The sequence below is a fragment of the Perognathus longimembris genome, chromosome 1 (assembly GCF_023159225.1).
Source record: "Perognathus longimembris pacificus isolate PPM17 chromosome 1, ASM2315922v1, whole genome shotgun sequence".
Classification (NCBI taxonomy): Eukaryota; Metazoa; Chordata; class Mammalia; order Rodentia; family Heteromyidae; genus Perognathus; species Perognathus longimembris.
The window spans coordinates 72,886,151-73,023,468 of NC_063161.1; the positions used below are offsets into that span (position 1 = coordinate 72,886,151).

General features: G+C 57.3%; 4 protein-coding genes and 1 non-coding gene across 8 annotated transcripts; 4 read left to right on the forward strand and 1 right to left on the reverse strand.

Moving 5' to 3' along the window:
* The first annotated feature begins 238 nt into the window (after window positions 1-238).
* Lat2 (linker for activation of T cells family member 2) lies at window positions 239-2,651 on the forward strand. Its single transcript, XM_048369382.1, has 4 exons — window positions 239-692; window positions 1,096-1,314; window positions 1,442-1,535; window positions 1,945-2,651. Exons 1-3 carry the CDS (start codon window positions 557-559, stop codon window positions 1,519-1,521), a joined length of 435 nt encoding a protein of 144 aa, XP_048225339.1. The 5' UTR covers window positions 239-556; the 3' UTR covers window positions 1,522-1,535; window positions 1,945-2,651.
* Window positions 2,652-3,605: 954 nt separating this feature from the next.
* Rfc2 (replication factor C subunit 2) lies at window positions 3,606-10,675 on the reverse strand. The gene is made up of 11 exons (XM_048369417.1): window positions 10,551-10,675; window positions 9,923-9,992; window positions 9,259-9,300; window positions 8,983-9,089; window positions 8,039-8,140; window positions 7,223-7,323; window positions 6,459-6,616; window positions 6,257-6,322; window positions 5,868-5,948; window positions 5,500-5,613; window positions 3,606-4,009 (listed from the first exon to the last, which is right to left on the reverse strand). Exons 1-11 carry the CDS (start codon window positions 10,643-10,645, stop codon window positions 3,899-3,901), a joined length of 1,047 nt encoding a protein of 348 aa, XP_048225374.1. The 5' UTR covers window positions 10,646-10,675; the 3' UTR covers window positions 3,606-3,898.
* Window positions 4,625-4,727, forward strand: LOC125341807. Its single transcript, XR_007209084.1, has one exon. It is a non-coding gene; the product is annotated as a small nucleolar RNA U13 (small nucleolar RNA).
* A 15,534-nt stretch (window positions 10,676-26,209) lies between the features above and the next one.
* On the forward strand, window positions 26,210-69,504 carry Clip2 (CAP-Gly domain containing linker protein 2). Of its 3 annotated transcripts, none has more exons than XM_048369395.1 (17): window positions 26,210-26,271; window positions 36,689-36,871; window positions 43,140-43,696; window positions 49,116-49,240; window positions 50,364-50,577; window positions 51,694-51,891; window positions 53,771-53,874; window positions 54,677-54,737; window positions 57,374-57,478; window positions 59,132-60,064; window positions 62,805-62,862; window positions 63,939-64,022; window positions 65,018-65,174; window positions 65,591-65,750; window positions 66,480-66,662; window positions 66,877-66,936; window positions 68,253-69,504. In XM_048369395.1, exons 2-17 carry the CDS (start codon window positions 36,745-36,747, stop codon window positions 68,262-68,264), a joined length of 3,138 nt encoding a protein of 1,045 aa, XP_048225352.1. In that variant the 5' UTR covers window positions 26,210-26,271; window positions 36,689-36,744; the 3' UTR covers window positions 68,265-69,504. The 3 variants fall into 3 exon arrangements, with proteins under 3 accessions (XP_048225352.1, XP_048225365.1, XP_048225362.1); XM_048369405.1 differs by lacking the exon at window positions 26,210-26,271 and adding an exon at window positions 27,864-27,874; XM_048369408.1 differs by lacking the exon at window positions 57,374-57,478 and having other exon boundaries at window positions 26,211-26,271; window positions 68,253-69,503.
* Window positions 69,505-85,802: 16,298 nt separating this feature from the next.
* Window positions 85,803-126,969, forward strand: Gtf2ird1 (GTF2I repeat domain containing 1). Of its 2 annotated transcripts, XM_048369431.1 has the most exons (28): window positions 85,803-86,145; window positions 100,824-100,949; window positions 101,247-101,388; window positions 103,355-103,507; window positions 104,309-104,492; window positions 104,734-105,035; window positions 105,696-105,785; window positions 107,418-107,501; window positions 109,486-109,669; window positions 110,730-110,755; window positions 111,387-111,459; window positions 111,630-111,670; window positions 111,936-112,016; window positions 112,428-112,517; window positions 114,164-114,211; window positions 114,972-115,037; window positions 115,241-115,424; window positions 117,484-117,533; window positions 117,669-117,725; window positions 119,051-119,134; window positions 119,650-119,833; window positions 120,152-120,180; window positions 123,502-123,579; window positions 123,773-123,965; window positions 124,780-124,817; window positions 125,690-125,847; window positions 126,003-126,065; window positions 126,683-126,969. In XM_048369431.1, exons 2-28 carry the CDS (start codon window positions 100,830-100,832, stop codon window positions 126,749-126,751), a joined length of 2,871 nt encoding a protein of 956 aa, XP_048225388.1. In that variant the 5' UTR covers window positions 85,803-86,145; window positions 100,824-100,829; the 3' UTR covers window positions 126,752-126,969. The 2 variants fall into 2 exon arrangements, with proteins under 2 accessions (XP_048225388.1, XP_048225398.1); XM_048369441.1 differs by lacking the exons at window positions 117,669-117,725; window positions 126,003-126,065 and having other exon boundaries at window positions 85,804-86,145.
* The last annotated feature ends 10,349 nt before the right edge of the window (window positions 126,970-137,318 follow it).

The window sequence follows — 137,318 nt, forward strand, 5'->3', positions numbered from 1 at the left end:
CGGGACCCCAACCCTGACCTCACAGGGACCAGGATGGGTCCCTGCTCAGGAGAGGGGCCATTTGGGAAAGTGACTCGTCCCATATCATCCAAAGACAAGTTACAAGCAGGACATGGTGCTTCATGCCTGTAGTCTCAGCATCCAGGAAGCTGAGACGGTAGGATCTCTAGTTCAAGGCCAACCGTGGCTTTTATTGCGGGGGGGGGGGGGCTCAACAATGATGACATCCTGGTGCCAGTGGCTGTCATCTTTGATTTTAGCTAGCTACTCAGGAGGCTGAGACGCAGGGAATCATGGTCAGAAAAACCCAAGAGACTCCATTTCCAAAATAACTAACCCGCAGCCAGGCTGGAGGCTTGGCTAAAACGGAGGCACTGGCCAAGCAAGTCCGCTGCTGACTAAACCTTGGGACTGGGGTTGGGGTTAGCGCAGCATTTGCCCAGCAAGACAAAGGCTTTGACTTTGGTCGTCAGCTCTGAAGCAGGGAGGGGAGAAGGTGGGACAGCCAAACCCTGGGACTGACAAGCAACAAAAATGTTTCGGGGTGCCAAGTGTTATGGGGTGGGCCAACTGCCTGCCACTTCTCCCACACCGCATGGGCCTGCCCAGTGACCTGGGCCGTGTGTTCTTGTCCAGAAACCTCGTGGCGGTGGACGATTACAACTGGGGGTGCTTGCAGAAGTCCTGGGAAGGTGAGGCGGGTGGCATGGCTGATGGGGGGGATTATCAGGAACATGGGTGGGCAGGGCAGGGTGCACTACCACTGTGGATGCAGGGTACGGATGGGGGATGGGCAGAGGGGAACGGGGCAGAGGGGAATGGGGTGCCTCATGCCTGGAGGCTGGCAGCTCCCAGGGGGCACAGGGGGCACAGGTTGTGAGGGCCCTGAGCCCTCTGACACCTTTGCTTTATGGGGAGGGAAACTGAGGGGAACACAGGCACAGGGTGGCTCCGTGCAGGGTCTGTGGATTGAACCTAGCTTTGGGGAGCCCCAGTGCCCTTGCACATGACCTCGGAGTCAGGGGTGGGGCCAGGAGGGGGGCCCAGGACAGGGGCAGGGCCCTGTAGGATTTGTGCCGCCCTCTTGGCTGGCAGGTGGCAGCGGTGATGGCGGCTCCTCTGATGGCAACTCCTATGAGAACGTGCTGGTCTGCCAGCCCGGGCCCCCCACTGCAGGGGGGTCCCGCATGGGGACGCAGGCCGGGGAGGGGTCGGGCAGCCGCCCATCCTCGCTGTGTCCCGCTGATGGAGAGGAGAGTGACTACCAGAACTGCACGTCCATCCACCGGTGGCGTGAGTCAGTGAGGGGTGTAGGTAAGTGGGCACCGGGAGTGGGGGGAATGCTCTCCAGCCAGCTGGCTGCTGCCACATGAGGCCTGATGCCCCAGGATCCCCTGAGGTGGCTCGGCCTGTGCGCATGTGTGACAGCCTCTCCCTGCAGGGCAGGCGTGGGGGGCTCCGCCTGGGACCCCAGCAGGAAGCCCAGGCGACCATGAGGAGCCAGATTATGTGAATGCCTAGGGGAGCAGAGGCAGGTAGGGCAGAGGGGGGCACACACGGGACCCCACATGGGAGAGGAAAGGAGGGAGGCAGAGGCACTGCGGGGAGGGGCTGCAGCAACTCACCTGCTCCTACAACCCCCTGCGGAGCACTTGCTGAGGGGACACGCCAGGTGCAAAGCACTCACATGCGTGTGTGCACACATGCATGCCAGCACTGGGGCTTTAAGTCTGGGCCTGGACGCTGTCTTTGAGTTTTTGCCCTCAAGGCTGGCGCTCAACCACTTGGTTCACAGCTCCACTTCTAGACTTTGGGGTGGTGAATTGGAGATAAGTCTCCTGGACTTTCCTGCTTGGGCTGGCTTGGAACTGCGATCCCCAGATCTCAGCTTCCTGAGTAGCTGAGATCACCAGCGTGATCATAACCTGCTCTTTTCCGTTGAAGGAGCAGGAGGACCAGTAGCTGGCAGGGGTTTGCTGCCTCCAGGCCCTGCCAGGCTCCTCCGGGACACACCTGAGCTCACCTGGCACAGGGAGATGAGGAACCCGAGCCATGCCTCCACCTCCCCCTGCTGCTCTGGGGCGGCGTGGACAAGCAGGGCCGGGCAGCATTCCAGTCCACGTCGACAACATTGGCAGCATGGCACTCGTCTTTTATTTTGCCCGGCTCATCGAGGAACATGGTTCTCCCATCTATGCCTCCCGGTGGCTGGGATTACGGGGTGCACTACCACAGCCACTGTGTCTGCTTTCATGCTTTGGATCTGGGAGTCAGTTTGTACAGCTAATTCACATGGCTGAATTGTTAATTAAATGGACTTTCAGAACATCTCTCCTCCTTAGCAAGTGCCACCTGAGCTCCGTGGGCTGGTCAGGAAGCCATTCAGGTTGGATGTCCTGTTCAGGTGGCACTGGGGATTGCACTGGGCATCAGGGCCCAGGCCTGGCCAGGCCGAGGGGTAAGAAGGGAGGAAGGCTGCTTCCCACCCAGCATCTCCCATAAACTGCAGCTTGCAGAGGGTTGCTCTGTGTCTGCTTCCAAATCACTCATGGGATAGGAGGGGCCTCGGCCCCCCAGTCCAGTTCTCTTCCTGGGACACCCTAATTCTCTCCAAGAAGGAAAGAAACACCCATGTGTCCCCTCTGGCCCCCAAACCCTGTCCTGGAGCTGGGCTCTGGTGCATTGGTGGCCACGTACACCCCACCCCCATGTTGTAGAACAGCCAGCTTCCTCCCCGGCTACCCCTTGGGGTGATATTCCAACTCACAGAAAAGACCTAACACTGAGGCATCCCAAAGTGTCTTAGAAAGTGACACCCTTGCTGGGCGCCGGTGAATCACACCTGTAATCCTAGTTACTTAGGCAGCTAAGATCTTAAGATCTCATTTCAAATCCAGCCTGGGTAGGAAACTCAGTGACTTTTTTTTTCCTTTTGCCAGTCCTGGGGCTTGGGACTCAGCGTAAGCACTGTCCTTGGCTACTTTCTGCTCAAGGCTAGCACTCTATCTCTTGAGCCACAGCGCCACTTCTGACTTTTTCTGTTTATGTGGTGCTGAGGAATCGAACCCAGGGCTTCAGGCATGCTAGGCAAGCACTCTACTGCTAAGCCACATTCCCAGCCCTCCGTGGGACTTTTATCACCAATTAACCACCAGAAAATCAGAAGTGGCACTGTGGCTTAAGTAGCAGAGCACTAGCCTTGAGCTAAAGAGCCTAGGAACAGCACCCAGGCCCAGAGTTCAAGCCCCACAACCAACAAAAAGAAAAAGGACACCCTCAAGTCTTTGCCCTAGAACTCATCTCCAGCCTCAGCCTCCTGATAGCTGAGATTATAGATGTGTGCTGCTACATCTGGTCCACAAGTATCTGTGTGTATGTGTTATGCCAATACTAGGGCTTGCACTCAGGGCCTGGGCACTGTCCCTGAGCTCGTTCGCTCAAGACTTGTGTTCTATCACTCGAGCCACAGCACCACTTCCAGTGTTTTGGTGGTTCATTGGGAGTAAGTCTCAGAGACTTTACTGCCAGGACTGGCTTCACACCTTGATCCCGAGCCATATGGTGCTGGCCTACATCACCTCCCTCATGTGCAAAGCCACAAGCAGTCAGTGGGGCAAACAGCTTTATTGGGTAAAAGGCTATGACAACGACGAGGCCTGTGTGCGTCTGTGTGGATGCCACCCACTGAGGTTCAGGCTGCTCAGCAGCCATTGCTGGAGGCCCTCCATGCCCAGGACCGTGGGACTCCAGCATCTTAGGACAAAAACTCTGCTTTGTTTGAGAAAGGGTCTTGTGACCTGGGCTCCTTCCTGTACCTCTCAAGTGCTGGGATTACAGGCAGGTGCTACGACACCTGGCTAGAGGAGGACTCTTCTCATTGACCTGTGACTTCTCCATCCTAACTGGCCACTGGGGCCATGGTCTTCTGACACAGTCTCGCCAGGAGCCCCGCCATCTGCAGGAGCGAGTTCACACCCTCCGCCACTTTCATGTGCGTGTACCCGATTTCCTGAGAAGCAGACCACAGCAAAGGGTGTCAGTAAGCCATCCTGGCTGGCATCTGAACTAAGGCTTTGCTCCAAAGAAATACAACCAAGTGGGAATGTGGCTTAGTGGTAGAGTGCTTGCCTAGTATGCATGAAGCCCTGGGTTCCATCCCTCAGTACCACATACAGAGAAAAAAGCTGGAAGTGGGGCTGTGGCTTAAGTGCTAGCCTTGAGCAAAAGAAGCTCAGGGGACAGAGCCCAGGCCCTGAGTTCAAGCCCCAAGACTGGCAAAAAAGCAAGCAAGCAAACAAACCCACAATTCCCATTCCAGTTGGAAAATGAGAGCTAAAACAGTATTTTAAAATGGCATTTCTGGGCTGGGGATATGGCCTAATGGCAAGAGCGCTTGCCTCGTATACTTGAAGCCCTGGGTTCGATTCCCCAGCACCACATATACAGAAAATGGCCAGAAGTGGCACTGTGACTCAAGTGGCAGAGTGCTAGCCTAGAGCAAAAAGAAGCCAGGGACAGTGCTCACGCCCTGAGTCCAAGGCCCAGGACTGGCAAAAATAAATAAAGAAATAAATAAATAAAATGGCATTTCTTTGAAAGAGAGTATTTTTTAAAAAGTCTAGGGATCCTTTTCCAGTTCATGAGCTAATGACTGGGTTCTCATGCGCTTCCGTGACATGTGCCTCCTCTGCACCTTGTTACGCTATGGGCACATTACTCTTCTGATGTGGAAATAAAATAAAAAGTTTAGGTTGGAATATCTACAAAATATATACCTGAACCAGGAATGGTAGCACACAGCTGAAATCCTGGCTGCTGAGGAGGCAGAGATTGGAAGGATCACTGTTTGAGGCCAGTGTGGGCAAAAGTTAGACCCAATCTCTAAGAAAAATTGTTGAGCTAGTGCTGGTGGCTCACGCCTGTCATCCTAGCTACTCAGGAGGCTGAGATCTAAGGATCAGGGTTCAAAGCCAGCCTGGGCAGGAAAGTCCCCATGAGACTCTTTATCTCCATTTAACCACCAGGAAACTGGAAGTGGAGCTGTGGCTCAGCCTTGAGCAAAAAAACTCAGGACAGTGCTCAAGGACCTGAGTTCAAGCCCCACAACTGAGAAAAAACAACAACAAAAAGGATGACAGCTCTGTACTGAAGTTTGATCTCAGGGCCTCACATGTGCTGGCAGGGGGCCTCCATTTCTACCAGGGGCTGGGCATGGCAGTACAGCCCTGTGCAGAAGCCCGACCGCAGGGAGGCGTGGCCAGGACAGCCCTTGTCTGGGCTGAATCCACAAAAAGCAAAAGAGGACTGGGTGGCTCCTGTGGTCAAGGGCCGGCCTAGCAAACCCCGGTTCAAAGCCCAGCACTAACACCAGGCAGAGAGAGGGGGAGGCTGGGCACGTGCAGACAGGGGGAGGGGAGGCTGGGCACACATAGGTGTGGTGGGAAGGGGAGGCTGAGCATGTGCAGGCAGGGTGGGGTGGGCACGCCCCCTCTCACCAACCTTGATGAACTCCAGCTTGAGATACTCCGCCATGGGGAAGGTTTTACACACTCGGAAGATGTTGCCGATGATGTCCTCGGGGGAGTAGCCCAGGTGCCACAGGTGCGCCAGGATCTAGCAGGAGGGCACAGGGGAAATCACGCACTAGCGCTGGCCCTGCCAGTGGCTCCTGTGGAGGCCTGGCAAGCCCGGGCCTGGCATTGCCCCTGGGACTTGAGGCCATTCCGTCCTCAGGAAGGAGGGAAGGTGATTAGACCCCCAACTCCAAGTCCAGGCCTACATTCTACAGCGACCATGGGCAAGAAATGTGGAGTCCGGGCCTCGGCTGTGCACACAGCCAAGGGCCGGGGTGGTGGCTGGGCACTGACCTTGTACGCCTCATCGATGTTGGCATCCACGCAGTGCTGGATCATCTCCTTCACCAGCAGCGGGTGGGGCTCGTCGCAGACCTGAGGGGCCCAGGGGTATCTGGTGTCAGGGATCCGCGGACCTCCCCCTCCCCAAGCAGCTGGCGATGGCCAGCCAGCTCGGGCAGCCTGGGGAGCCGGGGACTGCAGGCCCAGCGGTGGCTCTGGTGTGGGGTGCTCTCACTGCCCGAGGCTCTAACCAGGAAACCCCAACTCTGCCCTCAGCCCGCAGTGGGAACCGTGGCTTCCTGCTCCTAGGCACACGGCTGCCATCATGTGGCTGCCTCACTGTGGAGCCCAGGAGACTCCCGAGTGCGGGGTCACAGGGCCCGCCATGCACGGCTCCGCACCTTGAACACGTTCTCGCTGTTGATAAAGCCGAACCCGGAGAAGGTGGACTGCAGGTTGTTCAGCGCCTGAAGGGGGAGCAGCGTGAGCGCCACCTGCCGCCCCAGCACAGTATCCGGGTCTGTCCCCACCCCGCCTGGTGCCCCATCCGTCCCGCCACGTCCCCTCCCTCCCGCAGGATGCCCACCCCCGTCCAGCCCGCACCTGCCGCATGTCCCCCTGGGCCGTGAAGACGATAGCCTCCAGGCCGTCGTCGGTGTGCGGCACCCCTTCCTTCTCCAGGACGCTCAGGAGCCGTGCCAGCACCTGGGCGTCGGTGAGCTTGGTGTAGCGCAGCACCGCGCACCGGGACTGGATGGGCTCTGCGGGGGTGGGGGAGAGGGGGAAAGTGGGGGGGGGGCAGGAGTGGGCGGGGGGAGGACAGTGGAGGAGGCCTGGACTCCCACTGAGACCTGGAGCTGATGTGAGGTCACAGGAGGTGTGGTTTCAGGGAAAATATCCCCCCTCCCGCAGAGGTGTAAGGGGCATGGTTTAAGCAGGGAGGTAGGCGGGGCCGAAGGGAGTGGGCGGGGTGCCCAGGATGGACAGAAGATGCCCCGATGCCCTGGCTGTGCCAATGTCTGTGGCGGGAACGGACGGCCATGACAGGGCACAGGGCTGACCCTGCAGACCGAGGAGGGCCCCACCGGATGGATGGACAGGCCGGAGTGCAAAAGCAGGGCACCCCAGGCACCGACGGAGCCAAGGCACAGTGTGTGCCAAGAACTCCAGAGCCCGGCTGGGCTCCAGGTGTGAGACGCCATGCACCTTCCCCCGGCCCCCCATTGCATGGCTTCACAGACCTGAGGCCTCCCAGACCATCTCTTTGTACGCTGTGTGATTCTAGACAAACCAGTAACCCCTTTGCGCTTCCCCATCCCTAGTGGCCCAGGGAAGCCATTAGCCTGTGTAGCCTGGCGCCTGCTCACCTATGATTTTGTCTGAGGCGTTGCAGGCCAGGGCAAAGCGGGTGGTCTTGGAGTAGATCTCCATGGTCCTGCGCAAAGCCTGCTGGGCCCCATCCGTCATGCTGGGGACAAACACAGGCCACCTTTACCCCCTGGAGCCAGAGCTCTGGGACAAACCTCCCCCTCAACATGACCCAGTGTCCCCCTTGACACATCCACCACCCTGGACACATCCACCGTCCTAGAGAGCGCAGCAGCACAACTAAGGCTACAGTGACCTGGTGAAGGTGCATGCAGATGTCCACACAGATACAGTGGAACAATGAAAAAAACACTTCAAAAACAACCCAAAAAGTGTCTGTTGCCAGGCATGGTCTCTGCCAGGAGGCTGAGGTGAGAGGACTGCTTACACTCAAGGGTTTCGAGGTTAGCCTGGACCATTTAGGAAGATCCTAATCTCAAAACACAGATAAAAACTATATTCAAAGAAGCATATATTAATACAGCTCAAAACATTAAAGAAAAGCAGGGCTAGGGGCCAGGGGCGCACGCATGTCATCCTAGCTACTAGGAGGCTAAGATGTGAGGATCTTGGTTCAAAGCCAGCCTGGTTTGAAAGAAAGCCTGTGACTCTTATCTTCATTCAACCACCAAAAAGCCAAAGTGGAGATATGGCTTAATTAGAAGAGTACCAGCCTTGAGCTAAAAAGCTCAGGGACAACATCCAGGCCCTGAATTCAAGCCCCAGGACCAAATAAAAAGCCCAAATGAGAAAGGAAAAGAGGGAAAGGGGGAGGTGGTAGAAGGGAGGAGAGGGGAGGGGAGGTGGGTGCGCACCTGTCGGCTTCATCCAGGATGATGATCTTGTGGCGACCCTTGGGGAGAGTGACCTTCTGCTGGGCGAACATTTTGATTTTATTCCTCACCACGTCGATGCCCCTGGCAGTGAACAAGTGTCCTTTTCTCAGCTTCTCTCCTACTGGACCCATGCCTAAGCCATTCTTGCTTTCCTCACGGTCCCAGTAGGGTCTTACTTTTTGTCCAGGCAAGCCTGGACTTCCATCCTCCTATCCACACTTCCTGTGGCACTGGGATTACAGGCCTTCACCACGATGCCCTGCCCATCCTTCACCATTTACTGCAGCCACAGCTGAGGGTGTGCATGGCATTTGACTTTCCTGCTCTGTGGGGCACCCTCTCGCACACCGGCCCCTCGGGCACCAAGCTGCAGCCTACTGAAAGGTGTGCAAGACAACGTGAAACCGCATTTTCCTGGCCTTTTGTCTTCAGCTCTCCTTGACCTCAGCTGAGAATTGAAACCTGCTCATTTCCTGAGGCTGGAGACACACAGCCCTAGTAAACCCCAACCTGGAAGATGCTAAAAATAGACACTTTGGGGTTCTGTATATTTTACAATTTCCTCTTCCTCTCTTTTTCATTTTTTTAAATTTTATTTATTTATTTAGCCAGTCCTGGGCCTTGAACTCGGGGCCTGAACACCGTTCCTGAGCTTCCTTTGCTCAAGGCTAGCACTCTGTCACTTGAGCCACAGCGCCACTTCTGGCTATTTTCTATATATGTGGTGCTGGGGAATTGAATCCAGGGCTTCATGTATACGAGGCAAGCTCTCTTGCCACTAGGTTATATTCCTAGCCCTTCCTCTCTTTTATAGGTCCAAGAATGGGACGTGAACTCAAGCACCTGATGCTTTGACTCATTGGCTGGTACTCTACCCACCAAGCCAGGCCTCCAAGCCGTGTTGTTCCATTTCTGCGGCTCACCTGTCATTGGAGGCATTGAGCTCCAGCACGGCGTCCTTCACGGCCGGGCCCAGCAGTGCTCGGGCCAGGCACAGGATGCTGGTGGTCTTGCCGGTCCCGGGGGGGCCCTGGGAATGGGGGTGCTGAGCGCTCCTTGTCCTGGCTCAGGCTGTAGCATCTCACTGCCCCCATCCCCGGGCCTCCCCTACCCCAACCCCAATCCAGCAATGAATGACCCACTAGTGCAGCCAAGGTAGAGATAGGAGTGCAGAGTGCAGCGGGAGGGGGGGAACTCACAGCAATGATGATATTGGGCACGTTCCCCTCATGAGCAAAGACCTGAGGGCAGACCTCCATTAGAACCAGCCACCTGGGCGGATGACCAAGTCTCACCAGCACCCGAGCCTGGCCATATTCCCTAGGGGTGGCCTTGGAAGTCATCACCTCAGCGTGTTCCTGAACCCACTCCACTAACACCGGCCCCACCATGCCTCCCTCAGACTGCACATGTCAGGAGCCTGGAGGCCATCCTCTCTTGCAGCCCTCCCCATCTCAACAAACATACTAGGCGCAGTGGTGCATGCCTCTAATCCTAGCGGAGGAGGCAGAGTTAAAAGCACTGCAGTCCAGGTTGGCCTGGGCAAAAGGAAACTCTGCCTAAAAGAACTAAAGCCAAAAAGGGCTGGGAGGACAGACTGAAGTGGTAGAGTACCTAGCTGGCAATCACAAGATCCTGAGTTCAATTCCAGGTACTGCCCTCCTTGATGGCCCACAAAAACCTATTTATTGCCTGGCTCCCATCTCTACAGAAGCAAGACCTAGTCAGAACTGTCTTCCATGTAGCCAGTCCCTTCAGCAACTCCAGTTACCCACCGTGGCTTCCAGTCTCCCCCAACCCTCACCAGCCTTCGAATGTGTTACAGCCAAATAACGACCTGAGATGGCCATGAACCACCCTCACCTCCAGCCTGCTAACCGTGTCCTCATTCCCCACGATCTCGCTCAGCTTTACTGGCCGGTATTTTTCAACCCTGTGTGGCAGAAAAGGCATAAAAAGTCGCCCATCTCTCGCTACCCCCAGAGAAAGCACTAAAGGACAATCTGAGTCGTCTTGTCACATTATACATGGCCGTCGGGCTTGCTGGTGCACGCCTGTAATCCCAGCACTAAGGACAGAGGCTGGAGGACCGGCGGTCAAGACCGGCTAGAGTAACAAGTTCGAGACCAGCCTGGGGTAGCCGGCAAGAACCTGTGTGTCCCAACAACAGGAACAAAAACTGACATACGAGCACCGAATAGAATGTACGCCAAATGGGGGCTGGTGCGGCCCGCCCCGGGAGCTCGGGGGCTGTCTGCCCTCCGAGGCTGCACACCACCCAGAACCGTGAGCGAGAGGCCGCTGCAGCCGGGGCTGCCGGCATGAGCCTCTGGACCCGGCTCGGAGCTGGGCTCTAACAAGGCAGGCGCGCTCCTTTTCGGGGTCCCAGCCTGGAGGGGCCCCCGGCTTGAGAGCGAGCAGGGTCGCCGCCGGGAGGGCCCGGAGGTCAGCCCGCCATTCAGGGCGTCCGCGGCGGTAGCCCGACCCTCACCACGGCAGCTCGTAGTGGCCGGCGCTGCCCGGGGCCTTGCTGGGGCCTGGTGCGGGCTCCTCGCGCTCCTCGGCGCCGCTGCTCTGGACCTCCATTCCCGCGCCTCCTCTTCCCGCCTGCGGAAGCCACGCCCCGTGACATCATTACGCAGGCCCCGCCTCCGGGCCCGCCGGGCACAACCGGAAGCCGCGCGTCGGCCTCTCCGTGCGCACGCGCGAGGCCGGATTGGGGGGGGTGGCGGTCGCTATGGAGACCTGGAGTCCCGCCCGGCGGGAGGAAGGCGGGAGGATGGCGGGAGGATGGCGGGAGCGGGCGGGTCCCCTTCCCGGGAAGCCTGGGCAGCGCCGTGTAGGGCGTAAGCTGGGGAAGCCGGATTCGAACCCAGCCTAGTATAAAGTTCTGTCCGGTCGCCGACTGCACCGGCGTCCTGCGGTGTAACTTCGGGGTGCTTGTTTGTGTCCCCTGCCCGGGGCGGACAGAGGGGCTCTGGGCGGAGCCCGGAGCTCGGGGCGGGCTGCTGCCCTGCACACAGTAGGCCTGTGCCCCAGCGGCCGGCCCGGCGCGAGGCCTGCCTCCGTTGCTCTGTAGACAGGCGGGAACCTCAGAGGACTCAAACTGTGACGCTGTTTGCCTAATGATAAGATTATAATTATAATTAAAACAATTATTGGGGCTGGGGTTATGGCCTAGTGGCAAGAGAGCTTGCCTCCTATACATGAGGCCCTGGGTTCAATTCCCCAGTACCACATATACCAGAAAATGGCCCGAAGGGGTGCTGTGGCTCAAGTGGCAGAGTGCTAGCCTTGAGCAAAAAGAAGCCAGGGACAGTGCTCAGGCCCTGAGTCCAAAAGCCCCAGGACTGGCCAAAATAAATAAATTAATTAGTTAATTAATTTAAAAAAATAAAACAATTATTATTTATTTTGTTGGCTGTGGGTCTGGAACTCTGGGCCTGGGCCCTGTTCAGCTCAAGGCTAGTGCTCTACCACTTGAGCCACTTCTGGTTTTCTAGTGGCTAATTGGAGGTTAGAGTCCCAAGAACTTTCCTGCCTGTGCTGGCTTTGAACCGAAATCCTCAGATCTCAACCTCCTGAGTAGCTGAGATTATAGGCCTGAGCCACCAAAGCCTGGTGATAAGAATTTCTTGTTGGTGATTTGGGGTGTGTGGGTGTGTGATGTGTATGTGTGGTCAGTACCAGGGTTTGAATTTGGGGGCTTACACTCTTGTTCCATTTTCTTGTTCACTGCCTGTGTACTCTACTACTGACCTCCAGCTGGCATTTGATGACTAATTGGAAATGGACTCACCCTAACTTTTCTGCCTCAGCTGGCTTTGAATCTCCTTCCTCAGGTCTCAGCCTCCTGAGTAGCTGGGATTACAGAGGAGACCACAGGTGTCCCACTAACTTCAACTCCCTGAAGTGACTCTGTGGCTTTCCCTGAGGATTTTCATTCTTTCCTTCAACTGTCACATCTCCCTTCCCACCACAACACAGCCAAGTCAGAAAGTAGGAGTGATTCACTCCCCCTCCCCCCTGGAGGCCTCTGGCTCAGTTTCTCCCAGGCTGCTGGGGTGGAGAGGAGGTGACCTCTGGAGCGGAACTGTGCTGTCAGGACATTTTTCTCCTCTCTATGCTGAGCTTTCTGTGACTGGCTGGCCTGGGGCCCAGAAAGAGCCCAGCTTCAAAGCTCCCAGAATTCCCTGAGGGCCACACAGCAGCAGTGTTGGGGGTCAGGGAATTGGGGTAGGGAGGAGGGGACCACAGGCTTGCTGATAGTGCAGAGGTATCCAGGGTGGAAGTCTCTGGAATTCACTCCCAAGCTCAGCTCACAGCTGTTTCCCAAGGGAGAAAGGAGGAAGTGGGTGTTGCTAAATGCCAGTAGCACATGCCTGTAATCCCTGCTTCTCAGGTCTCAGGAAACTGAATTTTAGGATTGAGGTGTTTTTGTTTTTTTTCTTTGCCAAGCCTGGGGCTTCAACTCAGGGCCTGGGCGCTGTCCCTGAGCTTCTTTTGCTCAAGGCTAGCACTCTACAACTTGAGCCACAGCGCCACTTCTGGCTTTTTCTGTGTATGTGGTGCTGAGCAATTGAACCCAGGGCCTCATGTATGCTAGGCAAGCACTCTACCGCTAACACCTTCCCATCCCTTTCTTCTTCTAGCGCTGAAATGGCGCCCATGCCTTGGCCTCCGCCCCAAGTCCTTTCGGTTTCCATGGGCTTTTTGAGATGAGTTCTGGCTATCAGCTGGGAGCCACCAGCCTCCTCCCTGGCATCTCTGGGACTTCAGGCAGGTTCTGCCACACCCACACCCATGTGGCATTTCCCAGCCTCAGGCTAGAGATAGCAGAGCTCCCCTGCTAGTCCTACTGTTAGCAAATCCTGGAGGGCACTGCTTTACCCAGCCAGTCCAGGAGAGAGCTGCAGGGCACAAGCATGCGTGCCCAGGTGCCAGGCAGACGTGAAACTAACTTTGCAAACTGTTCTTCCTCCTTTTAACCAGAATTAATTAGTTAATTAACAAAGGCAGAATTCCGACCCCCCCCCCCCAGCTGTAGTGTGGAGGCCACGGGTTTTGTGCAGCAGGAAGTGGGGTGCCCAGCTGTGGGTCGGGGTGGGCTGGGCATGCCACAAGCCACAGCCCCTCAGGAAGTTGTTGGGTGCTTGACTTCTGTCCTTGGTCAGCCCCAGCGCCTCTCCTGGGGTCCTCAGCTGGGACCTGGCTGGGTTCACACCCCAAATCTGTGGTGGGGGCTGGTGTGCATTTCTGTTCACAGCCTGGTGATATGCAGTGTATGTCAGCAAATGTTTACCGTGTGCGCTGTGTAGATGTCATTACTCCACACCGCACACAATGCACAGATGCTTGCTGGGTTTTGTTTTTCGTGGCAGTACTGAGGACTGAAGTCAGAGTCTTGCCCAGGCTCAGCCTGCTGCTTCACCACTCGAGCTCCCATCTCCACTTCAGACTTTCCCGCCCAGGCTGGCTTTGAACCACAATCTTCCTTTCATCTCAGCCCCTGAGTAGCTACGATTATAGATGTTAGCCACAGTGCCCAGCTACTGCTGCAGTTTTTCTTGAAACTCAGAGCTTGGGTGCTATTCCTAAGCTGCTTTTGCTTAAGGTTAGCACTCTACCACTTGAGCCATAGCTCTGCTTCCAGCTTTTAGGGGGAGTAGTTTAGTGGAGGTAAATAAGAGTCTCACAGACTTTTCTGCCCAGGCTGGCTTCAAACCATGATCCTCAGATGTCAGCCTCCTGAGTAGCTGGGATTACAGGCATGAGCCTCCACCATCTGGCTGGAGACCAATTTAGAAATAGAGTCTCTTTGGCTGGACTCTGCTTCTCAAATCTTGTCTTTGGCATGGTGGCACACACTTGTAATCCCAGCTCTTGGGAAGCAGAAGAATCACAAGTTAAAAGAGCCAGCCCTGGGTCACACATCAAGAGCCTGGCTCAGCTATACTCTGAACTCAGGCAACAACCAATGCTGGAGAGGGTGCAGGGAAAGAGGAACCCTTCTCCATCGTTGGTGGGAGTGCAAATTAGTACACCCACTGTGGAGAACAGTATGGAGGTTCCTCAAAAAGCTCAACATAGACCTACCCTATGACCCAGCCATACCACTCCTAGGCATCTATCCTAAACAACAGGCCTCAAGATATCAAAAAGACATCTGCACTTCCATGTTTATCATGGCACAATTCACAATAGCCAAAATATGGAAACAACCCAGATGCTCCTCCACAGATGAATGGATCCAAAGAACATGGTACCTATACACAATGAAATACTACATAGCAATTAGAAATGGTGAAATATTGGTATTCGCATGGAAATGGTCAGAACTTGATCAAATAATGTTGAGTGAGACAAGCCTAGAACACAGAAAACAAAGGGGCATGATCTCTTTGATATATGACTGTTAAGGTGGGGGAAGGGGGAGACAGTAGAGACCAGGTCTGCAAAACAAAAAACTTCTTGTCAAATGGTATTTCCCACAGGTTTGGGTCAGCAACCTTACATTACGTAACTAAAACCAAACAACTACTCAACATATAAGGTCTAAAATAGACCTCTCAGTGGATCACAATAGCTCAAAAGCTATGTATCTATGTTCATATAAGACAAGGATAAGCAAACTCTATTGTTGACGTTATATTTAAAGCCCTAGGTGAATTTCCTTTGGCGTAGGCCATGTGGCTACTGTATATGATTTTGGTACACTGTGTATTGTATATATGTCTACCTGATCTAGGGAAGAGAAAGATAAACAGGGTGTAAGATATCACGAGAAATGTACACACTGCCCTATTATGTAACTGTACCCCTTTAGCACAACACCTTGTCAAAAATTTTTTAATAAATAATTTTTTAAAAAGACCCTGGCTCAGAAAACAAAGGAAGAAGGACTGAAGAAGCAAGGGAGGGAAGAAGTGAAGGAAGAAGAGAGGGAGATAGGAAGGAAAAAGAGGAGGAGGAAGGAAGGAAGAAGAGAGGAAGGGAGAGAGGAAGGGAAGACGGTAGATTCTCTTAGGGACAGGGTATCCCTGTGTTGCCCTCGCTAGCCACACATTCTTGGCTTCTTGGCTTAAGCAATCCTTCTATCTCAGCCTCCCAAGGAACTGGGACTACAGGTACTCACCACCTTGCCTGCTAAAGCTCTGTGTTAGTAAGACAGGGGCTGGGGGCCTGCCCCCCCAGGACCCATGAGGGCAAGGCAGGCCTGGCTGGCTGCCACCTCCCTGTCTCTGGCTGAGATTGTCACTGTCAGCTCAGCTCAACTTTAAGCCACTGAGTTCAACACTGAAACAATGTTCAAGTCAACACAGGATCAACTAGGGAGTCAGTGACTATATTTAAATAAAAGAAAAAGAAAAAGAAAAAGAAAAAGAAAGGGACTAGGGATATGGCCTAGTGGCAAGAGTGCTTGTCTCGTATACATGAGGCCCTGGGTTCGATTCCCCAGCACCACATATACAGAAAATGGCCAGAAGTGGTGATGTGGCTCAAGTGGCAGAGTGCTAGCCTTGAGCAAGAAGAAGCCAGGGACAGTGCTCAGGCCCTGAGTCCAAGCCCCAGGACTGGCCAAAAAAAAAAAAAGAAAAAGAAAATGAACATTACAGCCATGCTGTAGGCCCAGCACTGGGCAGGCTGAGGCTGGAGGATCCGGAGTTTCAGGCGTGCCTAGGCTGCACAGCAAAACCCGAGATCCAAAACCAAAGACCAAAGCAGAGGCGCCTGCCCTTGTGACCTGCCCACAGTCTCCCAACCTCTGAGGGCCAGGCCCCAACACAGCAGCCCCTCGTCCAATCCTGGCCCCCAATCCGAAGGGCATGCTTCCCGTACTCTGCCCCCGAAATGTCCCCGTGGTCTTTAGAGAGATCTTTCCAGAAGGCTTCATTTTAGAAGCTCAGCCTGGCCCAGCTAGTCTGCCGGCCACATTCATGGGACGTTTGACACCAGCCAGGGCAGAAAGTCTGTGACACTTGTATCTCTAATTAACCACCAAACCGTCAGATGTGGAGCTGTGGCTCAAGTGGCAGAGCACCCAGCAAGCAGAGTGACAGTGCTCGGGCTCAGAGTTGAAGCCTCAAGACAAAAAAAAAAAAAAAAAAAAAAAAGGCACGTGAGAGTGTGACAGAATTTAGGGGACCACGGAACTGTGCCTCCTCCATCTAACCACCTATCCACCCAGCAAGTATTTAGTGAACAGGACAGAACAATCCAGATTTATCAGTGCGTGAACCCCAGACTAAGCTCAGCCACCAGGTCAGGAATGGGGGCGCCTCGGGGAGACGGGGGTGGGGTGGGGGGGGCCTTGTGCAGCCCTGGGGTGCCAGCAGCTGGGAAGTTCAAGGGCAGAGGGGGGCCTGGACAGCAGAGGGACCCCCAAGGGGAGCCCCTGCAAGCTCCAGACTGAATGAGGGTGGGCACTGGGGGAGAAGGGGGACCTGAAGGTTAGAGCCCTAGAATAATGCATTACACTACTGAGCAGCGTTTCCCCTCTGGAAAGACCCCCATCTCCAATCAGGGGCGCAGCCTGCACGGGCCTCCACCTGCAGCCTATAGCAGATGAGGGGCGGGTCCCGGGAAAGCATTGTCTCCCAGTGCCCCACTTTGGACGGCCTCCCTCTCAAATATCACCCCCACACTGCCCGCAAATATTTACATCCTGTTTATGCCTGGCTTCCATGAATAAAATATGAGTTTCTGGGCCGCCTGGGAGGGAAAGAACCTCCTCCCCCCCCACCCCACCCCAACACACACACACTGGTAGGGACCAGAGACAGTTTAATCCTTTGGTTGCTGTCGCCTCCTGCGTGGGATTTAGAGGAAATTTCTAATTGGCGGCCAGGGTGACTAGGACCAGAGATTTTCTGTGTTTTTCTGGATACTACTGGGGCTTCCAGAGACATTGCGAGACTTCTTTTATCCTTCAGGAGTACTGTAACTTACCATCAAGTTCCCAAGTTCCAGCATTTCAGCCAGAAGGGTGGTCACAAGGGAGACTGTCCATGTTCTCTCCCTCTCAGGGTGTGCAAGCCCCATCAAGGGTAGTGGCTCACAGCTGTAATCCTAGCAATCCAGGAAGCTGAGATCTGAGAATCGTGGTTCAGAGACAGCCCAGGCAGGAATGTCCACAAGACTTATTTTTTTGCCAGTCCTGGGACTTGAACTCAGGGCCTGAGCACTGTCCCTGGCTTCTTTTTGCTCAAGGCTAGCACTCTACCACTTGAGCCACAGCACCACTTCCGGCTTATTCTATATATGTGGTGCTGAGAAATCGAGCCCAGGGCTTCATGCATGCAGGTGAGCACTTTACCACTAGGCCATGGTCCTAGCTCCCCCCCGCCCCCGGCCACAAGACTTATTAACCACCAAAAAACTGGCACTAGACTTGAAGAAAATCAGCCCCATAAACAGCCCCAAAATAAATGAATAAATAAATAAAATGAGCAAACCCAAGTTCAGAGGTGCAGGGCCGTCCTGGACACCCAGATGGCTTGGTGACAAAGGATCAGAAGGTACACTGTGTATGTGTGCATGCGTGTGTGTGTGCATGCATGCATGTGTGCACGCACACACACACATGCACTCGTGCTATACTAGGGCTTGAACTCAGGGCCTGGGCACTGTCCCTGATTTTTTTCACTCAAGGCTGGTGCTCTACCACTTGAGCTACCACTCCACTTCTAGGTTTGTTTTGTTTGTTTGTTTGTTTTGTTTTGTTGTTGTTGGTTAACTGAAGATCAGAGCACAGGTGGCTCACATCTGTAAGCTACCCAGGAGGCTGAGATCTGAGGATCACGGTTCAATGCCAGCTCGGCAGGAAAGTCTGTGAGACTCTTATATCCAGTGAACCACCAGAAAACTGCAAGTGGCTCTGTGGCTCAAGTGGTAGAGCGCTAACCTTACGCTGACTCAGGGACAGGGCCCAGGCCCAGAGTTCAAGCCCCATGACTGACTAAATAACTAAATAGTGTCCCAGACTTCCCTCCTGGGCTGGCTTTACAGTGGATCCTCAGATCTCAGCCTCCAGAGAAGCTGATTACAGGTGAGGCCCTTGATTTCAGTTTCCAGGGGCATGAGCGCAGGTAGCCCGATGACCTCAGGTTTTTCTTTATTTTTACTTTTTTTTTTTTTTTTGGCCAGTCGTGGGGCTTGGACTCAGGGCCTGAGCACCACTCTGCCACTTGAGCCACAGCGCTGTGGTGCTGTGGTACTGGGGAATTGAACCCAGGGCTTCATGTATAGGAGGCAAGCACTCTTGCTACTAGGCCATATCCCCAGCCCCTCTTTATTTTTTTAATGAGAAAGTTCTGAATTAGAGTGGCTAAAAACAGGAAGTCTACGGGCTGGGGATATGGCCTAGTAGCAAGAGTGTTTGCCTCGTATACATGAGGCCCTGGGTTCAATTCCCCAGCACCACATATACAGAAAACAGCCAGAAGTGGCGCTGTGGCTCAAGTGGCAGAGTGCTAGCCTTGAGCAAAAAGAAGCCAGGGACAGTGCTCAGGCCCTGAGTCCAAGCCCCAGGACTGGCCAAAAACAAAAACAAAACAAAACAAAACAAAAAACAGGAAGTCTAGCTTTCCCAGACTAAAGCCTGAGGCACCATGCAGAAGCCCAAAAGCCCAGAGATTGTGGCCACTCCTGGGGCAGCACAGAGGGAGGAGCAGATGTGGAGTGGGCATGGGCCATGAATCACCCTTGAGCAGCCTGGGAAGGAAGGACGTGGCCCAGTTCTGGGAGCAGAGTCACTCTCTCCCCATCCCTACCCCGGGCTCCTAGCCCCAGGTGCAGCTTGTGGTACAGATAGATCTCTTAGTCCCCTTATCTGAGGGTTCCGCACTCCACGGTACCAGAACCTGTAGCTCACCAACATGGACGCCTTTCCCTCTGTATATGTTGTATACCTGTGGCAAAGCTTAATTTATACAGAAGGGACAGAAAGAGATCAACAGTAATAATAAAGTAGCACAACTCCAGGGTCAGAAAGAGATCAACAGTAATAAATAGCACAACTCTTGGCTCCTAACAGAGATGGTTACTAAGTATCTAACGAGCATGTAGCACATGGTGGTGCCTGCACACAGGAACAGGTGGTGCACACTTTCCACCTTATGCACCGCTTGTTCCTGGGATGTCCGTTTAAGTCTTTGTGGATGATGGTGGATGCCAGGTAATCCAGAATGTGAAGGGCAGATAAGGGGAAAGAAAGCCGGGTTGTCTGTCTCCCTTGGATTTGTCGTGTGGACTTTTCTGTCTGAGCTGGCTTCTTATTGCAATCCTCAGATCTTAGCCTCCTGAGTAGCTGGGATTCTAGGCGTGAGCTCCAGTTGCTGGCTGCAGGCTTCTCTCTTGTCAGCTCCTGCCCTATGTCCCTTGCTGCCAGTTGTGCCACCCGAAGCACTGGGTGCCCCTGCCACCTGACTTTAGCTCCGCTGCCTCATGGAGGGGAGTGAGGGCTCCAGCCAGCTGGTGGGCACGCAAGCCACACCCTCAGTCTCTGTGCTTGGAGGAGTTGATTTTGCTTTTGGTTTTTCACAGACTGAGGCACGATCATGACTTAGGGCAGCCTGAGCTATACAGCCAGACCCTGTTTTGTTTTAAATTTTTGTTGGTTGAGATGCTTGAACTTGGGGCCTGGGCACTGTCCCTGACCTCTTCTTTTGCTCAAGGCTAGCGCTCTACCACTTCGAGCCACAGCTAAACTTCTGGTTTTCTTTCATCTTTTTTTTTTTTTTTTGCCAGTCCTGGGCCTTGAACTCAGGGCCTAAGCACTGTCCCTGGCTTCTTTTTGCTCAAGGCTAGTACTCTGCCACTTGAGCCACAGCGCCACTTCTGGCCATTTTCTGTATATGTGGTGCTGAGGAATTGAACCCAGGGCCTCATGTATACGAGGTGAACACTCTACCACTAGGCTATATTCCCAGCCCTTTCACTTCTGGTTTTCTAGTGGTTAATTGGGGATAATGTGATAAATGAAGGGGTAGGCCCACGCTGTCTCACACACTTCCACACACCCTCCCTGTTGGGGGATCGGTGTCAAAGGGGGTCCACCCCATGCGGAGGTCACCGTCTCACCCTCCTGTTGGGGGTCAGGAACCAGATATAAGAGGATGGGGGTTCCAGTCAAGAGGGAGAGACACAGAGGAAGAAAGGCGGGAAGGGGCGCCCCATGACCTGGGGTACGGAGAGGTCAGAGTGCAGACCTATGGAGAACAGAGGCCTGAGTCCTGACCTGTGGAGCAGAGAGGCCTAAGTCCTGGCTTGTGGGAATGGAGAGACCTTCGGAGGAGCCTGAGGCCTACTAAGAGGCCTGGGGAGAAGAAAAAAGAAAAAACAAAAACAAAAAAACCTCGCGCCTTTGGAGGCTGCAGCTGCTCCTAGTTCTGGGCAGTTCAAGGCAGTTGCATACTGACTAATAAAACTCCTTTGTCACTTTTAACCATGCTTTGATGGATTTTCTCACTCCAGGTCATTACAATAAGAGTCTCACAGACTTTTCTGCCCAGGCTGGCTTTGAACTGTGGTCCTCAGATCTCAGGCTTCTGTGCAGGTAGGATTATGGACGTAAGCCACCAGCACCTGGCTCAGAACCTATCTTAAGTGTTTACATATTCAGTATAGAAATGGTTTTCTAGGGGTTGGGAATTTAGCTTAGTGATCTAGTGCTTGCCTAGCATTCATGAAGCCCTGGGTTCGATTCCTCAGTACCACACAAACAGAAAAGGCCAGAAGTGACGCTGTGGCTCAAGTGGTAGAGTGCTAGCCTTGAGCAAAAAGAAGCCAGGGACAGTGCTAAAAAAAAAAATGTTTTTCTGTGTTGATTAGCTCTGGACTCACAGACTTGGAGCCCAAGATGGATGGGGTCCGGTGTACCCATTAGCTTGCAGCTGAGAGCTTTGTGTGGATCGCAGGGCAACACATGACAGGCATGTTCCCAGGGTGTCCCTAGGCCAGGACCACCGTGTTCCTTGCATGTGAGAAGGGTGAGAAGGTCAGAGATGAAATGGGGGATCCCTGGGGCCTGAGGGGAGGCTGAAGCCAGATCCTTAGAGCAGAATTTGTGGGTGCCTTGCAAAGGATCATCTCTAGCTTTTCTGGTCTTAAACTAAATGTAGAGGCAGGGGTCATGGAAACTTGGTTGACTATATTGGCTCAGGCCTGTAATCCCAGAGCTGGGGAGGCTGAGGCCAAAGGATCAGAAAGAAGTTCCAGTTCAACGTGGACCATTTTGTAGGGAATACAGCTGACTCCATCTTAACTAGGGAAACATGGTAGGAAATGTTGGGAGGGGTAGATTAGGCCCCAAAATTGTTTCTGTAAATGGCTTGCTTAACTTGTTGCTTGCTCTACCCCCTGCGTCAACCTCCTACATCTGTGCTACAGTTTACCTTTTTATTTTACTTTATTTTGTTTTGCCAGTCCTGGGGCTTGAACTCAGGGTCTGAGCACTGTCCCTGGCTTCTTTTTGCTCAAGGCTAGCACTCTACCACTTGAGCCACAGCGCCACTTCTGGCTTTTTCTTGTTTGTTTTGGCCAGTCCTGGGCCTTGGACTCAGGGCCATATCCCCAGCCCCTCTTCTGGCTTTTTCTATATATGTGGTGCTGAGGAATCGAACCCAGGGCTTCATGTATGCAAGGTGAGCACTCTGCCACTAGGCCATATTTCCAGCCCAGGCTTTTACCTTTTTTTTTTTGGCCAGTCCTGGGGCTTGGACTCAGGGTCTGAGCACTGTCCCTGGCTTCTTTTTGCTCAAGGCTAGCACTCTGCCACTTGAGCCACAGCGCCCCTTCTGGCCATTTTCTGTATATGTGGTGCTGGGGAATTGAACCCAGGGCCTCATGTATAGGAGGCAAGCACTCTTGCCACTAGGCTATATCCCCAGCCCCAGGCTTTTACCTTTATAAACCCCAATTTGAGGACTGCTTGGGGGGTCACGACGTCAGCTCTGGAGTCTGCACTGTGTCCCTGGCCGGTCACCTCGCTTTGTTACAGTCGCAGTTTCAGCTCCCGAGTCTGTGCTGCATCCCTGGCCAGTCAGTTCCTTTTATGCTTCCCCAGTAAGTCCATCTTTTTGCTTGAGACTGTCTCTGAGTGGTGGACTCTTGGAGGAACCAGGAATATAGTTTGTCTCCTCCCTTGGACCCCGTAACAGACCACATAGGGAGACCCTGTCTCACAAAAAAGAGACACAGGGGATGTGGCTTAGTGGTAGAGTGCTTGCCTACCATGCACAAAGCCCTGGGTTCAATTCCTCAGTTCCCCATACACAGAAGTGGTGCTGTGGTTTAAGTGGTAGACTGCTAGCCTCCAGCAAAAAAGAACCTCAGGGACAGTGCCCAGGCCGAGTTCAAGCCCCAGGACTGGCAAAAGGAGAGAGAGGGAGAAGGGGGGAGGGGGAGAAGGGGAGAGGGGAGAGAGGGAGAGAGGGAGGGAGGGAAGGGGGGAGGGAGGGAGGGAGGGAGGAAGGGGGGAGGGAGGGAGGGAGAGAGAGAGAGAGAGAGAGAGAGAGAGAGAGAGAGAGGAAAGGAGGGAGAGAGGGAGAGGAAGGCATGTAGGAAGACTAGCCACTTAGGGAGGCCTGGGTTTATCCCAGGGAAATGAGGCCCCAGTCCCTGGGGGCAGCGCTGTCCCCTGGGGCCCCGCCCGCGGGTGGGAGGAGGGCGGGGCCGTGCCGCCGTCCCCATGGCAACGTCCCCCCACCCCACGGCCGGTCCTCACCTCGCCTCTCTGCACAGCGGCCGGCGCGGCACGCCTCTGCTAGTGACCCGTGTGTACCGCGGGGAAAGCCGGGCGCCCGGGCGGCGTGGGCTCCTCCTGGCTGCGCTGGAGGCGAATGCGGAACTCCTTCTCCCAGGCCGCAGGACCATGCGGGAGTCCGGGGATGGGCGCCGCGGCTCCGGCCTGGCTTCCGGGCCACGCGGGTGCGGAGATCCCAGCACTGGGCCCCAAACCTCCCGGCAGGAAAGCCTCTCCCTCCGCTCCAGCTACCCAGCAAAATCCCGGAGTGGAGCTGTGGCTCAAGGGGAACAGCACCAACCTTGAGCATAAAGTGCCAGGGGCAGCGTCCGGGCCTTGAGTTCAAGCCCCGGCCCAGCACTCACCCAGCTCTCCACGAGGAAGCCAGGGCTGCGGTAACATGCCCACCTGGGATGCGAGAGCCACAGAAACGAAAATCGTAATAATACAAGTAAAGTCAGCCAGATGTGCCATGCGTGCCTGTCATCCCAGGCGTCCGGGAAGATTTAGGTCAAAGGCTGCCTGGGCAAAAGCTAGAGACCCTGTCTGAAAAGCAAAGTGAAGTGGAAAGGATCGAGGCGAGGCCCCGACTGCCAGAGCAGCCCAGGTCCCCCCTGCTGCACCTCCACTAGCCTTGGCGGCAGGACAGTGGATCCAAACCCCACCAGGACAGGCTTTCTCCCCTACCAGCCCTCCAGCAGCCTGGCCAAAGGAGCCTCCATGGGCCAGGCCCTGACACCAGTGGCCAGGAGGGGCCCTCAGGTGGGAATAGCAGGGAGTCTGGCCTTACCTTGATCTCTGACCACACAGGAGCTGTTGATAATGGAGTGCTGTGAGCCCAGGACCCAGGTCAGCCCCACCGGATCACAGCAGGATTCGCAACCAGAAGTTTGTGTGTGTGTGGTAGGACTGCTGAGTAGCTAGGATTACAGGCAGGAACCTGACACCCCTGCTTCAACTATCTTTTTTTGTTATTGTTGGTGGTGCTGGGGCTTGAACTGAGGGCCTAGGTGCTGTCCCTGAGCTCCTTAGCTCACTCTCCCACTTTGAACCACAGCTCCACTTCAGATGTCTGGATGGTTCATTGGAGATAAGAGTCTCACAGACTTTCCTGCCCGAGCTGGCTTCATTCTGCACTCCTCAGCTCTCAGTCTCTTTAGTACTGAGGATTGCAGCATGAGCCACCAGTGCCGGGATAACTATCTTTTATTTTTGATGGTACCAAGGTTTGACCTCAGGATCTAGAACCTACAGGTGCTTTACCACTTGAGTTACACCCCCCAGCCCAATTTCAACCACCAGCTCTACTCTTTGACTTTACTGGAACTATTTTATGAACCCATTGTTCTCCCTGTAAACTTGTTAGTTTAACAATCCTATAAAAGTAATGTGATTGTGCTATTAAATTATGCATCTTGACTCATTAACATCTACTATAAATATCTGTATTACTGCTAAGGACATGTGTGTGCACCTGCATGTGCTTAGGCCTCATGATGTTGCTTGGCTTTTTCACTCAAGTGCTCTACCACTTGAGCCACATCTCCACTTAACAGCTTTTTTGCTGGTTCATTGGAAATAAGAAATAAGAGTCTGTCAGATATGTTTGCTGGGGCTGACTTCAAAACCACGATCCTCAGTTTCAGTCTCCCAAGTAGAAGGTAGTATTATATGTGTGAACCACAGCATCCAGTCCCTTCCTTCTCATGGGGCTGGAACAGCCTGCCTTAAGTGGGCTCACTCTGCACCCCCTCCCAGGCCTGGTTCCCCCTTCCCACACTATGTGGGACCTCTCAGGGTTGGCCCAGTACCCACCCACTGTTCCTATATCACCAGTTTTTGTTGAACAGAATGGAGGATACACTGCAGTTTGGGAATGGAGAAACTGAGGTAAGAGCTTAGCTCATTTCTCAGAGACCCGATGCCAGGGTGGGGAAAGGGCAGTAGTAGGGATTTCATTCAATAAATACTCCTTCATGTCTGCCCCCTACCAGGCATTTTTGCTGGTGCTGGTTCATAAAATAGAGGACCGAAGGAGTCCTTGTACCTACCTGGCCCTCCCAAAAGGCCCAGCTGGTGTCTCCCGGCCTAGACTACACCTTCTCCCAGCAAGTCACGCCCACTACAAAGCCACACCCAACACTACAGGCCACGCCCAGAGCCCAAGGCCATGCTCCTCAGCATGGGAGGGGGTGGGGGGGAAAGCTGGGCTGTGTGGAGTTGAGTTAGCAGCCACCCAACCCAGGAAGGAGAAGGCCTGCGGTTGGTAAAAGGATCAGCTAGGATCAGGTAAAAGGATCAGCTAGGGAAAGGATTCTGCCCCAGAGGGCCCTCAGGGTGCTGGATTTGGTTACTTACTTTCTGGGCTGACACTTAGCTTCTGCCTCCTCCCCTCCCCCCGCCCCCAGTAGGGGACTACAGCAACCCAGAGGCCCACCTGTCCCAGACCCAGGGGCACTCAGCTCATTTGCATACCGGGAGCCCCTTCTTGACAGCCATCATCCAGACTAGCCCCTCAGGATGACAGAAGTCCATGCGGACCACGCCCTCTCAGGCTGCCAAACATCGAGACCACGCCTCCTGGACGACAGTCATCGAGACCACGCCCCCAGGATGTCAGCCATCCATTGAGACCCCGCCCCCAGGATGGCAGACATCCATGGAGACCACGCCTCCGGGATGACAGTCATCATCGAGACCCCGCCCCCAGGATGCCAGCCATCCAGGGAGACCACGCGCGCTCCACACCCATTTTGGCTTCTAAAGGGGACGTGGAGTTGTCTCCTTGGCCACCGCCCGGCGCTCCCGGACCCGCCCATCGCAGCTTCCCCGCGTAGCCTGAGACATCCTTGGAGGATGTGCTGTCCACCAAACCCCATCGGGCTGGACGCGGGGCTCACGACTGCCATCCTAGGTACTCAGGAGGCTGAGATCTGAGGATGAAGGTTCGAAGCCAGCCCGGGCAGGGACGGGCGCGAGACCCAATAAGGCCGGAAGTGGCGCTGTGACTCAAAGTGGTAGAGCGCCCGCTTGAGTGGGAAAGATGGGGACGGCGGCCAGGCCCTGAGCTGAAGCCCCACGACCGACAGGAAAACAACTAAATGAGCCCCGTCCGAGGCCGGGCGATGCAGCGGGGTGGGCGCGGGGCCCCGCGCGTTTTGCGCCCGCCCGCCCGGTCCCGCGCGGCGCCGCGGCCGGAGAACCGGGAGGCCGCGCGCCGCCGCCCCGCCCGCGCCCCGCCCCGGGCGCCCGCCCTGGCGCCGGCCCCTTTTGTTCGCCGCGCGCCGCTCGCCCGGGCTCCGCTCACCTCGGCCGGCGCCGCCGCCGCTCGCACATCCCGGCCTCGGCCTGCGGCGGGCGCGGGGCAGCGCGGGGCGCGGGAGCGGCGCTGCCCGGGAGGCCGCCGCGTCCTCCCTGGGGGAGGGGGGGGGCGCGGGGCCCGGAGCTGAGCCGCAGCCGGAGGACCGAGGTAGGCGCCGCCCGCGGGTGCGCGGGCGACAAAGGACAGGGTGCGGGGGGCGGCGGCGGCTCCACCGGGCACAAGTGGGGCGCTGTCCGGAAGCGATGTCGGGGTGGGGAGGGCGCGGTCGCGGGCGTAGCTGGCCGGGGATGCGGGCCTGGGGCGCGAGGGCGCGGGCCCTGGGGCGTGGGCCTGGGGCGCTCGGACGGGAGCTGACCCCGGACGCGGGGGGCGCGGGCCCGGGGTGCGGGCGGAGGCTGACCCGGGGTCCGCGACTCTGCCGTCAGCCGCGGGCGAGGATGGCGCGCCCGGGTCCCTGCGGCGAGGGCGTCACGCCGCGCACTGGGGCTCGGTGCATCTGTGTGCGGTGGCGCCGGTGCCCTGCCGTCCGCTCGCCTTCCCCCGCTGTCCCCAGCCATCCCCTCGCTATCCTCCGCCTTCCCCCCCCCATGTCCCCGGCCGTCCCCTCGCTGTCCCCCCCGTTGTCCCCCGCCATCCCCCGTTGTCTCCCCGCGGTCCCCCGCCATCCCCTCACTGTCCCCCACCGTCCCTCGCCGTCTCCCCGCCGTCCCTCGCCGTCCCCTCACTGTCCCTCGCTGTCCCCCGCTGTCCCTCTCACTGTCCCCCGCCGTCCTCCACCCCCAGCGCCGCTCCAGGCGCTGGCCTGGCTGCAGGACTCCCAGGCCCTCGGGCCCGGCCTGGTGGGCGCGGCCGCCGCCCCATCCGGGGTTTGGGGAGCGCGGCACCCCGGATCGCCGGTCCCGCGGCCCGTGGTGAGACTGCAGATTTTCCCTCGGGGAGGAGCGGAGCCCCCCACCCCGCAGGCCACAGGGGCCCGGGGTGCCCACCCGCCGCAGCCCGGGCCCTGTGCCCCCCTTGGGCCGGGAATGGAGAGGCCGAGGTCCGTCCTGCCCCGTGGGGCGCGTGAGGGGCCCGGACCAGGGAGGCAGGGCGCGGCAGCACGTGGGGCGGCGCACCCCCATAGCAAACGTAAACAATAGCCTTCCTTGGGGAGGCTGGCATCTGGCCTGGCAAGTGCTGTGGGCTCCGAAGCTCAGGGCACTGGGGTGGGGGGGGGGGCTGGGCGCCAGGGGAGCTCCGGGGGCTGCTTCTGGCAGGACCTGCAAAAGCTTGGAGTCCAGCCGGGCGGGTGGCTCACGCCTACGATCCCGGTTACTCTACAATCCCAGTTACTCGGGGGACTGAGATCTGAGCATCCAGGCTCAAAGCCAGCCCAGGGAAGGGAAGTCTTTGTGACTCTTATCTTCATGGAACCAGGAGAACACCGGAAGTGGAGCTCTAGCCTAAGTGGAGGAGTGCTAGTCTTGAGAGCTCAGGGACAGCACCCAGGCCCTGAGTTCAAGCCTCAGCCCTGGCATACACACAGGACTGAAGTCTGAGGGTCTGTCAGTTGCAGGGGGGTAGTTAAGATTTGGTTTACTGGGGCGCTGAGTTCGAGGCTTTGTCAGCCAGGTGGAGCCTCCAGGTGGAGCCAGGCAGAGGCAGTACCTTGTATATAGAAGGAGCTGATTAGCACCCGATGCATCAGAGTCTGGATGGGAGCCATGTTGGGGTGCAGACAGCAGAAAAAATGAGGGGGTGGAGGAGCCAGGTGCAGGAGGGTGGGCAGCCAGAAGCCCAAGCTGCTCCCATCCAGGGGGAGGGCGGCAGTGCCCCCTCCCGCAGCCTTGCTGTGTGTGCACGCAGAGTAGACAGGTCTCTGCCAGAGTTGGGGTCCAATCCCTGGTCTGCCACCTGCTCCTTTGTGTTGTCTTGGACAAGCCACTGTACCCCTCTCTGCCTCCATTTCCCCATCTGTAAGTGGGGCATGGGGGATCAGGGACGGTGTATCATTGTAGAAGGGGCAGGAAGTGGCCTGCAACTCCTCCAGGCAGGCATGGGGGTGGGTGGGCTGGCTCTTGTGAATTGGAAAAGCTGCCAGCCCTACCTGTGCCTTCAGCCTCTTCACTCTTGATGTTTGGTGGTATGAGGTGTGAACTTGGGGTCCCTGGAGCCACACCCCAGCCCTTTTTCTGCTTTAGTCACTTTACTGATCTTCCCACTGACCTCCTGTGTCGCTGGGATTACAGGCAGTTGCCCCTGGCCAGCCTTACCTTGTCACAGATGCTTTGTTTTGGTGATGCTATGAGTATTTTGCCAATGCTTCTGAGCCTAGGGGGTGTGTGCCTTGCTCTCCTTACCTTCCAGGCTTGGTGTATGCCAGCCAAGCCCCTGTGCTTTCTCCCCAACCCTCCACCTTCTGATCCTGAGGTGTGATTGTGGCCTCACCTTCTGAGACACTCCCACCCCTTTTGCTCCAGTACAAAGTCCCAGTGCCATCTGGCTTTTCTGGCTGGGCTTTGGGGCCCACAGCTGGCCTTCCCACCCCGCTCTCTGTGCACTCCTGGCCTGATCTGACCCCAGGTGCCTGTCCAGGCCACCAGGCAGACGCTGCCCACGAGCCTGAGCTCGCTGCACTGGTGGCGGCTGGCTCTGGAGGGCCACACTGTGGCTGGGGCCCCTCTGATTCCATCTTTGGGGTGGTTTTGTCTCTTGTTGTGAGCCTCCTCCAATTAGGTTAAGCAAAGGGGATTTAGGGACTGGGGATCCTGTTCCTCAAAGTTTCAGGCCACCAGAAGCTGGGGCCCTGGGGAGCTGCCCCTCCTGGCAGGCCCTCTTCTTTCTAGGTTTCTGGGCCTCCCTGGGGTGCGGCCCTGCCTCTCCCTGCAGGCTAGCCTTCTGTCCCAGCCAAGTGCAGGCTTCTGCTCCGTGGGGCTCCTCCCCATGGGGTGTGCCTTAGTCTCTGCTTGCCAGAGAGCCTGCCTGGGGCATGGGAGGCTCTGCTGGTGGAGGGCAGGCCCTGTGGTCTTGGGGAGGCAGAGCTGGGCTCCGATGGTCGGGATCAGTGGGGCACACTTACTGTGTGTGCGTGCATATGTCCTCATGGCACCCTTGGGGTTCAGCTCAGGTAACTGCCTAGCATGCAGAAGGAGGGGTGGCTGGTGCCCCCCCCATCCTCCTAGTCCCTCCCCCAGTCCCTGGGAACAGCTGTAGGGCCAGAGCCGGGAGGCATGGACCGTGCGGCCCCTCTGTGGTCCATGGCTCCCGGCTGGTCTGGGCCCACAGACCCCCGTTTCTCATGGCCGAGGAGGGCCCTGGAGCCCACAGGGATGGCTGGGCCAGAGGCTTAAGGGTCCTTTAAGGGGGTCCCTGCTAGGGCCGAGGAAAGGGCGTGTGGGGCCTCCCAGGGGCTCTGGAGGCCAGAACGTGGTACCTGGTGGGAGGCTGTGCAAAAAAAGCAGCCAGAGATAGCTGGAGCCTGGTGTGCCCCGCGGCCGGAGTGCTCTCTGCACCCCCAGACCTCTGCCCTTGTCCTCTATGCTGGGGTCCAGGGGCTGAGATGCCCTTAAGTGGCAGGGAGTTGAGAGGCTTGGTTCAGGGCCTGAGTTCAAATACCGGCCGTTTTATTGGTTAGTTGGGTGACTCTGGACAAGCCACATGCCTACTCCAGGCCTCAGTTTCCCCATTGGTAACATGGTAGAGTTTATAGGCCAGGATTTTGGTGGGGGGAGGCAGGGTGGTTGTGAAATTTTTTTTTAATTGGTCCTGGGGCTTGAAATCACAGCCTAGGCGTTCATTGTCCCTTAGCTCTTTCATTCAAGGATGGTGCTCTCCCACTTGAGCCACAGCTCCACTTCCCAGCTTTTTGCTGGTTCATTGGAGGTAAGAGTCTCATGGGCTTTCCTGACTGGACTGGCTTTGAAACTGGACCCTCAGATCTCAGCCTCCTGAGAAGCTGGGATTGCAGGCATGAGCGCTGGGCGGGAGGAGGGCAGGAGTGTCGGGGTTAGCTCAGATTTGGGATATTAGGAATAGTTGGTGGTATGTGGGTGTGCATGTCTGCCCGGAGTGTGGCCCTGGGTTCTAGGGCTTTGTTCAGCTTCCTGGGTGATGCTTTCTGTTTCCCAAGAGGCTGAGATGCCCCTTCTCCTCCAGCCAGGACCCCAGGTGCCCATGTCGTCCTCGTGGCTGCTCACCCTGGCGTCCTGCACGCTGCTCGCTGTGGGGTAGGGTTTCAGCTCCCGCAACCAAACGGATCTGCTTTCTGCGTTCCTCCATCTTCTCTGAAACGCTTCTGTGCGTCTCTTGCTGGCTTTTTTTCTCCATGATTTGTGAGAGGCCTTTCTAGATTCTGACTGCCGGGCACAGTGGCTCACAGTAGTTACTCAAGAGGCTGAGATCCAGAGGATCACAATTTGAAGCCAGCCTGGGGGAAAATCCATGAGATTTTTATTTTTATTTTTATTACTTTTTTTGCTGGTCCTGGGGCTTGAACTCAGAGTTTGGGCTCCATTCCTGAGCCTCTGTGTTTAAGGCCAATGGTCTACCACTTAAGCCACAGTATCACCTTTGGCTTTTTCCGAGTAGCTTATTGGAGATGAGTCTCATGGACTTTTCTGCCCAGGCTAGCTTTGAACTGTGATCCTTAGATCTCAGTCTCCTGAGTAGCTAGGATTATAGGTGTGAGCCACCAGCACCTATCTCTATGAGTCTCTTTATCTCTAAAATAACCACAAAAAGCCAGACTGGAGGGATGTTTTATGTGGTAAGAGTGCCAGCCTTGCAGACTGAGCAAGTGTAAGAACATGAGTTCAAATTCCAGTACTGACCAAGAAAAAATTTGCGTGGCTCCTTCCTTGGTGTTGGGTGCTTCCTGTCTCTCCCTTTCCCTTTCTCTCCTCTCTCTTTGTTCACTTGACATGCAAAGCTCTTAATCTCAATTATTGCTGAATGTCTCCGTCTTTTCCTGCATTTTTTTCTTTGGTCACTGCTGGGCCTTGAATTCTGGGCCTGGGCACTGTCCCTGGCTCTTCAGCTCCAGGCTAGCACTCTAACACTGGAGCCACAGTGCCACTTGCATTTTTTTTTTTTATAAAGTATTTTCTGTGCCCTGTTCTAGGCATTGTCTGGCCTTCTAGAAGTTGCTTTGCCTTGCCTTTCACCAGTGGGTCTGCTGGCCACCTTGAATTGATGAGTTTCTTCTTGTTGCTAGGACCAAACTCCACCATCTGATTTGGTAGAAAGCTGGTGTGACCTCAAGATCCTGAGGTCAGCCCCGAACCCTCCCCACCATCAGGCTGAGGTCAAGACCCCAGCAGAACCTGCCTGCTAAGCCCCTTTTCTCCCTCACTTCTGGCCTCTGGGGTGGCCCCCCACATTCCTTGGCTCCAGGGCTCTTCCTCACTCTAATTCTTTTTTGTTGTTGTTGTTGGTTGTGAGGCTTGAACTCAGGGCCTGGGCACTGTCCTTTAGTTTCTTTTATTTAAGGCTAGTACTCTACCACTATGAGCCACAACACCACTTCTGGTTTTCTGGTGGCTTATAGGAGATAAGAGTCTCAGAGACTTTCCTGCCCAGGCTGGCTTAGAACTGTGTCAGTTCTCAGCCTCCTGAGTGGCTGGGATTACAGGCATGAGCCACTGCACCTGGCCTGCCCTCTTCTTTGGCACCTTCCACTTTCCTCCATTTGTAGGGACAGAAGCAGTGATGCTGAGCTCAGCCGGTGACCCCACTGTGAGTAGAGGGGGGTCTGAACCACAAACTGAGGGGAACTGGGTTGTGGGTATCTTGGGGACTGTTATTCTGTGTGTTTTGTTCTTTTGCACCTTTCCTGGAGCTTGAACTCAGGGCCTGGGAACTGGTTCTTAGTTGCTCATCAAGGTTGGCATTCTATTACTTGAGCCACAGCTCCGTGTCCAGCTCTTTTGCTTGTTCATTGGAGACAAAGAGTCTCACAGGTTTTTTTCCTGCCTGGGCTTGCTTTTGAACTGCAATCCTCCGTTCTCATTCTCCTGAATAGCCAGTATTACAGGCATCTGCTTTCTTGTTTTATTCTTCATGTTCTCGACCATCATCAGTCATTGTGGAGACCCCTGCCCTCTAGGGGTATTTTAGTTGATTGTGTGATTGAGACTTATAACAAGACGGCCAGACAGGCTGGCCCGGGGGGGAGGAGTGGGAACATGGACCACCTTTTGGTAGCCACCCCTGGCTGTCGCTGGCCCGTGGAGCTGGCCAGGAAGGGTGAGGGACAGAGGAGGCCCAGGGGCGGGTCACTCGGGCTGGTGCCCTTCCTGCCTGTTCCCTGCCCCCCCCATGGCCCTGCCAGCCCCAGGTGCTCCCCCATGGCCCTGCCAGCCCCAGGCACCCCCCCCCCCGCCTGGCCCAGCCCTGTCTGCATGGGCCGCAGACCCCTGCCACCCTGCTTCTCTGTCCCACGAGCGTGCATGCGTTTTTTCTTTGCTTGGGGCCTCAGTTTCTTAGTCTGGGAATTGGTCCTTGCTCCTCTTCTGTCCTCTGTGGTCCTCTTCTGTGGTCTGGCGGAGTCTTATGCTGGCACAGCCAAACCTTTGCCTCCTGGGCATCATGGGCCAGGGGTGGGAGACCCCAGCTGCCGTTGTCACTGGGCTGTGGGTAGTGTCCACAGCCAGGTGTACCCTGTCCTCACCTGCCTTATCCCTCCATGCTCACTGCACCTTCCCAACCTCCTGCTCCCCCCTCCATTACACGGGGCGGGGGGGGGTGCTCCTGTATCCCCCCAGGGCAACTGGGGACCCACCTGGGCCCCTCCTGCCCTCTTTTCCTTGGGGTCCTGGGGCCCCTTTGGTGGGCTGGCGGCTGAGCTGGGTGTGAGGCCTGTCCGCTGGGCTGGCTGCCACCTCCTGACAGGCCTGGTTGGGTGACCTGGGAGGCAGAGGCTGGACAGACTGGGCAGAGGCGCCATTTCCTTGGCTGTCCCAGCCTGAGGGGCAGCTGGCCAGAGGCTCAGCTCAATGGCTTTCTCCTAAAGGTCAGCACAGCTAGCAGTGAGGGACCACCCAGCCCTGCCCTCTGCTTGCCTGGGGCTACAGGAGCTTATAGATGCCAGACTTGGACTCACCTAGTGACAAATGGGTCAAGTGCAATAAAAATGGAACACACCAACTGCCAGGTGTGGTGCTGTATGCCTATAATCCCGGCACTCAGAAGGCTGATGCAGGAGGAATGGTGGGTTCCCAGCTTTCCCAGTGAGACTTTGTGTCTCCAAATTCATAGCCAGGGGGCTGGGAATATGGCCTAATGGCAAGAGTGCTCACCTCATATACATGAAGCCCTGGGTTCGATTCCTCAGCACCACATATATAGAAAAAGCTGGAAGTGGTGCTGTGGCTCAAGTGGTAGAGTGCTAGCCTTGAGCAAAAAGAAACTCAGGTTGTGAGTTCAAGCCCCAGGACTGGCAAAAAACAAAACAAAACCAATTCATAGCCAGGAGTGGCAATCATAGAGGAGGGGACGTGGGACAGGACCAGCCCTGTGTTCTCTGTGGAGTGGAGTAAAACATACACATAGAAACAGGCTATCAGAGCCACCACTGCCCCTCCCACTCCCAGAGCCCGCTTCCCTGCTGCTCTGTGGGGGCGGCAGAGCTTCCGGGTTCCAGTACCTGCTCGGGGCCCAGCAAGACCTCAGGTGCACTCTTAGAGGTAATTGTGTATTCGTGTAAATGTGTGTGCGGGTACTGAGACCTGAACTCCGCAGTCTGGGCGCCATTGCTCAGGTTTTTTGCTCAAGGCTGGTGCTTTACCACTTGAGCCACAGCTCCCCTTCTGGCCTTTTATTGTTCATTGGAGATGAGAGTTTTGCAGACTTTCCTACCTTGGCCAGCTTCAAACCACCATTCTCAGACCTCAGCCTCCTGAGTAGTGGGGAGGATAGGCAGGTGCCTGGCTTACGACTTGTTTTGCAGTGCTGGTCCAGGCGTCTGTGCCCCATGCCCTGTGGGCTGCCCACCCAGCCAGGGCCCTCACTTGCATTGCTGGCTGCCTCCAGGCTGGCTGCTGTGCCTGCTTCCTGGTACTGGATCCCTTGCCCCAGCTGCGCTGCCCCACTGGAGACCCAATTTCCGGTGCCCTGGTTGGCACTGCCTGCTTGGCGAGAGCCCTGGCCCCGACCCCTCATCCGCCACCTCCAGCCGCTGCAATGGAAACCCTGAGATGTGCCCAGGTCTTCCTCTGACCACTATCATGGAAGGCGCAGGAAGTCGGCCTGTGGGCCCAGCAGTGCCCCGGGGCTCCAGGCCAGGAGTGGTCACTGCGCCCTCCCTGGCCGTGTCTGGGGCCCAGCTCTGCATGATGCTTCGTGTCCTGTCCCCCTGCCAGCTGCCACCGTGTGTCCAGGGGCAACTTGCCACCATGTCCCAGCCCCTTCCCTGGCCTGTGAGCCCTCGCCTTACTCCCCCCTCTCCTCCCACCCTCCGGCCCCACAGGGGGATGGGCACCGGCTCAATGCCAGCCTGGCTGCCTCTGGCCTCCTTTGTCAGCAGTGGCAATCGGGCTCTGTCCCCAGAGGCCGGGAACAAATGTTACTCCAGGGTGGACCCAGCCAGGCTGGGGGTGGCTGGTCCCATTCTCACTGGGTCCGAGTCCTCGAACTTTCCTGAAGGTTTTTTTTTTTTGGCCAGTCCTGGGGCTTGGACTCAGGGCCTGAGCACTGTGCTGGGCTTCTTTTTGCTCAAGGTTAGCACTCTGCCTCTTGAGCCACAGCGTCACTTCTGGCCGTTTTCTATATATGTGGTGCTGGGGAATTGAACCCAGGGTTTCATGTATATGAGTCAAGCACTCTTGCCACTAGGCCATATACCGAGCCCCTCCTGAGGGTTTTATCTTGCCAGTACTGGGCCTTGAACGCAGGGCCTGGGTGCTGTCCCTGAACTTTTTAGCTCAAGGTTGTCACTCTACCCCTTGAGCCACAGCTTCACTTCTATCTAGCTTTTTGGTGTTAATTTGGAGAAGACTCACGGGGGCTGGGATGTAGCTAAGTGACAAAGTGCTTAGCTAACAAGTAGTGTCCTGCGTTCAGTCCCCAGTACCAAGAAAGGAAAGATGAAAAAAAAAAAAGTCTGATGGGCTTTTCTGCTCAGGCTGGCTTTGAACCACAATCCTCAGATCTTAGCCTTCCGAGTAGCTGGGATTCCAGACACTGGTGGCTGTTTTCTGAGCTTTGATGTCTGATGTTGGTGTTGGCCTCAGCTGGGGACCCAGGACCAATGGGCCCCCATCCGTGCAAGGCCTGGCACCCAGTGGGGTCTCTCTGGGTCTAGGCCGAGCCCCCCACCTTGAGCAGTGCCTCCAGGGCGGAGGCTGCGTCCTGCCTGCCGCTGGCCTCCTGCATCAGCACTGGCACAAGGGTGCTTGTGAACACAGGCCTGAGCAAGACGCAGGAGATGGGGCCATCCGCCCCCGGCCCCCTGCCAGTCTATCTGTGGTGTCCAGAGTCGCCCGCCTTCCCCAGGGAAGCAGCTCTGTGGCACAGTGCTTTCCTGGCATGAGCTGGGCCCTGGGTTTCACTTCAGCACCACGGCCAACCAACCAACCAAACATAAAAATGGCTTCCCTTACTGAAAACTTAGGGCTTGCCAGGTGCCAGTGGATCCCGCCTGTAATCCTAGCTACTCAGGAGGCTGAGGATTATGGTTCAAAGCCAGCCTGGGCTAGAAAGGTTACTCAGAAAAAGCTAGGAGTGGCGCTGTGGCTCAAGGGGTAGAGTGCTCACCTTGAGCAAAAAGAAACTCAAGGACAGTAGTAGCCAGACCCTGGGTTCAAGCCCCAGGACCTGCTAAATAAAACAAACAAAAAAACCATATAAGGGGCTGGGAATGTGGCTTAGTGATAGAGTGCTTGCCTTGTATACATGAAGCACTGGGTTAGATTCCTCAGCACCACATATATAGAAAAAGCCAGAAGTGGTACTGTGACTCAGGTGGCAGGGTGCTAGCCTTGAGCAAAAAGAAGCCAGACAGTGCTCAGTCCCTGAGTTCAAGCCCCAGGACAGGCCAAATAAATAACACAAACAAAAAAAACCCACTTAAGGCTCTCCATGATCTTGAGATTGTGAGTATGCCGGCAGGAAAGACTTTCTTTCTTTCTTTCTTTCTTTCTTTCTTTCTTTCTGTTTCTGGGCATTGACTGCACTTGCTATGTAGGTGCTCTACCTCTTGAGCCAGGCCTCCTGTCATGCTTTAGTGGTTTTCAAGTTGAGTTTTGTCTTTGCCTGGGCTAGTCTGGACCTCAGTCCTCCTCCCTGCACTTCCTGCATAGCTGGGATGACAAGCTTGCTCTACTGATCCCAGCTACTGATGAGAATGGGGTATTGCTGACTTTTGCCCAGGCTGTCTTTGAGCCTTGATGCTGTCAACTGAGATTACACAGCTCAGGCCCTGAGTTCCAGTTCCAGGACTGGCACAAGATAAATTAATAATAATAATGAAAAAGTGACAACTGCCCTATGCTGCATGGGGGCAGTGTTCTGGAAGGTTCTGGGCTGCATGACCTGGGCTGATGTCCCTGCATGTGGTGATGTCACCTGTCTTGCCCTTTGTCCTCCACAGGTAACAAGATGGCGGAGAGGACGTGAGTGCCCTGTCCCCCCACGTGGAGAACCATCATGCAGAAACCTAGCGGCCTGAAGCCCCCCGGCCGGGGGGGAAAGCACTCAAGCCCCATGGGTAGGACCTCGGCTGGCTCAGCTTCCTCCTCCGCCTTGCCATCGGCGGCCACCGGCTCCAAGGAAGGTGTGTGGGGCCGCAGGGACGGGGGGCCCTGGGAGCTCTCCTTGGCAGGTTGGGTGTTTTGGCTGTGGGGGCCTTGTGGTACCGTCCAGGCTGGCCTCCAGCTCTCTATCCTCCTGCCTCAGCCTCCAGAGTGCTGGGATTACAGGACTGTACCACTGTGCCGGGCTGTATCCATTTGTTCTGATACTAGATTGGGGAAGTTTGCTGTAGAGGCCGCAGCTGTGTCTGATCCTATTCCCTTGGGCAGGCACAGCTATCCTTGGCTCTGTGTGTGTGTGTGTGTGTGTGTGTGTGTGTGTGTGTGTCTGTGTGTGTGTGTGTGTGTGCGTGTGTGTGTATAGGTGTTCTAGGCCCCCAGATCCACAGATTCTCCTCTTTTTATTTTATTTTTTGCCAGTCCTGGGCCTTGGACTCAGGGCCTGAGCACTGTCCTTGGCTTCTTTTTGCTCAAGGCTAGCACTCTGCCACTTGAGCCACAGCACCACTTCCGGCTTTTTCTATATATGTGGTGCTGAGGAATCAAACCCAGGGCTTCATGTATACGAAGCAAGCATGTTTGCCACTAGGCCATATTCCCAGCCCCCAGATCCTCCTCTTGTGTAAAGTGATGTAGTATTTGCATGGAGCCTTCAGTCCATCTTCTGGTTTGTGGTGTGTGTGTTTGTACACTCCTGTGTATGCTGGTCCTGGGGTTTCAATTCAGGGCCTGGGTGCTATCCTTAAACTTTGTTTGGCTAAAGGCTAGTGCTCTACAAGTTGATTCACAGATCCACTAACCAGGGGCTTTTTGTTGGTTAACTGGAGATAAGAGTCCTATGGACTTTTCTTGCCCCAGCTGGCTTTGAACCTTGATCTTCAGATCTTAGCCTCCCAAGTAGCTGGGATTACAGGTGTGACCACCAATGCACAGCTCTCTGCCCATTTTCAGCAGCACAGAGCTGAGCACTGCAGGTGAGCTGTCCAGAAGCGCCAGGTCAGGGTGTGGTGGGGCTGGCCCCGAGACTCCGGCTGGACAGCATCCAGAGCTGGCACCCTGTGCCCTCCCCAGTGCTGCCAGGCCCAGTTCTGCACACTTGGCCCACATCCCACGTGGGTGGGTGATGGGAGGAGCCAGTGGTGTCACTAGCGGGTCACCCTGTCCCCAAAAGGGCCTGGTGCTGGGGGACCCCAGAGGTGCCTGGGCCCCAGCGCAGGGCGGCCCTGTCCTGTGCTGGTCCTGAGCGCAGGTGCTTGTGCCAGGGCTCCATCACAGCCCGGATGGCAGCATTTGAAGTGACTTATCCTGGATGTGGTGCAAGCCGGCCCTGGCTTCCTCCAGCAGTGGCCAAGGTCACGCTCAAGGGCGGCTCCTGTGCACTGTCCCTCTGGACCACATCTGAGGTTAATGGTGCAGGATGGGGACATCAGGCCCTGCCACGCGGGGCATGGTAGGGCGGGGGCAGGGGGCCTCTGGACTCCCATCCTGGGCCACCCTTGCTCTGGGGATGGGGACTGGGCAGCCGGTGCTGCCTGGGAGCCTGGAGCCGGTAGGGGGGTGGGCGGGGGGCTTATCCATGGGAACTGGCTCTGTTCTCTTGTGGGTAAGGACTGCCCACCCCTCCCACCGCCCTTGCCACTGTCCCTGCCACCATCCTTGGCTGCATGCCAGGCCACAGCCTGGTCTTGGGGTGGGAGCCGGGGCAGGGAAGGGGCTTCTGGGTTCTCTCTGGTTCTGGAAGGGTGGTGGGGGTGGGTTGAGCTGCAGAGGCCCTCAAGGGCAGGCCTGGGCCTCCTGGAGGCTGGGGAAGGGCTCCATTTCCAACTTTGAGCCCCTCTGAGGAGAGGAGGAGCCCGGAAAGCTGCCTGGGGGTGGGTATCTCCATGTAATCCTCTGGGGCCCATGGGGTGGTGTGGCTTCCCCTCTGTCCCGTAGCACTCAGGCAGCAGGCTGTGCAGGCAGAGGGTGGGCGAGGCTGGGGGGAACTGGTCTGCTTGGGGGTGCCGGTGAGGGGGGCCAGCTGGCATGGATGCCTGCAGCTGGCTCTGGCTGCTGGGAGTCCGGGTTGCCCATTTCCCAGTGCTCCTTGTTTGTAGCCCCACCCAAAGTGCTCATTAGCATTATATAGGAAACTCCTAGAAGTCCTGCAGCAAACTGCAAACTGTTCCCCCTTTTGTGTGGGTCCCCTGCTTGAATTCAAGGCCTGGGTGCTGTGTCTGAGCTTTTTTTTTTTTTGCTCGAGGCTGGCCCTCTACCACTTGAGCTACAGCTCCACTTCCAGCTTTTTGGTGGTTCATTGGAGATAAGTCTCATGGACTATTCCTATCCGAGCTGGTTTTGAACCATGACCCTCAGATCTTGGCCTCCCATGTTGCTAGGATTACAGGCATGAGCATCAGTGCCTGGTACAAGTACCAGTTTTTAGATGTTTTTCGCTTGGGCTATCTTCTGACATGTGGCCAGGGTGGCAGCGGGGAAGGGTGGCCTCCGGGAGCCAGGCCTCCAGTAGGACCTAGTCCAAGGTTGATGGCGCCGAGGGTGGGGTTTGTCATGTCATGGCTGCGGGTCACTGCAGGGCTCCTTGTGGATTTTGCTTTTTCTTTTCTTGAGTTGTACAGAGGTTACAGTTCCATAAGTCAGGTTATGAGTACACTGCTTCATTGTCAATGATACCCCTTCCTTCCTTCCCCCCATATCCCCCTCCTCCCCCTCCCCACATAGTTCATTTTCCACATAGTCCCTTTTTCCCCCCTTTTTGAGACAGGGTCTCACTATGTAGCTCAGGCTGGCCTCAAACTCAGATCCTCCTGACTCAGCCTCCCTGGGATTACAGACATGTGCCTGCTGCCATACCCTTGGTGTTTTGGTGGCTGGAGTGGGGAGGCAGGCGGGCTATGCGGGGGGGGTGGGGGGGAAACTCAGGTGGGCCTCGGCTTTCAGGACTCCTTTCCTCTGGGAATGGCTGCCTGTTGGTCAGTGGAGCAGGTGAGAGGAGGGAGGGCTCGGGTGGTGGTTCCGGGGCCCCCTGGGGAGGGGAGAGCAGGACCCAAGGATGCCATGAAGAGTGGCAGTTGGTTATTATGGGAAGGGAGCCTTAGATTTTCTGGAAGCACAAGAAAGGTTAGGGGGGCCCTGGGGAGGGAGGGAGGGAGGGCAACAGTGATGAGGGAATGGCCCTAACGTGGGCTCTTTGAGGCTCAGGCCGTGGGGTCCTTGTGTGGCCAGGGGGCTCCCAGAGCGATCGCCATGTAGCTAGTCTGGAGCCCCTGCCACACTGGGAGAGGAGCGGGGCGTAGATTGAGCCACCAGCAGCTTCTGCCCAGCTGGGGGATCCGGGAAGGAGTGGGAAGTAGGGCCAACAGCCCTGCACTTCCTGGGGCCAGAGGTCACGGGACCCCCTCTGCCATCCACCCTACACTTGTGGCTCTTGGGGTGCATGTGGGGAATCTAAGTTGTAGACACAAACTTTGCCTGGTCCCCACTGGCTTGGCCACAGCTGTCACCAGACGTGGAGGGGGGGGTGGAGCCTCCCTTCCTTTCTGAGCACCCCACTTGCCCACCTCCCCAGCTGCTGCAGACGCCTTGTGCTCTCAGCTCTGCTTTGAACTTGGGCTCCTGTCAGTCTTATTTCAGGCAGGAAGCAGCTGCTCCCAGAAAGGCTTACGGTGTGTCACTGCTCCCTGCTGGGTATCCTGGGGCCGGGGGCTCTGGGCTTTGTGAGGGTGCTGAGCCCTAGGGGCCGCCCCCCAGACCTTCCAGACCCTTACTCGCCTCCGACGATGGGGTCACCAGGCCACCCGTGGGTCTCAGGGCTGTGACCACACACCAGGCCCCTGGTTAGGAGAGGGATATGTGGGGTTCCATGTGACATGCTGTTCTTCTCTTTCTTTCCTTCTTTTTTGGATATTACTGGGATTTGAACTCAGGGCCTCTCCCTAGCTAGTTAGGTGCTCTACCACTTTAGGGTTTTTTTGCTTTAGTTTGTTTTCAGATGGGGTCTTGTACTTTGGCCTGGATTTAACAACCATAGACTGAAATCCTACCTCTGTCTTCTGAGTAGCTGGGATTGCAGGTCTGAATCACCACACTCGGCCCTCTGTGGTAGGCTCTGAGCAAGGGTTTTGTTTTGTTGTCTCATGAGGAAACCGAGGCACTGACACAGACACCGGGTTGGCCAGGTCCAGCCAGTGTTGCGAGGTTGTCTTGATTGAGGCTATGTGGGGTCTCTTCTGCTCTCCCATTTGTGGGCAGCTGAGTTTGGGGCCTGCTTTGGTGAGGGATTTGATAGGAGTGGGTCCCTGGACTGTGGGGGGCAGCGAGGGGCCTGTGACCCAGAGGGTGAAGGCAGCAAGCGAGTCTGAGCACCGGGACTCAAAACCTGGATTTGAACAGCTGTTAAAACAACTGGTGTGCAGGCCTGTGAGCCCTGGAAGAGGCGAGGAGGGGGAGATTACCTGAGGGTCTCCAGGGCCAGGGCAGCTGGGGTTGGGGACAGCTGGGCATGCAGCTTTTTTTTTTTTTGGCCAGTCCTGGGGCTTGGACTCAGGGCCTGAGCACTGACCCTGGCTTATTTTTGCTCAAGGCTAGCACTCTGCCACTTGAGCCACAGCACCACTTCTGGCCATTTTCTGTATATGTGGTGCTGGGGAATTGAACCCAGAGCCTCATGTATACGAGGCAAGCACTCTTGCCACTAGGCCATATCCCCAGCCCCGGCACGCAGCTTTTTGCTAAGAATAGCTATGCCGCATCCCCCCGGACCTTGAAGGCTTTCTCTAGGCTCTAATGAAATTTGGGGACAGGTAGAGACCAACCCCCTTCTGAGCCTAGCCACCCTGTCACTACAGAGACTGTTGGAAACAGGTATGGGTTGCCCTGACACCACCAAGTGTATTTGGTGTGTATGGCCAACCAAGAAGGCTCCGTTCTGCATGGTGGTGCATGCCTATAATCCCAGCTACTTCCCTGAGGAACTCTGGAGTGGCTGGTGCCATGCCCCTTTGTGAGGGGCCTTCGGCTGGTGGTTTCTAGTCCCCTATGGGTAGCTCAGTGACCTGGGCCTGGGTTACAGCCCCATCTCTGCTGTGTACTGTGGGCCAGGCCTTTGCCTCTGAGCTGAAGAGTTGCTCTTCCTATTAGGAAGGCCAGAGTTGAGCCCCAGGAAGGCCCGAGATTTAAGTGCTGTTCCTTCCCTTCTATCCCTGGCTGGGTCTTCAGCGCAGAGGCTGGCAGGAGCGTTAAGAAGGGAGGAAAGATCTCTTGAGCTATCCCAGCCCTTTGACATCTGTGTCTCTTTGTGTGTGTATGTGTGCGTGCATGCGTGTGGGTATATTGGGCTTGAATTCAGGGTCTCGCTTTCATTTAGCTTTTTTGTTTAGGATTGGTGCATTAGCACTTGAGCTACAACTCCACTTCCAGGTTTTGCTGCTTAATTGGAGATAAGAGTCGTGTGGACTTTCCTGCTTGGGCTGGCTTTGAACCAGGATCCTCAGATCTCAGCCCTCTGAGTAGCTGGAATCAGGCGTGGACCCCAGTGCCCCACTCTCTGTGGCTTTTTCTATCCCAGTTGGCAGGGTGTAGACTGAGTCCTTTACAAGGACAGGGCGGAGCCCCTCCTTGGTGTTCTTGGGTAAGAGCTGCAGGCCGCAGGTCCCTTCAGTCCTCAGGGGTGGGTGCCTTCCAGGGACCACAGGTAGTGAAGTGAAGGCTGTTGCTTCTATGGAAGGGGTGTCTGAGCTGAGAACTATCCGGAGGAGGGGCAGTGAGAATGGGATGAGGCCTGGGGACGCCCAAGGTCTTGGGCAGGGCATGGTGGCACACAGGTGTGACCCCAGGAGGATCATGAGTGGGAGGCCAGCCTGGGCAGCATTAGGGAGACCATGTCTGAAAAACAAAACAAAGCTGGGCACCAGTGGCTCACGCCTATCATCCTAGCTACTCAGGAGGCTGAGGTCTGAGGATCACCAGTCGAAACCAATCTGGGCAAAAAAGTCCATGAGACTCTTATCTCCAGTGAACCACCCAAAACCAGAAGTTGGAGCTGTGGCTCAAGTGGTGGAGCACCAGCCTTGAGTGAAAAAGCCCAGCGAGGGCTCCAGGCCCTGAGGGCTGGGATGCGACCCAGTGGGAGTGCACTGGCCATGCTGGGTTCCACCCTTGAACCAGGGAGGGGAGACAGGGCCAGGGAAGGGGGGGGGAGAGGGGCTGCCTCAGTTTCCTGGGCAGGTGGCCCCTGGCCCCCGCAGGCCCCGGGTCCTCAGGGCCACCCCTTCCCCTCCCGCCCGCCTGCAGGGTCCCCGCAGCACAAGCCCACGCCGGCCCCAGCCCCGGGCCCCGCCGCGCCCGGCCCCGCCGCCCCCGAGAAGCCGGGCCCGCGGGCGGCCGAGGCGGGCGACGAGTCGACCGGTGACTTCGAGGTGGGCGAGCGCGTGTGGGTGAACGGCGTGAAGCCGGGCTCGGTGCAGTTCCTCGGGGAGACGCAGTTCGCGCCCGGGCAGTGGGCTGGCGTGGTGCTGGACGAACCCGTGGGCAAGAACGACGGCGCGGTGGGCGGCGTGCGCTACTTCGAGTGCCCGGCGCTGCGCGGCATCTTCACGCGCCCGTCCAAGCTGGCGCGGCAGCCGGCCGAGGGCGCCGAGCGTGAGGCGCGCGAGCCCCGCGAGCCACTCACCGCGCACAACCTGTCCCTGCACGCCAGCAGCGCCACGCCGCCGCCCGGCCGCGCCCTGCCGCTGCGCGACGCAGTGCTGGGCTCCGGCAAGGCCGGCAACGAGTCCGGCTCCAACCTGTCCGACAGCGGCTCGGTGAAGCGGGGTGACAAGGACCTGCGGCTGGGAGACCGCGTGCTGGTGAGAGCCGGGGGCCTGCCGCGTCCGCCCTCCTGCCTGCCCTCCCTTTTTCCTATCTGCCCTCCCTCCCGCCTAACCACCCTCCATCCTGCCCGTCTTCTCACCCTCCCTACCTCCCTCCTTCATCTGCCCATCCATGTTTAGTCTTATCTCCCTGGGACAACATCCCTAGAGAAACATCTTGGAGGGAGACTTCGGGTCACAGCTTCAGAGGGTTCGGGCTGTGGTCGGCTGCCTTCACGGCTCCCCGCCTGAGAGCCATGGCCAAGCGCCTCGAGCCTTGGTGGGCAGCGCTGCTCTCCTCGAAGTGGCCAGGAAGCAGAGCGGAAACGCCTTGGTGCCCCGCCCCCACCGCTTCCTCCAATCAGGCCTCGCCTCCTGACAGCCCACGCAGCTACGGAGGAACCCATTGGTGGAGTCAGAGCCCCATGGGCCAATCACTTCAAGGCCCCTAAGCTATGATGCATCAGAGGATGCACCCTTGGGGGGCGGGGGCTGGGCCCCTCAGACAGCTTGAAACCCAGCAGCCTTACCTTTGCTCCTTGGCCTAGGCAGGCACGTCTGCACCGTGCGTCCCCCACTACTGGCTTGGGGAATGGGCAGAGTCCAGCTCTGAGAGGGGAGGCTTGAGGCTGTTTTTAGCCTTCCCTTGCTAGAGTCTCCAGGCATGAGGCTGAGCTGTATGCCAGGGGCCAGGCCGGCTCACGATGGTGAAGACACAGCAGGGGGTGGCTGCACAGCCCCTCAGGAGTGTGACCTTAGTGTAGAGCTTCTATTTCCCAACTTTGAAATGAGGCTGCTGTTCACACTTTATAAGATTATATAAAGGGGCTGGGAATATGGCCTAGTGGCAAGAGTGCTTGCCTCGTATACATGAGGCCCTGGGTTCAATTCCCCAGCACCACATATACAGAAAACGGCCAGAAGTGGTGCTGTGGCTCCAGTGGCAGAGTGCTAGCCTCGAGCAAAAAGAAGCCAGGGACAGTGCTCAGGCCCTGAGTCCAAGCCCCAGAACTGGCCAAAAAAAAAAAAAAAATTATATAAATCCAGTGGTAAGATGTCTAGAGGCTGGGCATGGGGGGGAGTGCATGTCTGTAATTCCAGCCACTCAGGAGGTGGAGGTAGGAGGATCAAATCCAATACCAGGCTTTTGGCTCTTTGTCCCTTTTTCTTCCTTCCTTCCTTCCTTCCTTCCTTCCTTCCTTCCTTCCTTCCTTCCTTCCTTCCTTCCTTCCTTCCTTTCTATCTAAAATCCCTTGAAAGGCCCATCTGGGCCCAGGGACTCTACTTCTTCTTCTCCTTTTTTTTTTTTTCTTTGCCAGTCCTGGGGCTGCAACTCAGGGTCTGAACACTGTCCCCGGCTTTTTTTTTTTTCTCAAGGCTAGCACTCTACCACTTGAGTCACAGTGTCACTTCCGACTTTTTCTGTTTATGTGGTGCTAGGCAAGCACTCTACCACTAAGACACATTCCCAGGCCCTCTTCTGCTTTTTTATAGCTGGCCTACATTGGAGCTATGCCCCCTGCCATTTGAGCCATACTCCCACCACATGAACTACACTTGGACCATGCAAACCATGCCTGTCACATAGCCATGCCCTACAACTCTGGCCACTCCCCTATATGCAACCCCCACCCCCTCCACCACCAGTTGAGCCACACCTTCTCCAATCAAGCCATGTCCATCACTTGATCCACCATTTAAAAAATTTTTTTTGGAATTTATTTATTAATTAAAGAAAAGTTTTTTGACAGGGTGTTGTGCAAAAAGGGTACAGTTACATAGTAGGGCAGTGTGTACATTTCTTGTGATATCTTACACCCTGTTTTTCTTTCCCTTCCCTAGGTCAGGTAGGCATATATACAATACACAATGTACCAAGAACATATACAGTAGCCACATGGCCTGCGCCAAAGGAAATTCACCTAGGGCTTTAAATGTAATGTCGACATTAGACAATATTTCGACAATAGTCTTATATGAACGTACATACATAGATTTTGAGCTGTTGTATTCCAGTGAGAGGTCAATTTTTGACCTTTATATGTTGAGTAGTTGTTTGGTTTTAGTTACATAATGTTGGGTCGCTGACCCAATCCTGTGGGAAATACCATTTGACAAGAAGTTTTTGGTTTCACAGACCTGGTCTCTACTGTCTCCCTGTCACCCCATCCTAACAATCATATATCAGGGATATCATGCCCTTTGTTTTCTGTGTTCTAGGCTTGTCTCGCTCAACATTATTTGTTCAAGTTCTGACCATTTCCCTGCGAATAATAATATTTCACCATTCCTAATTGCTATGTAGTATTCCATTGTGTATAGGTACCATATTTTTTGGATCCATTCATCTATGGAGGGGCATCTGGGTTGATTCCATATTTTGGCTATTATGAATTGTGCAGCAATAATCATGGAAGTGCAAATGTCTTTTTGATATCTTGGGACCTGCTGTTCAGGATAGATGCCTAGGAGTGGTATGCCTGGGTCATAGGGTAGGTCTATATTGAGCTTTTTGAGGAACCTCCATACTGTTCTCCAAAGTGGTTAAAAATATTTTTTATGGCTGGGAATATGGCCTAGTGGCAAGAGTGCTTGCCTAATATACATGAAGCCCTGGGTTCAATTCCTCAGCACCACATATACAGAAAACGGCCAGAAGTGGTGCTGTGGCTCAAGTGGTAGAGTGCTAGCCTTGAGCAAAAAAGAAGCCAGGGACAGTGCTCAGGCCCTGAGTCCAAGCCCCAGGACTGGCAAAAAAAAAATAATAAGTAATAAAAATTTTATTTAATGTTATTTTTTGTGCTGGTCCTAAGGGTTTGAAACTCAGGGCCTGGGCTCTGTCCCTGAGCCTCTCTGTGCTCAAGGATAGTGCTCTACCACTTGAGCCACAGCTCCACTTCCAGCTTTTTCTCAGTAACTTATTGTAGATAAGACTTAAGACTCTCCTGCCTGAGTGGCTTGGAACCACAATCCTCAGATCTCAGCTTCCTGAGTAGTTAGGATTATAGGTGTGAGCCACCAATTTGGCTGTTTTGTTTTGTCTTTTCTTTCTTTTCTTGAAAAATTAAATTTTATTGACAAAGTGTTGTGCAAAGGGGTTACAGTTACTTAATAAGGCAGTGAATACATTTCTTGTGATATCTTACACCCTCATTTTTCTTTCCCTTCCCTAGATCAGATAGGCATATATACAATATCCAGTGTACCAAAATCATATACAGTAACCACATAGGGTACACCACAGGAAGTTCACCTAGAACTTTAAAGATAACATCAACACCTTCTCTTGGAGTTGTTTTTGCTTATACTGGTCTTATATGATCATGTGTACATAGCTGTTGAGCTATTGTGATCCACTGATAGGTTTATTCTAGACCTTTTTATGTTTAGTAGTTGTTTGGCTTAAGATACATAATGTAAAAAAATTTTCTGGTCAATTTAGAGAGATAAGAATCTCTTGGAATCTCCTAGGCTGGCTTTAAATCAGAATTCTCAGCTCTCTGCATCGTAAGTAGTTGGGATTATAGGCATGAACCATTGGCTGAGCTTTTTTTGTTTTTTGTTTTTTTTTTTTAAAAAACACTTTAAATCCTCAAGGACAAAGAACTGAAGAGATGGCAGCAACAGAGTTGGAAATCTACCAAAGCCATGCTCAGAGCTGGAATTGGAGGAGACAGAAACGCCCTTGTCAGTTGACTTGATTAGGCACAGCCTGTGTCAGCTTCATGGGGTCCCTGGGAGTGGGGTCTGCATCAGGCCAGAAACAGGAGGATCATGAAGTCCCCTGGATCTCATCTGTGCTCTTGCCCACCTTTGGCTGGTGACTGCCCTACAGGCCGGGTCTGGGATGGACCTCTGTCTCCTAAGCTCCTTGAATAGAGGTCCATGAATATTCATGATCATGAATATTTATGTGTATGAATATTCATCACACCATAAAACTCTGGGAAGTAAAGTGTGACTGCAGAAATAAGATGTGTTAGAAGACAGATGAAGGAAGTCTGAGAAAGTTGAACAAGAAGACAGATGGAGAAAGACAAAAGAATTCCCCTACTGTGTTTGCAATGTGTTTTGGGACCTGAACTCAGGGCCTGCTTCTTGCTAGGCAGGTACTCTACCACTTGAGCCACGGCTCCTGCCCCAGGCCTTGTTGCTTACTTTGTTTTTCAAGTAGCATCTCATGCTTTTTCCCCATGGTTGGCATTGGACTCTGACCTTCCTACCTCCTCCACCTCTGAAGTAGCTAGGATTACGGCATCCACTGCCATGCCTGGCTAGAGAGAAGCACATTACACGATGTGTCCAGGATGTCTTAACAGCTAAATGATTGTGGCTGCAGAAAGATTAGACGAGGAAAAAGGAGGGCAGATGATCCAGCAATTTGGGAAAATTCCCTAGAAATGACAAGGCTTTGGCCTATGGGAGCCCAGAATGAAAGCTGGAGAAGGACTTGCCTGATCAGAAAACTACAGCACCTGAGACAAGAGGGGGTTGGTGCAGCACGTGGAGAGACAGGCCCTTCGCTGTGAGTCTCAGCTCCACACAGGGCAGGATTCTGAATGGCTTTAAACTTCTCAACAGCAGCACTGACGCTTTGGACACACAGAAGGGACCACTCGAAGGAAGAGACCCAGAAAAACTCAAGAAAGCCAGGCACCAGTGCTTACACCTCTAATCCCAGCTACTTAGGAGGCTGAGGTCTGAGGATCGCGGTTCAAATCCAGCCCTGGCAAAGTCCCCGTGAGACCCTTATCTCCAATTAACTATCTCAAAAACCAGAAGTGGAGCTGGGGCTCCAAGTGGTAGAGTGCTAGCCTTGGACACAAAGCTAAGCAAGAAGTGGGAGGCCCTAAGTTCAAGCCTCAGAAACAGCACCAAAAAAAAGTATGAGCACTGGGTGTGGAGATGTGCCTCCAATGGTAGATAGGGTGCCTGCCAGGCTAGGTTGTGGGGGGTGGAACTGGCCTGTTCTCTCCAAGAGAGTCATTTCGGTTCATGGTGGCCTGCTACAGATGGCACCACGAGCCAGTTGGCACGCATGTCACCCACCATGTCACCCTGTCTCACAGAACTCACAAATACACATGGTGGGGGCTCTCAGCCCCACCCCTCAGGAGCACAATACTAAATTCTCACAGATGCTTTCAGTGGCTGAGGTGCTGGGCTTCCTAGATGGCAGGAAACTCCCCAAGCTCATACAGCTTAGAAGTGACAGCGTTTGAATGTGGATCCGTGTCACCTCAGCATGGCATGGGCCCAGGAGGCCCTGGAGCCTGTGCCCCCCCCCAGCTGTTCTTGAGGTCCCCCTTCCCCTGTCTCTGTGCCCTGTGAGCTGGCCGGGAGGGGCATGGGAAGCTGTCTCCCCCTGCCCCCATGCCTCCTGCCAGCTCCCAGCTGAGTTCCTCCTGTGGCACAGGTTGGTGGGACGAAGACGGGTGTGGTGCGGTATGTGGGGGAGACCGACTTTGCCAAGGGCGAGTGGTGTGGCGTGGAGCTGGACGAGCCCCTGGGGAAGAACGACGGCGCGGTGGCGGGCACCAGGTGCGGCGGCTGCACGGTGATGGGAGGGGTCGGGGTGTTGGTCCTGGGGTGGGGGGGCAGTGTGGCTCCCCTTCAAGTGTCCACCGCAGTGGAGGGTACACTGGTGACTGGAAGCAGACATGACTCACTGCTCACAGTCACCCAGTCGCTCTTTTTTTTTTTTTTTTTTTGGCCAGTCCTGGGGCTTGGCTCAGGGCCTGAACTTCTTTTGTCCCTGGCTTCTTTTGGCTCAAGGCTAGCACTCTGCCACTTGAGCCACAGTGCCACTTCTGGCCATTTTCTGTATATGTGGTGCTGGGGAATTGAACCCAGGGCCTCATGTATACGAGGCAAGCACTCTTGCCACTAGGCCATATCCCCAGCCCAACCCAGTCGTTCTTCACTGGGAGCACCCCGTGTCCCCCATTCCCTGCTCCATGAGAACATGGCTGAGGGAGGCTGTGGCTACTGTCCTCCTGGTGTCCCTGGTAACAGCATCTGGCCCTGCCCCTCCACAGCTCAAGGTGGCCCCCTCAAAGCACAAAGGGGCTGCCTGTGTCCTGCCTTCTCTGAGTAGAAAAAGGGGCCGGGTCATCTTTACTGCAGACGTGGGCTGTGAGGTCACCCAGTGCCAGGCTTTGCCGCCCAGCACACAGCCCATAATCAGCAGCTTGAGCTGAGCAGAGCCTGGGTTTCCATGACAACAGTCTTCCTGGTCCCTGCCTCCCACCGCCCCCCATCCCGAATGTGGGGTGGACAGCCTCGGGAGCAGTGGGGTTCCTGGGCTCTGGGGAAAACCTGCTGTGGTCACAGCCTGGCTGTCCCTGTGTCTGGGGGATTGGCAGGGCCTGGAGGTGCTGAGCCAGCTGTGGGGCGCTTAGTCAGTTCCTTGGCCTCTGTGCCTCCATGGTGGGGAGTCCAGTGGGATGGTGGGGGGCCCATGCCTTCCTACTGTGTTTCCCATACCTCTCCGCATCCGCCCCAGTGACTGATGCCAGCTGCATCAGGCTCTTTCCATCCCTTTCCCTTCCTTCTGGAAGGCTCTCCCCTCTGGCTGCGAGCGGTAGGGTCTGAGCAGCAGGGGCGGGGGTGGCAGGGCCGCTCAGGGCCCCAATGGCAGCGGAGTCTCTTGGGCTCTCCCCAGGTACTTCCAGTGCCCACCCAAGTTCGGCCTCTTCGCGCCCATCCATAAGGTGATCCGCATTGGCTTCCCATCCACCAGCCCGGCCAAGGCCAAGAAGACGAAGCGCATGGCCATGGGCGTCTCTGCACTCACCCACAGCCCCAGCAGCTCCTCCATCAGCTCCGTCAGCTCCGTGGCCTCCTCCGTCGGGGGCCGGCCCAGCCGCAGCGGTCTGGTAAGTGCCGGGACGGGGGTGCTGGCCCTGTGGGCCAGGATGACCCCAGGGTCTCTGCTCACCCCCAGCTCTGCCTCCTTCCTTCACTTACTTGCAAGTTATTTATTTTATTTTTTGCTGGCCCTGGGGCTTGAATTCGGGACCTGAGCCCTGTCCCTGAGCTTCTTTTGTTCAAAGCTAGTGCTCCACCACTTGAGCTGCAGCTCCACTTCTGGATTTTTCTGTGGTTAATTGGAGATAAGAGCCTCATGGACTTTTCTGCCCAGGTTTGGCAGATCTCAGCCTCCCAAGTAGCTAGGGTGACAGGCAGGACCCACCAGTGCCCAGTCAAGTTTGGAGTTTTTGTTTGGTTTGGTTTTTTGCCAGTCCTGGGGCTTGGACTCAGGGCCTGAGCGCTGTCCCTGGCTTCTTTTTGCTCAAGGCTAGCACTCTACCACTTGAGCCATAGCGCCACTTCTGGCTTTTTCTATTTATGTGGCGCTGAGGAATCAAACCCAGGACTTCATGAATACGAGGCGCGTACTCTACCACTAGGCCATATTCCCAGCCCCCAGTTTGGAGTTTTTTTGTTTTGTTTTTTAAGTTTGGAGTTTTTGAACAAAGATAAAAATATGTTGCTTGGGTTGGAGGCATGGCTCAAATGGTAGAGGGCCAGCCAAGCAAGCAAGCAAAGATTGAGACCCAAGTTCAAGCCATAGCCCCAGAGAGAGGAGGGAGTACACTTGTTTTTATAGGAAAAATTGATCCATTTACACTTATTGTTACGCGTGTTTGCCAATGTCAGCACAAGCTCTTCCCAGGCAATGAAGGAAGGCGTTGGTAGATACAGAGTGCAGGGCTCAGAAAGGGCCCTGGATGATGGAGGAGGGGCTGGGTGGAGAGTCACCACGCTCGACCTCAGGCAATGCCCACCAAAGCAGGGGCTAGGGCTGTGTGTGCTACCGTGAATGCCCCCCGGGGCCCTGACTGTCAGGGCCTGGCTCTGGGTGAGGGGTCCCCTGAGTCTGTCCACATGGGTTTACAGGGTCCAGGGTGTGTGGGGCAGTGGGCAGGGGGTGAGCAGGGCTCCCACCAGTGAAGATCTCAGAGCCCCAGGCTCACCACGCGTGTCCACAGCTCACGGAGACGTCCTCACGCTACGCCCGCAAGATCTCGGGCACCACGGCCCTGCAGGAGGCGCTGAAGGAGAAGCAGCAGCACATCGAGCAGCTGCTGGCGGAGCGCGACCTGGAGCGCGCAGAGGTGGCCAAAGCCACCAGCCACATCTGCGAAGTGGAGAAGGAGATCGCGCTGCTCAAGGCACAGCACGAGCAGGTGGGCCGGGCCCCGGGCCAGTGGGGGGCCCTGGGCAGGAAACTGGAGTGTGCAGAGAAATGCCGAGGTATCCTTGAGTGCCACCCATAACCCCTCACGGCCAGGCCACAGCCACCGTCCAGGCTGCTTCCAGATTCCTCCATGTGTGCATGGGTGATCAGAGCCCCGGGACTGCTTTCTATCCTCATTACTGGGGGAATTTTCTGGGTCATAGAAAATTCTTTGGAACTCGGGGCTTTTTGCTCACTAGGCAGATGTATTGCTGTTGGAGCCACGCCCCCAGCTCTTTTTGCTTTAGTTTTTTTTCTCATATAGAGTCTCATGCTTTTGTCTGGTTGTCAGTCTCGATCTTCCTATCTCTGCCTGCTAAGCAGTTAGGCATATAAGTGTGTACCACCATGCCTGGCTTCTTCCATTTTTTTTCCTTTTTTTTTTTTTTCCTTATGCTTGGACCTGGAGCTTGAACTCAGAGCCCCCTGCCCTTGCTTAGCTTTTTTTCCCCTCAAGGCTGGCATTCCACCACTTGAGCCACACCTCCGCCTCTGCTGCCTAGTGTTTGCGTTGTCTGTCGTAATGGCTGTGTGGCCGTCCAAGTGTCTGTGTCCTCATGGAATAGCCCTTGCCTGCTGTTCTTGATGGTTGTTGGCTTTTGTCTTCTGTGCACTGCGTCAGCGGGCTGTTTTTATGTGCAGCCCCCCCTCCCGCTCCACTCTGATCATGCCTTGGGACAGATTGGCAGATGGTGAGACTTCTCACTGAAGCTCAGGATCCTCCGCTGGGGTCACTCAAAGTCTGGGCCGGCACTGTCCCTGAGCTTTTGTGCTCAAGGCTCTACCACTTGAACCACAACTCTACTCCAGCTTTTTGGTGGTTAATTGTAGATAAGAGTTTCCTGGATCTTCTTGGATCTTTTTGACCTGACTGGACGTGCTCTGATCTCAGCTTCCTGAGTAGCTAAGGCTACAGGTGTGAAGCTTGGTGTCCGGCTCCCCTAGTGTTTTATCTCTGCAGCTATGGCCTCCTCCTGAGCCCCAGGCCCACTTGGGCCTACCTTCCTGGGATTGACACAGTCAAGGGCACAGGCTGGAATGTAGCTCAGTGGTACAGTGCTTGCCTTGCACCTGCACGGTCCTGGCTTTCATCCCCTGGCGCTGCAAAAAATAACCCCCAAATCCATGCAGCCTGCTGGGTGTCTAGATGCTCAGAAAGCCCAGGTCTGGCTGCAGGGTCACAGTACAAGGCCAGCGGGGCAGAAAAGTGGGTAAGACTCCATTGCCAACAAATGGGCAGAACTGGAGCCCAAGGCGTCTGGAGGGGCAGAGTATCAGCCAACCAAGCGAGTCAAGCAAGAGCACAAGGCTCTGAGGTCAGAAGCCGCTCAGGCTTGGCACCCGTGGCTCACGCTGTCATCCCAGCTAGCAGGAAGCCAAGATCTGAGGATCGTGGCTCCAAGCCAGCCCAGGCAGGAATGTCCCTGAGACTCTTACCTCCAATTAACCACCAAAAAGCCAAAGTGGAGCTGACTCAAGTGGTTGAGCACCGGCTTTGAGCAAGAAAGCCAAGTGAGAGGTCCTGAGTTCAAGCCCTGTTACCATGACAGAAAACAACAAGAGAAACCACAGTCAAAGTCATCAAGCTAAGTTCCCTGTGAGAGGGGCCTTTGCCTGGCTGGGTTGGCTCTGATGGGGGTGGCAGCTCATGTGGCCACGTGAGGGTCTTGGGGCTGGGCCTCCACGGCCTTGTGTGCTGGGCTAGCACTGAGGGAGGGTCAGGATGGCCCTCCCTGCCTCATCCTGCCCAGCCCTGGCCCTGAGGACACCTTGCCTTGCCTGGCCCTGGGAGCACGGGGAGCTCACCCTGCCCGGCCCGGGGGCCGCAGTACGTTGCAGAGGCAGAGGAGAAGCTGCAGCGGGTGCGGCTGCTGGTGGACAGTGCGCGGAAGGAGAAGGTGGAGCTGTGCAACCAGCTGGAGGAGGAGAGGAGGTGGGTGCGGCCCCCAGGACAGAGCCCTGGGCAGCGGCCGCCTTTTCCCCCCACCCCACCCCCTTCATTAGACCCCAGGAACCAGGTTGAAATCTCTCATGTCAGCCCTGCAAGGTCAGGGGGCCCTGGGGACCCACAGAAGGAGAGGGCATGGGCCTCCCCACCAACCCTTGCACACAGAAGAGGTCGGGCCTATCGGCTCCTCCGGGGTGATGGGGGTTCTGCGCCTCCCCCCCTCCCTGCCCCCCACGTCTTCTCACGCATCTGTGTTTCAGGCGTTCAGCCCAGGCGAGCTCTCTCACCATCTGACTGGGAGACAGGGTGTATTTTTATCTCCCGGGGTGTATGGTCCGTCCCTGTACATCTGGTTTCCATGGTGACGCGCCTGATGCCACACAGAAATGGAAGCCCATGGGAGTTGCCTTCATGGCGGGTCTCAGCGCCAGTCTGGCCACGGCCCCCTCGCTGTGTGAACCGGAGCGGGCTGTGTGGCCCCTCTGACCTTCGGTCCTCTCCCTTGGCTGTAATGATGTGTGGCACAAGCCTGTGCCTGCTCGTGCATGCACTCCCCAATTCCTACAGGAGGGCCCCGGGGGGCCCAGGGTGGAGATGGGGATCTGTGGGTGGGAGCTGAGCCCTCCCCTTCCTCCCCACCAAGATGGGATTTGTAGTTACCACCCCATGCACGGCCTCTGCCTCTCTCCCACCCACCCTGGCAGGTTTAGGAGGGAGGGAGCATGTGGAACCTTCCAGAAGGCTCTGCCTGCCTTGGCCTCAGGAGCCCCTCTGTCTCTGCCTGCAGGAAGGTGGAGGACCTACAGTTCCGTGTGGAGGAAGAGTCTATCACCAAGGGGGACCTGGAGGTAACCGCTGCCCCGTCCCCAGGACTGGGGGCTCTGGGAGGTCAGAGGTCATGAGCAGTCCTGGGGTCAGAGGGGGGATTGGCTCTGTCCTGACTCTGGCCAGAGTGGGCGGCTGGAAATGGGGTGTGGGGTGGGTGACCTCAGGGTGGCTGGGGGCGTCCACAATGAGCACATGGTGCCCAGGCTCTGTCAGGACCTTGTACTGCTTCACCGTACCCTCCTAGGGTGATGGAGCCTTTCCAGCGGGTACCCTGCCATCCTTCCTCTCTCTTCCACCCCAGATCCGCAACCCGTGCCCCAAAGTGCCTGAGCGCCAGCTCCCCAAAACCCAGTCTCAGAGATGCCCAGCCCCTGCACACCTCTCAGTCCCCAGGTTCTGGGATGCCCAAAGCCTTTCTTTGCTTGGCAGTGCTTGGGGTTTGAACTGAAGCTTGCTAAGGTGGTGCTCTACTGCTTGAGCCATGCCTCCAGCCCCCTTTTGTTGTGGTTATTTTCAGGTAGGGTTTCCATTTATACCTGGGCCAGCCTGGCCTGCAGCCCTGCTGTGCCCCTGGTATGGCTGAGGCTGGCAGGCTTCTGCCCTGTGCCTAGCATTGTACCTCTGTGGCAGGGACAACAGGCTTGTACCCCCATGCCCAATCATCGGGTGGGAAGGAGCCATGTGAACTTCTATGCACAGGCTAGGTAAAAGCTTTTTTTGCTTGTTTGTTTAGTCCTGGGGCTTGAACTCAGGGCTTGGCTCCATCCCTGAACTCTTTCGCTCAAGTCTAGCGCTCTACCACTTTGAGCCACAGCACCACTTGTGATTTTCTTGTGGTTAATTAGAGATAGGAGTCTTATGGACTTTCCTGCCCAGGGCTGTCTTTGAACCTTGATCCTCAGATCTCTGCCTCCTAAGTAGCTAGGATGACAGGTGTGAGCCACTGGCACCCAGCACCAAAGCTTTTTTTTGTTGTTGTTGTTTGTTTGTTTTTTGCCAGTCCTGGGGCTTGAACTCAGGGCCTGAGCACTGTCCCTGGCTTCTTTTTGCTCAAGGCGAGCACTCTACCACTTGAGCCACAGCGCCACTTCTGGTTTTTTCTATATATGTGGTGCTGAGGAATCGAACTCAGGGCTTCATGTGTGCGAGGCAAGCACTTTATCGCTAAGCCGCACTCCCAGCCCGGCTTTTCTGAGATACAGTTTCCTATGTAGCCCAGTCTGTCCTCCTGCCTCAGCCTCCAGAATGCTGGGACTACAGGTGTGTGTCAATGTGCTCAGCCTGGGCTCAACTATCTTTAGAGAACTTAGCTGGCTACCTGCTGGCTGAGGCCTGAGGAGATCATAGGGAGTGAAGTCTCCTTTAGGAGTATGGGGGGGGGGGGTTGGGGGTGTGGCTCAGCTGACAAAGTACCAGTCAGTGAGTGAAAGCATCGGGTCCTGAGTTTGAATCAGACCTAAAAAAATAAAAAGTACTTTGGACCCCTTCGCTCAGGAGTGGGTGAGGAGAGACATGGGCTATGAGGTGTGGACCAGGAGATATGGGCACATAGCCTGGAGCTGGGAAATGGGGTACCTCTCCCCCACCCCAGGAGTCTCCCCTCTCTGAGGCTGGGGGGGAGGGCTCCCTCTTCTGGATGGCTTGCTCTCATCTCCTTGGGATTTGCTTGTCCCGTTGTGAAGGGGTTTTGGTGTGGTCAGCAAAGTTGAAGGAAGACAAACCTAGACAAACCATGTGCAGTGGCTTACACCTGTAATCCCAGCTACTGACTGCCCAGTGCGAGATCCGGTGGACTAAGGTCTGAGGCTAGCCTGGGCGAAAAGCTAGTGAGATGTAGAACTCACTATCCTCCCAAGTGCAGCGATTACTGGCGTGTGCGGCCACGCCCGCCTCTCCCTGTGCTGTCAGTCATTTCTAGAGCACTGGCACGAGCTCATTGTGTGAGGAAGGCCGTGTCCCTCTGGCTGGGCTGCAGGGGTTCTGTGAGGCCCCCACGAGCTGCTTGCTGGAGCCTTTCTCTTCAGATGCGCCATACTGCGCTGTGCGGTCTCCATCCCGCCTCCCCGAGACAGGCCGCCCTCGCCCACCCGCCACCCTGGGGGCCATCCCAGGAGACCCAAATGCCAGGCGCGCCAGCCCAAGAATGCATGGCTTTGTTGGCCTGGCATGGTGTTGGGAGCTGGGGACAAAGTGGCGTTGTGCTCCTGTGGCAGAGGCCCGGGGGTGGGGTGGGGGGTGGGCGGGGACGGTGAGGGAGCCCGGCTCTGCCACAGCCCAGCCCGGGGAGTCCAGATGGCGTGGGTAGAAATGCTCACAACTTCCCTGGGGTGCCAAGAATCCTGGGGCCCCACATGCAGGACCCTACACCCCAGAGCAGGCCCGGGCCGAGGGAAGAAAGGGCTGGGGGCCTCCAGGGAGAGGTGCATGGCCCCCGCCTGACACCCCAGGCGGTGCTGAGTCTGTGTGTGTAGAGCGGGCACTGCCTGCTCCCCCGCGCCTCTCCCCAGCCACTCTCCCTCCTCTGCTACCTGCGCTGTCAGCTCCTGGACGATGACGCCTCCTCTCTCTCCTCTCTCTCTTTCTCCCTGGCTTCCTCTCCCCTCCCTTTCTCCCGTGCCTTCCCCCGTGTCCGTCCCCCCACCCCGGGTGGAGCCAGACCCAGACCCAGCTGGAGCACGCCCGCATTGGGGAGCTGGAGCAGAGCCTGCTACTGGAGAAGGCGCAGGCCGAGCGGCTGCTCAGGGAGTTAGCGGATCACAGGGTAACGCGCCCCCTGCCCCCTGCACTCTGCCTCGCCTGCTCTAACAGCATCCTGTTCTCTGGAGGAAGCAGAGATGGGGGCGTCGGCTGATGGGGGCCTGTAACCCCCACTCCTGTGACACACCTCATCTGCAGGACAGGGCTTTGCCACGTTTACACGGGCCCTGGGAGCCCCGGAAGGCTCCACATGGCGTGGGGTGCTGTGAGTTTCGAGGCGTGGCCTGTGTCCCCACGGTCATGCACACATGCAGAGGCAGTGTGTTACTTGTGCAGGTGTCCACAGGCGCATGCATCCTCCCAACAGCCGGGCTTGGCAGCCGTGTGCACGAGGCTGCGTGCAGGACCCTTCCCGTCTCCATCCGTGCAGTGGCAGCGTACATGCCTGTAATTCCAGCGTGGGGAGGCTGAAGCAGGAAGTGGAGGCCGGCCCGGGTTATATATTGAGAGCCTGTCTCAAAACTTAAAGGTGGACTGGGAAGGTAGCCTAGTGGCAGAGTACTTGCCTAGCATGCATGAAGCCCTGGGTTCGATTCCTCAGCACCACATATATAGAAAAAGCCAGAAGTGGCACTGTGGCTCAAGTGGCAGAGTGCTAGCCTTGAGCAAAAAGAAGCCAGGGACAGCGCTCAGGCCCTGAGTTCAAGCCCCAGGATTGGCAAAAACAGAAAGCAACTTTAAAAGGCCTTGAAGCTGTAGCCAGGTGGTAGATTGGTGTAGCATGCACTGGCCTTGGGTTCTGTGGCCAGCTTGTAGGTGTGCATGCACATGTATGCAAATACATGCAAATGGTGGGTGAGTTGCTTGTCTGGCTAGAAGATCCCAAGTTCATTCCTCATGCCAGAGAGGGAGAGGAACTTCTAAAGACATTATTTCCAGGTCTGTGACCTCTGACACGGTCAGGGGCTTTGGGAGGATAGAGACCCCAACAAGTCTGTTTTACTAGAGGCCTGAAATGTGCCCCCTTGGCTGCCCCTTCTGCCTGCCCCTTGGGGTGTCCACCATTCGCATGGGGCCCCCAGAGCAAGAGGATGGCAGAGCCACTCTGAACTCTGCCTACTGGAACTAACATTAGCTTGGCTGGGCGAGGTGGTGCACACCTGTAGCCCCAGTCACTCAGGAGATGGTAGGAGAACCACAGTCCTGTGCCAGCCCCAGTTTTAAATTTAAAAAAGTCTAAGATCCTATCTGTAATCCAAAAAAGCAGATATGGATGGGGTCTCGGCTCAAGCAGTAGAGTACCCACCTTGACAGCACAGACCTTTCTCAGACACAAGATGATGGCTTCTCTTGCCCACATGTGGCTCCCTCATTATTGGGGTGCAGCCAGGAGGGAGGGGTGCCTTTTCCCTGGTGTGAACTGATGTGTGTCCCACTCAGCCTCCAGCCAGCCACTGACCATGCTAAGGCTCAAGCTGAGGCTTGAACTCTGGGCCTGGGTGCTGTCCCTCTGCTTTTCTCTTGAAGGTGGTGCTCTGCCACTGATGCCACAGCTCCATTTCTGGCTTTTTGGTGGTCAGCTGGAGATGGGCGTCTCACCGATGTTTTCTGCTGGGCTGGCTGAGTCTCGGTCCTCAGGTCTCAGCCTCCTGAGTACCTGGGATGACAGGCTGAGCCCTGGCACCCGGCCTGACTCCCACTCTTCCTCTGCCAACAGCTGACCACGGTGGCTGAGAAGTCTCGGGTCCTGCAGCTGGAGGAGGAGCTGACCCTGCGGCGCGGTGAGATCCAAGAGCTACAGCAGTGCCTGCTGCAGTCGGGGCCGCTGCCCGCGGACCACCCCGAGGCGGCCGAAGCGCTGCGGCTGCGAGAGCGGCTGCTGTCCAGCGCAGAGCAGCTGCAGGAGAGCGGCACGCTCCGGGACAAGTACGAGGAGGCTCTGAAGGCCTACCAGGCCGAGGCGGACAAGCTGCGGGCGGCCAACGAGAAGTATGCGCAGGAGGTAGCTGACCTGAAGGCCAAAGTGCGGCAGGCCACGCACGAGAACATGGGCCTCATGGACAACTGGAAGTCCAGGCTGGACTCGCTGGCCTCAGACCACCAGAAGTCCCTGGAGGGGCTCAAGGCCACGCTGAGCTCGGGCCCTGGAGCCCAGCAGAAGGAGATCGGGGAGCTGAAGGCGGTGATAGAGGGCATCAAGATGGAGCACCAGCTGGAGCTGGGCAACCTGAGAGCCAAGCAGGACCTGGAGACGGCCATGCATGCCAAGGAGAAGGAGGGCCTGCAGCAGAAGCTGCAGGAGGCCCAGGACGAGCTGGCCGGCCTGGAGCAACAGTGGCAGGCCCAGCTGGAGGCCCAAGCCACCCAGCACCGGCAGGAGCTGCAGGAGGCCCAGGACCAGTGCCGGGACGCCCAGCTCCGGGCGCAGGAGCTAGAGGGTCTGGACGTGGAGTACCGTGGCCAGGCGCAGGCCATTGAGTTCCTCAAGCAGCAGATTGCCCTGGCTGAGAAGAAAATGCTAGACTTTGAGCTGCTGCAGCGGGCCGAAGCCCAGAGCAAGGCGGAGGCCGAGACTCTGCGGGAGAAGCTCCTGGTGGCCGAGAACAGACTCCAGGCGCTTGAGTCCCTGTGCTCAGCTCAGCACAGCCATGTAGGCAGCACTGCGGGCCAGCTGGGCAGGGTGCGGGCGGGCCGGGCCTCAGTGTGGCAGCCCAGGTCCTCCTAGGTGCGCCGAGGGGTCTGGGGTGCATCCCTGGCCTGGCAGGCACCACCTCCCCCCACCCCCCAGCAAAGCAAGAGAAAAGGAAAAATGCAGTCTGTCCAGCACAGTGGTGGATGCCTATAGTCCAGACTTCTGGGGAGGTGGAGATCTGGGGATTGCAACGGGAGGCCAGTTCAGGCATGAAAGTGTATGAGAAGCCAGGCGTGGCCTGTGGCTCACGCCTGTGAGCCTGGCTACTCACAAGGCTGAGATCTGAGGGTCACAGTTCAAAGCCAGTATGGGAAAGGAGTCCATGAAAGATTCGAGAATCTTTTATGCAACCACCTGAAAACCAGAAGTGGCACTGTGGCTCTAAGTGGGAGAGTGCTAGCCTTGAGCCATAGAGCTCAGAGATAGTGCCCAGGCCCTGAGTTCAAGCCCCTCGACTGACAAAAACAAAAAGTGCTTGAGAGTCCATCGTAACCAGTGGCCAGGCATGGTGAGGCTGGTCTGCTGCCCCAGCCTCAGGCAGCGCAAGGAGGGGGATTGCATCATGGGCGTAAAGCAGCAAAGGGGGCTGGAGGCTTGGCTCAAGCAGTAGGGGTGTGGTTCAGGTGACAGGCATGCCTCCAGTTGTGGATCTAGCAGAGGCTGGCCTGGGTTCAGTCCCTGTAATCTCTCTGTCCCCAGATGCTTCCAGTCAGGACAGTGGCAGGCTGGGGGTGTGCCCCGTGGTGGAGCCCTTGCATGGCAGAAAGGGTCCCTGGATTGCACCCCTGCGGCTACCCTCAGAGAAGGACCACGTGACTTTACTTGGTCCCCACAGAGCAGACACGTGACATGTGGCGGGAACCTGCCTGCCTGGGTCCCCATCTGCAACCCATGTGCTGGCCCAGGGGCCAGGACATCCGGCCCCTGCCAGCCCCATGTGGCCAGCGCCCGCCCCCAGAGCCAGGGCTCCGGGCGCTCTGCAGGATGCCTGGCCCCCTAGAAGCCAGCCCCACCCCAGGATTGAGGAGAACATGGTCTCTGGTTGAGACCCATGTTGCCCCAGGATGGCGTGGCCTGCCCTGGTGCCCCATGGCAGGGTGTCCAGTCCCACGGCCTGCAGGGCCAGTGAAGATGCCAGGATGGCAGAGCCCCATGGGGAGGCGCGGGTGGCCAGTGATGTGCCTGGCCAGCCCTTGAGAGCCCCCCACCCAGGGCAGCACTGTGCTGTGGAGGGCTGCAGCTGGGGGTGGGGGGGCTGTTTGGGGAGTCTTGCCCATGTCCGGCCCCAGAGTGTCCACAGTGGGCCCTGCTCCCCTGGGCCGGGCTGAAGGAGGCAGCCCGGCCAGCTGTGGGGAACGGCCTAATGGCTGCTCAGGGCAGGTGGATTGGAACCCCAGTCCCAGGACCTTGATGCCCTTGGCTGGGGAGGTGTGCAGAGCTTGAGCACAGAGGCCTGGGGCTGACCCCATCCCTCGGCACATGAAGGGGCCCCACGCAGCCCCTGGGGTCAGATATATGGAAAAGACAAACTGAAACAGGGCTTGGGATGGGTGAGCAGGAATGTAGGCCGGTAGGGCGGGCGCTTGGCTCTGCCGGCCCCACCACCAGGCTGCACCCCTCGTGGGCTCTGTGGGCAGTGGTGAGAGCCGCCAGGTGTCTGTCTGCAGCCTTGGACTTGTTTACCAGGCCCTTTTGGGTGTGTGCCTGCACTGATGCTTGAACTCAGGGCCTGAGTTCTGTCTGGTAGCTTTTTTACTCAAGGCTGGTGCTCTACCACATCAGCCACGGCTCCACTTCCGGCTTATTGCTGGTTAATTGGACATGAGTCTCATGGACTTCCTGTCTAGGCTGGCTTTGAACCTCAGTCCTCAGAGCTCAGTCTCCTGAGTAGCTAAGATTGCACGCATGAGCTACCAGCTCCCAACTGCCAATTCTTTACAATTTTAAACAGGTCCTACTAGGTAGCCCAGGCTGGCCTTGAATTCCAGATCTTCCTTCCTCAGCCTCCTGAGAGCAGGGATTACAGGCATACACCATTATACCTGGCTCAACTTTTTTTAATTAGTGTTTTTGTTTTGCTAGTCCTGGGGCTTGAACTCAGGGCCTGGGCACTGTCCCTGAGCTTCTTTTGCTCAAGGCTAGTACTCTACCACTTGAGCCACAGCGCCAGCCTTTTCTGTTTATGTGGTACTAAGGAATTGAACCCAGGGCTTCATGCATGCTAGGCAAACACTATACTGCTAAGCCACTTTCCCAGCCCCCAAATTATTGTATTTTTGAAGTATTGACATTGGAACTCAAGGTTTCCAGCTCACTTGGCCTGTTCATTTGGCTGGTGCTCTACCACTTGGACCATACCTCCAGCCCGGCTTTTTTCTGGGTAATTGGAGTCTCTCAGACTCTTCTGCCCTGGGCTGGCTTTGAACCTTGATCCTCTAGGTCTCATCCTCCTGAGTAGCTAAGATTTCAGGTGTGAGCCGCAGTATCTGTCATAACTTGAAGGGGAAGGGGTAGGGGTGTTCGTGCAGGAGTGGCTTGTGGAGGTGGAGCTGGGGGGCCACTCCTTTCGTGTGGGGGGACCGCACTGGGCACATGGGTGGCTCCAGGCACTGCACCACGGCCCTCATGCAGGACAAGGTGTGCGGCACCAGCGGGCTGGGCAGCAGACAGGAGTCTGCTTACTGGTCATTTCTTTCAGGTGATCGAGGCCAACGACATTTCGGAGAAGAAACTGAGCATGAAGGAGATGGTGGAGGGTGAGTGGCAGGGGCACGGGGGACGGCGGGGGTGCGGGGGAGTCCTTTGCCACCGCCAGCTCCCGCCAGCCAGGGCCCCAGCTCAGGAGCCCAGAGGGAGGCAGGATCTTCTTCCCGTCTTTAGGGGAAAGAGGAAGGCCTGAGTGCACAATCCACGGGGGCCTGGAGCTCCTGCCCGACAGGCTCGGCCACGTGTGGTTGTCCCTTTGTGAAGACCTACCCTTGCCTTTTTTTGGACATTGGGCTCTGAACTCAGGGCCTTGCCCCTGTGCTCCCAGCGTTTTGCTCTAGCTGTTCTTGAGATGAGGGTCTTGATTCTTGCCCCAGTGATCTGGACTGCAATCCTCCTTGCTTACACTTCCTCACATACCTGGAATGACAGGTGTGCCCCACCATACTAGCATGTAGGTTGAAATGGGGTACTGAGGCTGGCCTCGATCCCCAGATCTCAGCTTCCTGAGTGGCTAGAATTACAAGTGTGAGCCATTGGTGCCTGGCCCTCCTTTGCTTTCTAAAAATTGCTTTGGCTCTGGGCACCAGTGGCTTACTTGTAATCGAGCTCAGGCAAAGATTTCATCTTCAAAACACCCAGCAAAAAGAAGGGCTGGAGCTGTTGCTCAAGTTGTAGAGCACCAGCCTTGAGAACAAAGAAAACTAGGAGATGGTGCCCCACCCCCAACTTCAAACCTGAGTACTAGCCAACAACACCAAATTAAAATCTGGTTGGTACTTTATTTATTGTTATCTCACATTACATATGGAAATTAACCAGAAGCTGGGCATGGAAGTGTACACCTACAATCCCAGCACTCAAGAGGTAAGGTAGGACAATAGAGTTCTAGACCAGCCGGGGCTACGTTGTTAGACTTTGAGTGAAGAGAAGAAACTGAACAGGAGGGGAGCCCAGCCTGTCCTTATGCCTGGTGGCGGTTAAGACATAGGAATGGCTGGCATGTGGTCCCACTGTGCCCTGGCCAGTACATGGGGCATTTCACGGCAGAGGGTGAGGAGGGGCTGGCCCCCCAGAGGCCCCATGCAGCCTCCCCGAGCACAGCCGGCCTCTCTTCTGCCCTTAGACCTGCAGGACAAGCTGCACAAGAGGGACAAGGAAGTGATGGCATTGACATCTCAGGCTGAGACGCTCGGGGCCCAAGTAAGTGGTAAGTCTCCACCCCACGGCCCCACGGGTGCCCGGCTCCCTGTCCCTCGCTTTGCTGTGTTGGATTTTTTTCTTTTTCTTTTTGAAGACAAGAGTCTCTCTGTGTGACACAAGCAGGCCTGGAATTTACGATTCTTCTGCCCCAGCCTCCCGAGTGCTGGGATTACAAGTGTGTGCTATCACACTCTTTGAGAAGCAACCTGGATTGGTCCACCCGCCCAGGACCTACACCCGGGCAATAGCAAGGGCTATTCTCCCAGCTCTGAGTTCAGGTCTCTGTTCCTGGAGCCCCGTCTAGCTCCAGTGGCGTGAGGTGGTTGATCTTTACCCCATTCTCAGGAGTGACACCAAGGCCGCCTGCCCTGGCAGAAGTGGAGGCTACAGCCGGCCCAGAGCCGATCAGAGAGAGAGGTGCCAGGGAGCCAGGGGTCTGGGATTGGCAACTTCAGAAAAACTGGACTTAGCCAGGTGCCAGTGGCTCACACCTGTAATCCCAGCTACTTAGGAGGCTGAAATATGAGGATTGAGGTTCAAAGACATCATGGGCAGGAAAGTCCATGAGACTTTTATCTCTAACCACCAAGAAAGCTGAAGTGGAGCTGTGGCTCAAGTGGTAGAACACCAGCCTTGAGCTAAAAAAGCTAAGGGACAGCACCCAGGCCCTGAGTTCAAGAACTACCACAAAAGATGAGGGAGGGGAGTCCTTGTCATCCTCTGAATGTTGGGCCACATTCTTGTGGGGAGTCCCCACCCCCACCGCTGCCCCTCACCCCCAGGCCACAGCTCCCCCTCATCTGATCACCACCTGTCTGCCATGTCCTGGGGAAGCAGGCCGTCCTCCTCACCCCTGGGTCTGGGCGCTGGCTTTGGGGTTTGGTCTGCTCTGTGAGGCCTGCAGGCCACGTGTGCCTGTGTCTGACTGCCCTGAACCCCAGTGCCCTGCGGGGAGCCCGGTCCCCTGAGGGCTCAACCCCCTTTCCCTATGGCCGCGGGCAGCGCTGGAGGCCAAGTGCAAGGCTGCAGAAAAGAGAACGGAGGCGCTGCTGAAGGAGAAGCGGCGTGTGGAGGCCGAGCTGGACGCTGCGGCCCGCAGGACCCACGACGGCTCAGGCCAGCTGGTCACGCTCAGCCGGGAGCTGCTGCGGAAGGAGCGGTGAGCAGAGCCTGGCCGGCCCCGCCCCAGAGTCCCTCACACACCAGACTGGGACCGCCATCCTCACAGCTCGCCTGAGCTGAGCCACTGGGCCAGCTCTGCTTTCTCAAAGCGAGCTTTAAAGGGGTGTGTGGTGGTGCAGGGGTACAGTCCAGCTCTGTGAGAGCCAAACAAACAAGCCAGGCATAGTGGCTTCCTTCTGTCTTCTCCACTTGAGAAGCGGATCACAGTGTGAGCCTCTACACAGCACGCGAAAGCCAAGGGGCTGCGTGGGGCGGGCTCCGGGGAGAAAGGCAAGCCTGTGAGCCCAGTGCTGCCCATGTCCTTATGACTGCCTCAGGCACAGAGGCCACATGACCCCTGCCCCGTGTGGATGCTCCTGCTCTGGGCATTTGACACCCTTCCTGTGCTCCCAGGAGTCTGAATGAGCTTCGGGTGCTGCTCCTGGAGGCCAATCGCCATTCACCAGGCCCTGAGCGGGACCTCAGCCGCGAGGTGCACAAGGCCGAGTGGCGGATCAAGGAGCAGAAACTGAAGGAGGACATCCGGGGCCTGCGAGAAGAGCTCATGGGGCTGGTACGAGGCGGATGGGGGAGGCAAGGCAGGGGCTGTGGCAGGTGGAGGGAGGGACCATGGAGGGCCTGCGGGGGAGGGGATCAGCTGTGCCCCACCGGGGAGTCCACCTGGGAGTCCACTGGCTCCTCCAGCCCCTGCTTCCTTTCCCAGTCTTGTTTTGTTTCTGCTTTGGTTTTATACCAGTTCTGAGACTTGAACTCAGAGACAGGGCATTTCCCTTAGCATTGTCATACAAGCTGGCGCGCCATGTGAGCCACAGCTCAGCTTCTGACTTTGGGTGGTTCGTTGGAGATGGGAGCCTCATGGACTTTCCGGCTTGGGCCGGGTTTTGAACCATGATCCTCATTAATTGTGCTGCCTTCTGTAGCAGGAGCAAGGTTAGGCCAGGCTGGGTGGCTCCACCCATGCCGGGCCTGCTGGTGACTTCTGGCCTTCCCATCCACGCCTTGCAGTCCTGTGGCTATGTGACACAGGAGACCAGGCCTGGCACCAGGTACCAGGGTGCTGCGTGCATGGTCCCCTGGCTGTCCACCAGCCAGGTGGCATGGGCTGTGCCCAGCTTGCACGTGGTCTGGGCCAGGGCGGCCGAGGTCCCTGGTGAGCTCAGGCCAGGGGCCGGGCAGGGCCATCTCTGGGCGCTTGGTGGCCTGTGCCGTGGGGCATGGGAACCTCAGGGGCTTCTTGCAAGGGGCCCAACCGGCGGCGGTGCTGACCCCTGACCCCGCACAGGACAAGGACCGGGGCCTGGCAGAGCAGAGGCGCTTCTCCCTCATCGACCCCACGTCGGCGCCCGAGCTGCTGCGCCTGCAGCACCAGCTGCTGAGCACCGAGGACGCGCTGCGCGAGGCCCTGGAGCTCACGCGCCAGGTGGACAAGCTTGTGGAGGCCATGCGGGGTCCTGACAGGGCCCAGGTGAGTGGGAGGGCCCGGCGGTGGGGGGTCTAGGTAGGACAGGCTGCCCAGTCTGGAGGACCAAGGGGGAGGAAGGAAAGGGGGGGGAGAGGGAGGGAGGACGACGGAGGCCACCTCTGGTCTCCTGGAAGTCCAGCCTGGGATGTTGGCATTGGGCACTGGCACAGCCTGGTGGGTGCCCGGCTCACGGCCTCCATCCCTCCACGTCCCACAGACCTTCACTTCCGGTTCTGCCAATGGCATCCACCAGCCAGACAAGGCCCAGAAGCAGGAGGTAAGGGCGCCCCGGCAGACGGACACCCTGAGAAGTCACTAAACAAGAGGAAAGAGTGTGTGTGCACATGCTCGAGTGTGCGCATGCTCGCGTGTGCACGCCTGTGGCCCTAACAAGAGGCCATTTACAGGGACACATTCGGGGGCACCAGCATCCTTCCTGCCTTTTTTCCTTTGCCCGGCACTGAAGATGAACCCAGGGCTTTGTGTGTGCCAGGCAGGCGCTCTGCCAGAAAGCTGCACCCCAGCGTGCCCCCCTCCCCATTTTTCCTCACAGAGTCTCATTGTATGCACACTCTTGGCTAGCCTCCCGCTTCCCCTTCCTGAGCACGGGGATCACAGGCCTGCACCCCCACACCCAGCCTTCCAGGCCTCTTTGTCTGAGCCAACTGCCTCTGTATCCAACACAGCACTATGTGGAGGCCGAATGAAGGGGCTCGCAGCTGTAATCCTAGCTACTCAGGAGGTCTGAGACCTCAGAATGGAGGCTTGGAGCCAGTCTGCACAGGAAAATCTGTGAGACTTACCTCCATTTAACCACCAGAAAACTGGACATGGTGCTCAAAGTGGTATAAAATTAGCTGGGCACTAGTGGCTCACATCCATAATCCTAGCTACTTGGGAGGCTTAAATCTGAAGGATTGTGATTTGAAGCCAGCCTGGGCAGGAAAATCCATGAGACTCTTATCTTCAGTGAACCACCAAAATACTGGAAGTGGAGGTGTGGCTCAAGCAGTAGAGCACCTATCTCGAGTACAAAGTACAAAGGCTCAGAGACAGCACCCAGGTATTGAGTTTTTTGGTTCCCAGTACTGGGCACTGGAAAAAAGAAAAACGTTGGATGAGAGTATAAGGCTATGAGTTCAAACTCCAGTACCTTCTCCCTCAAAAATGTTTTTCCTAGCGCCTTTAGTGTCACCCTGGTCAGGCCCCCGCCTGCCCTGTGCAGGCACTGGGAGGCTGGGCAGGGTGGGGCCTGGTCACCCCGGCCCTGCCAGCTTCCAGCTGGGACCCCCCCTGCCCCCCCAGCCCACAGCTGCTCTGTGGACACAGGAGCCCAGCACAGTGTTGTCCGGGTCCTGAGCGTGGGTTTCCACATTGCGCCTGCGTGCTGCACTTCACCACCTGCAGCTCTGCTCTCTGCCAGCCTCACTGTGCACAGGGCGGGCGCATCCCAGCTGACACACAGGGAACTGAGGCCTGCCCTCCCCAGTGCCCACCTCCTTGCCTCTCCCCCGCGGCTCCCCGCATGCCAGCAGCTCTCTTGCCTCCGCCCCATTTCCCTCCCCACCTTCTGACCAAACCCTGGCTCTCCAGGACCGGCACTGACCCCACGGGACCCGGAGGCGGCGCGGCCCGGGCTGGACAACATAGCGCTGTGACCACAGGACCTTCGCCCCTGCCGGACCAGGTGCCTGGAGCTCGCCATCCACTGCGCGGCCCACGCCCCGCCCTCACCCGGTCATGAAGAAGCTTCTGGAACTTTTGGGGGGAGGCTGAGATGACGCTGCCAGAGTCCTCTCCCAGAGCAAGCCACCCTGCCACCTGCCTGGGTGCCCGGGCTAGGTGGTGCCTCTCGCTGCCCCCTCCCCTGGCCCCCGGGACAGGACAGCCTGGAGATCTGCACCTCCTGGGGGGCCTCCATGCCCTGGTCTTCCTGCCCAGGAGGGCCTGCTGGGGGACAGGGCTCCCTGCCAGCCGCAGTATTATGCCCACCGCCAGCCCCTCTCCGCCCTGGCCTGGAGCCGGGGTGCCCAGGGCTGGTCCCATGTTCTCCCTGGGCCATGCAGCCTGGCCACTGTCCATGCCTTGTAGTTGAGCCCAGTGGCCGCAAGGCAAGCATGGCACATGTGGGCAGTGCCCAGCCTCCGCCTGGCAGCAGCCAGAGCCCCACACAAGCCAGCGGGGTGCGGCGCCCAGGCTGCAGCGGCCTCCCTGCTGGCCCCACGTCGCAGCTCCCCACAGCTCCCCCTAGCCGTGGGGCAGGACGGGCAGTCCAGTACCCCCAGGTACTGGCTGGCGGGGGTCACGGTCACCCCAAGGCAGCTATGGGGTACAGCCTTGTCCCCGCCCTGTGCCCCCCACTCTCTTCTGGCTTCTGTAGCAGATTTAGTAACATCAGCTTGGAAGCAATGCGCGTTAGAGGCCTGGCCAGAGACAGCACGGCTGCTTCTAGCACAATCCAGCAGCTGGAGTACTCGCAGGCCAGTCAGGGAGGGTGGCGCGGCAGGTGTGTGACAAGCCATGTGGATGGCCTGCTGCACGTGTGGCCACTGGGTGCCCTCCCCCGCCCTGTCCCCTTCCCCCTCCCCTTCTCCCCCCCTCCGCCCCTTGGAATCGTGGAAGCGTGGCTCGTCTGTCTCCGGGCAATAAAGCTTGTGACTAGGAGCCTAGTGGTCCTGCAGGACTCTGTGTGGGTGCCTGGGTGGGGACCCCGAATCACCCCAGGGCAGCACCCCTCCAGGGGTACCAGGAGGGGAGCTGCTCCTCACTTCCTTGTCTGTTGCCAGCTAGTGCCTACTCACCTGTGAATGGCTGCGGGGGGTGCCTCTGAGAGGCTGCAGTAGACAGCACCAAGGGCCGAGTGTGGTGGCACACATCTGTAATCCCAGCTACTTGGAACGCAGCAATGGGGGGGGGGGGTTTCAAGATTCGTGGCCAACTTGGGGAAAATGAGGGAGGCCACCAGGCCTTGAGTTCGAATCACAGTATTGCCCTCAAACAACAAAAAGCCCAGCCATAAGCAGGGAACACAGGAATGGAGACATCTAGCTTTTCCGTGCTTGGGGGACACGCAGACAACCTGGGAAGGGAACCGAGGAGGCGGAGAGCCACAGCTCTGCATGCAGAGCTGGCAGAGCGCCCAGGGCCGGGACTCCAAGGAGGTGGCTGGGCCCCAGCACCAGCGCTGACTAGGCAAACCCCTACACCCAGCCCCACCCCAGCCGGCCCCAAAGGCAGTAGTTTTCAGGTCAATAATCTGATAGCTTTCGTAGCTGAATTTAATAATTTTTTTGTGCCAATACAGCCACAGCTCTGCTTCTGGCTTTTGGGTGTTTAATTGGAGATAAGAGTCTCAGACTTTCCTCTCCAGGCTGACTTCATACCTTGATCCTTGGTTCTCAACCATGATTACAGGTGTGAGTCACCAGTGCCCAATTTAATAAACCTGAGTTTTAGGGGGTTTTGGGTTTTTTTTTTTTTTTTTGCCAGTACTGGGGCTTGAACTCAGGGCCTGAGCACTGTCCCTGGCTTCCTTTTTCTCAAGGCTAGCACTCTGCCACTTGAGCCACAGAGCCACTTCTGGCTTTTTCTGTATATGTGGTGCTGAGGAATTGAATCCAGGGCTTCATGTATACGAGGCGAGCACTTTACCAGAAGTCCATATTCCCAGCGCCTTGAGTTTGAATTTTTAAGCAGAAGGAAAATAGGAAGAACTTGTTGGTCATGGTAGGGTACTTGTCATCGTGCAGTCCCTCCTCAGTCTCAATCTAGGCCATCGGGAAGGGCTGCAGGGGTGTAGCTAAAGTGACGCAGGATGATCCCAAGAGTTCAAACCCAGCCTGGGTTACACAGCAGGACCTCATCTCAAAAACATACCTGGACCGACCCACAGCTCCTCAGGAAGCTAAGATCAGGAGGATCCTGGTTCAAGGCCAGTCAATGCAAGACTCCATCTCATCCATTGGCTTGGGTGTGGCAGCCCACAGGTGTCATCCACACTGTGCCCTAGGCTGAGATAGGAAATCCAAGTTCCAGGGGACCCGACACCCTATCTGAAAATCAACCAAGGCAAAAAGGACTGGCGGTGTGGCTTGGTGGTAGGGACACCTTCCTAGCAAATGCGAGACCCTGAGTTAAAACCTTAGTGCAGCCACAAAATAAGATCAATTGAAAAAAAATTACCTGAGAGCCAGAAGCTAAGACGTGAGACAGCAAAGTGGGGAGCTGTCGGCACCACCTTTGTCCGGCACCTCAAAGGCTTCAGGTTTCATGGCCACACAGGGTCAGGAGGTGGGAAAGACCACGAAGAGGAAGGAAGGACCAAGGTCCCTCTGAGTGCAGACATAGTTTCAGATCAGCACTTGAAAAGTTAGCTGCCTGTACTGCTAGTTTTCCGTGACTGTATCCCACACCAGAGACCAGCGTAAAGACAGAAGCTTTAAGCTAGGTGACTGTGACTCACGCCTGTAATCCTGACTATGAGGAGGCTGAGATCTGAGGATCACAGATGGACGTTTGCAAGACTCCTATCTCAAATTAACCTGCAAGGAGCCAGAAGTGGCGCTGTGGCTCAAGTGAAAGAGTACCAGCCTTGAGCGGAAAAAGCTCAGGGACAGCGCCCAGGCCTTGAATTCAAGCTGCAGGACCGGCATGTACACACATACATACATACATGCGTGCATGCATACGGGGTTTCTTTGGCCCAGTATTAGAAGCTCAGTCCTGGCAGGTGGCCCTGTTGCTTGGAGCTTGAGGCATCAGCATGGCAGTAGCAGGTGAGGAAGGGAGATGCTCACCGGGTGACCAGGAAGTGAGAAGAAAGAGAAGGAAAGCAGGGCCCTGGCCATCAAGGCCACACCCCCAGTGTCCTCACTTCCTGTAGATAGAGGTTATGCCCTCTGGTCCCACTTCAGGTTGGTAGAGGCCATGCCCCTAGAGACCTCACTTCCTTCCCTTCCACTAGGCCACATCCCCAGCCCCCTCCCTTGCTCTCCAGCCCTTCACACTGGGACCCCACGTTGATGTAATACATGGGCCTGGGAGGACATTTCAGACCTTGGCCTGGGCAGCACCATCTCCGGGATGACACAGGAGCTCCAGGGGCCTTCAGAGCCCCTCTTCCTCAGCCTCACTTAGGAGATGGCAGTCCCGCCTCACCTGGGAGGGAGGAGGCATCACCATGAAGCAGCCTCCCAGACAGCAGTTCTCCCCTTGGGGGCCATGAGGCTGGGGCTGGGGCTGGCAGCCAGACCAGGCATTTGCTCAGTACCTGCAATGGCCAGGACAGCCCCAGATCAAAGAATCACCCAGCTCCAAACCTGAGGAACTCTAAAGTTCTCATTATCTCAGCTGTGTTTTGTAATTCCCAAGGGCATGAATGCAGCACAGAGCCTGTAGGCACAGCTGGTGAGCCCCAAAGACCGGAGTTAAGGCTGACTCCCTAGCAGGGGGCACCACTGAGTCATGATTGCATCATGTGGGCTCTGACTCCAGCAATGGACTGTTCCACCAATGACATCATGGCTGAGAGGCTGTCAGAAGGTGGGGTCCTGAGAGGTGATTGGATCACACCAGCTCTGATTCCACCAATAGACTGCTCCACTGATGACATCATGGCTGGGTGGCTGTCAGGAGGCCAGGTCTTGAGAGGTGATTGGATCATGGGGGCTCTGACTCTACCAATGGATGGCACTACTGACAACATCATAGCAGAGTGACCGGGAGGCAGAGCCTGGTTGGAGGAAGCAGTCACTGGGGGTCTTGTAGGGTATATATGTCTCTGGTCCTTTCCCCTCTGCTTCCTGTCCACCATGAGGTGCTTCCTCCAACAATGATGTTCAGCCTGGTTTTGGTCAGTGACTGTGAACTTAAACCATGAGCTGAAATGAATCCTTCCTCCTAAATTGATTTTGTCAAAGATTTCATGTGTGCGTCAGTCCTGGCACTTGAACTCAGGGTCTAGGCACTGTCCCTGAGCTCTTTTGCTCAAAGCTCTTGACCCACAGCACCACTTCCAATTTTCTGGTGGTTAAGTGGAAGTAAGAGTTTCTTGGACTTTCCTGCCCAGGCTGCCTTTGAACCATGATCGCTGGAGCTCAGCCTCCTGAGTAGCTAGGATTACAGCGTGAGCCACTGGAATCCTGGGGATTTTGTCATGACTGAAAAACAGATCATGCAGTGGCCACTTCCCAGGCTTCGCCTGTGATGGCCCTAAAACTCCTGGCCCTGACAAGGCCTGTCCTTCGCCAGTGTTTCCTCCTCTGTAAAGCAGGAGCTCTGCTCACCACACATGGGGTCAGACTGGGCTGTGCTGAGGACCATGCCTTGGGCAGGGCTGGTGAGCGCCTTCCCTGGGTGCCTCCTGTGTCCACAGTCCGTGCCTAAGGACTGGCTCCTGGGGATGGGACAACCTGGGCTCACGCTCCAGCTCTATACTCAACTGGGGCTTTGCCAGAGCCCCAGGTTTGCCAGGCCTGGCGAGGTTCTGGCACACCAGAACCAAGTAGCCCTCCCTCTAGCGTGTCTGTACCATGGAAGGGGCCCTCATCCTATGCCCCCTCCACTGTCCCCGTAGATATTGGTCCCACAGTCCAATCTGATGGTGGGATCCTGGGTTTCTTCCTGCAAGGGTGTAAACTGAGGAGGAAACCTGCAATCCTGTGAGACCATCCAAGTCCTGCCTGAAATGCACCTAGTCACCAGCAGGGGTCACCCTCATCCCTCTCACCAATGCAAATGGTGGCCATCATCTGGTCCCTTTTTACAAAGAGGGACAGAAGGTGCATAGCTGGATCACAGGCCAGAGCCAGAGCATGGCCCTAGGGTCCTGACCATGCGGTGCCTAGCCTAGGTCCTCCCAGACAAGGCTCTAAGGAGGAAACCTGTCCATGTGTCCCTCTGTCTGGGGACACGCGATGAGCCCTACCTCCAGGCTCTCTCCGGTCACTGGCAAGTGACAATCTTCCATGCCACCAGGTGTGCCCTTCCCATGGGACCATCTCCTGGGAGGTGGACTTGGATCCTCTGTCCTTGATCCATCCTGTAACACCTTGCAGAACTCAAGTGTGGGAGCCAGGTGCCCATGCTCACACCTGTAATCCTGGCTACTCAGGAGGCTGAGCTCTGAGCATCATGGTTCACAGCCAGCCTGGGCAGGAAATCCCATCCCTGACGGACCACCAAAAAGCCAGAAGTGCAGCTGTGGCTTAAGTGCTCTCGCCCCAGACTTGAACAAAAGAGCTCAGAGACAGCACCCAGGCTCTGAGTTCAAGCCCCAGGGCCCGCACAAAAACCAAAACCAAAAACAGAACTGCAGGATGTAGGTGAATTATTCAGGAGGCAGTATGATATGGGGTTAATAACCAGAGTCAGTTCTAGAATCTTCTCTGGGGCTGCCTTGTCTACTGGGTCCTGCACCTCCATGTTCCGGCCAGCCGCTGCCTGGCCCTCTGCCCCTCACACTGAGGTTGCTCCAGCCATCACCAGGTTTTCCTAGATGGGCCCTGGCTGTCACTTTCTGTCCCCATTCTGTCCTGGCCTTGCCCCTGCCTGCCCCCTGCTGGGCTTCTGCCTCTGAGAGCCAAGTCAGCACGCATGCGCACACATGCACAAGCTCAACACTTGTGAACACACATGTCTATGTGCAAATACCACAGACACAAATACATGGATGTGTGTGCACATATACCTGGAAACGAATGCACTGTACACATCACAGTCTATGACACAGGCACACGCATGCGTTTGTGCGAACGCACACACACACACACACACACACAAGTGTCCTCTGCCCAGCAGAGCTGATGTTGAAGACAGAGACCCATGAAGAGCAGGAGGGACCCACAGGGGGCAGGGGGGTCTGATTCTCCCACTTCTCTTTGGAGAGGGGGAATGATGCTGTGGCTCACTTCCCATTATCTTTTCTTTTTTTGGTTAGTTGTGGGGCTTGAACTCTGGGCCTGGGCACTGTCCCTGAGCTCTTCTGCTCAAGGCTAGGGCTCTATCACTTTGAGCCACAGCGCCATTTCTGGTTTTCTAGTGGCTAACTGGAGATAAAAGTCCCAGTGGGCTTTTCTGCCCCCGCTGGCTCCAATCTCAGCCTCCTGGGTAGCTGGGATTACAGGTGAGCCACTGGTGCCTCGCATGTTTTTGCTTTTTTGTAATCTGGGCTTATTTGATGTCTTTCCTCTACTTGTTTGTTTGAAATAGGACCTAGCCCAGGCTGGCCTTGAACTCTCCATCCTCCAGCCTCCATCCCTCTAGGGCTAAGATTATGGGTATGCACTGCCAAGCCTGGCTGGCTGTAGCATCTTTATCTGGAATCTTCCAGCTTCTGGCTATTTCTTCCTTGAAGACAGTTTCTCTAGGTCTTCACTTTCAAGTCTGTGTCTTGTTTAGAAAATAAACCTGCCATGTTCTTCAGGGCATTCTTGGCTCTGGCTTGCCCTTCCTTCATCTCCAGGGTGGCCAATTACACTCACAACTTTAAGGTGCCTATTTTTAATCTTTTAATCCCAGATGCCAAGCTTTGATCTCTTATCTCCTCAAGTCAAATTCATCTTGTCACTTTATTTTATCATTACTTTAAACCTTCCCACTTTTATCTCCTAAGTATAACTTTCTAATTCCTCTTTCTGGTTTGTAATCTTCATTTTGCTCTGACTTTTGAGCCTTTCTTTTAAAAGCTTCTCATCCCTTTCACTCTGGACTTTTTCTTTTTTTATTTGCCAGTCCTGGGCCTTGACCTCAGGGCCTGAGCACTGTCTCTGGCTTCTTTTTGCTCAAGGCTAGCACTCTGCCACTTGAGCCACAGCGCCACTTCTGGCCGTTTTCTATATATGTGGTGCTGAGGAATCGAACCCAGTGCTTCATGGTTATGAGGCAAGCACTCTTACCACTAGGCCATATTCCCAACCTCCACTCTGGACTTTTATTCCTTCTAAACTGTCCTGGGGAAAGAAAACTGTTTTCTTTTGTTTTTTCTTTCAGTGTGCCAGTCCTGGGGCTTGAACTCAGAGCCTGGGCACTGTCGCTGTGCTTTTCTAAAAGCTCAAGGCTGCTGTTCTACCACTTGAACCACAGCTCATCTTCTGGCTTTTTGCTGGTTAACTGGGGATAAGAGTCTCATGGGCTTTCCTGTCTGGGCTGGCTTTGAACTTTGACTCTCAGATCTCAGCCTCCAGAGTAGCTAACATTCTAGGTGTGAGGCAGCAGGGTCTGGCTGTCCGTCTGTCTCTGCCCTTCCTTCGTTCTTCTGTGGTTAGCAGACTCTGCCTAGGTGCCCCCTACTGGAGACACGGTTTCTGCCTGTCTTCTCACCCGAGTTTGCTGCTGTCCCTTGCAGGCAGCCCCCCAGCATGGTCCCTCAGTACACAGGCTCCCTAAGGTCCTGACTCTGTGCACTTGTCTTTATAATTTGGAAAAATAAAATAAAATAAAAAGCTGATCCTGGGGCTGGGGATATGGCCTAGTGGCAAGAGTGCTTGCCTCGTATACATGAGGCCCTGGGTTCGATTCCCCAGCACCACATACACAGAAAATGGCCAGAAGTGGCGCTGTGGCTCAAGTGGCAGAGTGCTAGCCTTGAGCAAAAAGAAGCTAGGGACAGTGCTCAGGCCCTGAGTCCAAGGCCCAGGACTAGCAAAAAAAAAAAAAAAAAAAAAAAAAAAAAAAAAAAAAAAAAAAAAACCTGATCCTGATGAGATGATGGATGAGGGGAGAATTCCCTTATGTCCGCAAGCATGGTGTAGCTTTCCTCTTAGCTCCCTGTTTTGTGTTAACTTCCCAGTGTTATCTATACAAGTCACGAGCAACTCTTGGTGTATTATTTCTTTATTTTTCAAATACCTTGTGTTTTATTTTCTGCTACTTGATAAATAGTGTGGGGCCACTTCGATGTCCATATGGAAAAAGCCTAAAAATAAGTTCTCACCTCCCACAGATGCAAAACCACTCCAGATGAACTCAGTGTGTGCGTGTGCAAAGCAAAGATGGAAAACTCTCCAAAGAAAATGCAGCACGGGGGCTGGGAATGTGGCTCAGTGGTAGAGTGCTCGCCTAGCCTGCACGAAGCCTTGGTTCAATTCCTCAGCACCACATACACAGAAAAAGTCAGGCGCTGTGGCTCAAGTGGTAGAGTGCTAGCCTTGAGCAAAAGAAGCCAGAGACAGTGCTCAGGCCCTGAGTTCAAGCCCCAGGACTGGCAAAAAAAAGGAAAATGCAGCACAGGGAACGTAGTTAGTTGCAGAACCCCCAAACCAGAGTGCAGAGTGGTTTAAAGCTCTCCTCTCTGAGGTTACTTCTGTCTCAGGTATGTCCCAGGAGATGGAGACAGGATGACCCCGAGTTTAAGGATAGTCTGAGCTGCATAGTGAGGCCCACCCCCTGGTCTTAAAAAAACCCCAACAAAAACCCAAGTGCTCAGAGCACTTACTTAGCTTGCCTTGAATTCCATCTCCAACACCACAAAATAATGATGATGATGATGATGGTGGTGGTGGTGATGGCAGGAGGAAGGAAGGAAGGAAGGAAGGAAGGAAGGAAGGAAGGAAGGAAGGAAGGAAGGAAGGAAGGCAGACAAAGTTGTTAGTCCGGGCAGCAGGTACTGGGTAGGAATCTGATAGAGAAAAGGAAAAGAAGAAAAGGAAAAGAAGAGCTGGGGGCCGGTGGCTCACTCCTATAATCCCAGCTCCTCACGAGGCTGTGATTGGAGGATTAGGTTTGAAGCCAGTAGGGGCAGAAAAGAGTCCATGAGACTCTTATCTCCAATGAACTACAAAAAGCCAGAAGTGGAGCTGTGGCTCAAGGGGTAGAGCCCCAGCTTTGAGCAAAAAAGCTCAAGACAGGACCCAGAGACCCAGAGTTCAAGGCCAGGACTGGCACTAAAAGAAAGAAAAGAAAAAAAAAAAAAGAAAGAAAAGGCACAAATGTAAAAAGGAATGATTATCAAATATATTAAATTAAAATGTGAAGCAAGGTGCTGGTCCCTCATGCCTGTAATCCTGGCTACTTGGGAAGCTGAGATCTGAGGATCGAGGTTCAAAGCCAGCCTGGGCAGGAAAGTCTATGAGATTCTTATCTCCAATTAACCACCAGAAAACCAGAAGTGGCACTGTAGCTCAAAGGGGTAGACCATTAGCCTTGATCCCAGGTACAGTGCCCAAGGCCCTGAGTTCAAGCCCCATGATGACCACAAAAGAAAAAGAAAAATCAAAGTGTGAAATATCTAAGGAGCACCTCATCTATTACAGTAATAAAAACTGAACAAAATGAAGGCTAAAGCATGGCTTCAGGAGAGATTTGCAGTGTCTGCTGCTGACCAGGGGTGGGGGCTGCCACATATAAAAAGCTCATTCAGACCAATAAGAAAAAACAAAACAAAACAAACACTCCACTACTTGAAACTCACTTTCACTGCAGAGTCCAGAGCGGCACGGGGGAGGCTGGCTGCCGAAGGGACACTGGCCGCCACCCCACTTATGCGAGACCCACTCCATGTAGAACTACAAGCAGCCAGTGAAGCGCACCTCCATTTTGTGGTGTGGACACAGCCAGAGGACCTCTGAGGACTCCCAAATCCCCAGCTCTCTCCCCTATAATCCCAGGTGGGAGGCAGGGCACAGCAGCCTTGAACTCTGATTGGCCCATCCCTGCATCCATCACAGGGGGCTGGCAGGTCTGAGAACTGTGATTTGCTCCTTTGGGGCCAAGGGGGTAGAGTCTGTGGCCAGGCCGGATCCTGGATTAAATTCAATTGAGAGACTTCATGGTTTGGACAGAAAATGCTGGAAATGACCACCAAGCTTGCCTGTGAGACTGGGATGGAGGAAATAGTGGGATGAGGGAGGCCTTAGAGGAAGGCAGGGAGCGAGGGGGACCAGGAGGAGAAAGTCCTCAAGGGGACCATGGGGACCCCAGGGAGAGCATCTCAGAGAGAGATCCTGGAGGGCTTCCTGGAGCGGGCAGCTTGTCCCTGAGCCCAGCGCAGAGCAGGCAGGGTGGGGTCACAGCAGGAGGCTACGGCCCCTTTCCCAGTGGGGAGCAGGGCTAACCCCACCCCAGTGGCCTGGCACAGACCCTCCAAGCACAGGCCTCCATTTCCACCTGTTCAGTGGGCTCAAGGAGGAGAAGAGACCCTGCTGGGTTTCTGACTCTGATCCTCTCCCACCCTCTTATTTCACAAATGGGGAAACTGAGGCCCACAGACAAACGGCTCCCGCCAAGAGCATTCCCTCAGACCCAGCAAGTCCTAGCCTGCCCGGGGCTTCCAGGGGAAGGCCCAGGTCTGCTCCAGCCAAGCCGGTTCCCCCGGGATCTGGGGCCCCACAGAGAGGAGGGGGAGGGGGCCCTGTCTACTTAGGCACCTTGGAAATGTTAATTGGGGGGAATTATGCAAAGGAGCCCAGAGTGAGGTGGATTTGCTTCTTGAGGTGACTAGTTAAAAATAGCCGGGGAAGTTGGGTGGGGAAGTCTGGGGCTGGAGAGAGTTTGCCAGACACCCCACCCCTCAGAGAACCAGACCCAACCTAAGAGAGCCCCCAGGTCCGACCTCTGGCAGCCCGGGCCCACAGCGGGCCCCCCGCCCTCTGCTCATCCGACGCACCCCCAAGAAACATAGCCGAGCCAAACCTGGGTGGCTCCTGCCTATCAGCCTCACTCCTTGGGAGGCTGAGGGCTAGAGAATGGCAGCTGGAGGCCAGCCCTGACTCTGTCTCCACAGAAGGAGGCCAGATGCAGCGAGGCCACAGGAGAATGACCAGGGGAAAGCCAGAGTGGGGGCATGGCTCTCTCTAGGGGGTGGGAGACCTGAGTTCCAATCACAGTCTCTCTCTCTCTCTCTCTCTCTCTCTCTCTCTCTCTCTCTCTGTCTCTCTCTCTCTCTCACACACACACACACACACACACACACACACACACACCAGATCTGCCCTCCAGATCCTGCCCAAGGGTCCCCAGGCCACACCCACCCTGACTGAGCCCGGGCCCAGACCCCTGGGGCCACCAGCACCCTGAGATCCTTTCTGTCTGGTCTCCTAGCCCACCAGGCTGACACCCCCCACCAGGCCCCCGGTGGCCACACCAGGCATCATCCCGGCCTGGTCCAGGCAGAGCCAGCTGGATGTTCTAGATATGGGCTGGCGAATAACCCCACCAGGAAACCCCAACCTACTGAGTGGACTAGGCCAGTCCTGGCTAGCTGTGGGTCCCTGGCCCCCATTGGCCTGTCCACTCCCCGCCACCTGTCCACCCCCCACTACCTGTCCACCCCCCCGCCAGCCTGTCCACCCCCATCTCCTGTCCACCCCCCACCGCCTGTCTGTCCACCCTCCCCCCCGCCAGCCTGTCCACCTTCCAGGACTGTGGCTGAGAGAGGGGACTGAGGGAGGCTGGTTATTAATTAAAAACCAAGTCATGTGCAGGCCCTGCCTGATTCCAATAAGACCCATCCTGTACTGGGTATTAATTACCAGATCTGCAGCTAGACGCCAGCTCGGGGATGCGGGCCTGGGGGGTCCCGTGCCAGTGGGCAGCATGCAGATGAGCCCCCATCCTCCCCTCAGCTGCACCCTGGGATGGGGGGGGGGGGAACCCGGCAGCTCCGCACCTCAAGAGAGGGGTTGTCTTGAAAATAACACTCACGTGGCTGGCTGCCTGGCGCCGGCCCTCCAGACCCAGGCTGGGCCTCGTGCTACCCACACTGCTTCCATCACCTCGCTCCTAATAGCTTCAAGATGCTTCCTATTTTTATCTCTGTGTATGTAGCTGAGAACATGGGGGCACAGAGAGGTTTCGTAACTTGATAAGTGGCACACAGCTGGGCCCCGCTGGCCTGGAACTCTCCATCCTCCCGCCTCAGCCTCCTGAGTGCTGGGACTGCAGGCATGCACCGCCATGCCCAACTTTCAGCTGTGCTTTTAACCACTAGGGAACCTGGGCCCACTGGGCTAGCACCATCCAAGCAACACTGGCTGCATAGATGTGGGAAACTGAGGCAGGAGAGGGCGTGGCAGGATGGAAAGACACCATGGTGGCCTCTGATGCCAAGTTGTGATTCTCTCCTCTCTAGATGGTGCATGTGTGGGGCCCGCATGGCCAGGTTTGGGGGCCCTGGCCCCCTAACCCTCCGTCCCTTTCCCCATCGTCCCTGAGGTTCCTCCCCCTCCCTCAGCAGCACCCCTGGGCAGAGCCGACCCACACCCTCTCTGTGCCAATCCAGCACGGTCCCCGGCGGAATTAAAATAGGCCTGACCTACATACGTGCTTGCACCGCGATGTGCGCTGGAGACCGCTGTGTCAGGGTGGGTGCCGGGGGTTGAGCACCCCATTGCACCCCAGCGGGACTCAGGGCCACTCCTGCCCAGGCCAGCCTCCAATGCAGGATGCTCACCGACACCCTTTCCTGCCCTGTCCACCGGTGGGGGAGGGCACAGAGAAAGAGGCTGACCCGGATGGGGCGGGGACGCGGCTGGGGGAGGGGCCAGTGTGGTGGACAGGGGTGTGGGAGCAGACAGAACCCCCCCCCCCAGCTCTGAGTTCAGGACCCCTGCCTTTGGCAAGGGCTCTGCTGTTAACATCTTGCACTTGCGTCTTTTTTTATTCCCCTCAGCACCCCGTTTGAGCTCGCCTGCACACAGCTGGCGCTCTACCACTTGAGCCACACCCCGAAGCCAGCCTCTTGCTGGGTATTTTAGAGATGGAGTCTAGCAGCCTTTCCTAGCCTCCAGCCTGGATCCCCAGAGCTCAGCCTCTGAGGCGCTAGGTGTGAGCCACGGGTGCCCAGCACCCTTGTGTCCTTGAGTGTGCCTTTGGCAAGCTGGCCAAGCAGGGTGCTGAGCAGGAGGAGGCACCCTCGGCAGGTGCCTGTCCCCTGCACACCTTGGGGGGTCGCGGCAGGCAGGAGCGGGGCTGCCGCCGCCACCCACTGCCACACGGGCTCGGAAGTCTGGAGGGTCTGGCTCTAGCAGTAGAGTACCTGCCTGGCAAGTGCCAGGCCCTGAGTTAAAGCATCACTACCTACAGAAACAAAAAAGAAGCCGGTACCCATGGGTCACGCCTGTCATCCTAGCTTCTCAGGAGGTTGAGATCTGAGGATTAGGGTTTAAAGCCAGTCAAAGCAGGAAAGATCTCGAGACCCTTAAATCCACTGAACCAGCAGAAGACCAGAAGTTGCGCTGTGGCTCAAGTGATAGGGTTAGCCTTCAGGAAAAGAGCTCAGAGATAGCACCCAGGCCCTGAGTTCAAGCCCCAATACTGGCAGAGAGAGAGAGAGAGAGAGAGAGAGAGAGAGAGAGAGAGAGAGAGAGAGAGAGAGAGAGAGAGAGAGAGAGAGCACACAGGGGTGGAAGCCTGGCTGGGCAGGGAGCCCCCTGAAACCCCATCCCCCGCCCCTCCCTCAAGTTCCGGGAGGCCTGAGTGTCCTGTCTCTATCATAATATTTACCAACAGCGCTGTCACAGCGCCTAGAGCTCAGCAATTATCATCACGTTATGTTATTGCCCATAATTCCCACTGTAGGCATAAATTATAAACAGGAGCAGGGGCTGAGCAACTCTGCAGAGCGAGGGGCAGGGGTATCAGCCCCCCCTCCCCTCCTGTGTGTAGCACACACCCCCATCCACTGATGAGGCCTGGCCCGAGGAGGCTGGCGAGTCCAGACAGGTGCTGTGCTTCCCTTCAGGGCTTTCAGAGCTGCTCTCCCTGAGCACACAGGGGGTGCCATTACCAGGAGCAAAGCCCAGGTCCCCAGATTCAGCCCGGCTCACTCCAGCAGCCTGCCCCGCAGATTTACACTCAGAGGAGACCAGAGGGAGGGGGCCCAGAGGGCTGAGGCGCGGGGAGAGCCCCCTACATGGACAGCAAGACAGAGACAGGCCCAAAGAGATCGCCTAAGCTAGGTGCTCCTGGCTCCCACTTGTTATCCCAGTTACTCAGACTGCTGAGATCTGAGCACGACGGTTCAAAGCCAGTCCCGGCAGGAAAGTCATGAGTCCCTGATCTCCATTTAGCCACCAAGAAGTCAGAAGTGTAGCTCAAGTGGCAGAGCATCAGCCTTGTGTGAAAAAGCTAAGGGACAGAGTCCAGGCACTGAGTTCAAGACCCCAGACTGGCACGCATGTGCGCTCATGCACACACACACACACACACACACACACACACACATACACTGATTTGATTTATATCATTTTTCTTTATTATCTAATTTAATTTATTTACAATTTGTTTTATTTATTTAGAATTCCATTCTTTACTACATGGTATCTATTAATATATTGAAGAGGTGAAAATACAGAAGAGCTTTCTTCTCTGTCAAATCATTATTGCAGAGCACTCTGAAGGCACCTAAGTGAGACACCTGCCTGGATTATATCATGTAATCGGCACAGACCAGAAAGGTCCACACACAGCAACTGCTTACAGCTCTTCACCTGGGGGTTACTACCCACGCTTCTCATTCCCAACATACTGGATTTGTTAAAGAAATGGGCTTGTGTGTCTTTTGAAGCTTTCCATAGTCTGGATTTTGTTGAATACATCAGATTCATGCTCAATTTAAGTATATACATATATATTCAGTGCAGACTGAACAGCAAGCCCTGCGCCTTGTTTATGCTAGGTGATTTCACAAAAAGCAATATACCTAACTAATTTTCTTCACTTCTTAATTTCAATTTTTTGGTGCTGGACCTGGGGCTTGAATTGTCCCTGAGTTTTTGTGCTCAAGTCTAATACTCCACCACTTGAGTCATGGCACCAACCAGATATTTGGTGGTTAATTGGAAATAAGAATCTCATGGGTGGGCTGGGGATATGGCCTAGTGGCAAGAGTGCTTGCCTTGTATACATAAAGCCCTGGGTTCCTCAGCACCACATATACAGAAAATGGCCAGAAGTGGCACTGTGGCTCAAGTGGCAGAGCCCTAGCCTTGAGCAAAAAGAAGACAGGGACAGTGCTCAGGCCCTGCGTTCAAGCCCTAGGACTGGCCAAAAAAGAAAAGAAAAAAGAATCACATGGGTGAAATGCAATGGTTGTAGAGTAAAAAAAAACCACCAAAAAACCCAACTCACATGGGGCTGGGCTCTGGTGGCTCATGCCTGTAATCCTAGCTACTCTGGAGGCTGAGATCTGAGGATCACAGTTCAAAGCCAGCCTGGGCAGGAAAGTCTGTGAAACTCTTCATGGGGCTTAAACTCTGGGCCAGGGCCCTGTCCCTAAGCTCTTTAGCACTAGGTTTAGTGCTCTACCACTTGAGCCACAGCACCACTTCTGGTTTTCTAGTGGTTAATTCAAGATAAGAGTCTCACAGACTTTCCTGCCTGGGCTGGCTTTGAACTGTGATCCTCAGATCTCAGCCTCCTGAGTAGCTGGGATGACAGGTGGGAGCCCCTGGTTCTCGGCCGGCAGTAATTCATTTTTTAAGATAGTGTACACTGAACACAATGGCTGGATTTGCCCACCTTCCTCCTTCCATTCCTGTACCCCTATTTTACTTTTTGAATGTAGCAAGGTTGGCCTTGAACACTCAGCGAGCCTCCAGCCCCCTCTGTTCCAAGCACCCTGCATTTGCATGCGGCTGTGCCAGGCAGCCCACCCTGCGCTCTGATTGGTCAGCACCGCGCCTAGGTCCCGCCCACGCGTGGGCGGGGCTCCTCCCTGGGCCCTTCCGGAAGTCCTCCCGGTCCTCTCCATCCTTCCAGACATCCCCCGGGCTTCCCTGACCTCCACCCCTGTTTCCCAGCGCCCTGCCCGGCCTGTCGGTTCCTGGACTCGAGGCTCCAGTGAGAAGCCTGACCAAGCCTGGGGGACCCAGGACGGAGGGCCGGGCAGACCAGGCTGGCATCTCCCGGGCCCGACCTCCGCCCAAGCCTGCTGCGGGTTGGGGTCAGCCTGAACATGGTGCCCCCCGCTAGTGCACACGCATGGAGTCTGGGGAACTGGGCCCACCCAGAAGTCATTCAGATCCACTCAGAGAATATTTTTTTATGTGCCAGTCCTTGGGCCTGGGCGCTGTCCCTGAGCTTCTTTACTCAAGGCTGTCGCTCTACCGCTTGAACCAGCCTTTTGGTGGTTCATTGGAGGTAAGAGCCTCATGGACTTTCCTGCCCTGCTGGCTTTGATCTGCAACCCTCAGACAGAGGCTGAGATTACAGGTGTGAGCCACCAGCCCCAGCCACATTTTTTTTTTTTCAGGTACCTGAGATTAAATTCAGGGCCCTGTGCTTGCTAGGCAAGTTGCTCTACTGCTTGAGTCAGGCCCTCACTTCTTTTGCTTTTAGTTTGTTTTTCAGAGAAAGTGTCCTAGTTTTCCCCTAGACTTTGATCCTCCCACCTCCTCCTCCCTAGGAGCCGAGCGGACGAGTGTGATCCACCAGGCCAGGCCATGACCTGCAGTCTGACCAGCAGCTACCAGGTGTTTAATGGACGGGGCAGTGGGCATTGTTGCCTACCATGGGGTCACCCCGTGGTGGAGTGGCAGGTCGCAGGAAGCAGAGCCACAGAGGGGAACCGACTTGGCAAGGTCACCCTGCAGTAGGAGGAAGAGCTGGGATTTGGGATTTGAACCCCAGGGCTCAGCCTTGAGAGTCCAGTTGCCCTAGTCTGTGATCTTACTCTGGGGCTCTCTGTGGACACAGGGCCTCTGAGCTGTGAGATGGTGTCCCCTGGGGGGGGGGGCAGCAAAGGCCAAACTCTGGGCCCCGGAGGCTAGGGCCACGCGTGGGACCTCAGAGACTGGAACTGCCTTCTCGGGGCTCCATCTAGGCCGTGACTCCCTGGGGTCTGGGGCCCTCAGGGTCGGGGCGGGGTGGGGGGGTGGGGTATTTGCTGGAACCTTGGCGCGGTGTGCCTGCCAGCAGGACCCGGGCCCGGGGAGCAGAGGTGGGAGACGGGCAGGAGAGAGACAGAGACAAAGCCGCGGGGCGCGCAGGGGAGGGCCGGGGCTGGGGGGGGGGGGGACACCGCGGGGTGACCTTGACCTGGGGGGCGGCTCTCCTAATCCGGCGTGGGCGGGGCGTCCGCGTGCCCGGCCGGCGGGCGCCGGGTGCGGGCGGCGGGGCGCGCGCGCGGCGCCGCCCCCCGCAGGCCCGGGATTGGGGTGCGGGCGGCCGGGGGCTAATCCCGTATGTAAATGGCAGCCAATGGAGGGAGGTGTTGCGCGGGGCTGGGATTAGGGCCCGGGCGAATGGCTGGCAATTTTACTGAGATTACAGAACAAAGAGCTTCCCCGCGCCCCGCGCCCGCGCGCCCCGCCCCGCGCCGCGCCCCCGCCCGCGCCGCCGCCGCGCCTCCGCCTCCTCGCCGTCCTCCTCTCCGTCCTCCCCTCCCCGGCCTCCCGTCCTCCCGGCCCGGCCTCCGCCTCCCGCCGCCGCCGCCGCCGCCGCCGCGCCTTCCCCGGCCCCGGATTAATTCAGGGCGCCGCGGCTGGAGGCTGCGTCCTGGCCGCGGGCCGGGCCGGGCGCCGCCGGCCGCAGCAGCGCGGGGTCCTCCGAGGTAGGAGAAAGTTTTGCGGGGGGCCCGGGCCGGGCGCCCCCGGGCGCGGGCGCACGAGATCGGGGCTGCGAAGCGGCCCGGGACGCCGTGTGGGGGGCCGCTCCCCACCTGCCCCGGCGGCCGGAAGCGGGGCGCCGTCCCCCGCCCGGCCGGGGCCCCCGCCGCCGGGGCGGCCGGGAACGAGGTCACGACGCTGCCGGGGCCGGGGTGGGCGCGGGGGCCCGTGCCGGGGGCATCGGAGCCCGGCCTGCGCCCCGGCCCCCGGCGGAGTCGCGCTGCGCGGGGTCTCGGCGGCCGACCCCGGCCGGGCGGGGGACCGGGGCGCGCGGCGGGGAACGGCTGTGGGTGGTCTGGGGCGCGGAGGGCGGGCGCGGAGGAGGAGGGGCCGCGGCCCCGGGAGCCCACCCGACACCTGGGGCCCCGCGGGGGAATCAGAGCCCCCGGCCCGGCCTGGGGGGGGGGACCCGGGGACCCTGCTCCCGGCCCCGGGTGCCCCGGTGCCACCGTGTGCCAGGCCCGGGCGGCGCGCGCTGGCGGGGGAGCGGGCGCCGGAGGGGCGCAGGCCCGCCCCGGCCCCCTGCCTCGGCCCCCGGCTCTCCCGGCTAAGGATGGCCCGGGACTCCGGGCCGGGGAGGCGCCGGCGCCGCTCACTCATTTCAGCCGCGTCATTCACAAGGAGAGGGCTCGGGCCGGGCCATTATTTATTTATCCTGGAGTGGAGGGGGAGGCCAGGCCGGGCCGGGGCTGAGGCTGCCCTGGGGATCACCTGTCTGGGGACCTGGAGGGCGCCTGGCTCTGGCGACTTCTGAACAGAGACAGAGGAGCAGGGACGGCCTGGCCTGGTGGGTGCAGGCTGCCCCATCTTCTACATGCACCCCATGCACCCCAATCTCCTTCTACAGGTACCCCAATCTCCTACACGTACCCTGCTCTCCACAATCAACCAGTCTCTCACACGCATGCCGACATGCTGGCTTCTACAGACACCCCCATCCACTTCTGGGATGCAGGTGGTTTGATTTTGTACCTGGTTCTGTAGAATGACCTGGAAATGGACAATTCCAACACTTGAGACCTGCAGCCGGCAAGGGGTGGGACGTCCTCCTGGGGCGATCCTGGGGGGCCCTGCGTGTTTTCAGTGCAGGCTGTAATCATGGCCCCCTAACCTACTTAATCAAGAGCATCATCGCCTTGTAGACGGGTCGTTCATGTACGGTATGTGGGTGACAGTTGTTCTTGTGTGTCAGTCCTGAGACTTGAACTCAGGACTTGGGTACTGTTGTTGAGCTCTTTGGCTCTTTCCAGGTTTTTGGTGGCTCATTGTAGTTAAGACTCTCATAGACTTTCCTGCCTGGGTTGGCTTTGGACCACCATCCTCAGATCTCTGCTTCTTGATGGGCTAGGAGTACAGGCGTGAGCACCAGCACCTCTGTGTGCCCTGGGGGTGGCCTTCTGGGAGGCCGTGGGTCCCGTGTGGGGCTGGCATGGGCACAGTGGGAATGCCGGTGTGGTAACAGGTCTGGAGACTGTGGTTTGGTGACGACTCAGCCGGGAGGTCTCAGCTGACCTTGTGGTGAGGTGAGCTGGGCCGGCCCCAGGCCCTCATGACCTAAATCTGACCTTGGAACTCAGGATGGGGTCTCTGTGCCCACCCTTGGGGGACTCCTGGTGTTCTCCAGACACCCAGTCTTTTCGGTGTGCTAGGGCTGGGGGAGGGGCAGGTGGGCAGGGGATCTGCTACTTAGACACCTGTTGAATGAATGAATGGATGAATGAATGAAACCTTGCTGCTGAGTCCTAGCCACTCTGCTAATGCAACTTTCCCCTGGTCTGTGTGTGTGTGTGTGTGTGTGTGTGCCAGTGTGTGCCAGCATGGGGCTTGAACTCAGGGCCTAGGCACTGTCCCTGGGTTTTTTTTTTTTTTTTTTTTTTTTTTTTTTCTCTCAAGGCTTGTGCTCCTCTTCCAGTTTTCTGGAGATTCATTGGAGGTGAGAGTCTCATGGATTTTCCCGTCCGGGCTGGCTTTGAACCTAGGTCCTCAGATCTCCGTCTCCTGAGCAGCTGGGATTTGATGTGGGCACTGGCACGGGGCACCGGGCTTGTAGGTTCTGGGCTGAGTCTGGCCCGGGGGCACCATGCCTCCTTGGTGACTCCTCCAAGCTTAAGCTTGTGTACCCTGCTGCTCCTGGACTGTCAGCTGCCTAGTGGCTGGGCTCCCAGGCCCGTGGCCACTGAAGGCTGGTGGCCACCGCAGGTCGGCGTGCAGGGCTGGTCTGGGGACAAGGGCGAGAAGCAGGACCCGAGGGCCTGGGTGCCACACTGAGGAGCCTCACAGAGGAAGGGGGTGCTGTGGGAAGACTGTGGGAGGTTCCAGTAGGAGCCTGGGGGTACAGTGTAATGACAGGGAGACAGTGGGCTGTGAGCAAGCAGGTCTGGGGGCCCCGGGGCTCCAGCCCCCTGAATCCCTAGCAGCTGCTCTCAGGCCCCGGCTCTGCACTGTGGAAGGGGCAGAGTCTAGGCCCAGAGCCCAGGACAGGCGCCTGGCCTCCTGGAGCAGGGGCCACAGAGCCCCATGATAATCTGAGTTTACCTCATCTCCCAGCTCTGAACCCCCAGACTGGCCAGGATGGGGCAGGGCTGGGGGAGGAAGGACCCTCATGAAGACCTGGGGTGCCTTGTGGGGTGTCTCAGGCAGTGAGCAGCCCTGTTCTTCCACCCCCCCTCCCGGTGTGTGTGTGTGTGTGTGTGTGTGTGTGTGTGTGTGTGCTGATCCTGGGGCTTGAACTTGGCCCGGGCGCTGTCCTGAACTCCACGGGAGTTTTTCAGGGGCAGCCCCACCATGGCCCGGTGGCTGCCCCGGTGCTGCCTAGGGCAGGGCTCTGAGGAGGGGAGCGAGGCCTGCCCAGGTTGTTTGCTTCTGGGGGGCCAGGGAGGGGTCACTTCTGATGTGGGCATGGCATGGATACCAAGAGTTGGGGTGGTGGGTCCTGGCTGGGCTGTCTTGAGGGTGCAGGTGAGGGATACTTGCCCCCTGAGCCCACTGGGGAAGCCTCTGGAAGGAGAGGGCATCCATTTGCTGGCTGAGGTCTAGGGTGAGGCGCAGATGCTGGCAGAACACAGAGGAAGACAGTCCGGCTGTCTGTCTATCCACGCCCACAGCAGGCCGCAGGAACTTGTGGGCCCCCTTCTCAGTCTGTCTAGGTTCCCGCATCAACTCCAGGCTGACATCATGGCTGTGTCTGTGTGTTTTTATTTTTTGATAGCTCTGGGATTTGAACTCAGGGCTTCACACTTGCTAGGCAGGTGCTCTACCACTTGAGCTACACTCCAGCCCCTCTTTTTCCTTTTTTTGCATTGTTCTTTTTTTTTTTTGGTTTTTTTTTTGGTCAGTCATGGGACTTGAACTCAGGGCCTGGGTGCTCTCCCTGGGCTTCTCTGCTCAAGGCTAGCACTCTACCACTTCAAGCCACAACTCCACTTCCGGTTTTCCGGTGGTTCATGGGAGATAAGAGTCTCAGGGAGACTTTCCTGCCTGGCCTGGCTTCAAACCATGATCCTCAGCTCTCAGCCTTCTGAGCAGTTGGAATGACAAGCGTGAGTCACTGGTTATTTTGAAGATGGGGGTTTCAGCTTATGCCTGGGTCAGCCTGGATTGCAATCCTCCCAACTGCGCTTCCCAGATAGCTGGGATTATAGGCATGCGCCACCATACCTGGTTCGTGTTCCTGCTGTTCGGAGGACCTGGCATTGTGTATACACCCTTAACCCCGCCATTGCCGCGGAAGACAGCCCAGCACCCCAAATGCCCCGTGGCTGGGCCCCTCTCCTTCCCTCCCCCTGAGCATGTGAGGGTGGATGCCAGCAGTTGGTGCCTTTGTGATGCTAAGTCGTACTCAGGTGACCAGCCCCGCACCAGCCGGAGTCACCCAAAGGAGGGTCGCCCTGCGCCCTGGCTGTGCTGGCGCTGCCCATCCTGGCCCCCAGCTGGAATTTCATCCTGGTTTCTGGTGACTCACAGCCTGGCTATGAAATTACACCTGCTGCCGCCGCTGCCCCGGGGGCCTCATGCCCAGGGTTCCTCCGCAGCCCAACTGGGTTCTGGAACAATCCATGGGAAAGGCTGGGACACCTGGAGATGGGGGTGGTGGGACAGGGGTGCACATTGCTTTTATCCTGAGGTCCTGGTTGTGTCCCGTCCACAGCGGCCGTGTAGGGCGGTGGTATTGTCCCATGAGGCATGAAGGCGCCTGGCTGGGTTTCTGGGTGCCTAGAGTTATTTATTATTTTGTCATTCATGGGGCTTGAACTCAGGACCAGGGCACTCACTGTCCCTGAGCTCTTTCGCTCAAGGCTAGCACTCTACCAGTTGAGCCACAGCGCCACTTCCAGTTGTCTGGTGGTTCATTGAAGATGAGAGTCTCAGAGACTTTCCAGCCCGGGCTGGCCTTGAACTTCTGTCCTCAGATCTCAGTCTCCTGAGTATCTGGGATTACAGGTGTGAGTCATCAGTGCCAGGCCAGGTGCACACACACACACACACACACACACACACAGAGTTGCTTTGTTTTGTTTTGTTTGCCAGTCCTGGGGCTTGAACTCAGAGCCTGGGCACTGTCCTTGAGCTTCCTTCAGCTCAAGGCTAATATGCTACCACTTGAGCCACAGCACCACTTGCGACTTTTTTGTGTATGTGGTGCTGAGGAATCAAACCCAGGGCTTCATGCGTGTTAGGCAAGCACTCTACCGCTAGGCCACATTCCCAGCCTGGAGACTCCATTTCCAAAATAACCAGCAAAAAATATGGGCTAGTGTCTGGTGTGGCTCACAGGGTAGAGCACCTGCCTGCGCTTCAAAGCCCACTACCACCGAAAATGAAGAAGAAAAATGGCTCCCGGAAGATAAAGGGGCCACTCCGGGTGTGGCTGCAGTGTTGGGGATTGACCGACCCCCTGTGGTGCCCCGTGGGAGGTCCCCAGAGGATGCGGCCCAGCCCCCACCCTGGGCGCTCCTGGGTGGCCCATCCACACAGGGGTGGTCCTCCGTGGGAGCTGGTTCTGCAAGTGTTCACTTTGGGTGAGGGAGGGGGAGCCCTACTCCTGCACTCCGATTCCCAGCTGGGGGTGCGCTGCCTCTCCCGCACCCATGCATCCGATTCCTGCTGGGGGAGTGTGCTGCCCCACCCCTGCACCTGGACTCCTGGCTGGGGGGTGTGCTGCCCCTCCCCCACCCCTGCACCTGGACTCCTGGCTGGGGGGTGTGCTGCCCCTCTCCCACCCCTGCACCCCAACTCCCAGCTGGGGGTGTGCTGCCCCTCTCCCACCCCTGCACCCCGACTCCCAGCTGGGGGTGTGCTGCCCCTCTCCCACCCCTGCACCCCCAACTCCCGGCTGGGGGTGTGCTGCCCCTCTCCCACCCCTGCACCCCGACTCCCAGCTGGGGGTGTGCTGCCCCTCTCCCACCCCTGCACCCCGACTCCCAGCTGGAGGTGTGCTGCCCCTCTCCCACCCCTGCACCCCCAACTCCCGGCTGGGGTGCGCTGCCCCTCTAACCACACCCTTGTCTCTGATCCTGGACCGGCCACTGCCCCGGATGCTCACACACACCCCAAGCAGACCGGTTCTGCACCTGTCCCCTCACATTCCCACCCCACAGCACGCCTGGCCAGGGCCACCTTGAACCCACATGGATGGGGTTCAAGTACCAGTTTGCGCACTGAACTGCCACGTGGTCCCCGGCCCCTGCCATCGCCTGCCGAACCTTCTGAGGGGGGGCGGGTTTGCCACCCTGCTCTGCAGAGAGCTGTTCTAAGCAAACTCAGGACAGGGTCTCCCGGAGTAGCCGGCCTCAGCCTCAGATAGCTGGGATTACAGGCTTGTGCTACCATGCCAGGATCAAGAGAGTATGTAGTGTTTTGTTTTTTAATTTTGCCTATTTTATTTGTTGTTTATATGGTACAGAGGACTCAAACCCAGGGCCTTATGCATGCTAGACAAGCACTGTACCACTAAGCCACCTTCCCAGTCCTGAGAGTATGTATTTTTTTCAACCTGTTATGTGATGTCTCTCTGTGCCGGCCCTCCAGGAGCCCCCAGACCCACCTAGGAGGAGTTGGATGCTCACTCTTTCCTCTGTGTGTGACCCTGGCCTCTCTGGGCACATACTCTCTGTCCATGGAGCACAGACAGACCATGCCTCAGTTTCTCCTCCCAATAGGGTAGAACTGTCAGCTTCCTCGGCCTGGCAGCCCCTCAGCAGTCACCAGGCTTGTCTGGTGGACAGGGCCTACCTAGGGTAGGGGCTGCCAGGAAATGATGATTGAGGACGGAGCTCAGGGCCTCGTGCTGTACCACTGAGCCATGCCCCCAGCCCAGCTTTGTAATTTGACTTGTTTCTGCATTTTTGGACGCCAGTCCTGGGATTTGAACTCAGGGTGCTCTCCCACTTGAGCCACGCCTCCATCCCTTATTGGTCTTTCTCATCATAGTCATCTTTGGAGGTGTGACTGGCTCGTGGGCCTTGAGTTAGCGTTCTAGATTTTATTCTCTTGCTCATGCTTCATAGTTACAGGAGAGCTACCATCCTGCCAGCCATCACACCCACAGGCCATCCAGATGCACAGAGTGAATTTGCCCAGGCTCTTCCTCCTCTCAGAGCTTGGATGGTACAGCCCAGGTGTGAACTAGGTCCCATGGTGGCTCATGCCCCTGTGGGGGCTGGGCAGATCCTGGCCACCTGACCCCAGTACTTGCGACCTCTGCCAGCACGGGCCTTGTGAGTGTAAAGGAGAAGGTGGCTGACGCTGGGCCTGCTGCCTGTCAGACTATCCCGGAGCCCCGTCCTGCTCAAATTCCCTCCTCTCCGCTTCCCAAGCGCCCAGGCCTGCTCTTTCCTGCCGGCCTGGCCGGGACACCTGGGCCGAATGAACCAGAGGCAGTGCATCTGCCTCTCCATGCAATGGTGTGCAAATAAATACCTCTGTGCAACTTGCTGCCTGTGCAGACCGGGCCGGGGCACTCTGGGGGCCCGGAGGCCCCCACCCTAGCTTAGCTCTGCATCTCCCCTGACTTTGCCTGTTCATGTTTATTTTTGGCAGTCTTGGGATGCTAAGTTTTGTGCTAGCTAGCCGGGTGCTCTTCCACCTGAGCCACATCCCCAGCATGTCTACTTGTTTTTTTATTTTTCCGGCTAGGGACTTGTGGCCACTCTGTAGGCTGACCTCAGACTGTACCCCAGCGCACACAGTGGGGCAGGACTGGGGTTACACGCGTGTGCCGCCACCTCCAGCCCTCCCGTCTGCCTCCACGCGGCCCCCAGCAGGCTTGCCGCGTGGGATCTGGGCACGCAACCCAACGGGGAGAGCACCGTGCCCCTATGGGGTGCGGCAGGGCTGGGGTGTCCACGGCCACGAGTGTGCTGCCATCGTGGCCTCGGGGGTCGTGTGCTGGGAGCGGGTGCATGTGCGCGGCAGACTGTGTCTAAGTGCACGGAGTTCGTGGCCTGAGCGCATGCGCGGGGAGCAGGGGTGCACGCGGAGTAGACTGTGGTGTGTCCATGCGCATGGCGTGGGCGTTGGCGCATGCGCAGGGAGCAGGAGCGCACGCGGAGTCGCCGGCGTGTCCCTGTGCAGTACATGGCAGGAGCGCATGCGCGGGGAGCGGGCGCGCATGCGCATGGAGAGTGCGCGGGGAGCCGGTGGGGATGTCTTTTGCCACGAGTACTCTGGCCTCCGAGCACACAGTAGGTCTTCCTGCAGTGCCTGCTATCTGTTTGGGAAGGGCTCCGTGGGCTAGCCCCCTGTGCCCCTAGCCCTCTGTGCCCCCAGCCTCTCTGCCCGTGGGAGCCGCGTCCACGCTAGGCCTTCGGCGCCGCATGCCGTGAGGCCCGGCTGCACTGTGGGACACGTGCGAGGATCGCAGTTCGAGGCCAGCCTGGCAGAGGAGCTGGTGAGACCCCGCTGTAGTCTGGGACCGCTGGTCTGTCATCCCAGCCTCCGCGGGAGGCTCTGATCGGGCGGATCAGGGTTCCTGGCCAGGCCCCGGAAGAGACCCCTGCCAGAGGTCCCAGAGCGAAGTAGCCACTGCCTCCTCCTGTGGTCCCGGCGAGGGTCTCCAGCGGGCCCTGGAGGGGAATGGGGAGCTTTCCTAAAAATGCCAGGGAAAATCCGTGCTGGAGGCATGGCCCGGGCGGAGCTCCTGCCTTGGGTGTGTAAGGCCCCGAGTTCAAGCCCCGTCTGATGACCTCCAGTCTGTTTTTTTGTTGCTATAAGAAAATACCAGAGGGTCTGGGAATATGGCCTAGTGGCAAGAGTGCTTGCCTCGTATACATGAGGCCCTGGGTTCGATTCCTCAGCACCACATATACAGAAAATGGCCAGAAGTGGCGCTGTGGCTCAAGTGGCAGAGTGCTAGCCTTGAGCAAAAAGAAGCCAGGGACAGTGCTCAGGCCCTGAGTCCAAGCCCCAGGACTGGCCAAAAAAAAAAAAAAAAAAAAAAAAAGAAAGAAAGGGTAAAAAAGAGATACTTGAAGGCTGGGAATGTGGCTTAGTGGTAGAGTGCTTGCCTAGCATGCATGAAGCCCTGGGTTCAATTCCTTAGCACCACATATACAGAAAAAGCTGGAAGTGGCACTGTGGATCAAGTGGTAGAACACTAGCCTTGAGCACAAGAAGCTCAGGGACAGTGCCCAGGCTTCAGTTCTAGCTGCACAATGGAAGAAAGAAAAAGGAAGGAAGGAAGGGTCTGAGACTGACTTGGGGATTCTAGAGCCTGATGCCATCTGAGTGTAGCAGCGTATACAATCCCAGCACTTGGGGGGCAGAGGAAGGAGGATTGAGAGTTGAAGGCCACCCTGAGCTACATAGCTAGCAAGAGCCTGTCTCCGATATAGCAGTAAGCAAAAAACATTTTACAAGGGCTTCTCCCGCAGCCTCGGCTTCTCCCTCCAGCTCTGCCCCTCCCATCCCCATGCCCAGTGCTGCCCACCCTGCATACCGTGCTGCCTCCCCTCAACTATGCGCGCGGAACCTGCGCAGACGGGGGTGGGGGTGGTGGCTGCCAGGTCTCTGTCCCTGCCACCAGCCCTGTGCGGGGTGGGGGTCACCGCCAGCCCCACACTGCAAAGGCCAGGCCAGGGCCTGGAGTGGCCACTGCGCCCTGAACAAGGGCTTGGGGTCCTCGTGTGGGGCCCTCACTGTGCCCACGGTAGTGGCGCTGGACCCCCTCTTGCCCACAAGGAGGGGGCTCTGCTATTAGGGTCGGGTCTGTGTCCCTACTCCTGGCCACCCCGGGTAAGCCTGGCCCACTGCCCAGGGTGCTGGGGGTCGCCACCTGACACCAGTGTCGATCCCCCCACTGCCACCCTGGTGTCGCTGTGGCCCTCAGCCTCTGGTGGATCCCTGACCTCTCCAGGGCCTCCAGAGCCCATCCTCTGCCTCCTGCCTCCCCTCCTCGCCCACAGCCTCCCCTCGAACCCTCTCACATCCTCAGGCCACACCCCTTCAACCCAGGGCCCCCTACTCCTTAGCACCTGTACCCACAGCTGGGCCTCGGGACTCTGCTCAGAGGCTCAGCCCCCTCCCTTTCAGCCTGCTCCAGTCTGTTCCAGGCTCTGGGCTCACTCCTTGGGAGCCCACAGACCTCGGTCCACTCCCTGCCTGCAGCTGCCCCCACCACGGCTCTTCTGTCCCCAGCTCACTCCAGAGCCGCCAATGCCTCCGCGGCCTGGTGTCCTCCCAGCTCCCTGGCGGCTGGCCTGCCGTCTGCCCACTTCCTGCCCCACCCTGGGCACTGTGCCCTGCAGTGCCAGGCCCTGATCTCCACCTCACCCCCGCCTTAGCCTGCAGCCATGCCGCCCTGCTCAGCCCTGAGCGGCTCGGGCGCCACACGTGGGCGCCTGGCAGGCGTCTGGTTTCCTGGACAGCTGGTCTTTGGCACTGTCTGTCCTTCAGCCCTGTGTCCAGGCCAGGTGGTCACCGCCATGGCAGGTGGGTGGCCCCTTGGATGTGAGCTGGCTCTGATGTCACTGCCTTCGGTAGCCTCCCCATCCTCCACCGCCCTGGGTTTCCTGCGCGTCACTTTGTTTTGAGTGTTTTGAGTAGCTTACTTACAGTAAAGTGCATAAATCTAGCCAGGCATGGCAGCACGTGCCTGTAATCCCAGCCCATCATCCCAGTACAAGGGGGTTGAGCGAGGCAGGAGCATGGCGACGTTCAGGCCAGACTGAGCCGCCTAGCGAGACCCTGTGCTCAGAAAGCATATGTTGCAGCTGGGTGCTGTTAGCTCCTGCCTGTCATCCCAGCTTGTCAGGAGGCTGATATCTGAGGATCGTGTTAGAAGTCAGCACAGGCAGGAAAGGCTGTGAGACTGAACTCTATTTAACTGTCAAAAAGCTGGAAAGGGAGCTGTGGCTCATGTGGTAGAGCAGCAGCCTGTGCTCAGGACTGGCACCTAATTAACTTGGCCATTTCTGTGCCCCGACACCAGGCTTCTTTTACACACTTTCTTGTTTTCACTTTGACTGCGCCCCGGCCTGACCCCGTGGAGATCACAGGCATGTGCCCAGCATCTGACGTCTAGCATCAGGGTTTAACCTGGCTTGGGATTCTGCACAGCAGACCTTTCATGTCTTTGCCACCCTCTGAGGTGGCGTTGCCTGGGGCTGGGGGCGTCCGCCCGTCTGTCTGTCTTTCCCAACTCTGGGCGCCAGGCGGGGACAGAGGAAGCCAATAAACATGCTTCAGACCTCAGGAGTGCGGGGGAGCCCTCCCTCAAAGAAATGAAGAAGAAAGGAATGGGAAAGATCGGGGTGCATGAGGCCCTGGGTTCCAATTCAACATCAAAATGAAAAAACACACACAAGGCATAAATTGGCCCTTGGACGGAGCACCTATGTCTCAGGCGACTGGGCACACGTGTAGAAGTCCTGGATGGGATGCCGTAGGCTCCAGGCTCTGCCTTGATTTACCTCAATGCATGAGGGCAGGCCAGCTGGCCAAGGAGAGCAAGAGTGAGCTGCGGGGGCTCAGCCTCCGTCTCCGCCCAGCTTCATTTATTTTCCCTTCCTTCCTTTTGAGGCAGGTCTCACTATGCAGGCCAGGTCTGCCTCAGCATCCCAGCTACTCAGGAGGCCGAGATCTGAGGATCATGGTTCAAAGCCGGAAAGACTGTGATACTCTTATCTCCAATGAACCACCAAAAAGCCAGAAGTGGAGCTGCAGCTCAGGTGGTAGAGCACCAGCCTTGACAGTAAAGCTCAGGGACAGCCCCCAGGCCCTGAGTTCAAGCCCCTGCACTGGCATAAAAAATACACATGTGTGTTAAGGTGGGGTGTGCTCCCAAGGCAGAGCACTTGCCCGAAGCCCTGAGTTCCAGGCCCAGCTCTACAGGAAGGGGAAAATGTCATTCTCTGCTACAGAGGGGAACCAAGGCTCTGCCCACACTCAGAGCCAGGCACAACCCTGAACCTGGAGAGCCCATGTCACCATGATACCTGTGCACCTGATAAACTAAGTCTGGGGACGTATAGGGCTGCTCTTCCAGGTGCTGGGCGCCGTGGACCATCCAAACCTGAAGGAACTCAGGAGGAGCCAGGCAGGAGCCCACGCCTGCCGGGGATCTGTCCTGTTATCCAGGGATGCCTCCTGGGCAGGCAACGTCGAGTGGCTGTGCTGGCTGCAAAGGGCAGGAGTGGGGAGGGGACCTTTACCACACTGGAATCACGGGTAGAGATGGGGGCTTGCAGACGGTGTGCCATAACCCTCCCTGTCAGCCTGCTGAGTAGCTGGGGTCACAGACATGAGCCATGGTTCTGGCTGCCCTCTTCACCGAAGAGTGAGCTCGTGGTGTCTCGTGACAGTAACAAAGGCTTCGGGTGCCAGGACACGGAGAGGGCAGGTGTACACGAGTGGGCAGGACAGGAAGAGGGCAGGACCGGGGTGGCCCTGAGTGGCAGACACCCTGACAAGGCTGTACCTGTAGAAGAGGGGACAGAGCTGAGGGTGTGGTGGTCCCCAGCCCCAGGTCAGGCCTCAGTGGAAAGGGGGAGCCCCTGCCCTCCCGAGCCCTGGGAACGGGTGTGACGTGGGGAGCCCCCCCCCCAGCCCTTGCTTTTGTTTGTGTTCCTTCTGGAGGAACACGGGCATATGGCGCGGCTGCTGTGGGGGCTGTGTTTGTTTGGGTGGTGTGAGAACTTGCCTTGGCCGTGTGTGTGCGCGCGCATGTGTGTGTGTGTGTGTGTACGCGTGTTCAGTCAGCTCCATCACCCACCCAGCTGCTCTCTGGGAGTCTCCCGGGGAGATTGCGGCAGAGGGACCTCCTTCCAGGCAACCAGGGTGGGGCTGTGAGGGTGAGGTTGCTCCAGGCTGAGGTTGGTGTGTGGACCGGGCCTGTGGGGCACCCATCTACTGGGCACGTGGGGTGTGCGGGCCGTCGAGGGAGCAGGAGAGCCCGGGCTTGCCCAGCACCTCCCTGTGAAGGGTTGGCGGCCAAGCTGCCTCCAATCATGGACCATGGAATGCTCCGTCCTTCTTTTTCTTTCTTTTTTTCCCCCCCAGTCCTGGGGCTTGGATTCAGGACCTGAGCACTGTCCCTGAGCTTCTGTTTGCTCAAGGCTAGCACTCTACCACTTGAACCACAGCACCACATCTACCTTTTACTGTTTATATGGCACTGAGGAATTGAACCCAGGGCCTCATGCATGCTAGGCAAGCACTCGACCACTAAGCCAGGTTCCCAGCCCTTTTTGTTTTTCCTAATGGCCTTCTGGGATTTGAACTCAGAGCTGTTCACTTGCTTGGTGGGCACTCCTCCACTTGAGCCACATCCCCAGCTCTTTTTGCTTGAGGTTTTTATTTTTTAAATAATAGGATCTTGAGGTTTGGGCCTGGGCTAGCCCAGGCTGTGGTCCTCTGGATGTCAGCCTTCTGCTTAGCTGAGTGGCAGGCATGTGCCTTCGTGCCCGGCTGTTAGTTGAGGTGAATTCTTGTGAACGATTTGCCTGGGTCAACTTCATCATGGACCCTCCTGATTTTTCTCCCCAAGGATCTGAGGTTGCAGGTGTGATTCAATGCACCCAGTAGTCGCTATTTTTGGCACCATTTTTGACTTGAACTCAGGTCCTCCCATTTTCTTTTTTTTTCTTTTTGGCCAGTCCTGGGCCTTGGACTCAGGGCCTGAGCACTGTCCCTGGCTTCTTCCCGCTCAAGGCTAGCACTCTGCCACGTGAGCCACAGTGCCGCTTCTGGCCATTTTTTCTGTATATGTGGTGCTGGGGAATCGAACCTAGGGCCTCGTGTATCCGAGGCAGGCACTCTTGCCACTAGGCTATATCCCCAGCCCCAGGTCCTCCCATTTTCAATGGGCTCTTTTGCTCAAGGCTGGTGCTCTCCCCCTGAGCCATCCCTCCATGCCTTACTCCTTCTGACTGGCGGGCCTGGGCCTAGCCACGTCTGACAGCCACAGGGCCTCTTCCCCATACATCCACCCGGCTCCAGCACAGGGTGGCTGCCCTCCGATCCCAGCCCCGTCCCACCACCCCAAGCGGTCTCCGGGAGGGCTTTGGAGTCCAGCCACGCTTCCGGTGGGGCGGGGCCCATGCATGGGGCGTCCGTGACGGGGCCTTGTGTGTGGGGGTGAGCTCCATCCACTCAGCCTCCCCGGCTCAAGAAACGCACTTGAGAAACTTAACACCAACTCAATTTATATTCTGGCAAAATGTTTCCTGGTTGATTGGCACAATCCAGTCGATCCCTGTCTCCCTCCCTCCCTCCCTCCCTTTTTCCTTGTGCCGGCTCTGGAGCTTCAACTCAGGGCCTGGGCCTTGTTCCTTCGCTTTTTTTGTTCAAGGCTAGCGCTCTACCACTTTGAGCCACAACACCACTTCCGGTTTTCTGGTAGTTCATTGGAGATACAGTCTCATGGACTTTCCTGCCCAGACTGGCTTTAAACCATCATCCTCAGATCTCAGCTTCCTGAGTAGCTGGGATTATAGGCGTGAGCCACTGGTGCCGGGCTTAAAATCTGTCTTTATTCACAATCAGATGTGGGCCGGGCAGGCCAAGGCTGCTGGGTGTTTCTCTGGGGTCCTCTGCGCCCCCCCCCCCACCACAGGCAGGAGGAAGTGGCTCTGTGTCTGGGCCGGCTGGGTGGCAGAGGGGCCCCAGCTGCCCCAGGGGCCCCACAGGGTCTGAACAAAGTCCAAGGAGGAGCAGTGCAGAGCCGGGAGGCCCCAGTGAGGCCCGGGGCACTGCCCCAGCCGGGCTTGGTGGGGCGGTGCTGCAGGCCCTGGGCTCCAGCAGGCGACTGTGGATAGGGAAGGTGGGGTGTGTGGATAGGGCTTCCAAACCCGGAGACCCAACTGCCAGGCTGAGGGGTAGAGAGCCCATGTAAACCCAGCGTGGCGGCGCACACTTGCAATCCCAGCACTCGGGAGGCCGAGGCTGGAGGATGGCCGGTTAGAGGCCTGCTTGGACTCCTTAGCATGACACTGCCTTCAAAACAGAGAGGCCATGTGGGAGCCATGGAGGACATGTGGTGAGGGGCTCTGGGTGTCAGGCTGAGCTCACCGTGTACAGGCCGTGTACATGGCGCCCGGGCCAAGAGGCCCTTGAGAGACCGGAAGGTGGGCCCTGGGTGTCCCCCCACCCCAGTGGAGCCGCTGCCCACCGCCCCCCCTCCCTCCAGGTGGCCATGGCCCTCCTGGGGAAGCGCTGTGACATCGCTGCCAACGGCTGCGGTGACCGCTGGAGCTCCGCCTTCGCCCGCAAAGACGAGATCATCAGCAGCCTGGTGTCTGCCCTGGACTCCATGGTGCGCCCTGGCCTGCGGGGAGGGGGGTCCCCCCGGAGCCTGTGTGCTCAAGCCCATTCAGTCCAGCTCCCGAGGCAGGCATGGTAGTGTAGCGCACACCTGTAGTCCCTGCCTGCAGGGACAGACTTAGCAGTGCCCAAGAGCAGAGGACATCGCAAAGGTCACATCTGGGCCACTGCCTGCTTGCAGCTGGTGGGGTGGCACCCAGGGCAGGGCCACGGCCTCGGAGGCCCATGCCTCTGGCCTCGGTGGCCGGTGGGGGATGGGCTCCTGCTCATGGCCACCCGCCCTCCGCAGTGCTCCGCGCTGTCCAAGCTCAACGCCGAGGTGGCCTGCGTGGCTGTCCGAGATGACAGCGCCTTCGTGGTGGGCACGGACAAGGGGAGAATGTTCCTGAACGCCAGGAAGGAGCTGCAGGCAGACTTCCTGCGCTTCTGCCGTGAGTACCTGGGCTCCTCGCCAAGCTGGATGGCCCGTAGGGGGCGAGCTGTGTGCCCTGCTGGCCGTGGCTGGCCGTGGCCTGGGTGGTTCCGTCATGACCCGGCGCCCGTCTGTGTGCCCACTTCCTGTGTGGGCGCCCCACACTGCTCTTCCTGTGGCCAGAGCCCTTATCACACCAGGGTTTGGTCATGCATCTGCCTTCCTGACTCATACAGGAGAAACTGAGGCCTTAGTGTCCCCCAGGGCTGCCCAGCCAGCCGGTGATGGGGCTGGGCTGGGGCTGGGTTCGAGGCCTGGCTCTGCTCTGAGAGACATGATCTGCCCACTAGGGAGGTGCTAAGTGGGCCCCTCCTCGCCTCCAGCCCAGGGGTCCCCCAGAAACTGGGGGTCTCTGCTGGGGTCCTTTTGTGTGTGTGTGTGTGTGTGTGTGTACATGTACGTGTGCACTGATAGTACTACTTGAACTCAGGGCCTGGGCTCTGCCCCTGAGCTTTTTCCTTCAATGCTGGCACTCTACTGCTTGAGCTGGAGCTCTACGTCCAGTTTTTTGGTGGTTCATTGGAGATAAGAGTCTCTGAAGCAGGGTGCTGGTGACCCACGCCTGTAATCCCAGCGATGGGGACCCTGAGATGTGAGGATTGTGATGTGAAGCCAGCCTGAGCAAGAAAGTCCCTGTGAGACTCTTACCTCCAATGACTCCCTCAAAATCCAGAAGTGGCACTGTGGCTCAAGTGGTAGCGTGCTAGCCTTGAGCACCAAGAGGCTCAGGGACATCGCCCAGGCTCTGAGTTCAAGTCCCACGACTGACCAAAAAAAAAAAAAAAAAGAAGTCTCTAGGATTTGTCTGCTTAGGGCTGGCTTTAAATTTCCATCCTCGGAGCTCGGCCTGCTGAGCAGCTGGGATGACAGGTGAGCCACAGCCCCTGGCTTTAGGGTCCTTCTTAATCCATCCCCGCCCTTCCTCCTGAGTGGAGCCCTCATAGGTCCCTTTGCTGGACCCCGGCGCCCAATCCCCTTCCCCTCCCCCCACCATCATCCCCACTCCCAGGCCCTCAGTCTCCATCTTAGCCCCTCTGTGGTGGGCTAGCATTGCCCACCCCCGGGCGGACGTGGGTCCCGGCCTCAGGCTCTTAAGCCGTGGGCTCAGCTACAGAAAGCCAGCCATGGCAGTGCTGGGCCCCTTCCCCAGGCGCCTCCATGAGGCCGCAGGAGCCCGGCCCCTCCCCGTGCAAGCCTGGGGTGGGGGTGGGGGTACCAGGAATGAAAGGCCTGCAGGTAGTCCACAGGATCAGAACCCCACCCCGAATCTGAGCCCCGTGGCTCCCCGGCATCAGGGATCAGGACAGGGCGCTCCAGGGCCATGGCAGGCACTTGGAGCAGGGCCACAGACACCCCGAGGCACGGCACCCCAAAGTGGGGTGCCGCTCCCCCGACGTCCTCCCCAGGGCCCAGGCAGTGGTCGAGGCCGGCTCTGGGGCTCCTGGGCTCCCCACTTCCAGGCTGGGCCCCACTCCCCCGCCCAGCTCCCCGCAGCCGCCGGCCGCGCCGCTATTTATAGCCCTGGACTTGGCTGTGTTATTTCAGGCTGCACCGATCCCGCAGGAGAGCGGCCCCACGTGGCGGGGGAGGGGGCGCCTGTCCCCCTACTGACGTGGCTTCCAGCATGTTCCAGAAGGAGCCACCCACGCTCCCAGCTCCCCCACCTGGTCCAGCCAGCCTGGACGCAGGACGCTGGGGCCCAGGCCTGGCCAAGGGGCTCCTGCCGCCTCACAGAGCAGGGCTGGGGGGCACGGGGCAGGCTCCCACTTCTGGCCTCTGTCATTCACTCATTCATTCACTCATTCATTCATTGCTGCTCCCATGCCTCCGACTCTGGGCTCAGCCCAGGGCAGGGCACCCCTTGGGTGGGGAGTTTGGGGTTCAAGGTTTGCGCAGGCTGTGACCGCCTGCCCCTCATCCCTCAGGGGGACCCCCGTGGAGGGATCCAGAAGCTGATCACCCTAAGAAGGCGGCGCGGGGCGAGGGCAGTGGCCGCGGGGCGCGGGCCTCGCTGGAGGTGGGCGCAGACGTGTACCTGCTGCAGAAGATGGTGGAGGAGGTGTTTGACGTTCTTTATAGTAAGAGCCTTCCTGGTAACCCTCGGGCCCCAGGGGCGGCCCCCCACTTCTGTCCCACCCCAGGCCTGATGCTGCTCCCTGCTGAGCCTCCACCCACCCCAGATTCTCCCCACCTCCCCCTGCCCCCAGCCACCCCTGGCTCAACCTGTGGTTTGGGGTGCTTTTCCCTCTCTGCGTCCACTCAACCCAGGGACGCCCCCTCTGCCTGCACCAGTCCTCACCGGGCATCACACGTCCTGCTGGCTGACCCCATCCCGTGTTTAGGGCTGAGCAATGCAGGTGTTTATTGAATGACTGAGCAGAGGTAGTCAGGTCACCAGACAAGGCCCCCCTTGTCATCTGGGGAGGTGCTGGTTGCTGAGTCTCAGGAACCGGGGTGGCCCCTCCCCCCCCCGGGACAACCTTGGCTCTGTCCCTTCCGTCCCTAGGGGCCTTGACTTCTGATGCCCTGCCGGGGCCTCCCTCCCAGGGCCTCCATCCCGGGGCCTCTCTGCCATGGCCTCCCTCCTGGGGCCTTTTGTCATCCTCGGGCTTGCTCTCTGTCTCTGTTTCCCTCTCGCCCCCCTTTTCATGCACGTCCCATCTTCTTTCTCCCTTTCTTGCTTTCCCACCCCTTCTCTTGTTCCTTAGCCCAGGAGAGGAGAGGGGCCTGGCCACCCCTGGTGGGGACCCAGACTTAGGGGGAACAGCAGGGCCTGGGGGGGGCTGTGCCACATAGGTCTGGGGGAGTCCCAGCGCCACAGTATGCCTGGCTCCAGCCTGGCTGCCCGTGCTCAGCCCTTCCTTCTCACCCGCCAACAGGCGAAGCGCTGGGCAGGGCCAGCGTGGAGCCTCTGCCGTACGAGAGGCTGCTCAGGGAGCCGGGGCTGCTGGCTGTGCAGGGGCTGCCGGAGGGCCTGGCCTTCCGGAGGCCGGCGGAGTACGACCCCAAGGCCCTCATGGCCATCTTGGAACACAGCCACCGCATCCGCTTCAAGCTCAAGAGGTGAGTGGGAGCCGGGCACAGGGGCACACGCCTGCCGTCCAGCGCCTCGGACGAGGCCGGGCGGAGCAGAGCCGGGAGAGAGGGAGACGGACAGACGGCAGGAGACCCCTTGAGTGGGGCGGGTGGCAGGTGCCACGCCTCACGCCCCGTCCCAGCCCAGCATCACCACTGTGGCTAGGACTGCTGCACAGGGGGTGTGGACGGGGCGGGGACGGACATGGCGCTGCCCTGTCTCCCTCAGGCCTCTGGATGATGGTGGGCGCGACTCGAAGGCCCTGGTGGAGATCAATGGCCTCTCCCTGCTCCCCAAGGGGGCCCGGGACTGTGGCCTGCACGGTCAGGCCCCCCAGGCCGTGCTCCAGGACCCGCCGCCCCCCAGCACCTCCTCTGGGGCAGGCTTCCTCTACAGCAGCGCCCTGCCCAGCCACGCCCTCCGCGACCTGAAGCAGGAGGCACCCGGCCCGCTGCTGCCCTCGGAGCTGGGCCTGGGCTGGGCCGGCCCCGAGCACAAGGCGCCCGCGGCCCACGACGCAGATTGCTATGGTAACGCCGCTGGGGGCCCCGGGCGAGGCGCTGCCCGCTGGGCACACGGCGCCCTGAGATCCCCCTGGGCCGTCTGGGGGCTCCTCGGCCTGCCACAGTCGTCCACCCGAAGCCTCTCGAGGCGTCTGGGAGGGGAATAAGCACATGTGCTTAGTGCTCACCCCCGCACTGGCCTGGATGCCAGGCTCTGGGTCGCGGGGAGGAGGGCGGCTTCCTGTTTCAGCTCCTCTGCATTGTGCTCTGAGCCTCAGTGCTTTGGGATGGGCGTGGTGTTCCCGTCCTTTAGTCCTGGCGCTGGGGAGGCTGAGGGAGGAAGAGTGTGAGTTGGAGACAAAGCACCCGTGACACATAGTAGGTGCTTACGTGGTGTTTTTACTGCAATGACTTGAAGGAGAAAAGCAAAGACCAGACCATGTCCTCCGGAGCGGGGGCTGGGGGGGTGGCGGCCCAAGCACCATGCTCACTCACCTGGCCTTTAAAGACCAGGCAGGTGCGGTGGCTCGGGGCCTGGCCGGGGTACCCGGCCTGGGTTCTGGGGTCTCCCTGGCAGGCGAGGCTGCTGCCCGGGGCCTGAGCCTGTGTGCTGCGCTGAGGCGTGGAGACTTCATCTGGGAGCGCAGCCTGAACCTGCCCATTTCCATTTCCTCTCCCCCCGTCCAGGACAGAAGCCGCCAGGACCTGCAGGGCCTCAAATCCAGAACGTTCATGCCTCCAAGCGCATTCTCTTCTCCATCGTCCACGACAAGACAGGTAGGCGGCCCTTTCCACTCTGCCCTGGCTGGGGAAGGGTGGTGAGAACAATCACAGGGAAGCATGTGGGAAAGGAGGGAAGAACAGACCTGCCCTGGAGCCTCTTAGTAGAACCAGGATATAACAGCTAGCTACAGCTGCATAACAAGTTGGCCCCCAGTTGTAACTGAAACTAAATAGTCCTTACCTCACGGTTTCTGTGTATCTCCTGACCCACAGGAGTGACTATGCCAAGAGCCACATTCCCAGCCCTCTCTCCTTTCATTGATTTCTGATAGGGTTCCCATTTATGTCTGGACTGCCGTCCCCCTATTTAAGTTTCTTGGATAGCTGGGGTGATAAGTGCCTACCACCATGCTGACCTTTTTTTTTTTTTTTGTCAGTCATGGGGCTTGAACTCTGGGCCTGGTCGCTATTCCTGAGCTCTTTCACTCAAGGCTTGTACTCTACCACTTAGAGCCACAATCCACTTCTGGTTTTTGAGTGGTTAATTGGAGAGAAGAGTCTCATGGGGACTTTTCTGCCCAGCTTGAGCTGACTTTGAACTACAATGCTCAGATCTCAGATCTCGGCATGAACCACCAGCTCCCGGCATTATACCAAGCATTTTTAGGAACCTTTTGCTTGGGCTGGACTCTCACCACAATCCTCCGGATCTTAGCCTCCTGTGTAGTGGGGATTGCTGTCAGGAGCCACTGCACTTGACCTGAAAACTTGTAGTAATAGGAAGTGGAGGAAGGGACACGGGGTGGGGGGGATTTGGATGGACACAGGGTGGTGGTGGGGGTGGCGATTGGATGGACACGGGGTGGGGGTGGGGGTGGTGATTGGATGGACACGGGGTGGGGGTGGGGGTGGTGATTGGATGGACACGGGGTGAAGGTGGGGGTGGCGATCGGATGGACACGGGGTGGGGTGGGGGGTGGCGATTGGATGGACACGGGGTGGGGTGAGATGGTGATTGGATGGACACGGGGTGGGGGTGGGGGTGGTGATTGGATGGACACAGGTTTGGGGTGACGATTGGATGGACATGGTGTGGGAATGAGGTGGTAATTGGATGGACACTGGGTGGGGTAAGGTGGTGATTGAATGGACACCGGGTGGGGATGGTGATTGGATGGACATGGGGTGGGGGTGGCGATTGGATGGACACGGGGTGGGGGTGGGGGTGGTGATTGGATGGACACGGGGTGGGGGTGGTGATTGGATGGATATGGGGTGGGGGTAGGGGCGGCGATTGGATGGACACAGGGTGGGGGTGCGGGTGGTGATTGGATGGACACAGGGTGGGGTGACGATTGGTTGGATCGGGGTCGCCCACGCAAGCTCAGCACAGCCCTACTGCTCCCAGCCCACCCGGCTCGGGGCATACTCTGTGTGAGGTCCGATATGTGAGGCCAAGGGGCAGACTTCTGGGGTCAGGTCCCAGGTTATCTCCGACCTTGGGCCAGCGAGGGGCCAGCAGGGCAGCTGGGGGGGCCATGGTGGAGGGGGGCATCCTGGGAACCCCCCCTGGGGCTCCTCAGGCCGGTGGAGGTGGCAGCGACGTCCCGGCCCCGGCCCCGGCAGCAGTGGCAGGGCTGCTCTGAAGCAGGACTGGCCCTCACAGCCCCTCCTTTGCTCTGATAGAGAAATGGGACGCCTTCCTGAAGGACACAGAGGACATCAACACGCTGAGGGAGTGCGTGCAGATCCTCTTCAACAGCAGATATGGTGAGGACACACTGAGGGCGGGCCACTGTGCCAGCGTGGGTTTCCTGCCCTGCCTGGGCGTGCGTGGCGCTGTTTCCCTAGCAGGCCTTTTTGTGTTCAGCACCCCCTTGGCGCTGAGCCCCGAGTCGGGGTGCTGCCTCCTCTTCAGCCCACCCCGGTCACATACTGTGTGCCTGGCTGCCTCGGCCCAGCCTGTGAAGCCCAGGGTGTACCTTGAAGGGCGTGGGGTCCCCCAAAACCCTTGTGAGCCTCGTGCCTGGGTCATGCACGCCTCTGAGGTCATGGCAGGGGCTGCACTTCATGACTGCCGCTCCTGTTTCTCCTCCTCGCCCGGTTCTTCCACCCCCCTGCGCAGCCTTTGCTGAGCTCTGTGCCACCCCACTCGCCGACCGCCTGCATGGCCCCCCTATTCTGTCACCAGAGGTGACAGCTTACCCTGTAACCAGCCCGGGCTGGCGGCTCACACCTAGAGTCCTAGCTGCTCGGGAGCCTGAGATCTGAGGATCCTGGTTCAAAGCCAGCTAGGGCAGGAAAGGCCATGAGACTCATCTCAATTAACCAGCATAAAACTGGAAGCGGGGCCATGGCTCAAAGTGGTAGGGGGGCTAGGAATGTGGCTTAGTGGTAGAGTGCTTGCCTCGTATACATGAAGCCCTGGGTTCAATTCCTCAGCACCACATATGTAGAAAAAGCCAGAAGGGGCGCTGTGGCTCAAGTGGCAGAGTGCTAGCCTTGAGCAAAAAGAAGCCAGGGACAGCGCTCAGACCCTGAGTCCAAGCCCTAGCAGTGGCAAAAAAAAAAAAAAAAAAAAAAAAAAAGGTAGAGTGCTAGCCTTCAGTGAAAGAGCTCAGGGACAACACCCAGGCCCTGAGTTCAAGCTCCAGTACACACACACACACACACACACACACACACACACACAACAGGGGGATGTCCCAACCTTTGGGGAGGTACAGGACATCCTCCCTGAGGGAGAAGGGACGAGTGAGGGCCTGCACCCTGAGTGGTATGGATTTCCCCCAGTGGGCAGTGACAGGCAGGGTCCTCTCGCCACCCAAACTCCTGGCTGCACTGCTAAATAAAACCGAAACAGTGGGGTTCAGGCCCTGCACTGAGCTCCCACACTGTGGGGGCTGCAGAGGCAGCTGGTGAGATTTGGGCGGTTTGGTTTGACAACTAGGTAAGTGTGACTTCCTTGTGTGATCTTATTGTCAACACCACTGATGCAGGCCCCAGCCATAGCCCAGGGAGGCAGCAGCCCCCGAGTGTGTGTGTGATACACACCTCAGAAGCATGTGGTGCTTGGCGTGACAGAGCAGGCCTGTAGTTCCTGAGGCAGGAGAGCCAGGACGCTGAGTGGCTTGGGCTACATCATGAGGCCCTGTCTAAACAATGAAAACAAAAAGGAAAGAGCAAAAGCATTTGGTGACGCAGTGGAGCCCGGAGGAGGGGTCCCCACAGACAGCCTGAGCCTGAGCAGGACCAGGACGTGGGTGGACTAGGAGCTGTGTGTGACGCTGGTGGATGAGGAGGAGACGACACCCATGTCCACACCTGGGTGGCAACCTGGGGGGGGGGGGCGGGTCAGAGGTGACTGCTTGCTGGTGTTGGCCCGGCTGTGCTCCCTAGCGGGGTAGGTGATGGAGAATAAATAGATGGTAGATAGATAGATAGATAGATAGATAGATAGATAGATAGATAGATAGATAGGTAGATAATAGGCGATGGTGGATCCACCTAGATGATAGGTGGATAAGAAACATGCATAATAAGTGCATAGGTGACAGGTGCATGTATGGTGCATGCACGTGCATACAGATGGAAGAAGGGGATGGATAGACAGATGTGTGGTTAGATGCATAGATCAAAGAGATCCTGATGTTGTTTGGGCTCTGTGGCCCTCCTGGGGGCTGTGGTTACTGTGGTGGAATGCCGGGCTTCCCTCGGCCTCCATCCAGCCTCACCCTGCCTCCTGCCCTTGCAGCGGAAGCCCTGGGCCTGGACCACATGGTACCTGTCCCCTACCGGAAAATTGCCTGCGACCCCGAGGCCGTGGAGATCGTGGGCATCCCGGACAAGATCCCTTTCAAGCGGCCCTGCACGTATGGGGTCCCCAAGCTGAAGCGGATCCTGGAGGAGAGGCACAGCATCCACTTTGTCATTAAGAGGTGTGGGCCTGGCCAGGCTGGGCTTGGCCGGGCGGGGCTGGAGGGTGCTGGGTGGGGCCGGCCAGGCCAGAGCTGCTGCTGAGCCTGTTCAAGGCCCCAGGCTCCTTGCCCGGCACATAGAAGATAGAGTAGAGGTGTGGGTGGCACGTGTGGCTGGCCTGGTGCTCGGGGATCGGAGTGGGCTTGGGGCATTAGGGGTCTAGGCCTGGGATTTGCCTGCAGGGGGAGCCACAGATCCCTGGCAGAGCCTGCTACTCCTCCCAGTCCTCTGCCTCCCTGTGGGCTGCCTGGTGTTCCTGGCCAGCCATGGACAGGCAGTTGGCCAGAGACAGGAGCCCAGTCCCAGAGTTCCTGCACCGCTGGGCTCCAAGGTGTCCCTGAACTTTTCCCTCAAAGCTGGTGCTCTATCACTTGAACCACAGCTCCACTTACAGGTTTTTCGGGGTAATTTATTGGAGATAGGAGTCTTGTGGACTTTCTTGTCCAGGCTGACTTTGAGTAGCTGGGAGTACAGGAGTGCCCACCAGCGCCCAGCCTCTATGCTGTTTTGATGGTTGTGTCACTGTGACTATCCCTGATCATACACAGGGCCCTGCTGTGTCCCTTCCACCCTGTCCACTGTGATTTGACCACTCTTGTCACCAGAGCCCCCCCCCCAGCCCAGCTGGGGCCACATGCCAGGCCTGGTTTCCTGGCCCCGCCTGGCCCCGTGTCTCCTTTGTAAAGTTTGGGCTCCCTTCCCCAAGGGAGAAGTGGGGTGCCCTCAGCGTGGGCCCCTGGCTAGGGGACACCAGCAGGGGCCTGGGTCACCCAGGCAGCCTGGCCTGTGGGTGGCTCTGGTGAACGGCTCTGGGGCTGGCACTTGGGGGGAAGCTCACAGCCAGGCAGGGCTAGGAGAGGCCGGTGGAGGGCAGGTGGTCCTCCATGCCCCCAGGCACTGCGCATGCCAGGCCCAGCCCTGGAGAAATGGTGTGTGGCCTGGGTCACTGTCGCTGGTGGAGACCTGGTGTCCACGGGAGCCCATGGGAGTCCGGCCCTCACACCTCTCCTCTCTCCACAGGATGTTTGATGAGCGGATTTTCACAGGTAAGCGGGGACCACTGTCCGCTGCAGGCCCTAACTCCATGTACCCTGGAGTGCACCCCACCCCTGCCCCTTCTATCTTCATTCACCCTTGGCCCGCATTGGGATATGCCTGTGTCTAAGATTCCAGGTGCGGCAGACCAGAGCCCCTTAGTCCACCATAGGATGCTGCTGACCCGTGGCGGTCCTCTTCTTAGCTGTCTACACCCCTTAGTTTATTTAGTTATCTCAGTGGTATTGGTTGAGCAATTAAGTGTATTGGGGCTTGAACCCTGGTACTCTTACCACCTGGGTCACGCCTGCAACCTGGCTTTTCTGGTGGTTATTTTGCTGTTTATCTTATTTTATTTTTTTGTTTGGTTCTGGTGCTTGAACTCTGGGCCTGGGCGCTGTCCCTGAGCTCTGTGGCTTAAGGCTGGCGCTCTGCCATGAGCCACAGAGCCACTTCCGGTTTCCTGGTAGTTAATTCGAGATAAGTCTCATGGACTTTCCTGCCTGGGCTGACTTTGAATGGTGATCATCAGATCTCAGCCTCCTTAGTAGTGGTAGAGCGCTAGCCTTGAGTGAACACCAGGCCCTGAGTTCAAGTTTGGGTGCTGACAGTAAGGAAACCACTTGCTGGCCCTCTCCCTAGGGAACAAGTGTACCAAAGATGTCCCCAAGCTGGAGCCGCCCAGCCCGCCCGAGGATGGTGCCGCGGGCTTCAGGTGAGTGGGGCAGCCTGGCCTCCACCCCACGGACCCCATGCGTGCCCGGTCCTCCCCGCAGGTCACCACGGCCTCTGAGGCCTGCCTGCCCCCCCCCCCCAGCCCGGCCTATGACGTGCAGGGAGGGGGGCCGGGCAAGGCAGCACCCCCACCGTCCGCTTCCTCCTCAGGTTGGACCCGGGCAGCAGCTCCCCTGCGGACTGCGGGCCAGGTGAGAGGGGCGTGGCCAGGGCAGGGGGGCAGGGCCAGCGCGGACCCCACCGCGGGGGCAAGGCATGGGGGGGGGGCTCCCTGGGTCCTGGGGTCATGAGGCCCGGCCTGTCTCTCCATCCCTGGTCTGCAGGAGCCAGGGAGGTTGATGTGACTTCCCAGGCTCTTCTGCCTGTTTCAGGCAAGGGAATGTTCTAGAGTGACTCCCTCTGTCCAGTTGAGTTCGTGCCCAGACCTGACCAGAGCCCCCCGTTTCTTCCTCACAGGAACCTCTGGGGAGCTAGGCATCCTGAGGCCGATCAAAATTGAGCCAGAAGACCTGGACATCATTCAGGTCACCGTCCCAGGTGGGGGTCAGGGTCAAGGGGCTGGACGCGCAGAGTGTGCGTGGACCCGGGGAGGGGGTGGCGAGGCTGGTGCGCAGGGGTGACCCCTCCAACCTCCTGTTCTACACCTCACCCATCACGAGCCTGCCGGGGCTGGGCCTGGCAGCACACTCCTGCCACCCCAGCTGCTGGGGAGGGGGAGGCCCTGAGTGAAAATAGAGTCCCGTGTGAGGCCCCGAGTTCAAGCTCCAGGAACCCATCCACAACACACCAGACTGGCGGAGGGCCAGCACAGGTGCCCGGCTTCCCCCAGCGCCCCGCACGCTGGCCCTGGTGTGCGGTCGGGCTGTGGCCCCTTCCCAGGCCCGTGGGCTGCAGGGGGGCTGGGGAGGTAGGCGGCCATCACGCTCACTGCTGCATGTCTCTCCCCAGACCCTTCACCAAGCCCAGAGTTGATGGGTGACTTCCTTCCCGGCCATCTGCCCTCCGAGGACTCGGGCTGCGGGATGGAGGTGCTGGCGGGTAAGGGCGGGGGGGGCCCCCCGGGAGTGGAATTTGGGGCTCAGTGGTGGGGGAGGCAGGCTGAGATGAAGACTGGACCAAAGTTTGCATCACCCATCCATGCGCTACCCTAACACTAGCAGGATACGTTTTGGCTGGGGATTTGAACTCAGGAGCTTGTGCTTATGAGACAGGCACTCTACTTCTGGAGCCACGCTTCCAGCCCCATTTGGGTTTTTTTTCAAAGATACATCCTTCCTATTCGTGCTGTGTCATAGTTAGGATGGCAGGCAGGCACTGCGGGGCCCAGCCTGTGGCTCAGGGGCAGCCGCAGGGATTGTGTTCATGCCGAGCCGACCTGGAACCCCCCAAACCCCAGTGTCCACCTCCCAAGAAGCTGAGATTACAGGCCTGCGCCACCACACTGGGCCGGGCTGGATGTCCCTTGAACAGACAACATCCAAGCCAGCTTGGGCAGAAGTGGCCGAGGCCTAGTGGCGACCTCTCCTGTTCCTGCTCGGCTGCCCCACGCCGGGCGAGGGGCCTGGTCTTTCCACTCCCTCCCTCCCCCATGAGTCACAGATGTGGCCACCCAGAATGTGTGACCCTCGCTATGATGCCCCGACCACAGTCCCCTGAGGCTGGGACAGCCATCTCCTCCTGGCGGAAGCATCTGGAAATGCATTGGAATCTATTGCGCCAAGAACAGGATAACTTCTTGCCTGGCCTGCTGAGAAGTGGGGCTCAGAGCCACTTGCTCTGGCTCCTTTGCTGGGACAGAGCCTGAGTAGGCCATGGTGAAAACTAAGCCCTCACACCTGCTCGGAGCAGGGTGTGGTAGCACCTGCCTGTAACCCCGCACTTTGGAGGCAAAGGCAGGAGGCCCGTAGGGGCTGCCGGAGCCCAGCTGGGAGGGCCAGCTGCTGATCCCCATGTGCTTCACCCCTGGCCGGCCCAGCCCCAGGATGCCTGCTGACCCAAGTCTGCAGTGACACATGGCAGCTGAAACCGTAATGGACTCCACAGGCAGGCTGTGAAGAGAAAAAGCCATATAGGCTCATGCCTATAATCCCAGCTACTCAGGAGGCTGAGATCTGAGGATTGCGGTTCAAAGCCAGCTCAGGCAGGAAAGTCCAGGAGACTCTGATCTCCAATTACCAGAAAAACGAAATGGGGCTGTGGCTCAAAGTGGTAGAGCGCCAGCCTCGAGCTGAAGAGCTCAGGGACAGCACCCAGGCCCAGAGAAAGAAAGAAGGAAGTGGATTGTGGCTCATAATTTGAGAGGTACAAGATCCACACAGCATGGTCGTTTTGGGCCATAGTTAAGCAGGTGGGTCTCACTGTGTAGCCCGCCTGGCCTGGAACTCCTGATCCTCTTGTCTCAGCCCTGGTGTGCTGGGATTACAGAATGCACCACCGTGCTCAGCCTGTGTTACTCTAGTGTGCCCTCAGTGCTCAGAAAGCCTGGGCTGGCTGGTGTGTGGACCCCATGGTCCCAGCGTGCCGTCCTAGCATGGAGTCCCCAGCATAGAGGTGCGCCGCCCAGGTGGGTGGGTCCTCTGGTCCCCTTGGGGGCGCCAGCCTGCGAGTCTGCCTGAAGCCCTGTGGCCAGGCTGTGACCAGGAGCTGACGGGCATGGCTTCCCAGAGACCTCTCTCCTCTCATAGACAAAGGCCCCAGCGAGGACCCGCGCCCCGAAGAGAGACCCGTGGAGGGTAAGGCCCACGCGTGACCCCTGTTCCCTGTTCCCTGCCCTGCCCACCACCCCTTCCCCTGGGTCTCCACTCTTCTCTCCCCAATGTCATGCTTTGGGGCCTGAGTCCTATGGGCTGCCTTAGGAGGGAGGGCCTATAGTTTCTTCTAGAACTGGGAGGTGGTGTTGGAGGTGCCCAGAGCTGCTTTCCAGAAGGCCAGGCTATAGTTTGCAGCTTGCTGCTCCTGCAGCTGGATGGCTCCCTCTGGGCTTGGTTCATAGTTTATGTGTTGTGCCAGCTCTGGGGCTTGAACTCCTCCTGGCCTAGGTGTTGGCCCTGAGCTTTTTTTTTTTTCTCAAGGCTGGTACTCTACCACTTGAGCCATGACAGCACTTCTGGCTTTTTGCTGAGTAGTTTATTAGAATATCTCCAATGAAGTCTCATGGATTTTCCTGCCCAGGCTGGCTTTGAACCACAATCCTCGGATCTCAGCCTCCTGAGTAGCCGGGATTGCAGGCGTGAGCCGCAGTGCCTGGCTGCAGGCTTGCTTTGATGTCCCTCCTGGGCTGGTCCTTCCCAGCTCCCCCCCCCACCCCACAGCTCTCCACGCGGCTGACTCTGCACACAGGGTGTGAGCCCAGCAACAGGGGGCCGCCTAGACCTGCTATGTGTGTGGATGCCGCTCGCACACGGTTCCCCCAGGCCCCAGGCCCCTCAGTGGGTGCATGCATCCTGGCCTTGAGCCCACAGGAGGGGGACTGACCAGCGCCTTTTCCTCCAGACAGCCCGGGTGACGCCATCCGGCCCCTGAGGAAGCAGGTGGAGCTGCTGTTCAACACGCGCTACGGTGAGCGAGCGTGGCTGCATGGGCCCTGGCCTCGGCGCCCGGGCCTCCCTGCCTCCCGAGCCCCCAGCTGCCTGGCGGGCAGAGGACCCAGAGCATGGGCGGCTTGGGGGGCCCCTGGGCTCCCCAACCCCACGGACGGGGACGATGGAGGGCGGGGCGCGGGGACCCCGGGCTCGGCACCCTGAGCGGCCGTGTCCCTGCAGCCAAGGCCATCGGCATGTCGGAGCCGGTGAAGGTGCCCTACTCCAAGTTCCTCATGTACCCCGACGAGCTGTTCGTGGTGGGGCTGCCCGACGGCATCTCACTCCGCAGGCCCAACTGCTTCGGGATCGCCAAGCTGCGGAAGATTCTAGAAGCCAGCAACAGCATCCAGTTCGTCATCAAGAGGTAAGGCGCTGATCAGCACCCCCACTCGGGCAGAGGCTCACAGAGCACCCCGAATGGCCCGGACCCAGCGCAGGGAGACAGTCCCCTGGGTGTCAGGAATGCCATGCCTACCTCACCCAGCAGGTGTGTGGGGACGATGGGGTGCAACCGCACACTCAGGCCCTCAGCCAGCCATGGAAAGCCCCACAGCGTCCTCCCAGGCCTTTCAGTGGTTCCTCATGCCATCTCCAGTTTCTGAGGAAGCCAGCCCTGCCCAGCACCACTGTAGCCAGCCTGTCACTGCGCGGGGACAAATGTGTGTGGTGAAGCCAGGCGTGGTGGCATCCCGTCATCCCAGCTACTCAGGAGGCTTTGAGCAGAGGATGGCGCTTCAAAGCCAGCCTGGGCAGGAATGTCCATGAGATGCTTTTCTCCACTAAACTACCAAAGAACTCACTCCAGTGTAGACCTGTGGGTCAAGTGGTAGAGCACCAGCCTTGAGCAAAAAAGCTCAGGGACAACACCAAGGTGCTGAGTTCAAGCTCAGATGGGCACAAAAGAAAAATGAAAGTCCCTCTGGAGGAGGCAGTGGTAGGGCATGAGTATGGGGGTTGGGTCTCCCTTGTCCCCCGGGGTCTCCTGTGTGTCTCCGGGGTGGTCTCCTGTGTCCCCCAGGGTTGGGTCTCCTGTGTCCTGGGGTCTCCTGTGTGTCCCAGGGTCTCCTGGGTTTTGGGTCTCCTGTGTCCTGAGGTCTCTTGTGTGTCCCGGGGTCTCCTGTGTCCCGGGGTCTCCTGTGTGTCCCCGGGGTTTCCTGTGTCCCGGGGTCTCCTGGGTCCCATGGTCTCCTGTGTGTCCCAGGTCAGGTCTCCTGGAAGGCACTTCTTTCTTTTTCTTGGAGATACTAGAACTTGAACCCAGAGCCTTGAGCTAGCTTGCTAGGCAGGCACTCTGCCACTTGAGCCACGCCGCCAGCCTCCTCCCCCCCCGCCCCCGCGCCCCATGCGTGGGTTATTTTCCAGGCGGGGGCTGTGCAGGTGCCCGACAGCCTGGGCTGCGGCCCCCTGCCCGCGCTTCCCCGTGTCCCTGCCCCGGAGCCCAGCCGGGCCACTGCACTTCCACAGAGTACGAGCTGGGGTGACGGGCATGCCCACTGTTTCGGCCATTGGTCCAGATGGAGTCCTGTAATTTTTTTTTTTTTTTTTGCCCTAGGCTGGCCTTGAACCACCAACCCCTGAGCTCTATCTCCCAAGTAACTCCTATTACAGGCTTAGCCCCCCCCTTGCCTGGCCTCTTTATCTTCTTTGCTTACTGGGTGGTACTGCACTTTGATCGCCAGGCCTACCACGTGCTAGGCAGGCGATCTCCTCCCCCAGCCACACCCCTGGTCCTTGTTTGCTTTAGTTGTCTTTCATACAGCACAGTGTCTCATACTTTTTGCTGGGCTAAGCGGAAACCACAGGCCTGCCCCACGACCCTTGGAGTATTTGTTAAGATGAGGTCTCACTTAGTTTTTGCTGAGCTTGGCCTCAAACCACAATCCTCCCACCTCTGCCTCCCAAGTAGCTGTGGTTACAGGTCAGCGCTCCTGCCTCTGGCTCTGTGGCTGGTCTTGGACCTCCCACCCCAGCAGGCTCTCCCCCGTGGCACTGCTTAGTCCCCCCACCCCGCACCCCCTCCCGTGGCCAAGGGCCCTCCATCCTCCCTGGCAGCCTCACCCACACGCCCTCCCCAGCTCTGAGCTGGGCCTGCGTCTCCCACATCTGCCATAGCCGACAGGGCGAGGTGCTCCTGTGACCCGTGCCCCCCACTGCCCCTCCATTGCCTGCCCTCCCGTGCCTACCTGCCCTCTCCCCCTGCAGAATGTGCCCAGACCTGGGCATGGGGAAAGGGGGCATCATGGGTATGAGGTGAGGGCTGGGGACACCAGGGCCCACAGGAGGCCTGGGAGAGGCCAGGGAGGGGGTCCTGGGGAAGGCCAGGGACTGGAGGCCGGGAGGGGGGGCCTGGGGGAGGCCACGGAGGGGAGCCTGGGGAGGCCGGGCCGGCCTGCGGCCCTCATGATGGCCCTGCTGTCTTCCAGGCCCGAGCTGCTGGCTGAGGGTGTCAAGGAGCCAGTCCTGGACAGTCAAGGTACCGGGCGTGGGCGGGCAAGGGAGCCCCCACCCCACTCTGCCTCCCCCCTGACCCCAGCGGCTCTGCCCTGCCCTGTCCATGCCGCCCTGGGCCAGGGGCTGCGTCCTCACCCACCTCTCTCCCTGCCCCCAGAGAGGGAGTCCGGGGCCCCTCGGGTGGACTCGCGCCTCGGGAGACAGGCGCTCCAAGGTAACGGCACCGGCAGGGCCTGGCAGGCTTTGGGCGGGGCCCGGGGGGGAGGGCTGGGCCCCATCCTTACACTCGGCACCCCACAGCCTGTGAGCTTCATGGTGAGGGATGGTGGGTGATGGCAGGGTCCTGGTGAGGCCATCAGCCCGCGGGGTGACGGGCCTGCCCAGCTTACATGTCGGCCCTTCCGGCTCTTCATGTTCTAAAATTCCCGGACAGCCGGGCGCCAAGACTCACACCTGTAATCCCAGCTACTCAGGAGACTGAGATCTGAGGATCACAGTTCAACACCAGCCCAGGCCAGAAAGTCTGTGGGACTCTTCTCTCCAGTGAACCACCAAAAAGCCCCAAGTGATAGAGCCCCAGCCTTGAGCAAAAAAGCCAAGCAAGAACTCAAAGCCCTGAGTTCAAGCCCCAGGATTGGCACAAACCAACCAACAAATGTCCTGGAGGAGTGGGTAGCTGAGGAGGATCAGACAAGTGAGGGGAAGAGGAAAACGGCTTAACAGAGGGCCGGAAAGGAGATGGGCCATGGCTAGGAGCCCCGTGTACCCCCACATATGGGGCGGGGCCCCTGGCCCTGGAGACCCGGCTAAGACCAGGCATCAGTGTCCTGTGTCCCGACATTGCATGACAATAATAATATTAATGTTAATAATAATAATATAAAGATTAGGGCAGGAGTGGGGTGACAGCGGGGAGCAGGACTCCGCCGGGGAGGCCCAGGGTAGGGAGGCCCAGCCCAGGGACCGGGTAGCCTCAGGTGGACCCATCTTCCTGCTGCCTTGGCACAGGGCACAGCCTCTGCGATACTGGGGGGCCATGGCATCCCCCCATAGCCCCCCTCCCTGCATTGCTGGCCGGCCAGGAACGGGATTCGCCTCGGGTGTCTCACCTCTGGGTTGTATTCATTGCTTTAGTCATTTTCAAATGTCAGCCATTAACCACATTTCTACCTCCTCGCCGTCGTGGAGACAGAAAACCCCCATCCCTCTTGGGGACCCTCTCAGAGGAGCCCCCCCAGCCAGCAAAGCATCACCCTAGAAAACCTATAAAAGTGGCCTATGGCCGGGCACTGGAGGCCCCGCCTGCCGTCTCAGGAGGCAGAGATCTGAGGATCCTGGTTTGAAGCCAGCCCCAGCAGGAAAGTCTATGAGACTCTTCCATGCACCTCCAAAAAGCCACGAGCGCTAGCCTTGAGCACCAAAGCTCAGGGACAGTGCTCAGGCCCTGAGTTCAAGCCCCAGGACTGACAAAAGAAAAAAAAAGTGTCGGCGTGTGTTTTGGAGGACGGCGCGGCTGACCTTCAGCCTTTCCACTTGCAGAGAATTATGACACGAGGCTCTCCCGCATCGACATCGCCAACACGCTGCGGGAGCAGGTGCAGGACCTGTTCAACAAGAAGTACGGTGAGCGCGGGGCGCGGGGGGGCAGGGGAGGGAGGGCAGGGAAGCAGGGCCGCCCTGCTCCCAAGGCCATGTCCAGACACCACACGTCCATTTATGCAGATTTCTGGAGAACTTACTCCAAGCCATGTGCTGAGGGCCCGTGGGAAACAAAAACAGGCAGTGCTGGGCGTGGCGGTGCACACCTGTGGTCCCAGCCCTCAGGAGGCAAGGCAAGAGCAGTGAGATCTTGAGGCCAGCCTGGCCACCTAGCAAGGACCTGGTTTCAAACAACCAAAAAAAAAAAAAAAAAACCCAGGTTGGAGCCATGGCCAGAAGCTAATGTGACAAGAAGACTCAGAAACTTGGTGCTTGCTACACACGGGCACCAGTCAGGCTCCGCGCTTCCTAGGGGCCAGAGCACAAAGGGAAAGCGGGCTTGTCCGGTCCTCAGGGGCTGTGAGCTGAAAACCATCTGGGCGTCTCACTTGGTCATGGGGTGCCTGGCCGGTTCTGCTGACCCCCGCCCCGCCCCTCAGGGGAGGCCTTGGGCATCAAGTACCCCGTGCAGGTGCCTTACAAGCGCATCAAGAGCAACCCTGGCTCGGTGGTCATAGAGGGGCTGCCCCCCGGGATTCCCTTCCGCAAGCCCTGCACCTTCGGCTCCCAGAACCTAGAGCGCATCCTGGCCGTGGCCGACAAGATCAAGTTCACCGTCACCAGGTCCTGGGCGGGCAGCCTGACCACTGTGGGGGAAGAGGGGGTGGAGGAGGGGGCCCCCACAGACAGCCTGACCACTGTGGGGGAAGAGGGGGTGGAGGAGGGGGGCCCCCACAGACAGCCTGACCACTGCGGGGGGCGGGGGAGCCCATAGACAGCCTGATCACTGCAGGGGGCTGGGGAGCCCACAGACAGCCTGACTGCTGCGGGGTGCGGGGGAGCTCCACGCGCTCCCACCAGCCCCCTGAGAGGAGGCCAGGGCACCTGGGGTAGGGACCGCCACACCAGGCCGGGCCCTGACTCCCCCTGTCTCCCCTCTAGGCCGTTCCAAGGTCTCATCCCAAAGCCTGGTAAGAAGTATGTGGGCCGCTGGGTGGGTGTGGGGTGCGGGGTGCAGGTCTGGGGACCAGGTCCTGGCGGGGGGCTTCTGGCCGCAGACCTCGCTGACCCCGGGAGGGAGGGCCACCTGTCATATGCCGTGGTGCTTGCTGTCCTGGCAAACTCAAGAGGAAGGCTCGTGAGGTTGTGAGCCCCTCCCCCCCATCACTGCCGCCTGGGAGTGCTGTGGAGGCCCACCCCCCCACCCACCCCGTCCCGTGCACCCCACAACCCTCCCTCCACAGGGAGTGGGGACTTGGGCTTCCTCCAGGCTTGGCCCTGCGCTCCAGGGCCGAGCCTCTCCCACCCAGGGGCCTCTCCTGCCACCCCCGGGCCCCCTGAGCACCTCCTCATCCCGACCACTGCCTCCCGTCCTGACCCCTCTCCTCCGCGCCTCACGGTCTCTGCTCCAGTCCTGCGGACAGGATGGCGGGGCCTTGGTGGAGACAGGCGGGTGTCAGTGGCTCAGGTCTGTCATCCCAGCACGTGGGGGGCTGGCAGGGGGACCAGGAGCCCCAGGCCCACTCGGGCAACACGTGAGACCCCCATCTCAAAACACAGAGAAATAGCCTGGCCGCAGAGCTCACCCTCCCAGCTGATCCAGAGGATAAAGAGTCAGGGGTGGGGTTTGTCCGGTGGGTGTTGGTGGGGGGGGATGTGTGTGTGCGCGGGCAGTAGGAGTCACACTTGTGTCTCTTGTTTATAGTGTTGGGCATGGCACCCAGGGCCGTGTGCATGCCAGGCAGAGCCCCAGCACTGAGTACCCCCTCAGCCCTGGCTGTGTCCCCTAGGGGACTGAGCACCCCCTCAGCCCTTGTGCTCCCTAGGGGACTGAGGCCAAGGAGAGGCCTTTGAGAAAGGTCTGAAGAGGGCAGAGCTGGGTCGTGGGGGCAAGGACGAATCTTGTGGACAGAAATGAGAGCACATGCAAAGGTCCTGGGGTCCCCATCAGGGAAAGCAGTGGGAGGCAGGCACAGTGGTGAGGGAGGCCATGTCTCGCCTGGGGACCACGCTGGTTTAGGGAGAGCCTTGTGGCTCAGCTTGAAGACACAGGATGGACATGGGCAGAGTCTGTAATAACACAGGCAAGGCCTTGACTCACAGACTCCAGGTGCGTCTGTGGCTTACCGCAGCAGAACTTGCTGGCGTGGCGGTGGAGAGGCACCTTGGGGAGGGGGGTGGTGTTCAGTGACAGCTGAGCTACCTAGACAGAAGGGCGGTGAGCCGAGGTGGAACCTTCAGCACAGGGTTTGTGATGTTTTCGGGCTGGGGTGTCATCCAGCAGCGGTCATTGCACAAGTGGGGGTTCGGAGGAGCTGCCCAGGCTGCAATTTCAAGTCCCAAACCGCAGGGAGGGCGGAGACCCAGGGCGCAGGCTTGGCGCAGCCTCCGGTGGGGCCTGAAGTCGGGTCAGGCGCTGGCAGCGCCTCTGCTGGTCTCTGCCCCTGGGGAGGAGGGGCGGTGGTCCTTCAGGGGCAGGTGTGCGTGTGCACGCCTGTAGTCCCAGCTTGGGAGGAGGAGCTGCATGGGGAGACCTGTGGAAGGGACAAAGGAAAGCGTTGGGGATTGTTGAGTCTAAGCGAGGCCACCCTGGGTCTGTCCGCCGCAGGCGCCATGTGTGATTTGGGGAGGTTTTTTTTCTGGAGGTTTGATAGGTGTGGGGTGTCTGAGCTCTGGGACCCCCCGAGCCACGCCCATTGCCACATGCCCCGCTGTCACTGCCGAGCCATGCCCACAACAGATGGGCCCTGCTCCCTGCCCAGGAGGCCTTCTCCCCTTTCTAGGGGGCATGTGAGGAGCCCCCCCTCCAGCCCTGCCCTCTGCCCCTGAATTCCAAATGGCAGGAAAGGCCCAGAGATTCTGGATGCTTCCAGGAAATGTTTTCAGTGTATCAACTGCAGGGGGTGGGGCTTGCCCCCTGCCCTCTCCTGAGGCCCCTCCCAGCACCACAGCCCACCCGAGGCCCCTCCCCACACCCAGCTCCGCAGCCCACCCGAGGCCCCTCCCCACACCCAGCACCCCAGCCCACCCAAGACCCCTCAAAAATTTTTTTCTGCTTCCAGGACTTGAGCTCAGGGCCTCACTCTCCATCAGCTTTATCTGCTCACAGCTGGTGCTCTGCTACCTGAGCCATGCCTCCACTTGCAGCTTTTTGCTGATTGGCCCCCTGACACTTCTCCCTGGCGGCTTTGAGCCTGGCCTCTCTGGGTCACAGCCCCCTGAGTAGCTGGGCCTCCTCCAGGATCTGGAGCCGGGAGCTCTGCCCTGAGCTGGGGCTTTACAATGGAGAACCTAGCTGGCAGTAATTTAATAAGCCTGCTTGTTTTTCTTCTACTGGATTAGGCAGGACTGAACATGCCGCCTGGGTGGGAGATGAGGAGATGGTGGGCGGGCAGGGACCTGGCTCCAAGAGGCTTCCACGGGGGCAGCAGGAGAGTCGGCCATCCCTGGCCCTGGCCCCCGCCCCGGGGCTCATGCTCTTCATCCACCGAGGGGGTGTGGAGGGGGAGCCCAGTCCTGCACCTTTCCTGCCACTGCAGCTGGGGCTTGGGGCAGAGGCTCAGCCTCTCTGGGCCCCCCCTTGCTTGGCCGTGCTGAGGGAGATGGTGAGCAGCAGAGTGCCCAGTGTACCCTGCGCTGAGTGGCTGCTGCAGTCTTGGGGACAAGGCAGAGGGGGCAGAGCCACTGTCCCCTCACTCAGACTTGAGCAGTGGAGGGCCCTCGGGCCCCTCGTCTGGGCCCTAGAGGCCATCTGGAGGGCAGTGTTGGGGCACAGGGGAAGGAAGGGGCTAAGAGGTGAGCCCTGGGGCAGGGAATCTGGTGGGAGCTGGAGCAGGTGCCTGGCCTTGGGCTGTAAAGGGCAGCTTCTCCTTGAACACCAGAGGGAAGCAGGCCCTGGGACAGGGGGAGGGGGTGGAGCCCAGCCGGGTGAGAGGGGCGGAGCCTGGCCTGGAGATGAGGGGCAGAGCCCAGCTTGGAGATGAGCCCTGTCCTGTGCTGTGTGCTGGGGCCTAGGCTGGGCTGCTGGTCAGTAAGTGTACATGGGTGGACGGATGGACAGACAGATGGATATATGGACCCACGGATGGGTGGATGGAAGATAGATGGATGGGATGATGGATAGGCAGACTGATGAATGGGTAGGTGGATAGCTGGCTGGATTGATAGGTGGATGGCTGGACAGACAGGCCACTGAGACCAGAAACCAGCTTCAGGAAGTAGGCAGAGCCTGGTGGGCCGGGACAGTGGGGGTGAGGGGGCAGGCTGTGAGTCCCCTCCTCCCCACCCCACAGATGAGGACGATGCCAACAGGCTCGGGGAGAAGGTGATCCTCCGTGAGCAGGTGAAGGAGCTCTTCAATGAGAGATACGGTCAGTGCCCGCACTCCCACGTGCAGCTGGCCAGCCTGCCGGGCACCCCCCCCCCAGCAGCTCGCCCAGAGCAGCTGCAGCGTCAGGGTGTGTGGCTGTGAGCCCCAGGTGCCAAGGTGGCTGGCCAGGCTCTCCCCAGAGGTGTCGCTGGCAGCCAGGAACATCCTCCCCTCTGACACCCTGTGCCCTCCAGGTGAGGCCCTGGGCCTGAACCGGCCCGTGCTGGTCCCATACAAGCTGATCCGTGACAGCCCAGATGCGGTAGAGGTCATGGGCCTGCCCGACGACATCCCCTTCCGGAACCCCAACACCTATGACATTCACCGGCTGGAGAAGATCCTGAAGGCACGGGAGCACGTGCGCATGGTGGTCGTCAACCAGCTCCAGTGAGTCCCGGCTCACCCGGCCAGCCGGCCTGGCCCACGGCCAGCCTGCAGATCCCAGCACTTCCCCACGGGAGGGAGATGGGGCCTTGGCTTTCTGGCCTGCCTGGGCTGTGCAGTGAGACCAAGTCTCAAAAAAATGTGGAGGCTGGTGCTGGTACTCATACTTGTAAATCCAGCTACTGAGGAGGCTGAGATTTGAGGATCATAGTTGAAAGCCAGCCTAGGCAGGAAAGGCTGTGGGACTCTTATTTCTAACTAACCACCAGAAAACCCGAAGTGAAGTTGTGGCTGAAAGTGGTGGAGCAGCTAGCCTGAGTGAAAGAGCTCAAGGACAGCGTCCAGGCCTTGAGTTCAAAAGCTCCATGATGAACCAAAAAACAAAAAACAGGTTGGAGGAAAGGTTTGTTTTAGCTCAGTTTCACCCCATGGCAGCCAAAAAGCAAAGAGAAGCAGCAGCCTGGGTCCTGGAGTCCTGCCAGTGCCACCCCCCAATGACCTCAGTTCCTCCCAGCAGGCCCCACCTCCTCAAGGCTCTGCCACCAATAGAAGCACAGGCTGGCCAGGGCCAAACCCCAATGGCCTAACTTCCTCCCACAAAAAGCCCCGCCTCCTTGAGGCTCTGCCACTAATAGAAGCACAGGCTGGCCAGGCCATGTGGCATTGACCTCAGTTCCTCCCAGTAGAAACACAGGCTGGCTTAGGATGTCAGCAGCAGCTGCCTCCTCACCTCAGTTCTGGAGAGGTAGGGCCGTCTCCTGCCTCAGGAACAAGGGGAGCCTGGCTCCTCACCGCCACTCCTTTCTTTCTGTTCCAGGCCTTTTGCAGAAGTCTGCAAAGACGCCAAGGTGCCAGGTGAGTTAAAGACCGAGGAGGCCAATCTTCTGCCTCCTGGGAACCAGGGTCAGTTTCTCCAAACAAAAGCAACTGGACACCTGTAACTCATGCCTATAGTTCTGATCTGAGGTCCATGGTTCAGAGCCAGCCTGGGCAGAAAAGTCCTTGAGACTCTTATTTCTGATTAACCAGCAAGAAGCTGGAAGTGGAGCTGTGGCTCCAGTGATAGAGTGCCGGCTTTGAGTGAAAAAGCTAAGGGACGGTGCCTAGGCCCTGAGTTCAAGTCTCAGCACCAGCACACAAAGAGCTTTTGCACACTGGGTCTCCCTGGAACCTTGCAAGATATTTTGTTTCGAGATATGGGGTCTCACTTTGTGGTCCCAGCTAGCCTTTAACTCCTAGAGTCCAACAACCCACTTGCACCAGCCTCCTTGAGCAGCTGGGACTACAGGTGTGTAACACTATACCCAGCTGTCTCAGAGATCTTTGTCTTTTTTTTTTTTTTTTTTTGGTGGGTTGTGGGGCTTGAACTCAGGGTCTGGACGCCATCCCTGAGCTCTGTCACTCAAAGCTAGTGCTCTACCACTTTCAGCCGTAGCTCCACTTCCAGTTTTCTGGTGGTTAATTAGAGATCAGAGTCTCCTGGACTTTCCTGCCCAGGCTGGCTTTGAATGGAGATCCTCACATCTCAGCCTCCCAAGTAGCTGGTTGTACAGGCGTGAGCCGCGGATGCTGAGCTTTGTTTGGGAGGGGGGACTGGGTGGGTGGGCCAGACGTTGGTGGGGGCGTTGGTGGGTCAGGAAGCTGCAGCCTGGAGAACAGTAGGGCCTCCTCCCTAGGTCCTGAGGTGGAGCGGCCCCCGCATCTGCCTCAGTCTCCCTTCTCCCCAGCCAAAGATAGCAGCGTTCCCAAGCGCAAGCGCAAGCGCGTGTCGGAAGGGAACTCAGCCTCCTCGTCCTCCTCGTCCTCATCCTCTTCCTCCTCCTCCTCCTCATCGTCCTCCTCCAACGCAGAGTCCGTGGCGTCCACCAACCAGATCTCCCTCGTGGTAATGTGGCTGTGGCGTGGATCCGCCGCCCACCCTTCTCCTGGCCCCGCCCTCGGGTGGCTGTGGGTGTGGGTGTGGAATGTGGGGAGACGCTGGGCTGTGAGCGGGGCTGTCCAGCCCTGGGGTACAGCCGTGTTTGCCTGTCCCTCCCATAGGGTGCTCACAGAGTGGGCAGGACCCGGGGTCTGCGCGCCAAGTCTCAGCCTGATGACCTGAGGGTGGGTGTCCGCAGCAGGGGTGCAAAGGCAGGGGGAGATGAGGGTGGGCAGGCAGTGGGGGACAGGCAGGACCCCAGGTGTCCTGGGGGCTGGGCCCCATCCCCCTGCTCCTTGCTATGGGTGTCCTGCCCAGCCCCTGCCCACTTCCAGATGCCAGCTGTGAAGGATGGCAGTCTGAACATTGAGAATATTTAAATGCATTTAAAACTTACTTGAGAGCAGGGCACCAGCGCTCACGCCTGTCATCCCAGCACTTAGGAGGCTGAGATCTGAGGATCACAGTTCAAAGCCAGCCTGGGCAGGAAAATCCAGGAGACTCTAATCTCCAGTGAACCCCTAGAAAACCCAAAAGTGGCGCTGTGGCTCACATGGTCGAGCACCAGCCTTGAGCAAAAGAAGCTCAGGGACACAGTGCCCAGGCCTTGAGTTCAAGCCCCAGGACCAGCACAGAAAAACACAGCAAAACAAAAAAAAACTTGAAAGTTTCTCCATCCTTTGTATATCCCTTCCCCTCCTTTCCCGGACCCCCCAAAAGCTCAGGCTAGGCATGCATGTGCGTGGAGGGAGGACCGCCCCCCACCCCGCGCCCCGTGCCTGACAGCGCCGTCCCCTCCCAGCAGTGGCCGATGTACATGGTGGACTACACTGGACTCAACGTGCAGCTCCCAGGACCCCTGAATTACTGACCTCAGCGCCGGCGACCTCAGCAGAGACTTACGCTATTGTAACTTATGTACAAAGTGTACATTCGAATATGTATCGATGCCTTTTAGTTTTTCCAATGATTTTTACACTATATTCTGCCGCCAAGGCCTTTTTAAATAAGTAAAAGGAAAAAAAAAAAAAAAAGCAAGCTGCCTGTCCCCCAATGCTACTTCGCGTGCTGTCCCCTGGGCCACAGTGTCCGGGACAAATCTCTCTCAGTGTGTCTATGCCAGGCCCGGGACCTTGGGGTGAGGAGCCACAGGAAGCGGGAGTGTCTCATCTTCCTAATCGCAACCTGGTCCTCATCTGCCCAGTGGCCGAGGGGTTCCAGAGGGACAGGACAGTGCCTCCCCTGCCCGCAGGCCTGCAGTGCGAACAACAACACTGTCTGGGTTTTGTTGTTTATTTGTTTGTGGGCTTGAACTCAGGGCCTGGGTGCTGTCCCTGAGCTTTTTTGCTCAAGGCTGGTGCTCTGCCACTTGAGCCATAGCTCCACTTCTGGCTTTTTGCTGGTAAATTGGAGCTAAGAGTCTCATTGACTTTACTGCCCAGGCTGGTTTTGAATGGAGAGCCCCAGATCTCAGCCTCCTGAGTGGTTAGGATGACAGGCGTGAGCCACTGGCACCAGGCTTGCATTGTTATTTGGAGGCAGGATCTCAGTATGTCGCCCAAGTCAGCCATGAGTCTTCTGTCTCTGCCTCCTGAGTATCTAGGACTACAGGCAAAGGCCTCTGTCCAGCTGTACTTTACACTTCCACTTGACCTGAGTTCTTGCAGACAGTGCTGTCGTAGTGCCTGCCTGTAATTCCAGCAATTTGGGAAGTGGAAGCAGGAGGATCCAGGAGTTCAGAGCAGGCTGGGGCAAGGTTAGTGAGACCTGGTCTCAAAAATGATCCAAGTTGGGCATCAGTAGCTCACACCTGTAATCCTAGCTGTGCAAGAGGCTGAGATCCAGAGGATTGAAATTCAAAGCCAGTCCTGACAAAAACAAGCATGAGACTGTCCGTAGTTACCCAGCACAGAACAGGGCTGGAGGCGTGGCCAAAGTGGTGAGTACATTTGAAAGAAGCGAAAGAAACTATCAGCTAGGGCACCCTGTGGCTGTTCTGGGGGTGCGGGAGGGGTGTTGACAGACACAGGCTGTCTGGCCGGGGAGGGCACAAAGTAGGTGACCTCCCCTCAGGTGCAGGAAGTCTCTGATGCTGAGACCTGGAGAATGTGTTGGGCTGGAGGGGGGTGAACGGGGTGGTGGGGGTGGAGGGGGTAGAGGGCCGGGCTGTGGGGTGGGGAGCTGCACAGGGTCCTCAGGGTGTACTTGGTCCCTTTCTCACTAAGGGCTGAGCCTTTACGGAGAGTCCAGAGGGAAACTGAGTCCCAGAAGGACAGACCCTTTGCAGCGCAGGCCCTGCACCAGCGGGGCAGGCCCCGGGAGGAGACACCAGCCGGCATCGTGGCTGCAAGATGGTACGGCCAGCTGGCACCAAGGCCGCCATCCTGTGAGCACATGCAGGCCTGGGGGGCCGGCAGGGAGTCCTGCAGAAAGAAGAGACAAGAAGGGAGAGGGGAAGAGCGAGGGAGCGGAGAGGAAAGGAGGAGAGAAAGGGAGAGAGGGAGGTGGCTCAACCTTGTACCCCCAGCTATTCAGGAGGCTGAGCTTTGAGGACTGAGGTTCAAAGCCAGCCCCGGCAAGAGCTGGAGGTGTGGCTTGCATGGTAGATCCCCAAGCCTTGACAGGAGTAGGGAACGAGAAGCGGCTGGGCCCTGAGTTCAAGCCTGTGTAGGACCAGCATCAAAAAGACAAGAGAAGAGAAGAGCGCCTGGCTCCCCCGGGTCACAAAGCTGCTTCTTGGCTCGGCTCTGCAGTCTGTGGGGGTGGAACCCCTCCACAGCCACCCACTCCCAAGGCCTGGGGCCTGGCTCCATCCCCTGGCGCCTGGGCTAGCTCAGATCTCCCGCCAGAGCTGGAAATGGCTCTTGCCCTGGAGGCCGGAGGCTGGAGGCTGGCCCGGGCACCTGACTGGCAGGGAGAACCCGGAGAAAGTGGGGGGCAGGGGACCCTACGGCCTGCAAGGCCTACCCACTGTTCCCCCTCTCCTCTTGCAGGGTGTGACCCCGGCCAGGCTGGGGGTCCCCCTTGTTCTGGTGCTGGGCGAAGCTTCCAGCCTGGGACTGCGCATGCATCCTGCACTGTACTTTTTTAAGTGCCTTCATTCAGAGCACTCGTTCTTTAATTAAACTGCATTTAACCGCCATCTGTCTCCTTTCCAAACTGCTCCGTGTTTTGCAACTCAGAAGGAGAATTCGCACAGGGTGGGTAAACACCACCCCCCACATTCAGGGAAAAGAAATCACAAACCACTTCCACAAGTAATAAGCGGGCGCAGCGAGCTCTAATTGCCGGGACGCATCCAATGGCTCGCACAATCATGCTGGATACAAAGTCTTTGTATAAAAATCTGCTATCAATGAAAGCATCAAAATTATACAAACTGCTGGAATTACTGCGGATGGAAAACAGTACTAAAATAATCATCAGCCCAGGACAAAGCTGGGGTGTGGGGGGAGGGGATGGGGGGTACCCTGGGCACTCACACCTGCAAGCCCGCCACACCTGCCACCTGCCAGCCACCACGGGGTGGGACACAGGGCCCCTCCCTCTACAGCCAGGTCCCCACTCCTCGTGTCATTCAGCTAGTTTTGCACTTTTCATCAGGTTGGACTCAGTCACCCTCCTACCTCTACCTTCCATACCTGTGGCTGGGATTACAGGTGAGCCACACCACACTGGGCAAACCTGTGTTCTCATGATAGGGGCTTCCCGACACTCCTTAAAGAATTGCTCTCGCGCACTTGCTTGCTCTGTCCTCCTTCCGTTTACCTACTTACTTATTTTGGTAGTATTGGGGTTTGAACTCAGGGCCCCAGGTTTGCTAGTCAGATGTTCTTCCACTTGAGCCTCTCCTCCAGCCCTTGTTGTGCTAGTTATGGTGGAGAGAAGATCTCACCTTCTGCCTGCCTGCCTGCCTGTACCCCAGCGACAGGGACTTCTGCACTCAGGCAATGGTGACCCTGGAGTCCCTGAAACTTTATTTTTCCCCAAGCTGGCTGCGAATCACCGTCTCCTGATCCCTGGCCACCCCCAGTAGCCTGGACCACAGGCCTGAGCAGCCTGTCCTGGCTGGCTGTCATTCTGTATTTTTACTTATGTGCTGGTACTGGGGGCTTGAACTCTGGGCCTTGCATTTTTGCTCAGCTTTTTCCACTCAATGTCGGTGCTGTATTTGAACCATAGCTCCACATCTGGCCTTTTTTTTTTTTTTTTTGGTTAATTGGAGATAAGAGCCTCATGGACTTTCCTGCCAGGGTTGGTTTCAAACCTGGATCCTCAGATCTCAGCCTCCTGGGTAGCTGGGACTACAGGCGTGAGCACCAGTGCCTGGCATAGAGGGCTCTTGGACTGAGACATGCCATGGCGGCAGTGCCCCCTGTCGGCAGCCCTTGTGGGTCCTGAGCTGGGGATGCCCTCTGTGAAGGCCTGGGAGATCCTGGGGTTTGCCTGCCTGTCTCCTCCACGGCCCCCTGTAAGCCCCAGCTCAGGTCCCAGGGCTCTCGGCTCTCCCCTGCCCGGCCCAGGCTTTCATATTGGGGTGCAAAGGGTGAATAGGTGCCGAGGCCAGAGATGCCTCATGGCCCTGCACTCTGGGGTCAGGACCCGGCCCAGGGCTCAGGGGCTGACCCAGCACATGAGGGTGGCCAGCTTAGCTTTTCTCCCCTCTGATTTTTTTTTCTTTTTTGTTTTGGGTGGTCATGAGTCTTGAACCCACGGCTTGGACACTATCCCTGAACAGTTTTGCTGAAGGCTAGTGCTCTACCACTTTGAGCCACAGCACTACTTCCAGCTTTTGAGTGGTTTATTGGAGATAAGTGCCTCATGGACTTTCCTGCCCAGGCTGGCTTTGAACCATGATTCCCCAGATCTCAGCCTCGTGAGTAGCTAGGATTACAGGCCTGAGCCACCAGTGCCCAGCTTTCTCCCCTCTGATATTCTGACCCTTTCCAAACTGACTGGTGACACCACCACCCCCAGCAGCAACTCCCAGATTAGAGAACTTGGAACACAGTGGTGGGGTTCGAGGAAGGCTCTGGAAAAGACGGGGATAGGTTCTTGGCCAAGCAAGAAGTGTCTCAAGGGCTGGAAATATGGCCTAGTGATAAAGTGCTCACCTTGTATACATGAAGCCCTGGGTTTGATTCCTCAGCACCACATATACAAAAACAGCTGGAAGGGGCGCTATGGCTCAAGTGGTAGAGTGCTAGCCTTGAGCAGAAAGAAGCCAGGGACGGTGGTCAGGCCCTGAGTTCAAGCCCCAGGACTGGCAAAAATGGAAAAAAAAAAAAAAAAAAAAGAAGTGTCTCAAAAGTTTCCCAAGAGGGGGCAGCAATGCTTCAGGTACTTGTAGAAAAATGATCTTGCTTGAAATTTTAATTGTTCTTGGCAAGGAGATCCTTTTTTTTTTGTGCCAGTCCTGGGCCTTGAACTCAGGGCCTGAGCACTGTCCCTGGATTCTTTTTGCTCAAGGCTAGCACTCTACCACTTGAGCCACAGCACCACTTCTGGCCTTTTCTGTTTATGTGGTGCTGAGGAATCAAACCCAGGGCTTCATGCATGCCAGGCAAGCACTCCACCATTAAGCCACATTCCTAGCCCCAATGAGGTCTTTTTTTAAATATACATCTGAACTTTCCTGGTCCTTCAGCAAAATCTGAGTTATCTTTAGCTGGGCTTGGTCGTGCACACCTGTAATCCCATCCCTGGAGAGGCTGAAGCAGCAGGATTGTGAATTTTGTGAATTTGAGACCAGCCTGAAAAATACCAAGCGCAAGCCAGATACTGGTGCCTCACTCCTGTCATCCCAGCTACTCAGGATGCTGAATTCTGAGACTACAGCCAGAGCAGACCAACCTGAGAGGCTCTTATCTGCAGGGAACTAGCAAAAGCCAGATGTGGAGTTGTGGCTCAAGTGGTAGAGCACCATTCTTGAATGAAAAAGCTTAGGCACAGCAACCAAGGCCCAAGTTCAAGCCCCAGGACTGACATACACACACACACACACACACACCATACACAAAGCTGTGATTTAATGCACAATGTATAACAAATGGACAACAGAATTGTACCTATGGTTACAGACATGAGCCACCAGCATGGAGCTTAGAACACTGTTTCCAAGTGTTGCTGATTTCCTGACAATGTTTCTCTTGATAAATGCCCACAGGAGCTCTGCTCTCCTTCAAGGTCATTTCCGGGGGATCTAATAAAAGATGCAGAATTCAGTTCCTCCCCCAGCTCCTGGAAAGCAGGATTTAATTTTAGCTCTGCTAGAGGAAATGAGAGAAGCTGATAGTGACAGGCGTGGCCTGTGGCAATGCCCCTGCTTTGGGACCACCATGTCTGAGTCCTGGTTTCTCCATCTGCTTGCCTGGCTCATTTCTATTTTCTCCCAAATTTCACTGAGCTCAATTAACCCAGCAAGGAGAAGAATGAGAAAATAACCCAGATAACTGGACTGCAACAGAGATGAAAACAAAGAGCAGACAGTCCCTTCCAAAAGGGACTCACGTCAGCCTGCAGCCTGCAAAAGGAGCTGAGGGAGAAGCTGGAGAACAGGATGGATTAAGCCCCAGAGCCCTGGCCCTGGCTCGGCCTGGGCCCAGCGGGGCCCCTGCCTGATCTCGCTAAGCTGTTCTCCCAGCCACAAACATAATACCCACTCTTAGTGTTCTTCAGAGCAAGAGAAAGAGAGAACCAGGAAAACTATCTTGTGGTCTTGCCATTTATTTTTTATTTTATTTATTTATTGTCAAAGTGATATACAGAGGGGTTACAGTTTCATATGTAAGGCAGGCGGTACATTTCATGTATAACTTGTTATCTCCTCCCTCATTTCCCCTCCTCCCCCCTGTTCTTGCCATTTATATTTTATTAACTTGAGCTTGCTCTGGGGCCCAGGCTGGTTTTGAATCAGAAACCTTATCTCAGCCTCCTAAGTAGTTAGGACTGTAGTTGTGTTCAACAGTGCCCGGCCTGCCATCTCAGAGGCACATCTATTCATTGGCTCTCTCCCCTTGTCTGTCTCTGGCATCTGAGAGACAAGTCGGATCAAAGATGCCACTGCCTGCTTACAGGTTAGAATCTCCAGGCAGCCCTACTGTACCCCAAGGTGATTAAACTGTGGGGTGAGGGGTTGGCCCAGGAGCCCCCACTTTATATTTTCCTCTCAGTGCCTCTGAAGGAAGGGACTGCGTAAAAGCCTGACTGGTCACGGGGCCTCCTGGCTTGCAGAGGGAGAAACAAAAGCTTTTGCTTAAATCTGTCTACCAGCTGCTTGGAATTCCACCCCAGAGCCTGGGCTGCAGGCCGGGGCCCTCACGGTGGGATGGCCTGCTTTCCCTCTGATCCTCAGGTGACATTATTTATTATTCTATTTATTTATATTTATTTTTATATATTTATTTATTTAGGTGGCAGGACTGGGGCTCAAACTCTGGGCCTCTTAATCTCTCCTGGCTTTTTTGATCAAGGCTGGCTCTGCTCCCAGCTTCTTGCTAGTTACCTGATGTTAAAGAATCTCTAGAATAGGGGCTGGGGATATGGCCTAGTGGCAAGAGTGCTTGCCTTGTATACATGAAGCCCTGGGTTTGATTCCCCAGCACCACATTTATAGAAAATGGCCAGAAGTGGCACTGTGGCTCAAGTGGCAGAGTGCTAGCCTTGAGCAAAAAGAAGCCAGGGACAGTGCTCAGGCCCTGAGTCCAAGGCCCAGGACTGGCAAAAAAAAAAAAAAAAAAAAAAAAAGAGAGAGAGAGAGTGCCAGCCTTGAATAAAAAAGCTCAAGGACAGCACCTAGGCCCTGAGTTCAAGCCCCAGGACTGGCAAAAAAAAAAAAAAAAAAGTAAAGAAAAACTGAAATGGACAGATGCTTCGTGGTCCTGCCTCTGCTCCACTCGGCTCGGGGGCGGGGAGCATGGGTGTGGAGCCCTGGGCAGGTGTCTGTCCCCAAGGCCACCTGGCTGGAATCCACGTGGCCTGCAAGCTCTTCTGCGAGGGGCTGTCCACTGGCTGACCCGCCTGTGCTACAGGGAACAGGGCACAACGCTTCTCCTGAGTGACTCCTTAGGGCCGGGGGCCTCTGCCGCTGCCTCCATCCCTGAGCTCTGGAAAGTTCCAGAAGCTCTTGGCAGGCCATGGACCCTGGCTGTCCACTGGCCTCCTGTGGGGCTCCCCGTGGCCTGGCTGTGGCAATCCAGTGTCCCACCTCTTCACGTGGCTCTGCCTCAGTCTCCCTGTAGTGACCTCTCCGGCCCTGTGCTCCAGCTCGGGGGAGTTCCAGGAACGAATGCCATGCTTGTCTGGCTTCCATGGGGTCCCTGAGTGGTGTTTCACTGGGCCCTTGTGGGGGAAAGACCTGGCAGTGTGGGGGTGGGATGGGCTAGGGACTAGGCTCTGGCCTGCATCTGCTTCTCTCCTCTCCCCCCCCCCTTTTGGTCATGGGCTTGAACTCAAGGCCTGCTTCCTGTCCCAGGATGTTTCTGTTCCAGGCTAGCGCTCTACTACCTGAGCCACAGCTCTATTCTGGGATTTTAGCTGGTTAATAGCAGATAAGAGTCTCACGGACTTTACTGCCCAAGCTGGCTTTGAACCATGATCCTCAGATGGCAGCCTCCTAAGCAGCTAGGATTGGGGGGGGGGGGGGAGTCCCTGGTACCAGCTCTTCCCCTCCCATTAGCAGCTTCCCCTCCCCCATGTCCCTCCTGAGCACCTGCGTCCCCTCCCTCCCTCGCCCTCCCTCTCTCTCCCCTTCCTTCTCCTCTTCCTACTGTCTCCCCCTAAGCTGCCTCCTCCTCCTTTCCCTCAATGTCACCTCCACCCTCTTCCTGTCCCTCCCCTGTCCTGTGCAGTGGTCCTTGGCTGGAACCCAGTAGCCTCACTGGAGCTACTGAAGCACATTCCGTCTTAATTTGCCATTAAAAAAAAATCAATATAAATATCTAAGACCCCACCATGTCACTCCCAGCTAGTGACCTGAGAGAGTGAAAATGCCCCCACAAAATTTAATCAAAATATTGATATGCCAGGCATGGTGTATGCCTGTAACCCCAGCCACTCGGGAGCAGGAGGTGGGACGATCCTGCCCCAAAGCTGGCTGGGGCAAAGGCACAAGACCCTAGGTGGAAAATAAAGTAAGGCAAAAGCAAAACAAAACAAATAAACAACCTGTGTGTGTAGCTCAGTGGTGGCACCCTTGCCCGGCACACGCAAAGGCCTGGGGTTCAAGGCCAGCAATGAGAAGGAAGAGAAACACATGAACAAAGACAAAACCTAACTCCATTAGAGTGACTGAAATAAGGGGCTCCACACACTGACAGAAAGCAGAGTGGAGCCCGGGTGGGGAACCAGGAAACTTTCAGATTGATAGAAAATTTCCATGTCTTGATTGTGGATGGGGTTGGGGTGGGTGGGGGGTTACAAAGATGAATAGTCCCGATAAAGCTCTTTTAACTACGCATGTGAAAAAAATGGATGGATTTTTATTCTGGGTCAATAAAAAGCTTGAACAAAGCAGTTTTTAAACAGGGAGCCAAAATAAACCTTTCCTATCTCAAAAGAGAAAGAAGTTGTTTTTTTTTTTTAAAAAAAAAAAAAGGCCTCAAGCCCCGGCGGCAGTGGGTGGTGTAATTTGGCCTGGAAATAGGAGCCCGGAATGACTGGCATCCTGGCCAGCCTGTCGGGCACAAAGCACTTGGCATAGAAGGGCCATTGTGATCCGGCCACAGGCTCTCTCTCCAGATTGCCCCCCACCCGGCCTGGCCGGCCCCAGCCAGGCAGGACGACTCACTGTTCTTTCTGGGAGTGGGGGTCCTTGAGCTGGTTGCATAGCTCTTCCTTTCTTTCTGTCCTCCCACTCCATGCCCCCTCCCCCGCAAGCCCTGGGGTTTGAACTCACTGCCTTTCACTTGCTAAGCAGGGGCTTTCTTAGGCCAACCCCTCTACCCTTTGTGCTTTTTCCAGATAAAGTCTCATGATGTTTTTCTTTTATCTCTCTCTTTCTTTCTTTCTTTCTTTTTTTTTTTTTTTTTTGCCCTGGCTGGCCCTGAATGCGTTTTCTCATTCTCCTTCTACCTCTGCCTCCAGAGTAGCTGGGATTACAGGTGTGACCACCATACCCAACCCCCCTCATCTTCTTTGCTAGGAAAGTTGATTGGTTACTCAAGGCCTGGCTGGGAATGTGCTCTCTCCACCTTTGCTGGGCTCTTTGATTATTCTTATTTTTAACCCCTGCTGGAGATGGACACCCCCCCACCCCTCCCCAAGCCTGTTAGGCTCCCGGACCCCACTGAGCTCCACCCCAGTCCTGGTTTCTTATCATCACTGCCTGAGTCACTCAGTGTTATGACCTGTTTACCACTTGGTCCTCTCTCAAGGGTGAAGCTTCTTGAGGTCCAGATTACTGGGAGGATGAATGAGACTCTGTTCTCACGCGACTCCTGTGGGAGGAAAAGCTGGCCAACAGCAGCCTTTGGCGATACAGGCCCGAATGAATGAATGAGATGTGGACGTGTCCCAGAGGGTGGGTTCCGGGGGCGTGCCAACGGGGTGGAGAGATTGGGGCGTGACCCAAGGAGTTGAGTTTGCTACAGCCTGACCAATGGGTGATGATTTGGGGGCGTGGCTAGGGGAGGTGGAGAGTCTGGGGGCGTAGCTGAAGTGATGGAGCACAAGTAATAAACTAATAATAATAATAATTGGCTGTCTAAACCAGGCTCATGCCTGGCACTGGCTGGCACTCCTGAGTGAGTTTGGAATTGTGGGCTCCACACAGGACCAACAAACATGCTTGAATACCAGTTTATACGTTTAGGACTTGCTCTGAGCCTTCTCGGAGCCCAGCACAGTTCTGGAACTTGGTAAATACGCAGCTATTTGTTGTGGGTCAGGTTTCAGGTTTGTCTTTCCATATTCAGAAACTTAATTTTGGTGCTGTGTGTCTGTGTAGGTACACATCTGTGTACATATAATATATGTGTATGTGTATATTTTTTTGGGGGGGTGGGAGTGGTCATGGGGCTTGAATTCAGGGCCTGGGTACTGTTCCTGAGCCTTTTCACTCAAGGCTAGGGCTCTACCACTTGAGCCACACACAGCTCTACTTCCGGTTTTCTGGTGGTTAATTGGCGATAAGTGTCTCATGGACTTTCCTGCCCAGGCTGGCTTTGAACCTCAGCCTCCTGAGTAACTAGGATTACAGTGTCTGGCTGTGTGTGTATATAGTTTTAGTAAGTTCCCATGCTAGAAACAGTGGACCATGAAAAGAGGGACCTGCATGGTCCTGGAAGATCTATGCCTGTTCCAGAAGAGACATGGCAGCAATGTCTGCCCTTTCTTGATTGCTTGGCTTTTTTTTTTTTTTTCTGCCCCTGGAACTTGAACTCAGGTCCTCAAGCTCTTAGGCTTTTTACTTATGGCCAGAGCTGTACCACTTGGGCGAC

Coding starts and splice junctions, on each gene's coding strand:
- Lat2 (XM_048369382.1), top strand. CDS start 557: ATGGGGTGGGCCAACTGCCTGCCACTTCTCCCACACCGCATGGGCCTG. Junction 693..1,095: donor CTTGCAGAAGTCCTGGGAAG/GTGAGGCGGGTG, acceptor CTTGGCTGGCAG/GTGGCAGCGGTGATGGCGGC. Junction 1,315..1,441: donor TGAGTCAGTGAGGGGTGTAG/GTAAGTGGGCAC, acceptor CTCTCCCTGCAG/GGCAGGCGTGGGGGGCTCCG.
- Rfc2 (XM_048369417.1), bottom strand. CDS start 10,645: ATGGAGGTCCAGAGCAGCGGCGCCGAGGAGCGCGAGGAGCCCGCACCA. Junction 7,324..8,038: donor ATCCTGGATGAAGCCGACAG/GTGCGCACCCAC, acceptor GTTTGTCCCCAG/CATGACGGATGGGGCCCAGC. Junction 5,614..5,867: donor ACATCGATGAGGCGTACAAG/GTCAGTGCCCAG, acceptor CCCTCCTGCTAG/ATCCTGGCGCACCTGTGGCA.
- Clip2 (XM_048369395.1), top strand. CDS start 36,745: ATGCAGAAACCTAGCGGCCTGAAGCCCCCCGGCCGGGGGGGAAAGCAC. Junction 50,578..51,693: donor GGCCCAGCCGCAGCGGTCTG/GTAAGTGCCGGG, acceptor GCGTGTCCACAG/CTCACGGAGACGTCCTCACG. Junction 62,863..63,938: donor CATGAAGGAGATGGTGGAGG/GTGAGTGGCAGG, acceptor TTCTGCCCTTAG/ACCTGCAGGACAAGCTGCAC.
- Gtf2ird1 (XM_048369431.1), top strand. CDS start 100,830: ATGGCCCTCCTGGGGAAGCGCTGTGACATCGCTGCCAACGGCTGCGGT. Junction 105,786..107,417: donor CATCGTCCACGACAAGACAG/GTAGGCGGCCCT, acceptor TTGCTCTGATAG/AGAAATGGGACGCCTTCCTG. Junction 117,534..117,668: donor GCCAGTCCTGGACAGTCAAG/GTACCGGGCGTG, acceptor CCCTGCCCCCAG/AGAGGGAGTCCGGGGCCCCT.